We start from the raw sequence: 144,179 nt of genomic DNA, 5'->3' as shown, positions 1-144,179 counted from the left end.
GTGGATATTTTCATGTTTATACAGATAGCAGTGTAGATATTTCCATGTTTATACAGATAGCGGTGTAGTTATTTCCATGTTCATACAGATAGCGTTGTAGATATTTCCGTGTTTATACAGATAGCGGTGAAGATATTTCCATGTTTATACAGATAGCGGTGTATATATTTCCATGTTTATACAGATAGCGGTGTAGATATTTACAAGTTTATAGAGATGGCGGTCTATATATTGTCTTGTTTATACAGATAGCGGTGTAGATATTTCCATGCTTATAGAGATAGCGGTGTAGATTATTCCAATTTTATACAGATAGCAGTGTAGATATTTCCATGTTCATACAAATAGCGGTGTAGATATTTCAACGTTTATAGAGATGGCGGTGTAGATATTTCCATGTTCATACAGATGGCGGTGTAGACATTTCCATGTTTACACAGATAGCGGTGTAGATATTTCCATGTTGATACACATAGCTGTGTAGATATTTCCATGTTTTTAGAGATAGCGGTGTAGTTATTTCCTTGTTTATAGAGAAAGCTCTGTAGATATTTCGATCTACATGCAGTTAACTGTGTAGATATTTCCATGTTCATACAGATAGCGGTGTAGATATTTCCATGTTCATACACATAGCGGTGTAGATATTTCCATGTTCATACAGATGGCGGTGAAGATAATTCCATGTTCATACAGATGGCGGTGTAGATATTTCCATGTTCATAAAAATGGTGGTGTAGTTATTTGCATGTTCATAGAGATGGCGCTGTAGTTATTTCCATGTTTATAGAGATAGCGGTGTTGTTATTTCCATGTTTATAGAGATAGCGGTGTTGATATTTGCATGTATATACAGATAGCAGTGTGATTTTTTCCATGTTCATACAGATAGCGGTATAGATATCTTCATCTTTGTAGAAAAGGCAGGGTAGATATTTCCATGTTTACACAGATAGCGTTGTAAGTATTTCCATGCTGATACACATAGCGGTGTAGATATTTCCGTGTCAATAGAGATAGCGGTGTAGTTATTTCCTTGTTTATAGAGAAAGCTGTTTAGATATTTCCATGTGTATGCAGTTAGCTGTGTAGATATTTCCATGTTTACACTGATAACGGTGTAGACATTTCCATCTTTCCACAGATAGCGGTGTAGACATTTCCATGTTTACACAGATATCATTGTAAATATTTACATGTTTATAGAGATAGCGGTGTAGTTATTTACAGGTTTATACAGACAGCGGTGAAGATATTTCCATGTTTATAGAGATAGCGGTGTAGTTATTTCCACGTTTATAGAGAAAGCTGTGTAGAAATTTCCATGTATATGCAGATAGCTGTGTAGGTATTTCCATGTTTATACAGATAGTGGTGTAGATATTTCCATGTTTATACAGATATCGGTGAATGTATTTCCATGTTTCTACAGATAGCGGTGTGGATATTTGCATCTTGATACAGATGGCGGTGTAGATATTTCCATGTTTATACTGATGGCGCTGAAGGTATTTCCATGTTCATATAGATGGCGCTCTATATATTTCCAGTTTTGTAGAGATAGCGGTGTAGTTATTTCCATGTTTATAGAGATAGCGGTGTAGAGTTTTCCATGTATATACATATAGTTATGCAGATATTTCCATGTTCTTACAGACAGCGATGTAGATATTTCCATGTTCATACAGATAGCAGAGTGGATATTTCCTTGTTCATACAGGTAGTGGTGTAGATATTTCCATGTTCATTCAGATAGCGGTGTAGATATTTCCATGTTCATACAGATAGCGGTGTAGATATTTCTATGTTTATAGAGATGGCGGTGTAGATATTTCCATGTTTATACTGATGGCGGTGTAGATATTTCCATGTATATAGAGAAGACGGTGTAGATATTTCCATGTTTATACAGAAAGCGGTGTAGATATTTCCATGTTTACACAGATAGTGGTGTAGACTTTTCCATGTTGAAACAGCGTTGTAGATATTTACATGTTTAAAGAGATAGTTGTGTAGTTATTTCCATGTTTATACAGATAGCGGTGAAGTTATTTCCATGTTTACACAGATAGCGGTGTGGATATTTCATGGATTATACAGAGAGCAGTGTAGATATTTCCATGTTTATACAGATAGCGGTGCTGATATTTCCATGTTTATACAGATAGCGGTGTGGATATTTCCATGTTTATACACATAGCGGTGTGGATATTTCCATGTTTATACAGATAGCGGTGTAGATATTTCCATGTTTACACAGATAGCGGTGTGGATATCTTCGTGTTTATACAGATATCGGTGTAGATATTTCCATGTTTATACAGATAGCGCTTCAGATATTTCCATCTTAATACAGATGGCGGTGTAGATATTTCCATGTTCCTACAGATGGCGGTGTAGATTTTTCCATGTTCCTACAGATGGCGGTGTAGATATTTCCAAGTTTATGGAGATGGCGGTGTAGTTATTTCCATGCTTATATAGAAAGCTGTGTAGATATTTCCATGTGTATGCAGATAGCTGTGTAGATATTTCCATGTTTATACAGATACTGGTGTAGATATTTCCATGTTTATACAGATATCGGTGTAGATATTTCCATGTTTCTACAGATAGCGGTGTGGATATTTGCATCTTAATACAGATGGCGGTGTAGATATTTCCATGTTTTTACTGATGGCGCTGAATATATTTCCATGTTCATACAGATGGCGCTGTATATATTTCCAGTTTTGTAGAGATAGTGGTGTAGTTATTTCCATGTTTATAGAGATAGCGGTGTAGTGTTTTCCATGTATATGCATATAGCTATGCAGATATTTCCAAGTTCTCACAGACAGCGATGTAGATATTTCCATGATCATACAGATAGCAGAGTGGATATTTCAATGTTCATACAGGTAGCGGTGTAGATATTTTCATGTTTACACAGATAGTGGTGTAGACATTTCCTTGTTGAAACAGACAGCGTTGTAGATATTTACATGTTTATAGAGATAGTGGTGAAGTTATTTCCATGTTTATACAGATAGCGGTGAAGTTATTTCCATGTTTACACAGATAGCGGTGTGGATATTTCATGGATTATACAGAGAGCGGTGTAGATATTTCAATGTTTATACAGACAGCGGTGCTGATATTTCCATGTTTATACAGATAGCGGTGTGGATATTTCCATGTTTATAGAGATGGAGGTCTAGATATTTCCATGTTTACAGAGATAGGGGTGTAGTTATTTCCAAGTTTACAGAGACCGTGTTGTAGATATTTCCATGTTTATACAGATAGCTGTGAAGATATTTCCATGTTTATACAGATAGCGGTGTAGATATTTCCATGTCTATACACATAGCAGTGTAGATATTTCCATGTTTATAGAGATAGTGGTGTAGATCATTTCAATTTTATACAGAGAGCAGTGTAGATATTTCCAAGTTCATACAGATAGTGGTGTAGATATTTCCACGTTTATAGAGATGGCGGTGTAGATATTTCCATGTTCATGCAGATGGCGGTGTAGATATTTCCATGTTTATAGGGATGGCGGTGTAGATATTTTCATGTTTACACAGATGGCGGTGTAGATATTTCCATCTTTACACAGATAGCGTTGTAGACATTTCCATGTTTACACAGATGGCGGTGTGGATATTTCCATGTTTATGCAGATAGCAGTGTAGATATTTCCATGTTTATACAGATAGCGATGCGGATATTTCCATGTTTATACAGAGAGTTGGGCAGATATTTCCATGTTTATACAGATAGCGGTGTAGATATTTCCATCTTAATACAGATGGCGGTGTAGATATGTCCATGTTTGTACAGATGGCGGTGTAGATATTTCCATGTTCATACAGATGGCGGTGTAGATATTTCGAAGTTTATAGAGATAGCGCTGTAGTTATTTCCATATTTATAGAGAAATCTGTGTAGATATTTCCATGTATATTCAGATAGCTGTGTAGATATTTCCATGTTCATGCAGATAGCGGTGTAGATATTTCCATGTTCATCCAGATGCCGGTGTACATATATCCATGTTCATAGAGATGGCGGTGAAGATATTTCCATGTTCATACAGATGGTGGTGTAGATATTTCCATGTTCATACATACGGCGGTGTAGATATTTCCGTGTTCATAGAGATGGCGGTGTAGATAATTCCATGCTCATACAAATCGCGGTGTAGATATTTCCATGTTCATAGAGATGGCGGTGTAGATATTTCCATATTTATACAGATAGCAGTGTAGTTATTTCCATGTTTATAGGGATAGCAGTGTAGATATTTTCATTGATATACAGATAGCTAAGTAGATATTTGCGTGTTCATACAGAAAGCGGTCTAGATATTTCCATGTTCATACAGATAGCGCTGAAGTTATTTCCATGTTCGTACAGATAACGGTGTAGATATTTCCATGTTCATACAGACAGCGGTGTAGATATTTCCATGTTCATACAGTTAGCGGTTTAGTTATTTCCATGTTCATACAGATGGCGGTGTAGATATTTACATGTTCATACAGATGGCGGTGTAGATATTTCCATGTTTACACAGATAGCGCTGTAGATATTTCCATGTTGATACACATAGCGGTGTAGTTATTTCCATGTTTTTAGAGATAGCGGTGTAGTTATTTTCTTGTTTATAGAAAAAGCTGTGTAGATATTTCCATGTATATGCAGTTAACTCTGTAGATATTTCCATGTTCATACACATAGCGGTGTAGATATTTCCATGTTCATACAGATGGCGTTTAAGTTAATTTAATGTTCATACAGATGGCGGTTTATATATTTTCATGTTCATACAAATGGCGGTGTAGTTATTTGCATGTTCATAGAGATGGTGCTGTAGTTATTTCCATGTTTATAGAGATAGCGGTGGAGTTATTTCCATGTTTATAGAGATAGCGGTGTAGATATTTCCATGTATATACAGATAGCAGTGTGATTTTTTCCATGTTCATACAGATAGCGGTATAGATATTTTCACCTTTATAGAGATGGCGGTGTAGATATTTCCATGTTCATACAGCTGGCGTTGTAGTTATTTCTATGTTTATAGAGATGGCGGTGTAGATATTTCCATGTTTATACAGATGGCGGTGTAGATATTTCCATGTTTATAGAGATGGCGGTGTAGATATTTCCATGTTTACACAGATAGCGGTGTAGATATTTCCATCTTTCCACAGATAGCGGTGTAGACATTCCCATGTTTCCACAGATAGCATTGTAAATATTTACATGTTTATAGAGATAGCGGTGTAGTTATTTACATGTTTATACAGACAGCGGTGAAGATATTTCCATGTTTATAGAGATAGCGGTGTAGTTATTTACATGTTTATAGAGAAAGCTGTGTAGATATTTCCATGTATATGCAGATAGCTGTGTAGATATTTCCATGTTTATACAGATAGTGGTGTAGATATTTCCATGTTTATACAGATATCGGTGTAGATATTTCCATGTTTCTACAGATAGCGGTGTGGATATTTTTATCATAATACAGATGGCCGTGTAGATATTTCCATGTTTATACTGATGGCGCTGAAAATATTTCCATGTTCATACAGATGGCGCTCTATATATTTCCAGTTTTGTAGAGATAGCGGTGTAGTTATTTCCATGTTTATAGAGATAGCGCTGTAGAGTTTTCCATGTATATACATATAGCTATGCAGATATTTCCATGTTCTTACAGACAGAGATGTAGATATTTCCATGTTCATACAGATAGCAGAGTGGATATTTCCATGTTCACACAGGTAGCGGTGTAGATATTTCCATGTTCATTCAGATAGCGGTGTAGTTATTTCCATGTTCTTACAGATAGCGGTGTAGATATTTCTATGTTTATAGAGATGGCGGTGTAGATATTTCCACGTTTATACTGATGGCGGTGTAGATATTTCCAAGTTTATAGAGAAGGCGGTGTAGATATTTCCATGTTTATACAGAAAGCGGTGTAGATATTTCCATGTTTACACAGATAGTGTTGAAGACATTTCCATGTTGAAACAGATAGCGTTGTAGATATTTTCATGTTTATAGAGATAGTGGTGTAGGTACTTCCATGTTTATACAGATAGCGGTGAAGTTATTTCCATGCTTACACAGATAGCGGTGTGGATATTTCATGGATTATACAGAGAGCGGTGTAGATATTTCCATGTTTATACAGATAGCGGTGCTGATATGTCCATGTTTATACAGATAGCGGTGTGCATATTTCCACGTTTATACATATAGAGGTGTGGATATCTCCATGTTTATACAGATAGCGGTGTAGATATTTCCATGTTTATACAGATAGCGGTGTGGATATTTCCATCTTAATACAGATGGCAGTGTAGATATTTCCATGTTCCTACAGATGGCGGTGAAGATTTTTCCATGTTCCTACAGATTGCGGTGTAGTTATTTCCAAGTATATAGAGATGGCGGTGTAGTTATTTCCATGTTTATTTAGAAACCTGTGTAGATATTTCCATGTATATGCAGATAGCTGTGTAGATATTTCCATGTTCATACAGATAGCGGTGTAGATAGTTCCATATTCATCCACATGGCGGTGTAGATATTTCCATGATCATACAAATGGCGGTGTAGATATTTCCATGTTCTTAGAGATGGCGTTGTAGGTATTTCCATGTTCATACAGATGGTGGTGTAGTTATTTCCATGTTTATAGAGATAGCAGTGTAGACATTTCCATTGACATACAGATAGCTGTGTAGATATTTCCATGTTCATACAGATAGCGGTGAAGATATTTCCACGTTCATACAGATAGCGGTGTAGATATTTCCATGTTCATATAGATAGTGGTGTTGATATTTCCATGTTCATACTGATAGCGGTGTTGATATTTCCATGTTCATACAGTTAGCGGTGTTGATATTTCCATGTTCATACAGATAGCGGTGTAGATATTTCCATGTTCATACTGATGGCGGTGAAGATATTTACATATTCATACAGATGGTGGTGTACATATTTCCATGTTCATAGAGATGGCGGTGTAGATATTTCCATGTTCATAGAGATGGCGGTGTAGATATTTCCATGTTCATACGGATGTCGGTGTAGATATTTCCATGTTCATACAGATGGCGGTGTAGATATTTCCATGCTTATAGAGATGGCGGTGCAGATATTTCCATGTTTATACAGAGGACGGTATAGATATTTCCATGTTTACACAGATAGCGGTGTAGATATTTCCATGTTGGTACATACAGCGGTGTAGATATTTCCAAGTTTATAGAGAAAGCGGTGTAGATATTTCCAAGTTTATACAGATAGCATTGTAGATATTTCCATGTTTATACAGATAGCGGTATAGATATTTCCTTGTTTATACAGATAGCGGTGTGGATATTTCCATCTTAGTACAGATGGCGTTGTAGATATTTCCAAGTTCATTCAGATAGCTGTGTAGATATATCCATGTTTCTACAGATAGCGGTGTGGATATTTGCATCTTAATATAGATGTCCGTGTAGATATTTCCATGTTTATACTGATGGCGCTGAAAATATTTCCATGTTCATACAGATGGCGCTCTATATATTTCCAGTTTTGTAGAGATAGCGGTGTAGTTATTTCCATGTTTATAGAGATAGCGCTGTAGAGTTTTCCATGTACATACATATAGCTATGCAGATATTTCCATGTTCTTACAGACAGAGATGTAGATATTTCCATGTTCATACAGATAGCAGAGTGGATATTTCCATGTTCACACAGGTAGCGGTGTAGATATTTCCATGTTCATTCAGATAGCGGTGTAGTTATTTCCATGTTCATACAGATAGCGGTGTAGATATTTCTATGTTTATAGAGATCGCGGTGTAGATATTTCCACGTTTATACTGATGGCGGTGTAGATATTTCCAAGTTTATAGAGAAGGCGGTGTAGATATTTCCATGTTTATACAGAAAGCGGTGTAGATATTTCCATGTTTACACAGATAGTGTTGAAGACATTTCCATGTTGAAACAGAGAGCGTTGTAGATATTTTCATGTTTATAGAGATAGTGGTGTAGGTACTTCCATGTTTATACAGATAGCGGTGAAGTTATTTCCATGCTTACACAGATAGCGGTGTGGATATTTCATGGATTATACAGAGAGCGGTGTAGATATTTCCATGTTTATACGGATGTCGGTGTAGATATTTCCATGTTCATACAGATAGCAGTGTTGATATTTCCATGTTCATACAGATGGCGGTGTTGATATTTCCATGTTCATACAGTTAGCGGTGTTGATGTTTCCATGTTCATACAGATAGCGGTGTAGATATTTCCATGTTCATACTGATGGCGGTGAAGATATTTACATATTCATACAGATGGTGGTGTACATATTTCCATGTTCATAGAGATGGCGGTGTAGATATTTCCATGTTCATTGAGATGGCGGTGTAGTTATTTCCATGTTCATACGGATGTCGGTGTAGATATTTCCATGTTCATACAGATGACGGTGTAGATATTTCCATGCTTATAGAGATGGCGGTGCAGATATTTCCATGTTTATACAGAGGGCGGTTTAGATATTTCCATGTTTACACAGATAGCGGTGTAGATATTCCCATGTTGGTACATATAGCGGTGTAGATATTTCCTAGTTTATAGAGAAAGCGGTGTAGATATTTCCATGTTTATAGAGATAGCATTGTAGATATTTCCATGTTTATACAGATAGCGGTATAGATATTTCCTTGTTTATACAGATAGCGGTGTGGATATTTCCATCTTAGTACAGATGGCGGTGTAGATATATGCATGTTCATACAGATGGCGGTGAAGGTATTTCCATGTTCATACAGATGGCGGTGTAGATATTTCCATGTTCATGCATAAGGCGGTGAAGATATTTCCATGTTCATACAGATGGCGCTGTAGATGTGTCCATGTTCATACAAATGGCGGTGTAGATATTTCCATGTTCATAGAGATGGCGGTGTAGTTATTTCCATATTTATAGACATGGCTTTGTAGTTATTTCCATGTTTATAGAGACAGCAGTGTAGATATTTCCATTTATATACAGATAGCTGTGGTGATATTTCCATGTTCATACAGATAGCTGTGTAGATATTTCCATGTTCATAGAGATAGCGGTGCAGATATTTCCATGTTTATACAGATAGCGGTGCAGATATTTCCATCTTAATACAGATGGCGTTGTAGATATTTCCATGTTCTTAGAGATGGCAGTGTAGATATTTCCATGTTCATACAAATGGCAGTGTGGATATTTAAATGTTCATAGAGATAGCGGTGTAGTTATTTCCTTGTTTATAGAGTAAGCTATGTAGATATTTCCATGTATATGCAGTTAGCTGTGTAGATATTTCCATGTTCATACAGATAGCGGTGTAGATCTTTCCGTGTTTATACAGGTAGGGGTGTAGATATTTCCATGTTCATACAGATGGCAGTGTAGATATTTCCCTGTTCATCCAGATGGCGGTGTAGATATTTCCCTGTTTATAGAGATAGCATTGTAGATATTTCCATGTTTATACAGATAGCGGTATGGATATTTCCATGTTTATACAGATAGCGGTGTAGATATTTCCAAGTTTATAGAGATGGCGGTCTACATATTTCCATGTTGATAGAGATGGTGGTGTAGTTATTTCCAAGTTTGTAGAGCCAGCATTGTAGATATTTCCATGTTTATACAGATAGCGGTGAAGATATTTCCATGTCTATACAGATAGCGGTGTAGATATCTCCATGTTTATACAGATAGCGGTGTATATATTTACATGTTTATAGAGGTGGTGGTCTAGATATTCTCTTGTTTATACAGATAGCCATGTAGTACTTTCCATGTTTATAGAGATAGCGGTGTAGATAATTCCAATTTTATTCAGATAGCAGTGTAGATATTTCCATGTTCATACAAATAGCGGTGTAGATATTTCCACGTTTATAGAGATGGCGTTGTAGATATTTGCAAGCTGATACACATAGCGGTGTAGATATTTCTGTGTCAATAGAGATAGCGGTATATTTATTTCCTTGTTTATAGAGAAAGCTGTGTAGATATTTCTATGTGTATGCAGTTAGCTCTGTAGATATTTCCATGTTTACATTGATAACGGTGTAGACATTTCCATCTTTCCACAGATAGCGGTGTAGACATTTCCATGTTTAAACAGATAGCATTGTTAATATTTACATGTTTATAGAGATAGCGGTGTAGTTATTTCCAAGTTTATACAGACAGCTTTGAAGATATTTCCATGTTTATAGAGATAGCAGTGTAGTTATTTCCATGTTTATAGTGAAAGCTGTAAAGATATTTCCATGTTTCTACAGATAGCCTTGTAGATATTTCCATGTTTATTCAGATATCGGTTTAGATATTTCCATGTTTCTACAGATAGCGGTGTGGATATTTGCATCTTAATACAGATGGCGGTGTAGATATTTCCATGTCAATACAGATGGCGGTGCAGATATTTCCATGTTCATACAGATGGCGGTGTAGATATTTCTATGTTTATAGAGATGGCAGTGTAGATATTTCCATGCATATACTGATGGCGGTGTAGATATTTCCATGTTTATACAGAAAGCGGTGTAGATATTCCCATGTTTACACAGATAGTGGTGTAGACCTTTCCATGTTTACACAGATAGCGTTGTAGATATTTACATGTTTGTAGAGATAATAGTGTAGTTATTTCCATGTTTATACAGATAGTGGTGAAGTTATTTCCATGTTTACACAGATAGCGGTGTGGATATTCCAATGATTATACAGAGAGCAGTGTAGATATTTCCATGTTTATACAGATAGCGGTGTTGATATTTCCATGTTTATACAGATAGCGGTGTGGATATTTCCATGTTTATGCATATAGTGGTGTGGATATTTTCATGTTTATACAGATAGCAGTGTAGATATTTCCATGTTTATACAGATAGCGGTGTAGTTATTTCCATGTTCATACAGATAGCGGTGTAGATATTTCCATGTTTATACAGATAGCGGTGTAGATATTTCCATGTTTGTAGACATGGCGGTCTAGATATTTCCATGTTTATAGAGATAGTGGTGTAGCTATTTCCAGGTTTGTAGAGACAGCGTTGTAGATATTTCCGTGTTTATACAGATAGCGGTGAAGATATTTCCATGTTTATACAGATAGTAGTGTAGATATTTACAAGTTTATAGAGATGGCGGTCTAGATATTGTCTTGTTTATACAGATAGCGGTGTAGATATTTCCATGCTTATAGAGATAGCGGTGTAGATTATTCCAATTTTATACAGATAGCAGTGTAGATATTTCCATGTTCATACAAATAGCGGTGTAGATATTTCAACGTTTTTAGAGATGGCGGTGTAGATATTTCCATGTTCATACAGATGGCGGTGTAGATATTTCCATGTTTACACAGATAGCGGTGTAGATATTTCCATGTTGATACACATAGCGGTGTAGATATTTCCATGTTTTTAGAGATAGCGGTGTGGTTATTTCCTTGTTTATAGAGAAAGCTGTGTAGATATTTCGATCTACATGCAGTTAACTGTGTAGATATTTCCATGTTCATACAGATAGCGGTGTAGATATTTCCATGTTCATACACATTTCGGTGTAGATATTTCCATGTTCATACAGATGGCGGTGAAGATAATTCCATGTTCATACAGATGGCGGTGTAGATATTTCCATGCATATACTGATGGCGGTGTAGATATTTCCATGTTTATACAGAAAGCGGTGTAGATATTCCCATGTTTACACAGATAGTGGTGTAGACCTTTCCATGTTTAAACAGATAGCATTGTTAATATTTACATGTTTATAGAGATAGCGGTGTAGTTATTTCCAAGTTTATACAGACAGCTTTGAAGATATTTCCATGTTTATAGAGATAGCAGTGTAGTTATTTCCATGTTTATAGTGAAAGCTGTAAAGATATTTCCATGTTTCTACAGATAGCCTTGTAGATATTTCCATGTTTATTCAGATATCGGTTTAGATATTTCCATGTTTCTACAGATAGCGGTGTGGATATTTGCATCTTAATACAGATGGCGGTGTAGATATTTCCATGTCAATACAGATGGCGGTGCAGATATTTCCATGTTCATACAGATGGCGGTGTAGATATTTCTATGTTTATAGAGATGGCAGTGTAGATATTTCCATGCATATACTGATGGCGGTGTAGATATTTCCATGTTTATACAGAAAGCGGTGTAGATATTCCCATGTTTACACAGATAGTGGTGTAGACCTTTCCATGTTTACACAGATAGCGTTGTAGATATTTACATGTTTGTAGAGATAATAGTGTAGTTATTTCCATGTTTATACAGATAGTGGTGAAGTTATTTCCATGTTTACACAGATAGCGGTGTGGATATTCCAATGATTATACAGAGAGCAGTGTAGATATTTCCATGTTTATACAGATAGCGGTGTTGATATTTCCATGTTTATACAGATAGCGGTGTGGATATTTCCATGTTTATGCATATAGTGGTGTGGATATTTTCATGTTTATACAGATAGCAGTGTAGATATTTCCATGTTTATACAGATAGCGGTGTAGTTATTTCCATGTTCATACAGATAGCGGTGTAGATATTTCCATGTTTATACAGATAGCGGTGTAGATATTTCCATGTTTGTAGACATGGCGGTCTAGATATTTCCATGTTTATAGAGATAGTGGTGTAGCTATTTCCAGGTTTGTAGAGACAGCGTTGTAGATATTTCCGTGTTTATACAGATAGCGGTGAAGATATTTCCATGTTTATACAGATAGTAGTGTAGATATTTACAAGTTTATAGAGATGGCGGTCTAGATATTGTCTTGTTTATACAGATAGCGGTGTAGATATTTCCATGCTTATAGAGATAGCGGTGTAGATTATTCCAATTTTATACAGATAGCAGTGTAGATATTTCCATGTTCATACAAATAGCGGTGTAGATATTTCAACGTTTTTAGAGATGGCGGTGTAGATATTTCCATGTTCATACAGATGGCGGTGTAGATATTTCCATGTTTACACAGATAGCGGTGTAGATATTTCCATGTTGATACACATAGCGGTGTAGATATTTCCATGTTTTTAGAGATAGCGGTGTGGTTATTTCCTTGTTTATAGAGAAAGCTGTGTAGATATTTCGATCTACATGCAGTTAACTGTGTAGATATTTCCATGTTCATACAGATAGCGGTGTAGATATTTCCATGTTCATACACATTTCGGTGTAGATATTTCCATGTTCATACAGATGGCGGTGAAGATAATTCCATGTTCATACAGATGGCGGTGTAGATATTTCCATGTTCATACTAATGGCAGTGTAGTTATTTGCATGTTCATAGAGATGGCGCTGTGGATATTTCCATGTTTATAGAGATAGCTGTGTAGTTATTTCCATGTTTATAGAGATAGCGGTGTAGGTATTTGCATGTATATACAGATAGCAGAGTGATTTTTTCCATGTTCATACAGATAGCGGTATAGATATCTTCACCTTTGTAGAAATGGCGGGGTAGATATTTCCATGTTTACACAGATAGAGTTGTAGATATTTCCATGCTGATACACATAGCGGTGTAGATATTTCCGTGTCAATAGAGATAGCGGTGTAGTTATTTCCTTGTTTATAGAGAAAGCTGTTTAGATATTTCCATGTGTATGCAGTTAGCTGTGTAGATATTTCCATGTTTACACTGATAGCGGTGTAGACATTTCCATCTTTCCACAGATAGCGGTGTAGACATTTCCATGTTTACACAGATATCATTGTAAATATTTACATGTTTATAGAGATAGCGGTGTAGTTATTTACAGGTTTATGCAGATAGCGGTGTAGATATTTCCATGTTCATACACATAGCGGTGTAGATTTTTCCATGTTCCTACAGATGGCGGTGTAGATATTTCCAAGTTTATGGAGATGGCGGTGTAGTTATTTCCATGCTTATATAGAAAGCTGTGTAGATATTTCCATGTGTATGCAGATAGCTGTGTAGATATTTCCATGTTTATACAGATACTGGTGTAGATATTTCCATGTTTATACAGATATCGGTGTAGATATTTCCATGTTTCTACAGATAGCGGTGTGGATATTTGCATCTTAATACAGATGGCGGTGTAGATATTTCCATGTTTTTACTGATGACGCTGAAGATATTTCCATGTTCATACAGATGGCGCTGTATATATTTCCAGTTTTGTAGAGATAGTGGTGTAGTTATTTCCATGTTTATAGAGATAGCGGTGTAGAGTTTTCCATGTATATACATATAGCTATGCAGATATTTCCAAGTTCTTACAGACAGCGATGTAGATATTTCCATGTTCATACAGATAGCAGAGTGGATATTTCCATGTTCATACAGGTAGTGGTGTAGATATTTCCATGTTTACACAGATAGTGGTGTAGACCTTTCCTTGTTGAAACAGACAGCGTTGTAGATATTTACATGTTTATAGAGATAGTGGTGTAGTTATTTCCATGTTTATAAAGATAGAGATGAAGTTATTTCCATGTTTACACAGATAGCGGTGTGGATATTTCATGGATTATACAGAGAGCGGTGTAGATATTACCAGGTTTATACAGACAGCGGTGCTGATATTTCCATGTTTATACAGATAGCGGTGTGGATATTTCCATGTTTATACATATAGCTGTGTGGATATTTCCATGTTTATACAGATAGCGGTGTAGATATTTCCATGTTTACACAGATAGCGGTGTGGATATCACCATGTTTATACAGACAGCGGTGTAGATGTTTCCATGTTTATACAGACAGGGGTTCAGATATTTCCATCTTAATACAGATGGCGGTGTAGATATTTCCATGTTCCTACAGATGGTGGTGTAGATTTTTTCATGTTCCTACAGATGGCGGTGTACATATTTCCAAGTTTATAGAGATGGCGGTGTAGTTATTTCCATGTTTATATAGAAAGCTGTGTAGATATTTCCATGTGTATGCAGATAGCTGTGTAGATATTTCCATGTTCATACAGATAGCGGTGTAGATATTTCCATGTTCATACCAATAGCGGTGTAGATATTTCCATGTTCATACAGTTAGCGGTGTAGATATTTCCATGTTCATACAGACTGCGGTGTAGATATTTACATGTTCATGCAGATGGCGGTGTAGATATTTCCATGTTCGTACGGATGGCAGTGTAGCTATTTCCATGTTCATACAGGTGGCAGTGTAGATATTTCCATGTTTATACAGATAGCAGTGTAGTTATTTCCATGTTTATAGAGATAGCTGTGTAGATATTTCCATTGATATACAGATAGCTGTGTAGATATTTGCATGTTCATACAGATAGCGGCGTAGATATTTCCATGTTCGTACAGATAGCGGTGTAGATATTTCCATGTTCATAAAGATTGCGGTGTAGATATTTCCATGTTCATACAGATAACGGTGTAGATATTTCCATGTTCATACAGATAGCGGTGTAGATATTTCCATGTTCATACAGATAGCAGTGTAGATATTTCCATGTTCATAAAGATAGCGGTGTTGATATTTCCATTTTCATACAGTTAGCGGTGTAGATATTTCCATGTTCATACAGGTGGCGGTGTAGATATTTCCATGTTCGTACAGATAGCGGTGTAGATATTTCCATGTTCATACAGATGGCGGTGTAGATATTTCCATGTTCATACAGATGGCGGTGTAGATATTTCCGTTTTCATACAAATGGCGGTGTAGATATTTCCATGTTCATAGACATGGCGGTGTAGATATTTCCATGTTTATACAGATAGCAATGTAGATATTTCCGTGTTTATAGAGATAGCGGTGTAGATATTTCCATTGATGTACAGATAGCTGTGTAGATATTTGCATGTTCATACAGATAGCGGTGTAGATATTTCCATGTTCATACAGATAGCTCTGTAGATATTTCCATGTTCATACAGATAGTGATGTAGATATTTCCATGTTTTACAGATAGCGGTGTAGATATTTCCATGTTCATACAGATAGCGGTGTAGATATTTCCATGTTCATACAGTTAGCGGTGTAGATATTTCCATGTTCATACAGATAGTGGTGTAGATATTTACATGTTCATACAGATGGCGGTGTAGATATTTCCATGTTCGTACGGATGGCAGTGTAGATATTTCCATGTTCATACAGGTGACGGTGTAGATATTTCCAGGTTCATACAGATAGCAGTGTAGTTATTTCCATGTTTATGGAGATAGCAGTATAGGTATTTCCATTGATATACAGATAGCTGTGTAGATATTTACATGTTCATACAGATGGCGGTGTAGATATTTCCATGTTCGTACGGATGGCAGTGTAGCTATTTCCATGTTCGTACAGGAGGCGGTGTAGATATTTCCATGTTTATACAGATAGCAGTGTAGTTATTTCCATGTTTATAGAGATAGCAATGTAGATATTTCCATTGATCTACATATAGCTGTGTAGATATTTGCATGTTCATACTGATAGCGGTGTAGATATTTCCATGTTCTTACAGATAGCGGTGTAGATATTTCCATGTTCATACAGATAGCGGTGTAGATATTTCCATGTTCATACAGATAACGGTGTAGATAATTCCATGTTCATACAGATAGCGGAGTAGATATTTCCATGTTCATACAGTTAGCGGTGTAGATATTTCCATGTTCATACAGATGGCGGTGTAGATATTTACATGTTCATACAGATAGCGGTGAAGATATTTCCATGTTCATAGAGATGGCGGTGTAGATATTTCCATGTTCATAGAGATGGCGGTGTAGATATTTCCATGTTTATGCAGATAGCGGTATAGATATTTCCATGTTTATACAGTTGGTGGTGTAGATATTTCCATGTTTATTGAGATGGCGGTCTAGATATTTCCATGTTTATAGAGATAGTGGTGTAGTTATTTCCAAGTTTATAGAGAAAGCGTTGTAGATATTTCCATGTTTATACAGATAGCGGTGAAGATATTTCCATGTTTATACAGATAGCAGTGTAGATATTTCCATGTTTATACAGATAGCAGTGTAGATATTTCCATGTTTATAGAGATAGTTTTGTAGATAATTTAAATTTTATACAGATAGCAGTGTAGATATTTCCAAGTTCATACAGATAGCGGTGTAGATATTTCCACGTTTATAGAGATGGCGGTGTAGATATTTCCATGTTCATACAGATGGCGGTGTAGATATTTCCATGTCTTTAGAGATGGCGGTGTAGATATTTTCATGTTTACACAGATGGCGGTGGAGATATTTCCATGTTTACACAGATAGCGGTGTAGACATTTCCATGTTTACACAGATAGCGGTGTGGATATTTCCATGTTTATGCAGATAGCGGTGTAGATATTTCCATGTTTATACAGTTAGCGGTGCGGATATTTCCATGTTTATACAGATATTTGGGCAGATATTTCCATGTTTATACAGATAGCGGTGTAGATATTTCCATCTTAATACAGATGGCGGTGTGGATATGTCCATGTTCGTACAGATGGCGGTGTAGATATTTCCATGTTCATAAAGATGGCGGTGTAGATATTTCGAAGATTATAGATATAGCGCTGTAGTTATTTCCATATTTATTGGGAAATCTCTGTAGATATTTCCATGTATATGCTGATAGCTGTGTAGATATTTCCATGTTCATGCAGATAGCGGTGTAGATATTTCCATGTTCATCCAGATGCCGGTGTAGATATATCCATGTTCATACAGATGGCAGTGAAGATATTTCCATGTTCATGCAGATGACGGTGTAGATATTTCCATGTTCATACAGATGGCGGTGTAGATATTTCCATGTTCGTAGAGATGGCTGTGTAGATATTTCCATGTTCATACAAATGGCGGTGTAGATATTTCCATGTTCATATAGATGGCGGTGTAGATATTTCCATGTTTGTACAGATAGCAGTGTAGTTCTTTCCATGTTTACAGAGATAGCAGTGTAGATATTTCCATTGATATACAGACAGCTGTGTAGATATTTGCATGTTCATACACATAGCGGTGTAGATATTTCCATGCTCATACAGATAGCGGTGTAGATATTTCCATGTTCATACAGATAGCAGTGCAGATATTTCCAAGTTCTTACACATAGCGGTGTAGATATTTCCATGTTCATACAGATAGCGGTGTAGATATTTCCATGTTCATACAGTTAGCGGTGTAGATATTTCCATGTTCATACAGATGGCGGTGTAGATATTTCCGTGTTCATGCAGGTGGCGGTGTAGATATTTCCATGTTCATACAGGTGGCGGTGTAGATATTTCCATGTTCATACAGGTGGCGGTGTAGATATTTCCATGTTTACACAGATAGCAGTGTAGTTATTTCCATGTTTATAGAGATAGCAGTGTAGATATTTCCATTTATATACAGATAGCTGTGTAAATATTTGCATGTTCATACAGATAGCGGTGTAGATATTTCCATGTTCATACAGATAGCAGTGTAGATATTTCCATGTTCATAGAGATAACGGTGTATATATTTCCATGTTCATACAGATAGCCTTGTAGATATTTCCATATTCATAGAAATGGCGGTATGGATATTTCCATGTTTATGCAGATAGCGGTATAGGTATTTCAATGTTTATACAGATGGTGGTGTAGATATTTCCATGTTTATAGAGATGGCGGTCTAGATATTTCCATGTTTATAGAGATAGTGGTGTAGTTATTTCCAAGTTTATAGAGACAACGTTGTAGATATTTCCATGTTTATACAGATAGCGGTGTAGATATTTCCATGTTCATGCAGATAGCGGTGTAGATATTTCCATGTTTTACAGATAGCAGTGTAGATATTTCCATGTTTATACAGATAGCGGTGTAGACATTTCCATTGATATACAGATAGCTGTGTAGATATTTGCATGTTCATACAGATAGCGGTGTAGATATTTCCATGTTTTACAGATAGCAGTGTAGATTTTTCCATGTTCATACAGATAGCGGGGTAGATATTTCCATCTTCATACAGTTAGCGGTGTAGATATTTCCATGTTCATACAGATGGCGGTGTAGATATTTACATGTTCATACAGATGGCGGTGTAGATATTTCCATGTTCGTACGGATGGCAGTGTAGATATCTCCATGTTCATACAGGTGGCGGTGTAGATATTTCCATGTTCATACAGATAGCAGTGTAGTTATTTCCATGTTTATTCAGTTAGCGGTGTAGATATTTCCATTGATATAGAGATAGCTGTGTAGATATTTGCATGTTCATACAGATAGCGGTGTAGATATTGCCATGTTCATACACATAGCGGTGTAGATGTTTCCATGTTCACACAGATAGCGGTGTAGTTATTTCCATGTTCATACAGTTAGCGGTGCAGATATTTCCATGTTCATGCAGATAGCGGTGTAGATATTTCCATGTTCATACAGGTAGCGGTGTAGATATTTCCATGTTCATACAGATAACGATGTAGATATTTCCATGTTCATACAGATAGCGGTGTAGATATTTCCATGTTCATACAGTTAGCGGTGCAGATATTTCCATGTTCCTACAGATGGTGGTGTAGATATTTACATGTTCATACAGATAGCGGTGTAGATATTTCCATGTTCGTACAGATGGCGGTGTAGATATTTCAGTGTTCATAGAGATGGCGGTGTAGTTATTTCCATGTTTATGCAGATAGCGGTATAGATATCTCCATGTTTATACACTTGGTGGTGTAGATATTTCCATGTTTATACAGATGGCGGTCTAGATATTTCCATGTTTATAAAGATAGTGGTGTAATTATTTCCAAGTTTATAGAGATAGCATTGTAGATATTTCCATGTTTATACAGATAGCGGTGAAGATATTTCCATGTTTATACCGATAGCGGTGTAAAAATTTACATGTTTATACAGATAGCAGTGTAGATATTTTCATGTTTATAGAGATAGTAGTGTAGATAATTTCAATTTTATACATGTAGCAGTGTAGATATTTCCAAGTTCATACATATAGCGGTGTAGATATTTTCACGTTTATAGAGATGGCGGTGTAGATATTTCCATGTTCATACAGATTGCTGTGTAGATATTTCCATGTTTTTAGAGATGGTGGTGTAGATATTTTCATGTTTACACAGAAGGCGGTGGAGATATTTCCATGTTTACTCAGATAGCGGTGTAGACATTTCCATGTTTACGCAGATAGCGGTGTGGATATTTCCATGTTTATGCAGATAGCGGTGTAGATATTTTCATGTTTATACAGATAGCGGTGCGGATACTTCCATGTTTATACAGATAGTAGGGCAGATATTTCCATGTTTATACAGATAGCGGTGTAGATATTTACATCTTAATACAGATGGCGGTGTAGATATGTCCATGTTCGTAAAGATGGTGGTGTAGATATTTCCATGTTCATACAGATGGCGGTGTAGATATTTCGAAGTTTATAGAGATAGCGCTGTAGTTATTTCCATATTTACAGAGAAATCTCTGTAGTTATTCCCATGTATATGCAGATAGCTGTGTAGATATTTCCATGTTCATGCAGATAGCGGTGTAGATATTTCCATGTTCATCCAGATGCCGGTGTAGATATATCCATGTTCATACAGATGGCGGTGAAGATATTTCCATGTTCATACAGATGGCGGTGTAGATATTTCCATGTTCATACAGATGGCGGTGTAGATATTTCCATGTTCATAGAGATGGAGGTGTAGATATTTCCATGTTTATACAGATAGCAATGTAGATATTTCCATGTTTATAGACATAGCAGTGTAGATATTTCCATTGATATACAGATAGCTGGGTAGATATTCGCATGTTCATACAGATAGCGGTGTAGATATTTCCATGTTCATACAGATAGCGGTGTAGATATTTCCATGTTCATACAGATAGCGGTGTAGATATTTCCATGTTTTGCTGATAGCGGTGTAGATATTTCCATGTTCATACAGATAGCGGTGTAGATATTTCCAAGTTCATACAGTTAGCGGTGTAGATATTTCCTTGTTCATACAGATGGCGGTGTAGATATATCCATGTTCATACAGATGGCGGTGAAGATATTTCCATGTTCATACAGATGGCGGTGTAGATATTTCCATGTTCATACAGATGGCGGTGTAGATATTTCCATGTTCGTAGAGATGGCTGTGTAGATATTTCCATGTTCATACAAATGGCGGTGTAGATATTTCCATGTTCATATAGATGGCGGTGTACATATTTCCATGTTTGTACAGATAGCAGTGTAGTTCTTTCCATGTTTATAGAGATAGCAGTGTAGATATTTCCATTGATATACAGATAGCTGTGTAGATATTTGCATGTTCATACACATATCGGTGTAGATATTTCCATGCTCATACAGATAGCGGTGTAGATATTTCCATGTTCATACAGATAGCGGTGCAGATATTTCCATGTTCATACACATAGCGGTGTAGATATTTCCATGTTCATACAGATAGCGGTGTAGATATTTCCATGTTCATACAGTTAGCGGTGTAGATATTTCCATGTTTATACAGATAGCAGTGTAGTTATTTCCATGTTTATGGAGATAGCAGTGTAGATATTTCCATTTATATACAGATAGCTGTGTAGATATTTGCATGTTCATACAGATAGCTGTGTAGATATTTCCATGTTCGTACAGATAGCGGTGTAGATATTTCCATGTTCATACAGATAGCAGTGTAGGTATTTCCATGTTCATAGAGATAACGGTGTAGATATTTCCATGTTCATACAGATAGCCTTGTAGATATTTCCATGTTCATACAGTTAGCGGTGTAGATATTTCCATGTTAATACAGATGGCGGTCTAGATATTTACATGTTCATACAGATGTCGGTGTAGATATTTCCATGTTCGTGCAGATGGCGGTGTAGATATTTCCATATTCATAGAGATGGCGGTGTGGATATTTCCATGTTTATGCAGATAGCGGTATAGGTATTTCAATGTTTATACAGATGGTGGTGTAGATATTTCCATGTTTATAGAGATGGCGGTCTAGATATTTCCATATTTATAGAGATAGTGGTGTAGTTATTTCCAAGTTTATAGAGACAGCGTTGTAGATATTTCCATGTTTATACAGATAGCGGTGAAGATATTTCCGTGTTTATACAGATAGCGGTGTTGATATTTCCATGTTCATACAGATAGCGGTGCAGATATTTCCATGTATATACAGATAGCGGTGTAGATATTTCCATGTTCATACAGATAGCGGTGTAGATATTTCCATGTTCATACAGTTGGCGGTGTAGATATTTCCATGTTCATACAAATGGCAGTGTAGATATTTCCATGTTCATACAGGTGACGGTGTAGATATTTCCATGTTCATACATGTGGCGGTGTAGATATTTCCATGTTTATACAGATAGCAGTGTAGTTATTTCCATGTTTATAGAGATAGCAGTGTAGATATTTCCATTTATATGCAGATAGCTGTGTAGATATTTGCATGTTCATACAGATAGCGGTGCAGATATTTCCATGTTCATACAGATAGCGGTGCAGATATTTCCATGTATATACAGATAGCGGTGTAGATATTTCCATGTTCATACAGATAGCGGTGTAGATATTTCCATGTTCATACAGTTGGCGGTGTAGATATTTCCATGTTCATACAAATGGCGGTGTAGATATTTCCATGTTCATACAGGTGGCGGTGTAGATATTTCCATGTTCATACAAGTGGCGGTGTAGATATTTCCATGTTCATACATGAGGCGGTGTAGATATTTCCATGTTTATACAGATAGCAGTGTAGTTATTTCCATGTTTATAGAGATAGCAGTGTAGATATTTCCATTTATATGCAGATAGCTGTGTAGATATTTGCATGTTCATACAGATAGCTGTGTAGATATTTCCATGTTCATACAGATAGCGGTGTAGATATTTCCATGTTTTGCTGATAGCGGTGTAGATATTTCCTTGTTCATACAGATAGCGGTGTAGATATTTCCAAGTTCATACAGTTAGCGGTGTAGATATTTCCTTGTTCATACAGATGGCGGTGTAGATATTTCCATGTTCATACAGATGGCGGTGTAGATATTTCCATGTTCTTACAGATGGCGGTGTAGATGTTTCCATGTTCATAGAGATGGAGGTGTAGTTATTTCCATGTTTATGCACATAGCGGTATAGATATTTCCGTGTTCATACAGATGGTGGTGTAGGAATTTCCATGTTTCTAGAGATGGCGGTCTAGATATCTCCATGTTTATAGAGATAGTGGTGTAGTTATTTCCAAGTTTATAGAGACAGCATTGTACATATTTCCATGTTTATACAGATAGCGGTGAAGATATTTCCATGTTTATGCAGATAGCGGTGTAGATATTTCCATGTTTATACAGAGAGCAGTGTAGATATTTCCATGTTTATAGAGATAGTTGTGTAGATAATTTCAATTTTATACAGATAGCATTGTAGATATTTCCAAGTTCATACAGATAGCGGTGTAGATATTTCCACGTTTATAGAGATGGCGGTGTAGATATTTCCATGTTCATACAGATGGCGGTGTAGATATTTCCATGTCTTTAGAGATGGCGGTGTAGATATTTTCATGTTTACACAGATGGCGGTGGAGATATTTCCATGTTTACACAGATAGCGGTGTAGACATTTCCATGTTTACACAGATAGCGGTGTGGATATTTCCATGTTTATGCAGATAGCGGTGTAGATATTTCCATGTTTACACAGTTAGCGGTGCGGATATTTCCTTGTTTATACAGATATTAGGGCAGATATTTCCATGTTTATACAGATAGCGGTGTAGATATTTCCATCTTAATACAGATGGCGGTGTGGATATGTCCATGTTCGTACAGATGGCGGTGTAGATATTTCCATGTTCATAAAGATGGCGGTGTAGATATTTCGAAGTTTATAGATATAGCGCTGTAGTTATTTCCATATTTATAGGGAAATCTCTGTAAATATTTCCATGTATATGCAGATAGCTGTGTAGATATTTCCATGTTCATGCAGATAGCGGTGTAGATATTTCCATGTTCATCCAGATGCCGGTGTAGATATATCCATGTTCGTACAGATGGCAGTGAAGATATTTCAATGTTCATGCAGATGGCGGTGTAGATATTTCCATGTTCATACAGATGGCGGTGTAGATATTTCCATGTTCGTAGAGATGGCTGTGTAGATATTTCCATGTTCATACAAATGGCGGTGTAGATATTTCCATGTTCACATAGATGGCGGTGTACATATTTCCATGTTTGTACAGATAGCAGTGTAGTTCTTTCCATGTTTATAGAGATAGCAGTGTAGATATTTCCATTGATATACAGATAGCTGTGTAGATATTTGCATGTTCATACACATAGCGGTGTAGATATTTCCATGCTCATACAGATAGCAGTGTAGATATTTCCATGTTCCTACAGATAGCGGTGCAGATATTTCCATGTTCATACACATAGCGGTGTAGATATTTCCATGTTCATACAGATAGCGGTGTAGATATTTCCATGTTCATACAGTTAGCGGTGTAGATATTTCCATTTTTATACAGATAGCAGTGTAGTTATTTCCATGTTTATGGAGATAGCAGTGTAGATATTTCCATTTATATACAGATAGCTGTGTAGATATTTGCATGTTCATACAGATAGCTGTGTAGATATTTCCATGTTCGTACAGATAGCGGTGTAGATATTTCCATGTTCATACAGATAGCAGTGTAGGTATTTCCATGTTCATAGAGATAACGGTGTAGATATTTCCATGTTCATACAGATAGCCTTGTAGATATTTCCATGTTCATACAGTTAGCGGTGTAGATATTTCCATGTTAATACAGATGGCGGTCTAGATATTTACATGTTCATACAGATGTCGGTGTAGATATTTCCATGTTCGTGCAGATGGCGGTGTAGATATTTCCATATTCATAGAGATGGCGGTGTGGATATTTCCATGTTTATGCAGATAGCGGTATAGGTATTTCAATGTTTATACAGATGGTGGTGTAGATATTTCCATGTTTATAGAGATGGCGGTCTAGATATTTCCATATTTATAGAGATAGTGGTGTAGTTATTTCCAAGTTTATAGAGACAGCGTTGTAGATATTTCATGTTTATACAGATAGCGGTGAAGATATCTCCGTGTTTATACAGATAGCGGTGTTGATATTTCCATGTTCATACAGATAGCGGTGCAGATATTTCCATGTATATACAGATAGCGGTGTAGATATTTCCATGTTCATACAGATAGCGGTGTAGATATTTCCATGTTCATACAGTTGGCGGTGTAGATATTTCCATGTTCATACAAATGGCAGTGTAGATATTTCCATGTTCATACAGGTGACGGTGTAGATATTTCCATGTTCATACATGTGGCGGTGTAGATATTTCCATGTTTATACAGATAGCAGTGTAGTTATTTCCATGTTTATAGAGATAGCAGTGTAGATATTTCCATTTATATGCAGATAGCTGTGTAGATATTTGCATGTTCATACAGATAGCGGTGCAGATATTTCCATGTTCATACAGATAGCGGTGCAGATATTTCCATGTATATACAGATAGCGGTGTAGATATTTCCATGTTCATACAGATAGCGGTGTAGATATTTCCATGTTCATACAGTTGGCGGTGTAGATATTTCCATGTTCATACAAATGGCGGTGTAGATATTTCCATGTTCATACAGGTGGCGGTGTAGATATTTCCATGTTCATACAAGTGGCGGTGTAGATATTTCCATGTTCATACATGAGGCGGTGTAGATATTTCCATGTTTATACAGATAGCAGTGTAGTTATTTCCATGTTTATAGAGATAGCAGTGTAGATATTTCCATTTATATGCAGATAGCTGTGTAGATATTTGCATGTTCATACAGATAGCTGTGTAGATATTTCCATGTTCATACAGATAGCGGTGTAGATATTTCCATGTTTTGCTGATAGCGGTGTAGATATTTCCTTGTTCATACAGATAGCGGTGTAGATATTTCCAAGTTCATACAGTTAGCGGTGTAGATATTTCCTTGTTCATACAGATGGCGGTGTAGATATTTCCATGTTCATACAGATGGCGGTGTAGATATTTCCATGTTCTTACAGATGGCGGTGTAGATGTTTCCATGTTCATAGAGATGGAGGTGTAGTTATTTCCATGTTTATGCACATAGCGGTATAGATATTTCCGTGTTCATACAGATGGTGGTGTAGGAATTTCCATGTTTCTAGAGATGGCGGTCTAGATATCTCCATGTTTATAGAGATAGTGGTGTAGTTATTTCCAAGTTTATAGAGACAGCATTGTACATATTTCCATGTTTATACAGATAGCGGTGAAGATATTTCCATGTTTATGCAGATAGCGGTGTAGATATTTCCATGTTTATACAGAGAGCAGTGTAGATATTTCCATGTTTATAGATATAGTTGTGTAGATAATTTCAATTTTATACAGATAGCATTGTAGATATTTCCAAGTTCATACAGATAGCGGTGTAGATATTTCCACGTTTATAGAGATGGCGGTGTAGATATTTCCATGTTCATACAGATGGCGGTGTAGATATTTCCATGTCTTTAGAGATGGCGGTGTAGATATTTTCATGTTTACACAGATGGCGGTGGAGATATTTCCATGTTTACACAGATAGCGGTGTAGACATTTCCATGTTTACACAGATAGCGGTGTGGATATTTCCATGTTTATGCAGATAGCGGTGTAGATATTTCCATGTTTACACAGTTAGCGGTGCGGATATTTCCTTGTTTATACAGATATTAGGGCAGATATTTCCATGTTTATACAGATAGCGGTGTAGATATTTCCATCTTAATACAGATGGCGGTGTGGATATGTCCATGTTCGTACAGATGGCGGTGTAGATATTTCCATGTTCATAAAGATGGCGGTGTAGATATTTCGAAGTTTATAGATATAGCGCTGTAGTTATTTCCATATTTATAGGGAAATCTCTGTAAATATTTCCATGTATATGCAGATAGCTGTGTAGATATTTCCATGTTCATGCAGATAGCGGTGTAGATATTTCCATGTTCATCCAGATGCCGGTGTAGATATATCCATGTTCATACAGATGGCAGTGAAGATATTTCAATGTTCATGCAGATGGCGGTGTAGATATTTCCATGTTCATACAGATGGCGGTGTAGATATTTCCATGTTCGTAGAGATGGCTGTGTAGATATTTCCATGTTCATACAAATGGCGGTGTAGATATTTCCATGTTCACATAGATGGCGGTGTACATATTTCCATGTTTGTACAGATAGCAGTGTAGTTCTTTCCATGTTTATAGAGATAGCAGTGTAGATATTTCCATTGATATACAGATAGCTGTGTAGATATTTGCATGTTCATACACATAGCGGTGTAGATATTTCCATGCTCATACAGATAGCAGTGTAGATATTTCCATGTTCCTACAGATAGCGGTGCAGATATTTCCATGTTCATACACATAGCGGTGTAGATATTTCCATGTTCATACAGATAGCGGTGTAGATATTTCCATGTTCATACAGTTAGCGGTGTAGATATTTCCATTTTTATACAGATAGCAGTGTAGTTATTTCCATGTTTATGGAGATAGCAGTGTAGATATTTCCATTTATATACAGATAGCTGTGTAGATATTTGCATGTTCATACAGATAGCTGTGTAGATATTTCCATGTTCGTACAGATAGCGGTGTAGATATTTCCATGTTCATACAGATAGCAGTGTAGATATTTCCATGTTCATAGAGATAACGGTGTAGATATTTCCATGTTCATACAGATAGCCTTGTAGATATTTCCATGTTCATACAGTTAGTGGTGTAGATATTTCCATGTTCATACAGATGGCGGTGTAGATATTTACATGTTCATACAGATGTCGGTGTAGATATTTCCATGTTCGTGCAGATGGCGGTGTAGATATTTCCATATTCATAGAGATGGCGGTGTGGATATTTCCATGTTTATGCAGATAGCGGTATAGGTATTTCAATGTTTATACAGATGGTGGTGTAGATATTTCCATGTTTATAGAGATGGCGGTCTAGATATTTCCATATTTATAGAGATAGTGGTGTAGTTATTTCCAAGTTTATAGAGACAGCGTTGTAGATATTTCCATGTTTATACAGATAGCAGTGTAGTTATTTCCATGTTTATAGAGATAGCAGTGTAGATATTTCCATTTATATGCAGATAGCTGTGTAGATATTTGCATGTTCATACAGATAGCTGTGTAGATATTTCCATGTTCATACAGATAGCAGTGTAGATATTTCCATGTTCATAAAGATAACGGTGTAGATATTTCCATGTTCATACAGATAGCCTTGTAGATATTTCCATGTTCATACAGTTAGCGGTGAAGATATTTCCATGTTTATACAGATAGCGGTGTAGATATTTACATGTTCATACAGATAGCGGTGCAGATATTTCCATGTATATACAGATAGCGGTCTAGATGTTTCCATGTTCATACAGATAGTGGTGTAGATATTTCCATGTTCATACCGTTGGCGGTGTAGATATTTCCATGTTCATACAAATGGCGGTGTAGATATTTCCATGTTCATACAGGTGGCGGTGTAGATATTTCCATGTTCATACAAGTGGCGGTGTAGATATTTCCATGTTCATACATGTGGCGGTGTAGATATTTCCATGTTTATACAGATAGCAGTGTAGTTATTTCCATGTTTATAGAGATAGCAGTGTAGATATTTCCATTTATATGCAGATAGCTGTGTAGATATTTGCATGTTCATATAGATAGCGGTGCAGATATTTCCATGTTCATACAGATAGCGGTGCAGATATTTCCATGTATATACAGATAGCGGTGTAGATATTTCCATGTTCATACAGATAGCGGTGTAGATATTTCCATGTTCATACAGTTGGCGGTGTAGATATTTCCATGTTCATACAAATGGCGGTGTAGATATTTCCATGTTCATACAAGTGGCGGTGTAGATATTTCCATGTTCATACATGTGGCGGTGTAGATATTTCCATGTTTATACAGATAGCAGTGTAGTTATTTCCATGTTTATAGAGATAGCAGTGTAGATATTTCCATTTATATGCAGATAGCTGTGTAGATATTTGCATGTTCATACAGATAGCTGTGTAGATATTTCCATGTTCATACAGTTGGCGGTGTAGATATTTCCATGTTCTTACAGATGGCGGTGTAGATGTTTCCATGTTCATAGAGATGGCGGTGTAGTTATTTCCATGTTTATGCACATAGCGGTATAGATATTTCCATGTTTATACAGATGGTGGTGTAGGAATTTCCATGTTTCTAGAGATGGCGGTCTAGATATCTCCATGTTTATAGAGATAGTGGTGTAGTTATTTCCAAGTTTATAGAGACAGCATTGTACATATTTCCATGTTTATACAGATAGCGGTGAAGATATTTCCATGTTTATGCAGATAGCGGTGTAGATATTTCCATGTTTATACAGAGAGCAGTGTAGATATTTCCATGTTTATAGAGATAGTTGTGTAGATAATTTCAATTTTATACAGATAGCATTGTAGATATTTCCAAGTTCTTACAGATAGCGGTGTAGATATTTCCACGTTTATAGAGATGGCGGTGTAGATATTTCCATGTTCATACAGATCGCGGTGTAGATATTTCCATGTCTTTAGAGATGGCGGTGTAGATATTTTCATGTTTACACAGATGGCGGTGGAGATATTTCCATGTTTACACAGATAGCGGTGGAGACATTTGCATGTTTACACAGATAGCGGTGTGGATATTTCCATGTTTATGCAGATAGCGGTGTAGATATTTCCTTGTTTACACAGTTAGCGTTGCGGATATTTCCATGTTTATACAGATATTTGGGCTGATATTTCCATGTTTATACAGATAGCGGTGTAGATATTTCCATCTTAATACAGATGGCGGTGTGGATATGTCCATGTTCGTACAGATGGCGGTGTAGATATTTCCATGCTCATAAAGATGGCGGTGTAGATATTTCGAAGTTTATAGATATAGCGCTGTAGTTATTTCCATATTTATAGGGAAATCTCTGTAAATATTTCCATGTATATGCAGATAGCTGTGTAGTTATTTCCATGTTCATCCAGATGCCGGTGTAGATATATCCATGTTCATACAGATGGCAGTGAAGATATTTCAATGTTCATGCAGATGGCGGTGTAGATATTTCCATGTTCATACAAGTGGTGGTGTAGATATTTCCATGTTCATACATGTGGCGGTGTAGATATTTCCATGTTTATACTGATAGCAGTGTAGTTATTTCCATGTTTATAGAGATAGCAGTGTAGATATTTCCATTTATATGCAGATAGCTGTGTAGATATTTGCATGTTCATACAGATAGCTGTGTAGATATTTCCATGTTCATACAGATAGCGGTGTAGATATTTACATGTTTTGCTGATAGCGGTGTAGATATTTCCATGTTCATACAGATAGCGGTGTAGATATTTCCAAGTTCATACAGATGGCGGTGTAGATATTTCCATGTTCTTACAGATGGCGGTGTAGATGTTTCCATGTTCATAGAGATGGTGGTGTAGTTATTTCCATGTTTATGCACATAGCGGTATAGATATTTCCATGTTTATACAGATGGTGGTGTAGGAATTTCCATGTTTCTAGAGATGGCGGTCTAGATATCTCCATGTTTATAGAGATAGTGGTGTAGTTATTTCCAAGTTTATAGAGACAGCATTGTATATATTTCCATGTTTATACAGATAGCGGTGAAGATATTTCCATGTTTATGCAGATAGCGGTGTAGATATTTCCATGTTTATACAGAGAGCAGTGTAGATATTTCCATGTTTATAGAGATAGTTGTGTAGATAATTTCAATTTTATACAGATAGCATTGTAGATATTTCCAAGTTCATACAGATAGCGGTGTAGATATTTCCACGTTTATAGAGATGGCGGTGTAGATATTTCCATGTTCATCCAGATGGCGGTGTAGATATTTCCATGTATTTAGAGATGGCAGTGTAGATATTTTCATGTTTACACAGATGGCGGTGGAGATATTTCCATGTTTACACAGATAGCGGTGTAGACATTTCCATGTTTACACAGATAGCGGTGTGGATATTTCCATGTTTATGCAGATAGCGGTGTAGATATTTCCATGTTTACACAGTTAGCGGTGCGGATATTTCCATGTTTATACAGATATTTGGGCAGATATTTCCATGTTTATACAGATAGCGGTGTAGATATTTCCATCTTAATACAGATGGCGGTGTGGATATGTCCATGTTCGTACAGATGGCGGTGTAGATATTTCCATGTTCATATAGATGGCGGTGTAGATATTTCGAAGTTTATAGATATAGCGCTGTAGTTATTTCCATATTTATAGGGAAATCTCTGTAAATATTTCCATGTATATGCAGATAGCGGTGTAGATATTTCCATGTTAATCCAGGTGCCGGTGTAGATATATCCATGTTCATACAGATGGCCGTGAAGATATTTCAATGTTCATGCAGATGGCGGTGTAGATATTTCCATGTTCATACAGATGGCGGTGTAGATATTTCCATGTTCGTAGAGATGGCTGTGTAGATATTTCCATGTTCATACAAATGGCGGTGTAGATATTTCCATGTTCATATAGATGGCGGTGTACATATTTCCATGTTTGTACAGATAGCAGTGTAGTTCTTTCCATGTTTATAGAGATAGCAGTGTAGATATTTCCATTGATATACAGATAGCTGTGTAGATATTTGCATGTTCATACACATAGCGGTGTAGATATTTCCATGCTCATACAGATAGCGGTGTAGATATTTCCATGTTCATACAGATAGCGGTGCAGATATTTCCATGTTCATACACATAGCGGTGTAGATATTTCCATGTTCATACAGATAGCGGTGTAGATATTTCCATGTTCATACAGTTAGCGGTGTAGATATTTCCATGTTTATACAGATAGCAGTGTAGTTATTTCCATGTTTATGGAGATAGCAGTGTAGATATTTCCATTTATATACAGATAGCTGTGTAGATATTTGCATGTTCATACAGATAGCTGTGTAGATATTTCCATGTTCGTACAGATAGCGGTGTAGATATTTCCATGTTCATACAGATAGCAGTGTAGATATTTCCATGTTCTTAGAGATAACGGTGTAGATATTTCCATGTTCATACAGATAGCCTTGTAGATATTTCCATGTTCATACAGTTAGCGGTGTAGATATTTCCATGTTAATACAGATGTCGGTGTAGATATTTCCATGTTCGTGCAGATGGCGGTGTAGATATTTCCATATTCATAGAGATGGCGGTGTGGATATTTCCATGTTTATGCAGATAGCGGTATAGGTATTTCAATGTTTATACAGATGGTGGTGTAGATATTTCCATGTTTATAGAGATGGCGGTATAGATATTTCCATATTTATAGAGATAGTGGTGTAGTTATTTCCAAGTTTATAGAGACAGCGTTGTAGATATTTCCATGTTTATACAGATAGCGGTGAAGATATTTCCATGTTTATACAGATAGTGGTGTAGATATTTCCATGTTCATACAGATAGCGGTGTAGATATTTACATGTTCATACAGATGGCGGTGTAGATATTTCCATGTTTATAGAGATGGCGGTGTAGATATTTCCATGTTCATACAGATAGCGGTGTAGATATTTCCATGTTCATACTGATGGCGGTGAAGATATTTACATATTCATACAGATGGTGGTGTACATATTTCCATGTTCATAGAGATGGCGGTGTAGATATTTCCATGTTCATAGAGATGGCGGTGTAGGTATTTCCATGTTCATACGGATGTCGGTGTAGATATTTCCATGTTCATACAGATGGCGGTGTAGATATTTCCATGCTTATAGAGATGGCGGTGCAGATATTTCCATGTTTATACAGAGGACGGTATAGATATTTCCATGTTTACACAGATAGCGGTGTAGATATTTCCATGTTGGTACATACAGCGGTGTAGATATTTCCAAGTTTATAGAGAAAGCGGTGTAGATATTTCCATGTTTATAGAGATAGCATTGTAGATATTTCCATGTTTATACAGATAGCGGTATAGATATTTCCTTGTTTATACAGATAGCGGTGTGGATATTTCCATCTTAGTACAGATGGCGGTGTAGATATATGCATGTTCATACAGATGGCGGTGAAGGTATTTCCATGTTCATACAGATGGCGGTGTAGATATTTCCATGTTCATGCATAAGGCGGTGAAGATATTTCCATGTTCATACAGATGGCGCTGTAGATATGTCCATGTTCATACAAATGGCGGTGTAGATATTTCCATGTTCATAGAGATGGCGGTGTAGTTATTTCCATATTTATAGACATGGCTTTGTAGTTATTTCCATGTTTATAGAGACAGCAGTGTAGATATTTCCATTTATATACAGATAGCTGTGGTGATATTTCCATGTTCATACAGATAGCTGTGTAGATATTTCCATGTTCATAGAGATAGCGGTGCAGATATTTCCATGTTTATACAGATAGCGGTGCAGATATTTCCATCTTAATACAGATGGCGTTGTAGATATTTCCATGTTCTTAGAGATGGCAGTGTAGATATTTCCATGTTCATACAAATGGCAGTGTGGATATTTAAATGTTCATAGAGATAGCGGTGTAGTTATTTCCTTGTTTATAGAGTAAGCTATGTAGATATTTCCATGTATATGCAGTTAGCTGTGTAGATATTTCCATGTTCATACAGATAGCGGTGTAGATCTTTCCGTGTTTATACAGGTAGGGGTGTAGATATTTCCATGTTCATACAGATGGCAGTGTAGATATTTCCCTGTTCATCCAGATGGCGGTGTAGATATTTCCCTGTTTATAGAGATAGCATTGTAGATATTTCCATGTTTATACAGATAGCGGTATGGATATTTCCATGTTTATACAGATAGCGGTGTAGATATTTCCAAGTTTATAGAGATGGCGGTCTACATATTTCCATGTTGATAGAGATGGTGGTGTAGTTATTTCCAAGTTTGTAGAGCCAGCATTGTAGATATTTCCATGTTTATACAGATAGCGGTGAAGATATTTCCATGTCTATACAGATAGCGGTGTAGATATCTCCATGTTTATACAGATAGCGGTGTATATATTTACATGTTTATAGAGGTGGCGGTCTAGATATTCTCTTGTTTATACAGATAGCCATGTAGTACTTTCCATGTTTATAGAGATAGCGGTGTAGATAATTCCAATTTTATTCAGATAGCAGTGTAGATATTTCCATGTTCATACAAATAGCGGTGTAGATATTTCCACGTTTATAGAGATGGCGTTGTAGATATTTGCAAGCTGATACACATAGCGGTGTAGATATTTCTGTGTCAATAGAGATAGCGGTATATTTATTTCCTTGTTTATAGAGAAAGCTGTGTAGATATTTCTATGTGTATGCAGTTAGCTCTGTAGATATTTCCATGTTTACATTGATAACGGTGTAGACATTTCCATCTTTCCACAGATAGCGGTGTAGACATTTCCATGTTTAAACAGATAGCATTGTTAATATTTACATGTTTATAGAGATAGCGGTGTAGTTATTTCCAAGTTTATACAGACAGCTTTGAAGATATTTCCATGTTTATAGAGATAGCAGTGTAGTTATTTCCATGTTTATAGTGAAAGCTGTAAAGATATTTCCATGTTTCTACAGATAGCCTTGTAGATATTTCCATGTTTATTCAGATATCGGTTTAGATATTTCCATGTTTCTACAGATAGCGGTGTGGATATTTGCATCTTAATACAGATGGCGGTGTAGATATTTCCATGTCAATACAGATGGCGGTGCAGATATTTCCATGTTCATACAGATGGCGGTGTAGATATTTCTATGTTTATAGAGATGGCAGTGTAGATATTTCCATGCATATACTGATGGCGGTGTAGATATTTCCATGTTTATACAGAAAGCGGTGTAGATATTCCCATGTTTACACAGATAGTGGTGTAGACCTTTCCATGTTTACACAGATAGCGTTGTAGATATTTACATGTTTGTAGAGATAATAGTGTAGTTATTTCCATGTTTATACAGATAGTGGTGAAGTTATTTCCATGTTTACACAGATAGCGGTGTGGATATTCCAATGATTATACAGAGAGCAGTGTAGATATTTCCATGTTTATACAGATAGCGGTGTTGATATTTCCATGTTTATACAGATAGCGGTGTGGATATTTCCATGTTTATGCATATAGTGGTGTGGATATTTTCATGTTTATACAGATAGCAGTGTAGATATTTCCATGTTTATACAGATAGCGGTGTAGTTATTTCCATGTTCATACAGATAGCGGTGTAGATATTTCCATGTTTATACAGATAGCGGTGTAGATATTTCCATGTTTGTAGACATGGCGGTCTAGATATTTCCATGTTTATAGAGATAGTGGTGTAGCTATTTCCAGGTTTGTAGAGACAGCGTTGTAGATATTTCCGTGTTTATACAGATAGCGGTGAAGATATTTCCATGTTTATACAGATAGTAGTGTAGATATTTACAAGTTTATAGAGATGGCGGTCTAGATATTGTCTTGTTTATACAGATAGCGGTGTAGATATTTCCATGCTTATAGAGATAGCGGTGTAGATTATTCCAATTTTATACAGATAGCAGTGTAGATATTTCCATGTTCATACAAATAGCGGTGTAGATATTTCAACGTTTTTAGAGATGGCGGTGTAGATATTTCCATGTTCATACAGATGGCGGTGTAGATATTTCCATGTTTACACAGATAGCGGTGTAGATATTTCCATGTTGATACACATAGCGGTGTAGATATTTCCATGTTTTTAGAGATAGCGGTGTGGTTATTTCCTTGTTTATAGAGAAAGCTGTGTAGATATTTCGATCTACATGCAGTTAACTGTGTAGATATTTCCATGTTCATACAGATAGCGGTGTAGATATTTCCATGTTCATACACATTTCGGTGTAGATATTTCCATGTTCATACAGATGGCGGTGAAGATAATTCCATGTTCATACAGATGGCGGTGTAGATATTTCCATGTTCATACTAATGGCAGTGTAGTTATTTGCATGTTCATAGAGATGGCGCTGTGGATATTTCCATGTTTATAGAGATAGCTGTGTAGTTATTTCCATGTTTATAGAGATAGCGGTGTAGATATTTGCATGTATATACAGATAGCAGAGTGATTTTTTCCATGTTCATACAGATAGCGGTATAGATATCTTCACCTTTGTAGAAATGGCGGGGTAGATATTTCCATGTTTACACAGATAGAGTTGTAGATATTTCCATGCTGATACACATAGCGGTGTAGATATTTCTGTGTCAATAGAGATAGCGGTATATTTATTTCCTTGTTTATAGAGAAAGCTGTGTAGATATTTCTATGTGTATGCAGTTAGCTCTGTAGATATTTCCATGTTTACATTGATAACGGTGTAGACATTTCCATCTTTCCACAGATAGCGGTGTAGACATTTCCATGTTTACACAGATATCATTGTAAATATTTACATGTTTATAGAGATAGCGGTGTAGTTATTTACAGGTTTATGCAGATAGCGGTGTAGATATTTCCATGTTCATACACATAGCGGTGTAGATTTTTCCATGTTCCTACAGATGGCGGTGTAGATATTTCCAAGTTTATGGAGATGGCGGTGTAGTTATTTCCATGCTTATATAGAAAGCTGTGTAGATATTTCTATGTGTATGCAGATAGCTGTGTAGATATTTCCATGTTTATACAGATATTGGTGTAGATATTTCCATGTTTATACAGATATCGGTGTAGATATTTCCATGTTTCTACAGATAGCGGTGTGGATATTTGCATCTTAATACAGATGGCGGTGTAGATATTTCCATGTTTTTACTGATGACGCTGAAGATATTTCCATGTTCATACAGATGGCGCTGTATATATTTCCAGTTTTGTAGAGATAGTGGTGTAGTTATTTCCATGTTTATAGAGATAGCGGTGTAGAGTTTTCCATGTATATACATATAGCTATGCAGATATTTCCAAGTTCTTACAGACAGCGATGTAGATATTTCCATGTTCATACAGATAGCAGAGTGGATATTTCCATGTTCATACAGGTAGCGGTGTAGATATTTCCATGTTTACACAGATAGTGGTGTAGACCTTTCCTTGTTGAAACAGACAGCGTTGTAGATATTTACATGTTTATAGAGATAGTGGTGTAGTTATTTCCATGTTTATAAAGATAGAGATGAAGTTATTTCCATGTTTACACAGATAGCGGTGTGGATATTTCATGGATTATACAGAGAGCGGTGTAGATATTTCCAGGTTTATACAGACAGCGGTGCTGATATTTCCATGTTTATACAGATAGCGGTGTGGATATTTCCATGTTTATACATATAGCTGTGTGGATATTTCCATGTTTATACAGATAGCGGTGTAGATATTTCCATGTTTACACAGATAGCGGTGTGGATATCACCATGTTTATACAGACAGCGGTGTAGATGTTTCCATGTTTATACAGACAGGGGTTCAGATATTTCCATCTTAATACAGATGGCGGTGTAGATATTTCCATGTTCCTACAGATGGTGGTGTAGATTTTTTCATGTTCCTACAGATGGCGGTGTACATATTTCCAAGTTTATAGAGATGGCGGTGTAGTTATTTCCATGTTTATATAGAAAGCTGTGTAGATATTTCCATGTGTATGCAGATAGCTGTGTAGATATTTCCATGTTCATACAGATAGCGGTGTAGATATTTCCATGTTCATACCAATAGCGGTGTAGATATTTCCATGTTCATACAGTTAGCGGTGTAGATATTTCCATGTTCATACAGACTGCGGTGTAGATATTTACATGTTCATGCAGATGGCGGTGTAGATATTTCCATGTTCGTACGGATGGCAGTGTAGCTATTTCCATGTTCATACAGGTGGCGGTGTAGTTATTTCCATGTTTATACAGATAGCAGTTTAGTTATTTCCATGTTTATAGAGATAGCTGTGTAGATATTTCCATTGATATACAGATAGCTGTGTAGATATTTGCATGTTCATACAGATAGCGGCGTAGATATTTCCATGTTCGTACAGATAGCGGTGTAGATATTTCCATGTTCATAAAGATTGCGGTGTAGATATTTCCATGTTCATACAGATAACGGTGTAGATATTTCCATGTTCATACAGATAGCGGTGTAGATATTTCCATGTTCATACAGATAGCAGTGTAGATATTTCCATGTTCATAAAGATAGCGGTGTTGATATTTCCATTTTCATACAGTTAGCGGTGTAGATATTTCCATGTTCATACAGATGGCGGTGTAGATATTTACATGTTCATACAGATGGCGGTGTAGATATTTCCATGTTCATACAGGTGGCGGTGTAGATATTTCCATGTTCGTACAGATAGCGGTGTAGATATTTCCATGTTCATACAGATGGCGGTGTAGATATTTCCATGTTCATACAGATGGCGGTGTAGATATTTCCGTTTTCATACAAATGGCGGTGTAGATATTTCCATGTTCATAGACATGGCGGTGTAGATATTTCCATGTTTATACAGATAGCAATGTAGATATTTCCGTGTTTATAGAGATAGCGGTGTAGATATTTCCATTGATGTACAGATAGCTGTGTAGATATTTGCATGTTCATACAGATAGCGGTGTAGATATTTCCATGTTCATACAGATAGCTCTGTAGATATTTCCATGTTCATACAGATAGTGATGTAGATATTTCCATGTTTTACAGATAGCGGTGTAGATATTTCCATGTTCATACAGATAGCGGTGTAGATATTTCCATGTTCATACAGTTAGCGGTGTAGATATTTCCATGTTCATACAGATAGTGGTGTAGATATTTACATGTTCATACAGATGGCGGTGTAGATATTTCCATGTTCGTACGGATGGCAGTGTAGATATTTCCATGTTCATACAGGTGACGGTGTAGATATTTCCAGGTTCATACAGATAGCAGTGTAGTTATTTCCATGTTTATGGAGATAGCAGTATAGGTATTTCCATTGATATACAGATAGCTGTGTAGATATTTACATGTTCATACAGATGGCGGTGTAGATATTTCCATGTTCGTACGGATGGCAGTGTAGCTATTTCCATGTTCGTACAGGAGGCGGTGTAGATATTTCCATGTTTATACAGATAGCAGTGTAGTTATTTCCATGTTTATAGAGATAGCAATGTAGATATTTCCATTGATCTACATATAGCTGTGTAGATATTTGCATGTTCATACTGATAGCGGTGTAGATATTTCCATGTTCTTACAGATAGCGGTGTAGATATTTCCATGTTCATACAGATAGCGGTGTAGATATTTCCATGTTCATACAGATAACGGTGTAGATAATTCCATGTTCATACAGATAGCGGAGTAGATATTTCCATGTTCATACAGTTAGCGGTGTAGATATTTCCATGTTCATACAGATGGCGGTGTAGATATTTACATGTTCATACAGATAGCGGTGAAGATATTTCCATGTTCATAGAGATGGCGGTGTAGATATTTCCATGTTCATAGAGATGGCGGTGTAGATATTTCCATGTTTATGCAGATAGCGGTATAGATATTTCCATGTTTATACAGTTGGTGGTGTAGATATTTCCATGTTTATTGAGATGGCGGTCTAGATATTTCCATGTTTATAGAGATAGTGGTGTAGTTATTTCCAAGTTTATAGAGAAAGCGTTGTAGATATTTCCATGTTTATACAGATAGCGGTGAAGATATTTCCATGTTTATACAGATAGCAGTGTAGATATTTCCATGTTTATACAGATAGCAGTGTAGATATTTCCATGTTTATAGAGATAGTGGTGTAGATAATTTAAATTTTATACAGATAGCAGTGTAGATATTTCCAAGTTCATACAGATAGCGGTGTAGATATTTCCACATTTATAGAGATGGCGGTGTAGATATTTCCATGTTCATACAGATGGCGGTGTAGATATTTCCATGTCTTTAGAGATGGCGGTGTAGATATTTTCATGTTTACACAGATGGCGGTGGAGATATTTCCATGTTTACACAGATAGCGGTGTAGACATTTCCATGTTTACACAGATAGCGGTGTGGATATTTCCATGTTTATGCAGATAGCGGTGTAGATATTTCCATGTTTATACAGTTAGCGGTGCGGATATTTCCATGTTTATACAGATATTTGGGCAGATATTTCCATGTTTATACAGATAGCGGTGTAGATATTTCCATCTTAATACAGATGGCGGTGTGGATATGTCCATGTTCGTACAGATGGCGGTGTAGATATTTCCATGTTCATAAAGATGGCGGTGTAGATATTTCGAAGATTATAGATATAGCGCTGTAGTTATTTCCATATTTATTGGGAAATCTCTGTAGATATTTCCATGTATATGCTGATAGCTGTGTAGATATTTCCATGTTCATGCAGATAGCGGTGTAGATATTTCCATGTTCATCCAGATGCCGGTGTAGATATATCCATGTTCATACAGATGGCAGTGAAGATATTTCCATGTTCATGCAGATGACGGTGTAGATATTTCCATGTTCATACAGATGGCGGTGTAGATATTTCCATGTTCGTAGAGATGGCTGTGTAGATATTTCCATGTTCATACAAATGGCGGTGTAGATATTTCCATGTTCATATAGATGGCGGTGTAGATATTTCCATGTTTGTACAGATAGCAGTGTAGTTCTTTCCATGTTTACAGAGATAGCAGTGTAGATATTTCCATTGATATACAGACAGCTGTGTAGATATTTGCATGTTCATACACATAGCGGTGTAGATATTTCCATGCTCATACAGATAGCGGTGTAGATATTTCCATGTTCATACAGATAGCAGTGCAGATATTTCCAAGTTCTTACACATAGCGGTGTAGATATTTCCATGTTCATACAGATAGCGGTGTAGATATTTCCATGTTCATACAGTTAGCGGTGTAGATATTTCCATGTTCATACAGATGGCGGTGTAGATATTTCCGTGTTCATGCAGGTGGCGGTGTAGATATTTCCATGTTCATACAGGTGGCGGTGTAGATATTTCCATGTTCATACAGGTGGCGGTGTAGATATTTCCATGTTTACACAGATAGCAGTGTAGTTATTTCCATGTTTATAGAGATAGCAGTGTAGATATTTCCATTTATATACAGATAGCTGTGTAGATATTTGCATGTTCATACAGATAGCGGTGTAGATATTTCCATGTTCATACAGATAGCAGTGTAGATATTTCCATGTTCATAGAGATAACGGTGTATATATTTCCATGTTCATACAGATAGCCTTGTAGATATTTCCATATTCATAGAGATGGCGGTATGGATATTTCCATGTTTATGCAGATAGCGGTATAGGTATTTCAATGTTTATACAGATGGTGGTGTAGATATTTCCATGTTTATAGAGATGGCGGTCTAGATATTTCCATGTTTATAGAGATAGTGGTGTAGTTATTTCCAAGTTTATAGAGACAACGTTGTAGATATTTCCATGTTTATACAGATAGCGGTGTAGATATTTCCATGTTCATGCAGATAGCGGTGTAGATATTTCCATGTTTTACAGATAGCAGTGTAGATATTTCCATGTTTATACAGATAGCGGTGTAGACATTTCCATTGATATACAGATAGCTGTGTAGATATTTGCATGTTCATACAGATAGCGGTGTAGATATTTCCATGTTTTACAGATAGCAGTGTAGATTTTTCCATGTTCATACAGATAGCGGGGTAGATATTTCCATCTTCATACAGTTAGCGGTGTAGATATTTCCATGTTCATACAGATGGCGGTGTAGATATTTACATGTTCATACAGATGGCGGTGTAGATATTTCCATGTTCGTACGGATGGCAGTGTAGATATCTCCATGTTCATACAGGTGGCGGTGTAGATATTTCCATGTTCATACAGATAGCAGTGTAGTTATTTCCATGTTTATTCAGTTAGCGGTGTAGATATTTCCATTGATATAGAGATAGCTGTGTAGATATTTGCATGTTCATACAGATAGCGGTGTAGATATTGCCATGTTCATACACATAGCGGTGTAGATGTTTCCATGTTCACACAGATAGCGGTGTAGTTATTTCCATGTTCATACAGTTAGCGGTGCAGATATTTCCATGTTCATGCAGATAGCGGTGTAGATATTTCCATGTTCATACAGGTAGCGGTGTAGATATTTCCATGTTCATACAGATAACGATGTAGATATTTCCATGTTCATACAGATAGCGGTGTAGATATTTCCATGTTCATACAGTTAGCGGTGCAGATATTTCCATGTTCCTACAGATGGTGGTGTAGATATTTACATGTTCATACAGATAGCGGTGTAGATATTTCCATGTTCGTACAGATGGCGGTGTAGATATTTCAGTGTTCATAGAGATGGCGGTGTAGTTATTTCCATGTTTATGCAGATAGCGGTATAGATATCTCCATGTTTATACACTTGGTGGTGTAGATATTTCCATGTTTATACAGATGGCGGTCTAGATATTTCCATGTTTATAAAGATAGTGGTGTAATTATTTCCAAGTTTATAGAGATAGCATTGTAGATATTTCCATGTTTATACAGATAGCGGTGAAGATATTTCCATGTTTATACCGATAGCGGTGTAAAAATTTACATGTTTATACAGATAGCAGTGTAGATATTTTCATGTTTATAGAGATAGTAGTGTAGATAATTTCAATTTTATACATGTAGCAGTGTAGATATTTCCAAGTTCATACATATAGCGGTGTAGATATTTTCACGTTTATAGAGATGGCGGTGTAGATATTTCCATGTTCATACAGATTGCTGTGTAGATATTTCCATGTTTTTAGAGATGGTGGTGTAGATATTTTCATGTTTACACAGAAGGCGGTGGAGATAATTCCATGTTTACTCAGATAGCGGTGTAGACATTTCCATGTTTACGCAGATAGCGGTGTGGATATTTCCATGTTTATGCAGATAGCGGTGTAGATATTTTCATGTTTATACAGATAGCGGTGCGGATACTTCCATGTTTATACAGATAGTAGGGCAGATATTTCCATGTTTATACAGATAGCGGTGTAGATATTTACATCTTAATACAGATGGCGGTGTAGATATGTCCATGTTCGTAAAGATGGTGGTGTAGATATTTCCATGTTCATACAGATGGCGGTGTAGATATTTCGAAGTTTATAGAGATAGCGCTGTAGTTATTTCCATATTTACAGAGAAATCTCTGTAGTTATTCCCATGTATATGCAGATAGCTGTGTAGATATTTCCATGTTCATGCAGATAGCGGTGTAGATATTTCCATGTTCATCCAGATGCCGGTGTAGATATATCCATGTTCATACAGATGGCGGTGAAGATATTTCCATGTTCATACAGATGGCGGTGTAGATATTTCCATGTTCATACAGATGGCGGTGTAGATATTTCCATGTTCATAGAGATGGCGGTGTAGATATTTCCATGTTTATACAGATAGCAATGTAGATATTTCCATGTTTATAGACATAGCAGTGTAGATATTTCCATTGATATACAGATAGCTGGGTAGATATTCGCATGTTCATACAGATAGCGGTGTAGATATTTCCATGTTCATACAGATAGCGGTGTAGATATTTCCATGTTCATACAGATAGCGGTGTAGATATTTCCATGTTTTGCTGATAGCAGTGTAGATATTTCCATGTTCATACAGATAGCGGTGTAGATATTTCCAAGTTCATACAGTTAGCGGTGTAGATATTTCCTTGTTCATACAGATGGCGGTGTAGATATATCCATGTTCATACAGATGGCGGTGAAGATATTTCCATGTTCATACAGATGGCGGTGTAGATATTTCCATGTTCATACAGATGGCGGTGTAGATATTTCCATGTTCGTAGAGATGGCTGTGTAGATATTTCCATGTTCATACAAATGGCGGTGTAGATATTTCCATGTTCATATAGATGGCGGTGTACATATTTCCATGTTTGTACAGATAGCAGTGTAGTTCTTTCCATGTTTATAGAGATAGCAGTGTAGATATTTCCATTGATATACAGATAGCTGTGTAGATATTTGCATGTTCATACACATATCGGTGTAGATATTTCCATGCTCATACAGATAGCGGTGTAGATATTTCCATGTTCATACAGATAGCGGTGCAGATATTTCCATGTTCATACACATAGCGGTGTAGATATTTCCATGTTCATACAGATAGCGGTGTAGATATTTCCATGTTCATACAGTTAGCGGTGTAGATATTTCCATGTTTATACAGATAGCAGTGTAGTTATTTCCATGTTTATGGAGATAGCAGTGTAGATATTTCCATTTATATACAGATAGCTGTGTAGATATTTGCATGTTCATACAGATAGCTGTGTAGATATTTCCATGTTCGTACAGATAGCGGTGTAGATATTTCCATGTTCATACAGATAGCAGTGTAGATATTTCCATGTTCATAGAGATAACGGTGTAGATATTTCCATGTTCATACAGATAGCCTTGTAGATATTTCCATGTTCATACAGTTAGCGGTGTAGATATTTCCATGTTAATACAGATGGCGGTCTAGATATTTACATGTTCATACAGATGTCGGTGTAGATATTTCCATGTTCGTGCAGATGGCGGTGTAGATATTTCCATATTCATAGAGATGGCGGTGTGGATATTTCCATGTTTATGCAGATAGCGGTATAGGTATTTCAATGTTTATACAGATGGTGGTGTAGATATTTCCATGTTTATAGAGATGGCGGTCTAGATATTTCCATATTTATAGAGATAGTGGTGTAGTTATTTCCAAGTTTATAGAGACAGCGTTGTAGATATTTCCATGTTTATACAGATAGCGGTGAAGATATTTCCGTGTTTATACAGATAGCGGTGTTGATATTTCCATGTTCATACAGATAGCGGTGCAGATATTTCCATGTATATACAGATAGCGGTGTAGATATTTCCATGTTCATACAGATAGCGGTGTAGATATTTCCATGTTCATACAGTTGGCGGTGTAGATATTTCCATGTTCATACAAATGGCAGTGTAGATATTTCCATGTTCATACAGGTGACGGTGTAGATATTTCCATGTTCATACATGTGGCGGTGTAGATATTTCCATGTTTATACAGATAGCAGTGTAGTTATTTCCATGTTTATAGAGATAGCAGTGTAGATATTTCCATTTATATGCAGATAGCTGTGTAGATATTTGCATGTTCATACAGATAGCGGTGCAGATATTTCCATGTTCATACAGATAGCGGTGCAGATATTTCCATGTATATACAGATAGCGGTGTAGATATTTCCATGTTCATACAGATAGCGGTGTAGATATTTCCATGTTCATACAGTTGGCGGTGTAGATATTTCCATGTTCATACAAATGGCGGTGTAGATATTTCCATGTTCATACAGGTGGCGGTGTAGATATTTCCATGTTCATACAAGTGGCGGTGTAGATATTTCCATGTTCATACATGAGGCGGTGTAGATATTTCCATGTTTATACAGATAGCAGTGTAGTTATTTCCATGTTTATAGAGATAGCAGTGTAGATATTTCCATTTATATGCAGATAGCTGTGTAGATATTTGCATGTTCATACAGATAGCTGTGTAGATATTTCCATGTTCATACAGATAGCGGTGTAGATATTTCCATGTTTTGCTGATAGCGGTGTAGATATTTCCTTGTTCATACAGATAGCGGTGTAGATATTTCCAAGTTCATACAGTTAGCGGTGTAGATATTTCCTTGTTCATACAGATGGCGGTGTAGATATTTCCATGTTCATACAGATGGCGGTGTAGATATTTCCATGTTCTTACAGATGGCGGTGTAGATGTTTCCATGTTCATAGAGATGGCGGTGTAGTTATTTCCATGTTTATGCACATAGCGGTATAGATATTTCCGTGTTCATACAGATGGTGGTGTAGGAATTTCCATGTTTCTAGAGATGGCGGTCTAGATATCTCCATGTTTATAGAGATAGTGGTGTAGTTATTTCCAAGTTTATAGAGACAGCATTGTACATATTTCCATGTTTATACAGATAGCGGTGAAGATATTTCCATGTTTATGCAGATAGCGGTGTAGATATTTCCATGTTTATACAGAGAGCAGTGTAGATATTTCCATGTTTATAGAGATAGTTGTGTAGATAATTTCAATTTTATACAGATAGCATTGTAGATATTTCCAAGTTCATACAGATAGCGGTGTAGATATTTCCACGTTTATAGAGATGGCGGTGTAGATATTTCCATGTTCATACAGATGGCGGTGTAGATATTTCCATGTCTTTAGAGATGGCGGTGTAGATATTTTCATGTTTACACAGATGGCGGTGGAGATATTTCCATGTTTACACAGATAGCGGTGTAGACATTTCCATGTTTACACAGATAGCGGTGTGGATATTTCAATGTTTATGCAGATAGCGGTGTAGATATTTCCATGTTTACACAGTTAGCGGTGCGGATATTTCCTTGTTTATACAGATATTAGGGCAGATATTTCCATGTTTATACAGATAGCGGTGTAGATATTTCCATCTTAATACAGATGGCGGTGTGGATATGTCCATGTTCGTACAGATGGCGGTGTAGATATTTCCATGTTCATAAAGATGGCGGTGTAGATATTTCGAAGTTTATAGATATAGCGCTGTAGTTATTTCCATATTTATAGGGAAATCTCTGTAAATATTTCCATGTATATGCAGATAGCTGTGTAGATATTTCCATGTTCATGCAGATAGCGGTGTAGATATTTCCATGTTCATCCAGATGCCGGTGTAGATATATCCATGTTCATACAGATGGCAGTGAAGATATTTCAATGTTCATGCAGATGGCGGTGTAGATATTTCCATGTTCATACAGATGGCGGTGTAGATATTTCCATGTTCGTAGAGATGGCTGTGTAGATATTTCCATGTTCATACAAATGGCGGTGTAGATATTTCCATGTTCACATAGATGGCGGTGTACATATTTCCATGTTTGTACAGATAGCAGTGTAGTTCTTTCCATGTTTATAGAGATAGCAGTGTAGATATTTCCATTGATATACAGATAGCTGTGTAGATATTTGCATGTTCATACACATAGCGGTGTAGATATTTCCATGCTCATACAGATAGCAGTGTAGATATTTCCATGTTCCTACAGATAGCGGTGCAGATATTTCCATGTTCATACACATAGCGGTGTAGATATTTCCATGTTCATACAGATAGCGGTGTAGATATTTCCATGTTCATACAGTTAGCGGTGTAGATATTTCCATTTTTATACAGATAGCAGTGTAGTTATTTCCATGTTTATGGAGATAGCAGTGTAGATATTTCCATTTATATACAGATAGCTGTGTAGATATTTTCATGTTCATACAGATAGCTGTGTAGATATTTCCATGTTCGTACAGATAGCGGTGTAGATATTTCCATGTTCATACAGATAGCAGTGTAGATATTTCCATGTTCATAGAGATAACGGTGTAGATATTTCCATGTTCATACAGATAGCCTTGTAGATATTTCCATGTTCATACAGTTAGCGGTGTAGATATTTCCATGTTCATACAGATGGCGGTGTAGATATTTACATGTTCATACAGATGTCGGTGTAGATATTTCCATGTTCGTGCAGATGGCGGTGTAGATATTTCCATATTCATAGAGATGGCGGTGTTGATATTTCCATGTTTATGCAGATAGCGGTATAGGTATTTCAATGTTTATACAGATGGTGGTGTAGATATTTCCATGTTTATAGAGATGGCGGTCTAGATATTTCCATATTTATAGAGATAGTTGTGTAGTTATTTCCAAGTTTATAGAGACAGCGTTGTAGATATTTCCATGTTTATACAGATAGCAGTGTAGTTATTTCCATGTTTATAGAGATAGCAGTGTAGATATTTCCATTTATATGCAGATAGCTGTGTAGATATTTGCATGTTCATACAGATAGCTGTGTAGATATTTCCATGTTCATACAGATAGCAGTGTAGATATTTCCATGTTCATAAAGATAACGGTGTAGATATTGCCATGTTCATACAGATAGCCTTGTAGATATTTCCATGTTCATACAGTTAGCAGTGAAGATATTTCCATGTTTATACAGATAGCGGTGTAGATATTTACATGTTCATACAGATAGCGGTGCAGATATTTCCATGTATATACAGATAGCGGTGTAGATGTTTCCATGTTCATACAGATAGTGGTGTAGATATTTCCATGTTCATACCGTTGGCGGTGTAGATATTTCCATGTTCATACAAATGGCGGTGTAGATATTTCCATGTTCATACAGGTGGCGGTGTAGATATTTCCATGTTCATACAAGTGGCGGTGTAGATATTTCCATGTTCATACATGTGGCGGTGTAGATATTTCCATGTTCATACAGATAGCGGTGTAGATATTTCCATGTTCATACCGATAGCGGTGTAGATATTTCCATGTTCATACAGTTGGCGGTGTAGATATTTCCATGTTCATACAAATGGCGGTGTAGATATTTCCATGTTCATACAAGTGGCGGTGTAGATATTTCCATGTTCATACATGTGGCGGTGTAGATATTTCCATGTTTATACAGATAGCAGTGTAGTTATTTCCATGTTTATAGAGATAGCAGTGTAGATATTTCCATTTATATGCAGATAGCTGTGTAGATATTTGCATGTTCATACAGATAGCTGTGTAGATATTTCCATGTTCATACAGTTGGCGGTGTAGATATTTCCATGTTCTTACAGATGGCGGTGTAGATGTTTCCATGTTCATAGAGATGGCGGTGTAGTTATTTCCATGTTTATGCACATAGCGGTATAGATATTTCCATGTTTATACAGATGGTGGTGTAGGAATTTCCATGTTTCTAGAGATGGCGGTCTAGATATCTCCATGTTTATAGAGATAGTGGTGTAGTTATTTCCAAGTTTATAGAGACAGCATTGTACATATTTCCATGTTTATACAGATAGCGGTGAAGATATTTCCATGTTTATGCAGATAGCGGTGTAGATATTTCCATGTTTATACAGAGAGCAGTGTAGATATTTCCATGTTTATAGAGATAGTTGTGTAGATAATTTCAGTTTTATACAGATAGCATTGTAGATATTTCCAAGTTCTTACAGATAGCGGTGTAGATATTTCCACGTTTATAGAGATGGCGGTGTAGATATTTCCATGTTCATACAGATGGCGGTGTAGATATTTCCATGTCTTTAGAGATGGCGGTGTAGATATTTTCATGTTTACACAGATGGCGGTGGAGATATTTCCATGTTTACACAGATAGCGGTGGAGACATTTGCATGTTTACACAGATAGCGGTGTGGATATTTCCATGTTTATGCAGATAGCGGTGTAGATATTTCCTTGTTTACACAGTTAGCGTTGCGGATATTTCCATGTTTATACAGATATTTGGGCTGATATTTCCATGTTTATACAGATAGCGGTGTAGATATTTCCATCTTAATACAGATGGCGGTGTGGATATGTCCATGTTCGTACAGATGGCGGTGTAGATATTTCCATGCTCATAAAGATGGCGGTGTAGATATTTCGAAGTTTATAGATATAGCGCTGTAGTTATTTCCATATTTATAGGGAAATCTCTGTAAATATTTCCATGTATATGCAGATAGCTGTGTAGTTATTTCCATGTTCATCCAGATGCCGGTGTAGATATATCCATGTTCATACAGATGGCAGTGAAGATATTTCAATGTTCATGCAGATGGCGGTGTAGATATTTCCATGTTCATACAAGTGGTGGTGTAGATATTTCCATGTTCATACATGTGGCGGTGTAGATATTTCCATGTTTATACAGATAGCAGTGTAGTTATTTCCATGTTTATAGAGATAGCAGTGTAGATATTTCCATTTATATGCAGATAGCTGTGTAGATATTTGCATGTTCATACAGATAGCTGTGTAGATATTTCCATGTTCATACAGATAGCGGTGTAGATATTTCCATGTTTTGCTGATAGCGGTGTAGAAATTTCCATGTTCATACAGATAGCGGTGTAGATATTTCCAAGTTCATACAGATGGCGGTGTAGATATTTCCATGTTCTTACAGATGGCGGTGTAGATGTTTCCATGTTCATAGAGATGGTGGTGTAGTTATTTCCATGTTTATGCACATAGCGGTATAGATATTTCCATGTTTATACAGATGGTGGTGTAGGAATTTCCATGTTTCTAGAGATGGCGGTCTAGATATCTCCATGTTTATAGAGATAGTGGTGTAGTTATTTCCAAGTTTATAGAGACAGCATTGTATATATTTCCATGTTTATACAGATAGCGGTGAAGATATTTCCATGTTTATGCAGATAGCGGTGTAGATATTTCCATGTTTATACAGAGAGCAGTGTAGATATTTCCATGTTTATAGAGATAGTTGTGTAGATAATTTCAATTTTATACAGATAGCATTGTTGATATTTCCAAGTTCATACAGATAGCGGTGTAGATATTTCCACGTTTATAGAGATGGCGGTGTAGATATTTCCATGTTCATCCAGATGGCGGTGTAGATATTTCCATGTCTTTAGAGATGGCAGTGTAGATATTTTCATGTTTACACAGATGGCGGTGGAGATATTTCCATGTTTACACAGATAGCGGTGTAGACATTTCCATGTTTACACAGATAGCGGTGTGGATATTTCCATGTTTATGCAGATAGCGGTGTAGATATTTCCATGTTTACACAGTTAGCGGTGCGGATATTTCCATGTTTATACAGATATTTGGGCAGATATTTCCATGTTTATACAGATAGCGGTGTAGATATTTCCATCTTAATACAGATGGCGGTGTGGATATGTCCATGTTCGTACAGATGGCGGTGTAGATATTTCCATGTTCATATAGATGGCGGTGTAGATATTTCGAAGTTTATAGATATAGCGCTGTAGTTATTTCCATATTTATAGGGAAATCTCTGTAAATATTTCCATGTATATGCAGATAGCTGTGTAGATATTTCCATGTTCATGCAGATAGCGGTGTAGATATTTCCATGTTAATCCAGGTGCCGGTGTAGATATATCCATGTTCATACAGATGGCCGTGAAGATATTTCAATGTTCATGCAGATGGCGGTGTAGATATTTCCATGTTCATACAGATGGCGGTGTAGATATTTCCATGTTCGTAGAGATGGCTGTGTAGATATTTCCATGTTCATACAAATGGCGGTGTAGATATTTCCATGTTCATATAGATGGCGGTGTACATATTTCCATGTTTGTACAGATAGCAGTGTAGTTCTTTCCATGTTTATAGAGATAGCAGTGTAGATATTTCCATTGATATACAGATAGCTGTGTAGATATTTGCATGTTCATACACATAGCGGTGTAGATATTTCCATGCTCATACAGATAGCGGTGTAGATATTTCCATGTTCATACAGATAGCGGTGCAGATATTTCCATGTTCATACACATAGCGGTGTAGATATTTCCATGTTCATACAGATAGCGGTGTAGATATTTCCATGTTCATACAGTTAGCGGTGTAGATATTTCCATGTTTATACAGATAGCAGTGTAGTTATTTCCATGTTTATGGAGATAGCAGTGTAGATATTTCCATTTATATACAGATAGCTGTGTAGATATTTGCATGTTCATACAGATAGCTGTGTAGATATTTCCATGTTCGTACAGATAGCGGTGTAGATATTTCCATGTTCATACAGATAGCAGTGTAGATATTTCCATGTTCTTAGAGATAACGGTGTAGATATTTCCATGTTCATACAGATAGCCTTGTAGATATTTCCATGTTCATACAGTTAGCGGTGTAGATATTTCCATGTTAATACAGATGTCGGTGTAGATATTTCCATGTTCGTGCAGATGGCGGTGTAGATATTTCCATATTCATAGAGATGGCGGTGTGGATATTTCCATGTTTATGCAGATAGCGGTATAGGTATTTCAATGTTTATACAGATGGTGGTGTAGATATTTCCATGTTTATAGAGATGGCGGTATAGATATTTCCATATTTATAGAGATAGTGGTGTAGTTATTTCCAAGTTTATAGAGACAGCGTTGTAGATATTTCCATGTTTATACAGATAGCGGTGAAGATATTTCCATGTTTATACAGATAGTGGTGTAGATATTTCCATGTTCATACAGATAGCGGTGTAGATATTTACATGTTCATACAGATGGCGGTGTAGATATTTCCATGTTTATAGAGATGGCGGTGTAGATATTTCCATGTTCATACAGATAGCGGTGTAGATATTTCCATGTTCATACTGATGGCGGTGAAGATATTTACATATTCATACAGATGGTGGTGTACATATTTCCATGTTCATAGAGATGGCGGTGTAGATATTTCCATGTTCATAGAGATGGCGGTGTAGGTATTTCCATGTTCATACGGATGTCGGTGTAGATATTTCCATGTTCATACAGATGGCGGTGTAGATATTTCCATGCTTATAGAGATGGCGGTGCAGATATTTCCATGTTTATACAGAGGACGGTATAGATATTTCCATGTTTACACAGATAGCGGTGTAGATATTTCCATGTTGGTACATACAGCGGTGTAGATATTTCCAAGTTTATAGAGAAAGCGGTGTAGATATTTCCAAGTTTATACAGATAGCATTGTAGATATTTCCATGTTTATACAGATAGCGGTATAGATATTTCCTTGTTTATACAGATAGCGGTGTGGATATTTCCATCTTAGTACAGATGGCGTTGTAGATATTTCCAAGTTCATTCAGATAGCTGTGTAGATATATCCATGTTTCTACAGATAGCGGTGTGGATATTTGCATCTTAATATAGATGTCCGTGTAGATATTTCCATGTTTATACTGATGGCGCTGAAAATATTTCCATGTTCATACAGATGGCGCTCTATATATTTCCAGTTTTGTAGAGATAGCGGTGTAGTTATTTCCATGTTTATAGAGATAGCGCTGTAGAGTTTTCCATGTACATACATATTGCTATGCAGATATTTCCATGTTCTTACAGACAGAGATGTAGATATTTCCATGTTCATACAGATAGCAGAGTGGATATTTCCATGTTCACACAGGTAGCGGTGTAGATATTTCCATGTTCATTCAGATAGCGGTGTAGTTATTTCCATGTTCATACAGATAGCGGTGTAGATATTTCTATGTTTATAGAGATCGTGGTGTAGATATTTCCACGTTTATACTGATGGCGGTGTAGATATTTCCAAGTTTATAGAGAAGGCGGTGTAGATATTTCCATGTTTATACAGAAAGCGGTGTAGATATTTCCATGTTTACACAGATAGTGTTGAAGACATTTCCATGTTGAAACAGAGAGCGTTGTAGATATTTTCATGTTTATAGAGATAGTGGTGTAGGTACTTCCATGTTTATACAGATAGCGGTGAAGTTATTTCCATGCTTACACAGATAGCGGTGTGGATATTTCATGGATTATACAGAGAGCGGTGTAGATATTTCCATGTTTATACGGATGTCGGTGTAGATATTTCCATGTTCATACAGATAGCAGTGTTGATATTTCCATGTTCATACAGATGGCGGTGTTGATATTTCCATGTTCATACAGTTAGCGGTGTTGATGTTTCCATGTTCATACAGATAGCGGTGTAGATATTTCCATGTTCATACTGATGGCGGTGAAGATATTTACATATTCATACAGATGGTGGTGTACATATTTCCATGTTCATAGAGATGGCGGTGTAGATATTTCCATGTTCATTGAGATGGCGGTGTAGTTATTTCCATGTTCATACGGATGTCGGTGTAGATATTTCCATGTTCATACAGATGACGGTGTAGATATTTCCATGCTTATAGAGATGGCGGTGCAGATATTTCCATGTTTATACAGAGGGCGGTTTAGATATTTCCATGTTTACACAGATAGCGGTGTAGATATTCCCATGTTGGTACATATAGCGGTGTAGATATTTCCTAGTTTATAGAGAAAGCGGTGTAGATATTTCCATGTTTATAGAGATAGCATTGTAGATATTTCCATGTTTATACAGATAGCGGTATAGATATTTCCTTGTTTATACAGATAGCGGTGTGGATATTTCCATCTTAGTACAGATGGCGGTGTAGATATATGCATGTTCATACAGATGGCGGTGAAGGTATTTCCATGTTCATACAGATGGCGGTGTAGATATTTCCATGTTCATGCATAAGGCGGTGAAGATATTTCCATGTTCATACAGATGGCGCTGTAGATATGTCCATGTTCATACAAATGGCGGTGTAGATATTTCCATGTTCATAGAGATGGCGGTGTAGTTATTTCCATATTTATAGACATGGCTTTGTAGTTATTTCCATGTTTATAGAGACAGCAGTGTAGATATTTCCATTTATATACAGATAGCTGTGGTGATATTTCCATGTTCATACAGATAGCTGTGTAGATATTTCCATGTTCATAGAGATAGCGGTGCAGATATTTCCATGTTTATACAGATAGCGGTGCAGATATTTCCATCTTAATACAGATGGCGTTGTAGATATTTCCATGTTCTTAGAGATGGCAGTGTAGATATTTCCATGTTCATACAAATGGCAGTGTGGATATTTAAATGTTCATAGAGATAGCGGTGTAGTTATTTCCTTGTTTATAGAGTAAGCTATGTAGATATTTCCATGTATATGCAGTTAGCTGTGTAGATATTTCCATGTTCATACAGATAGCGGTGTAGATCTTTCCGTGTTTATACAGGTAGGGGTGTAGATATTTCCATGTTCATACAGATGGCAGTGTAGATATTTCCCTGTTCATCCAGATGGCGGTGTAGATATTTCCCTGTTTATAGAGATAGCATTGTAGATATTTCCATGTTTATACAGATAGCGGTATGGATATTTCCATGTTTATACAGATAGCGGTGTAGATATTTCCAAGTTTATAGAGATGGCGGTCTACATATTTCCATGTTGATAGAGATGGTGGTGTAGTTATTTCCAAGTTTGTAGAGCCAGCATTGTAGATATTTCCATGTTTATACAGATAGCGGTGAAGATATTTCCATGTCTATACAGATAGCGGTGTAGATATCTCCATGTTTATACAGATAGCGGTGTATATATTTACATGTTTATAGAGGTGGCGGTCTAGATATTCTCTTGTTTATACAGATAGCCATGTAGTACTTTCCATGTTTATAGAGATAGCGGTGTAGATAATTCCAATTTTATTCAGATAGCAGTGTAGATATTTCCATGTTCATACAAATAGCGGTGTAGATATTTCCACGTTTATAGAGATGGCGTTGTAGATATTTGCAAGCTGATACACATAGCGGTGTAGATATTTCTGTGTCAATAGAGATAGCGGTATATTTATTTCCTTGTTTATAGAGAAAGCTGTGTAGATATTTCTATGTGTATGCAGTTAGCTCTGTAGATATTTCCATGTTTACATTGATAACGGTGTAGACATTTCCATCTTTCCACAGATAGCGGTGTAGACATTTCCATGTTTAAACAGATAGCATTGTTAATATTTACATGTTTATAGAGATAGCGGTGTAGTTATTTCCAAGTTTATACAGACAGCTTTGAAGATATTTCCATGTTTATAGAGATAGCAGTGTAGTTATTTCCATGTTTATAGTGAAAGCTGTAAAGATATTTCCATGTTTCTACAGATAGCCTTGTAGATATTTCCATGTTTATTCAGATATCGGTTTAGATATTTCCATGTTTCTACAGATAGCGGTGTGGATATTTGCATCTTAATACAGATGGCGGTGTAGATATTTCCATGTCAATACAGATGGCGGTGCAGATATTTCCATGTTCATACAGATGGCGGTGTAGATATTTCTATGTTTATAGAGATGGCAGTGTAGATATTTCCATGCATATACTGATGGCGGTGTAGATATTTCCATGTTTATACAGAAAGCGGTGTAGATATTCCCATGTTTACACAGATAGTGGTGTAGACCTTTCCATGTTTACACAGATAGCGTTGTAGATATTTACATGTTTGTAGAGATAATAGTGTAGTTATTTCCATGTTTATACAGATAGTGGTGAAGTTATTTCCATGTTTACACAGATAGCGGTGTGGATATTCCAATGATTATACAGAGAGCAGTGTAGATATTTCCATGTTTATACAGATAGCGGTGTTGATATTTCCATGTTTATACAGATAGCGGTGTGGATATTTCCATGTTTATGCATATAGTGGTGTGGATATTTTCATGTTTATACAGATAGCAGTGTAGATATTTCCATGTTTATACAGATAGCGGTGTAGTTATTTCCATGTTCATACAGATAGCGGTGTAGATATTTCCATGTTTATACAGATAGCGGTGTAGATATTTCCATGTTTGTAGACATGGCGGTCTAGATATTTCCATGTTTATAGAGATAGTGGTGTAGCTATTTCCAGGTTTGTAGAGACAGCGTTGTAGATATTTCCGTGTTTATACAGATAGCGGTGAAGATATTTCCATGTTTATACAGATAGTAGTGTAGATATTTACAAGTTTATAGAGATGGCGGTCTAGATATTGTCTTGTTTATACAGATAGCGGTGTAGATATTTCCATGCTTATAGAGATAGCGGTGTAGATTATTCCAATTTTATACAGATAGCAGTGTAGATATTTCCATGTTCATACAAATAGCGGTGTAGATATTTCAACGTTTTTAGAGATGGCGGTGTAGATATTTCCATGTTCATACAGATGGCGGTGTAGATATTTCCATGTTTACACAGATAGCGGTGTAGATATTTCCATGTTGATACACATAGCGGTGTAGATATTTCCATGTTTTTAGAGATAGCGGTGTGGTTATTTCCTTGTTTATAGAGAAAGCTGTGTAGATATTTCGATCTACATGCAGTTAACTGTGTAGATATTTCCATGTTCATACAGATAGCGGTGTAGATATTTCCATGTTCATACACATTTCGGTGTAGATATTTCCATGTTCATACAGATGGCGGTGAAGATAATTCCATGTTCATACAGATGGCGGTGTAGATATTTCCATGTTCATACTAATGGCAGTGTAGTTATTTGCATGTTCATAGAGATGGCGCTGTGGATATTTCCATGTTTATAGAGATAGCTGTGTAGTTATTTCCATGTTTATAGAGATAGCGGTGTAGATATTTGCATGTATATACAGATAGCAGAGTGATTTTTTCCATGTTCATACAGATAGCGGTATAGATATCTTCACCTTTGTAGAAATGGCGGGGTAGATATTTCCATGTTTACACAGATAGAGTTGTAGATATTTCCATGCTGATACACATAGCGGTGTAGATATTTCCGTGTCAATAGAGATAGCGGTGTAGTTATTTCCTTGTTTATAGAGAAAGCTGTTTAGATATTTCCATGTGTATGCAGTTAGCTGTGTAGATATTTCCATGTTTACACTGATAGCGGTGTAGACATTTCCATCTTTCCACAGATAGCGGTGTAGACATTTCCATGTTTACACAGATATCATTGTAAATATTTACATGTTTATAGAGATAGCGGTGTAGTTATTTACAGGTTTATGCAGATAGCGGTGTAGATATTTCCATGTTCATACACATAGCGGTGTAGATTTTTCCATGTTCCTACAGATGGCGGTGTAGATATTTCCAAGTTTATGGAGATGGCGGTGTAGTTATTTCCATGCTTATATAGAAAGCTGTGTAGATATTTCCATGTGTATGCAGATAGCTGTGTAGATATTTCCATGTTTATACAGATATTGGTGTAGATATTTCCATGTTTATACAGATATCGGTGTAGATATTTCCATGTTTCTACAGATAGCGGTGTGGATATTTGCATCTTAATACAGATGGCGGTGTAGATATTTCCATGTTTTTACTGATGACGCTGAAGATATTTCCATGTTCATACAGATGGCGCTGTATATATTTCCAGTTTTGTAGAGATAGTGGTGTAGTTATTTCCATGTTTATAGAGATAGCGGTGTAGAGTTTTCCATGTATATACATATAGCTATGCAGATATTTCCAAGTTCTTACAGACAGCGATGTAGATATTTCCATGTTCATACAGATAGCAGAGTGGATATTTCCATGTTCATACAGGTAGTGGTGTAGATATTTCCATGTTTACACAGATAGTGGTGTAGACCTTTCCTTGTTGAAACAGACAGCGTTGTAGATATTTACATGTTTATAGAGATAGTGGTGTAGTTATTTCCATGTTTATAAAGATAGAGATGAAGTTATTTCCATGTTTACACAGATAGCGGTGTGGATATTTCATGGATTATACAGAGAGCGGTGTAGATATTTCCAGGTTTATACAGACAGCGGTGCTGATATTTCCATGTTTATACAGATAGCGGTGTGGATATTTCCATGTTTATACATATAGCTGTGTGGATATTTCCATGTTTATACAGATAGCGGTGTAGATATTTCCATGTTTACACAGATAGCGGTGTGGATATCACCATGTTTATACAGACAGCGGTGTAGATGTTTCCATGTTTATACAGACAGGGGTTCAGATATTTCCATCTTAATACAGATGGCGGTGTAGATATTTCCATGTTCCTACAGATGGTGGTGTAGATTTTTTCATGTTCCTACAGATGGCGGTGTACATATTTCCAAGTTTATAGAGATGGCGGTGTAGTTATTTCCATGTTTATATAGAAAGCTGTGTAGATATTTCCATGTGTATGCAGATAGCTGTGTAGATATTTCCATGTTCATACAGATAGCGGTGTAGATATTTCCATGTTCATACCAATAGCGGTGTAGATATTTCCATGTTCATACAGTTAGCGGTGTAGATATTTCCATGTTCATACAGACTGCGGTGTAGATATTTACATGTTCATGCAGATGGCGGTGTAGATATTTCCATGTTCGTACGGATGGCAGTGTAGCTATTTCCATGTTCATACAGGTGGCAGTGTAGATATTTCCATGTTTATACAGATAGCAGTGTAGTTATTTCCATGTTTATAGAGATAGCTGTGTAGATATTTCCATTGATATACAGATAGCTGTGTAGATATTTGCATGTTCATACAGATAGCGGCGTAGATATTTCCATGTTCGTACAGATAGCGGTGTAGATATTTCCATGTTCATAAAGATTGCGGTGTAGATATTTCCATGTTCATACAGATAACGGTGTAGATATTTCCATGTTCATACAGATAGCGGTGTAGATATTTCCATGTTCATACAGATAGCAGTGTAGATATTTCCATGTTCATAAAGATAGCGGTGTTGATATTTCCATTTTCATACAGTTAGCGGTGTAGATATTTCCATGTTCATACAGATGGCGGTGTAGATATTTACATGTTCATACAGATGGCGGTGTAGATATTTCCATGTTCATACAGGTGGCGGTGTAGATATTTCCATGTTCGTACAGATAGCGGTGTAGATATTTCCATGTTCATACAGATGGCGGTGTAGATATTTCCATGTTCATACAGATGGCGGTGTAGATATTTCCGTTTTCATACAAATGGCGGTGTAGATATTTCCATGTTCATAGACATGGCGGTGTAGATATTTCCATGTTTATACAGATAGCAATGTAGATATTTCCGTGTTTATAGAGATAGCGGTGTAGATATTTCCATTGATGTACAGATAGCTGTGTAGATATTTGCATGTTCATACAGATAGCGGTGTAGATATTTCCATGTTCATACAGATAGCTCTGTAGATATTTCCATGTTCATACAGATAGTGATGTAGATATTTCCATGTTTTACAGATAGCGGTGTAGATATTTCCATGTTCATACAGATAGCGGTGTAGATATTTCCATGTTCATACAGTTAGCGGTGTAGATATTTCCATGTTCATACAGATAGTGGTGTAGATATTTACATGTTCATACAGATGGCGGTGTAGATATTTCCATGTTCGTACGGATGGCAGTGTAGATATTTCCATGTTCATACAGGTGACGGTGTAGATATTTCCAGGTTCATACAGATAGCAGTGTAGTTATTTCCATGTTTATGGAGATAGCAGTATAGGTATTTCCATTGATATACAGATAGCTGTGTAGATATTTACATGTTCATACAGATGGCGGTGTAGATATTTCCATGTTCGTACGGATGGCAGTGTAGCTATTTCCATGTTCGTACAGGAGGCGGTGTAGATATTTCCATGTTTATACAGATAGCAGTGTAGTTATTTCCATGTTTATAGAGATAGCAATGTAGATATTTCCATTGATCTACATATAGCTGTGTAGATATTTGCATGTTCATACTGATAGCGGTGTAGATATTTCCATGTTCTTACAGATAGCGGTGTAGATATTTCCATGTTCATACAGATAGCGGTTTAGATATTTCCATGTTCATACAGATAACGGTGTAGATAATTCCATGTTCATACAGATAGCGGAGTAGATATTTCCATGTTCATACAGTTAGCGGTGTAGATATTTCCATGTTCATACAGATGGCGGTGTAGATATTTACATGTTCATACAGATAGCGGTGAAGATATTTCCATGTTCATAGAGATGGCGGTGTAGATATTTCCATGTTCATAGAGATGGCGGTGTAGATATTTCCATGTTTATGCAGATAGCGGTATAGATATTTCCATGTTTATACAGTTGGTGGTGTAGATATTTCCATGTTTATTGAGATGGCGGTCTAGATATTTCCATGTTTATAGAGATAGTGGTGTAGTTATTTCCAAGTTTATAGAGAAAGCGTTGTAGATATTTCCATGTTTATACAGATAGCGGTGAAGATATTTCCATGTTTATACAGATAGCAGTGTAGATATTTCCATGTTTATACAGATAGCAGTGTAGATATTTCCATGTTTATAGAGATAGTGGTGTAGATAATTTAAATTTTATACAGATAGCAGTGTAGATATTTCCAAGTTCATACAGATAGCGGTGTAGATATTTCCACGTTTATAGAGATGGCGGTGTAGATATTTCCATGTTCATACAGATGGCGGTGTAGATATTTCCATGTCTTTAGAGATGGCGGTGTAGATATTTTCATGTTTACACAGATGGCGGTGGAGATATTTCCATGTTTACACAGATAGCGGTGTAGACATTTCCATGTTTACACAGATAGCGGTGTGGATATTTCCATGTTTATGCAGATAGCGGTGTAGATATTTCCATGTTTATACAGTTAGCGGTGCGGATATTTCCATGTTTATACAGATATTTGGGCAGATATTTCCATGTTTATACAGATAGCGGTGTAGATATTTCCATCTTAATACAGATGGCGGTGTGGATATGTCCATGTTCGTACAGATGGCGGTGTAGATATTTCCATGTTCATAAAGATGGCGGTGTAGATATTTCGAAGATTATAGATATAGCGCTGTAGTTATTTCCATATTTATTGGGAAATCTCTGTAGATATTTCCATGTATATGCTGATAGCTGTGTAGATATTTCCATGTTCATGCAGATAGCGGTGTAGATATTTCCATGTTCATCCAGATGCCGGTGTAGATATATCCATGTTCATACAGATGGCAGTGAAGATATTTCCATGTTCATGCAGATGACGGTGTAGATATTTCCATGTTCATACAGATGGCGGTGTAGATATTTCCATGTTCGTAGAGATGGCTGTGTAGATATTTCCATGTTCATACAAATGGCGGTGTAGATATTTCCATGTTCATATAGATGGCGGTGTAGATATTTCCATGTTTGTACAGATAGCAGTGTAGTTCTTTCCATGTTTACAGAGATAGCAGTGTAGATATTTCCATTGATATACAGACAGCTGTGTAGATATTTGCATGTTCATACACATAGCGGTGTAGATATTTCCATGCTCATACAGATAGCGGTGTAGATATTTCCATGTTCATACAGATAGCAGTGCAGATATTTCCAAGTTCTTACACATAGCGGTGTAGATATTTCCATGTTCATACAGATAGCGGTGTAGATATTTCCATGTTCATACAGTTAGCGGTGTAGATATTTCCATGTTCATACAGATGGCGGTGTAGATATTTCCGTGTTCATGCAGGTGGCGGTGTAGATATTTCCATGTTCATACAGGTGGCGGTGTAGATATTTCCATGTTCATACAGGTGGCGGTGTAGATATTTCCATGTTTACACAGATAGCAGTGTAGTTATTTCCATGTTTATAGAGATAGCAGTGTAGATATTTCCATTTATATACAGATAGCTGTGTAGATATTTGCATGTTCATACAGATAGCGGTGTAGATATTTCCATGTTCATACAGATAGCAGTGTAGATATTTCCATGTTCATAGAGATAACGGTGTATATATTTCCATGTTCATACAGATAGCCTTGTAGATATTTCCATATTCATAGAGATGGCGGTATGGATATTTCCATGTTTATGCAGATAGCGGTATAGGTATTTCAATGTTTATACAGATGGTGGTGTAGATATTTCCATGTTTATAGAGATGGCGGTCTAGATATTTCCATGTTTATAGAGATAGTGGTGTAGTTATTTCCAAGTTTATAGAGACAACGTTGTAGATATTTCCATGTTTATACAGATAGCGGTGTAGATATTTCCATGTTCATGCAGATAGCGGTGTAGATATTTCCATGTTTTACAGATAGCAGTGTAGATATTTCCATGTTTATACAGATAGCGGTGTAGACATTTCCATTGATATACAGATAGCTGTGTAGATATTTGCATGTTCATACAGATAGCGGTGTAGATATTTCCATGTTTTACAGATAGCAGTGTAGATTTTTCCATGTTCATACAGATAGCGGGGTAGATATTTCCATCTTCATACAGTTAGCGGTGTAGATATTTCCATGTTCATACAGATGGCGGTGTAGATATTTACATGTTCATACAGATGGCGGTGTAGATATTTCCATGTTCGTACGGATGGCAGTGTAGATATCTCCATGTTCATACAGGTGGCGGTGTAGATATTTCCATGTTCATACAGATAGCAGTGTAGTTATTTCCATGTTTATTCAGTTAGCGGTGTAGATATTTCCATTGATATAGAGATAGCTGTGTAGATATTTGCATGTTCATACAGATAGCGGTGTAGATATTGCCATGTTCATACACATAGCGGTGTAGATGTTTCCATGTTCACACAGATAGCGGTGTAGTTATTTCCATGTTCATACAGTTAGCGGTGCAGATATTTCCATGTTCATGCAGATAGCGTTGTAGATATTTCCATGTTCATACAGGTAGCGGTGTAGATATTTCCATGTTCATACAGATAACGATGTAGATATTTCCATGTTCATACAGATAGCGGTGTAGATATTTCCATGTTCATACAGTTAGCGGTGCAGATATTTCCATGTTCCTACAGATGGTGGTGTAGATATTTACATGTTCATACAGATAGCGGTGTAGATATTTCCATGTTCGTACAGATGGCGGTGTAGATATTTCAGTGTTCATAGAGATGGCGGTGAAGTTATTTCCATGTTTATGCAGATAGCGGTATAGATATCTCCATGTTTATACACTTGGTGGTGTAGATATTTCCATGTTTATACAGATGGCGGTCTAGATATTTCCATGTTTATAAAGATAGTGGTGTAATTATTTCCAAGTTTATAGAGATAGCATTGTAGATATTTCCATGTTTATACAGATAGCGGTGAAGATATTTCCATGTTTATACCGATAGCGGTGTAAAAATTTACATGTTTATACAGATAGCAGTGTAGATATTTTCATGTTTATAGAGATAGTAGTGTAGATAATTTCAATTTTATACATGTAGCAGTGTAGATATTTCCAAGTTCATACATATAGCGGTGTAGATATTTTCACGTTTATAGAGATGGCGGTGTAGATATTTCCATGTTCATACAGATTGCTGTGTAGATATTTCCATGTTTTTAGAGATGGTGGTGTAGATATTTTCATGTTTACACAGAAGGCGGTGGAGATAATTCCATGTTTACTCAGATAGCGGTGTAGACATTTCCATGTTTACGCAGATAGCGGTGTGGATATTTCCATGTTTATGCAGATAGCGGTGTAGATATTTTCATGTTTATACAGATAGCGGTGCGGATACTTCCATGTTTATACAGATAGTAGGGCAGATATTTCCATGTTTATACAGATAGCGGTGTAGATATTTACATCTTAATACAGATGGCGGTGTAGATATGTCCATGTTCGTAAAGATGGTGGTGTAGATATTTCCATGTTCATACAGATGGCGGTGTAGATATTTCGAATTTTATAGAGATAGCGCTGTAGTTATTTCCATATTTACAGAGAAATCTCTGTAGTTATTCCCATGTATATGCAGATAGCTGTGTAGATATTTCCATGTTCATGCAGATAGCGGTGTAGATATTTCCATGTTCATCCAGATGCCGGTGTAGATATATCCATGTTCATACAGATGGCGGTGAAGATATTTCCATGTTCATACAGATGGCGGTGTAGATATTTCCATGTTCATACAGATGGCGGTGTAGATATTTCCATGTTCATAGAGATGGCGGTGTAGATATTTCCATGATTATACAGATAGCAATGTAGATATTTCCATGTTTATAGACATAGCAGTGTAGATATTTCCATTGATATACAGATAGCTGGGTAGATATTCGCATGTTCATACAGATAGCGGTGTAGATATTTCCATGTTCATACAGATAGCGGTGTAGATATTTCCATGTTCATACAGATAGCGGTGTAGATATTTCCATGTTTTGCTGATAGCGGTGTAGATATTTCCATGTTCATACAGATAGCGGTGTAGATATTTCCAAGTTCATACAGTTAGCGGTGTAGATATTTCCTTGTTCATACAGATGGCGGTGTAGATATATCCATGTTCATACAGATGGCGGTGAAGATATTTCCATGTTCATACAGATGGCGGTGTAGATATTTCCATGTTCATACAGATGGCGGTGTAGATATTTCCATGTTCGTAGAGATGGCTGTGTAGATATTTCCATGTTCATACAAATGGCGGTGTAGATATTTCCATGTTCATATAGATGGCGGTGTACATATTTCCATGTTTGTACAGATAGCAGTGTAGTTCTTTCCATGTTTATAGAGATAGCAGTGTAGATATTTCCATTGATATACAGATAGCTGTGTAGATATTTGCATGTTCATACACATATCGGTGTAGATATTTCCATGCTCATACAGATAGCGGTGTAGATATTTCCATGTTCATACAGATAGCGGTGCAGATATTTCCATGTTCATACACATAGCGGTGTAGATATTTCCATGTTCATACAGATAGCGGTGTAGATATTTCCATGTTCATACAGTTAGCGGTGTAGATATTTCCATGTTTATACAGATAGCAGTGTAGTTATTTCCATGTTTATGGAGATAGCAGTGTAGATATTTCCATTTATATACAGATAGCTGTGTAGATATTTGCATGTTCATACAGATAGCTGTGTAGATATTTCCATGTTCGTACAGATAGCGGTGTAGATATTTCCATGTTCATACAGATAGCAGTGTAGATATTTCCATGTTCATAGAGATAACGGTGTAGATATTTCCATGTTCATACAGATAGCCTTGTAGATATTTCCATGTTCATACAGTTAGCGGTGTAGATATTTCCATGTTAATACAGATGGCGGTCTAGATATTTACATGTTCATACAGATGTCGGTGTAGATATTTCCATGTTCGTGCAGATGGCGGTGTAGATATTTCCATATTCATAGAGATGGCGGTGTGGATATTTCCATGTTTATGCAGATAGCGGTATAGGTATTTCAATGTTTATACAGATGGTGGTGTAGATATTTCCATGTTTATAGAGATGGCGGTCTAGATATTTCCATATTTATAGAGATAGTGGTGTAGTTATTTCCAAGTTTATAGAGACAGCGTTGTAGATATTTCCATGTTTATACAGATAGCGGTGAAGATATTTCCGTGTTTATACAGATAGCGGTGTTGATATTTCCATGTTCATACAGATAGCGGTGCAGATATTTCCATGTATATACAGATAGCGGTGTAGATATTTCCATGTTCATACAGATAGCGGTGTAGATATTTCCATGTTCATACAGTTGGCGGTGTAGATATTTCCATGTTCATACAAATGGCAGTGTAGATATTTCCATGTTCATACAGGTGACGGTGTAGATATTTCCATGTTCATACATGTGGCGGTGTAGATATTTCCATGTTTATACAGATAGCAGTGTAGTTATTTCCATGTTTATAGAGATAGCAGTGTAGATATTTCCATTTATATGCAGATAGCTGTGTAGATATTTGCATGTTCATACAGATAGCGGTGCAGATATTTCCATGTTCATACAGATAGCGGTGCAGATATTTCCATGTATATACAGATAGCGGTGTAGATATTTCCATGTTCATACAGATAGCGGTGTAGATATTTCCATGTTCATACAGTTGGCGGTGTAGATATTTCCATGTTCATACAAATGGCGGTGTAGATATTTCCATGTTCATACAGGTGGCGGTGTAGATATTTCCATGTTCATACAAGTGGCGGTGTAGATATTTCCATGTTCATACATGAGGCGGTGTAGATATTTCCATGTTTATACAGATAGCAGTGTAGTTATTTCCATGTTTATAGAGATAGCAGTGTAGATATTTCCATTTATATGCAGATAGCTGTGTAGATATTTGCATGTTCATACAGATAGCTGTGTAGATATTTCCATGTTCATACAGATAGCGGTGTAGATATTTCCATGTTTTGCTGATAGCGGTGTAGATATTTCCTTGTTCATACAGATAGCGGTGTAGATATTTCCAAGTTCATACAGTTAGCGGTGTGGATATTTCCTTGTTCATACAGATGGCGGTGTAGATATTTCCATGTTCATACAGATGGCGGTGTAGATATTTCCATGTTCTTACAAATGGCGGTGTAGATGTTTCCATGTTCATAGAGATGGCGGTGTAGTTATTTCCATGTTTATGCACATAGCGGTATAGATATTTCCGTGTTCATACAGATGGTGGTGTAGGAATTTCCATGTTTCTAGAGATGGCGGTCTAGATATCTCCATGTTTATAGAGATAGTGGTGTAGTTATTTCCAAGTTTATAGAGACAGCATTGTACATATTTCCATGTTTATACTGATAGCGGTGAAGATATTTCCATGTTTATGCAGATAGCGGTGTAGATATTTCCATGTTTATACAGAGAGCAGTGTAGATATTTCCATGTTTATAGAGATAGTTGTGTAGATAATTTCAATTTTATACAGATAGCATTGTAGATATTTCCAAGTTCATACAGATAGCGGTGTAGATATTTCCACGTTTATAGAGATGGCGGTGTAGATATTTCCATGTTCATACAGATGGCGGTGTAGATATTTCCATGTCTTTAGAGATGGCGGTGTAGATATTTTCATGTTTACACAGATGGCGGTGGAGATATTTCCATGTTTACACAGATAGCGGTGTAGACATTTCCATGTTTACACAGATAGCGGTGTGGATATTTCAATGTTTATGCAGATAGCGGTGTAGATATTTCCATGTTTACACAGTTAGCGGTGCGGATATTTCCTTGTTTATACAGATATTAGGGCAGATATTTCCATGTTTATACAGATAGCGGTGTAGATATTTCCATCTTAATACAGATGGCGGTGTGGATATGTCCATGTTCGTACAGATGGCGGTGTAGATATTTCCATGTTCATAAAGATGGCGGTGTAGATATTTCGAAGTTTATAGATATAGCGCTGTAGTTATTTCCATATTTATAGGGAAATCTCTGTAAATATTTCCATGTATATGCAGATAGCTGTGTAGATATTTCCATGTTCATGCAGATAGCGGTGTAGATATTTCCATGTTCATCCAGATGCCGGTGTAGATATATCCATGTTCATACAGATGGCAGTGAAGATATTTCAATGTTCATGCAGATGGCGGTGTAGATATTTCCATGTTCATACAGATGGCGGTGTAGATATTTCCATGTTCGTAGAGATGGCTGTGTAGATATTTCCATGTTCATACAAATGGCGGTGTAGATATTTCCATGTTCACATAGATGGCGGTGTACATATTTCCATGTTTGTACAGATAGCAGTGTAGTTCTTTCCATGTTTATAGAGATAGCAGTGTAGATATTTCCATTGATATACAGATAGCTGTGTAGATATTTGCATGTTCATACACATAGCGGTGTAGATATTTCCATGCTCATACAGATAGCAGTGTAGATATTTCCATGTTCCTACAGATAGCGGTGCAGATATTTCCATGTTCATACACATAGCGGTGTAGATATTTCCATGTTCATACAGATAGCGGTGTAGATATTTCCATGTTCATACAGTTAGCGGTGTAGATATTTCCATTTTTATACAGATAGCAGTGTAGTTATTTCCATGTTTATGGAGATAGCAGTGTAGATATTTCCATTTATATACAGATAGCTGTGTAGATATTTGCATGTTCATACAGATAGCTGTGTAGATATTTCCATGTTCGTACAGATAGCGGTGTAGATATTTCCATGTTCATACAGATAGCAGTGTAGATATTTCCATGTTCATAGAGATAACGGTGTAGATATTTCCATGTTCATACAGATAGCCTTGTAGATATTTCCATGTTCATACAGTTAGCGGTGTAGATATTTCCATGTTCATACAGATGGCGGTGTAGATATTTACATGTTCATACAGATTTCGGTGTAGATATTTCCATGTTCGTGCAGATGGCGGTGTAGATATTTCCATATTCATAGAGATGGCGGTGTTGATATTTCCATGTTTATGCAGATAGCGGTATAGGTATTTCAATGTTTATACAGATGGTGGTGTAGATATTTCCATGTTTATAGAGATGGCGGTCTAGATATTTCCATATTTATAGAGATAGTGGTGTAGTTATTTCCAAGTTTATAGAGACAGCGTTGTAGATATTTCCATGTTTATACAGATAGCAGTGTAGTTATTTCCATGTTTATAGAGATAGCAGTGAAGATATTTCCATTTATATGCAGATAGCTGTGTAGATATTTGCATGTTCATACAGATAGCTGTGTAGATATTTCCATGTTCATACAGATAGCAGTGTAGATATTTCCATGTTCATAAAGATAACGGTGTAGATATTTCCATGTTCATACAGATAGCCTTGTAGATATTTCCATGTTCATACAGTTAGCAGTGAAGATATTTCCATGTTTATACAGATAGCGGTGTAGATATTTACATGTTCATACAGATAGCGGTGCAGATATTTCCATGTATATACAGATAGCGGTGTAGATGTTTCCATGTTCATACAGATAGTGGTGTAGATATTTCCATGTTCATACCGTTGGCGGTGTAGATATTTCCATGTTCATACAAATGGCGGTGTAGATATTTCCATGTTCATACAGGTGGCGGTGTAGATATTTCCATGTTCATACAAGTGGCGGTGTAGATATTTCCATGTTCATACATGTGGCGGTGTAGATATTTCCATGTTCATACAGATAGCGGTGTAGATATTTCCATGTTCATACCGATAGCGGTGTAGATATTTCCATGTTCATACAGTTGGCGGTGTAGATATTTCCATGTTCATACAAATGGCGGTGTAGATATTTCCATGTTCATACAAGTGGCGGTGTAGATATTTCCATGTTCATACATGTGGCGGTGTAGATATTTCCATGTTTATACAGATAGCAGTGTAGTTATTTCCATGTTTATAGAGATAGCAGTGTAGATATTTCCATTTATATGCAGATAGCTGTGTAGATATTTGCATGTTCATACAGATAGCTGTGTAGATATTTCCATGTTCATACAGTTGGCGGTGTAGATATTTCCATGTTCTTACAGATGGCGGTGTAGATGTTTCCATGTTCATAGAGATGGCGGTGTAGTTATTTCCATGTTTATGCACATAGCGGTATAGATATTTCCATGTTTATACAGAAGGTGGTGTAGGAATTTCCATGTTTCTAGAGATGGCGGTCTAGATATCTCCATGTTTATAGAGATAGTGGTGTAGTTATTTCCAAGTTTATAGAGACAGCATTGTACATATTTCCATGTTTATACAGATAGCGGTGAAGATATTTCCATGTTTATGCAGATAGCGGTGTAGATATTTCCATGTTTATACAGAGAGCAGTGTAGATATTTCCATGTTTATAGAGATAGTTGTGTAGATAATTTCAATTTTATACAGATAGCATTGTAGATATTTCCAAGTTCTTACAGATAGCGGTGTAGATATTTCCACGTTTATAGAGATGGCGGTGTAGATATTTCCATGTTCATACAAATGGCGGTGTAGATATTTCCATGTCTTTAGAGATGGCGGTGTAGATATTTTCATGTTTACACAGATGGCGGTGGAGATATTTCCATGTTTACACAGATAGCGGTGGAGACATTTGCATGTTTACACAGATAGCGGTGTGGATATTTCCATGTTTATGCAGATAGCGGTGTAGATATTTCCTTGTTTACACAGTTAGCGTTGCGGATATTTCCATGTTTATACAGATATTTGGGCTGATATTTCCATGTTTATACAGATAGCGGTGTAGATATTTCCATCTTAATACAGATGGCGGTGTGGATATGTCCATGTTCGTACAGATGGCGGTGTAGATATTTCCATGCTCATAAAGATGGCGGTGTAGATATTTCGAAGTTTATAGATATAGCGCTGTAGTTATTTCCATATTTATAGGGAAATCTCTGTAAATATTTCCATGTATATGCAGATAGCTGTGTAGTTATTTCCATGTTCATCCAGATGCCGGCGTAGATATATCCATGTTCATACAGATGGCAGTGAAGATATTTCAATGTTCATGCAGATGGCGGTGTAGATATTTCCATGTTCATACAAGTGGTGGTGTAGATATTTCCATGTTCATACATGTGGCGGTGTAGATATTTCCATGTTTATACAGATAGCAGTGTAGTTATTTCCATGTTTATAGAGATAGCAGTGTAGATATTTCCATTTATATGCAGATAGCTGTGTAGATATTTGCATGTTCATACAGATAGCTGTGTAGATATTTCCATGTTCATACAGATAGCGGTGTAGATATTTCCATGTTTTGCTGATAGCGGTGTAGATATTTCCATGTTCATACAGATAGCGGTGTAGATATTTCCAAGTTCATACAGATGGCGGTGTAGATATTTCCATGTTCTTACAGATGGCGGTGTAGATGTTTCCATGTTCATAGAGATGGTGGTGTAGTTATTTCCATGTTTATGCACATAGCGGTATAGATATTTCCATGTTTATACAGATGGTGGTGTAGGAATTTCCATGTTTCTAGAGATGGCGGTCTAGATATCTCCATGTTTATAGAGATAGTGGTGTATTTATTTCCAAGTTTATAGAGACAGCATTGTATATATTTCCATGTTTATACAGATAGCGGTGAAGATATTTCCATGTTTATGCAGATAGCGGTGTAGATATTTCCATGTTTATACAGAGAGCAGTGTAGATATTTCCATGTTTATAGAGATAGTTGTGTAGATAATTTCAATTTTATACAGATAGCATTGTTGATATTTCCAAGTTCATACAGATAGCGGTGTAGATATTTCCACGTTTATAGAGATGGCGGTGTAGATATTTCCATGTTCATCCAGATGGCGGTGTAGATATTTCCATGTCTTTAGAGATGGCAGTGTAGATATTTTCATGTTTACACAGATGGCGGTGGAGATATTTCCATGTTTACACAGATAGCGGTGTAGACATTTCCATGTTTACACAGATAGCGGTGTGGATATTTCCATGTTTATGCAGATAGCGGTGTAGATATTTCCATGTTTACACAGTTAGCGGTGCGGATATTTCCATGTTTATACAGATATTTGGGCAGATATTTCCATGTTTATACAGATAGCGGTGTAGATATTTCCATCTTAGTACAGATGGCGGTGTGGATATGTCCATGTTCGTACAGATGGCGGTGTAGATATTTCCATGTTCATATAGATGGCGGTGTAGATATTTCGAAGTTTATAGATATAGCGCTGTAGTTATTTCCATATTTATAGGGAAATCTCTGTAAATATTTCCATGTATATGCAGATAGCTGTGTAGATATTTCCATGTTCATGCAGATAGCGGTGTAGATATTTCCATGTTAATCCAGGTGCCGGTGTAGATATATCCATGTTCATACAGATGGCCGTGAAGATATTTCAATGTTCATGCAGATGGCGGTGTAGATATTTCCATGTTCATACAGATGGCGGTGTAGATATTTCCATGTTCGTAGAGATGGCTGTGTAGATATTTCCATGTTCATACAAATGGCGGTGTAGATATTTCCATGTTCATATAGATGGCGGTGTACATATTTCCATGTTTGTACAGATAGCAGTGTAGTTCTTTCCATGTTTATAGAGATAGCAGTGTAGATATTTCCATTGATATACAGATAGCTGTGTAGATATTTGCATGTTCATACATATAGCGGTGTAGATATTTCCATGCTCATACAGATAGCGGTGTAGATATTTCCATGTTCATACAGATAGCGGTGTAGATATTTCCATGTTCATACAGATAGCGGTGTAGATATTTCCATGTTCATACAGTTAGCGGTGTAGATATTTCCATGTTTATACAGATAGCAGTGTAGTTATTTCCATGTTTATGGAGATAGCAGTGTAGATATTTCCATTTATATACAGATAGCTGTGTAGATATTTGCATGTTCATACAGATAGCTGTGTAGATATTTCCATGTTCGTACAGATAGCGGTGTAGATATTTCCATGTTCATACAGATAGCAGTGTAGATATTTCCATGTTCTTAGAGATAACGGTGTAGATATTTCCATGTTCATACAGATAGCCTTGTAGATATTTCCATGTTCATACAGTTAGCGGTGTAGATATTTCCATGTTAATACAGATGTCGGTGTAGATATTTCCATGTTCGTGCAGATGGCGGTGTAGATATTTCCATATTCATAGAGATGGCGGTGTGGATATTTCCATGTTTATGCAGATAGCGGTATAGGTATTTCAATGTTTATACAGATGGTGGTGTAGATATTTCCATGTTTATAGAGATGGCGGTATAGATATTTCCATATTTATAGAGATAGTGGTGTAGTTATTTCCAAGTTTATAGAGACAGCGTTGTAGATATTTCCATGTTTATACAGATAGCGGTGAAGATATTTCCATGTTTATACAGATAGTGGTGTAGATATTTCCATGTTCATACAGATAGCGGTGCAGATATTTCCATGTATATACAGATAGCAGTGTAGATATTTCCATGTTCATACAGATAGCGGTGTATATATTTCCATGTTCATACAGTTGGCTTTGTAGATATTTCCATGTTCACACAAATGGCGGTGTAGATATTTCCATGTTCATACAGGTGGCGGTGTAGATATTTCCATGTTCATACAGGTGGCGGTGTAGATATTTCCATGTTCATATATGTGGCGGTGTAGATATTTCCATGTTTATACAGATAGCAGTGTAGTTATTTCCATGTTTATAGAGATAGCAGTGTAGATATTTCCATTTATCTGCAGATAGCTGGGTAGATATTTGCATGTTCATACAGATAGCTGTGTAGATATTTCCATGTTCATACAGATAGCAGTGTAGATATTTCAATGTTCATACAGATAACGGTGTAGATATTTCCATGTTCATACAGACAGCGGTGTAGATATTTCCATGTTCATACAGTTAGCGGTGTAGATATTTCCATGTTCATACATATGGCGGTATAGATATTTACATGTTCATACAGATGGCGGTGTAGATATTTCCATGTTCGTACTGATGGCCGTGTAGATATTTCCATGTTCATAGAGATGGCAGTGTAGATATTTCCATGTTTATGCAGATAGCGGTATAGATATTTCCATGTTTATACAGATGGTGGTGTAGATATTTCCATGTTTATACAGATAGCGGTGAAGATATTTCCATGTTTATACAGATAGCGGTGGAGATATTTCCATGTTTATACAGAGAGCAGTGTAGATATTTCCATGTTTATACAGATAGCAGTGTAGATATTTCCATGTTTATAGAGATAGTGGTGAAGATATTTCCATGTTTATACAGATAGCGGTGTAGATATTTCCATGTTTATACAGATAGCGGTGAAGATATTTCCATGTTTATACAGATAGCGGTGTAGATATTTCCATGTTTATACAGATAGCAGTGTAGATATTTCCATGTTTATAGAGATAGTGGTGTAGATAATTTCAATTTTATACAGATAGCAGTGTAGATAATTCCAAGTTCATACAGATAGCGGTGTAGATATTTCCACGTTTATAGAGATGGCGGTGTAGATATTTCCATGTTCATACATTTGGCGGTGTAGATATTTCCATGTTTTTAGAGATGGCGTTGTAGATATTTTCATGTTTACACAGATGGCGGTGTAGATATTTCCATGTTTACACAGATAGCGGTGTAGACATTTGCATGTTTACACAGATAGCGGTGTGGATATTTCCACGTTTATGCAGATAGCGGTGTAGATATTTCCATGTTTATTCAGATAGCGGTGCGGATATTTCCATGTTCATACAGATAGTTTGGCAGATATTTCCATGTTTATACAGATAGCGGTGTAGATATTTCCATCTTAATACAGATGGCGGTGTAGATATGTCCATGTTCGTACAGATGGCGGTGTAGATATTTCCATGTTCATAGGGATGGCGGTGTAGATATTTCGAAGTTTATAGAGATAGCTCTGTAGTTATTTCCAAATTTATAGAGAAATCTGTGTAGATATTTCCATGTATATGCAGATAGTTGTGTAGATATTTCCATGTTCATGCAGATAGCGGTGTAGATATTTCCATGTTCATGCAGATAGCGGTGTAGATATTTCCATGTTCATCCAGATGACGGTGTACATATATCCATGTTCATACAGATGGCGGTGAAGATATTTCCATGTTCATACAGATGGCGGTGTAGATATTTCCATGTTCATACACATGGTGGTGTAGATATTTCCATGTTCATAGAGATGGCGGTGTAGATATTTCCATGTTTGAACAGATAGGAGTGTAGTTATTTCCATGTTTATAGAGATAGCAGTGTAGATATTTCCATTGATATACAGATAGCTGTGTAGATATTTCCGTCTTCATACAGATAGTGGTGCAGATATTTCCATGTTCATACAGATAGCTGTGTAGATATTTCCATGTTCATACAGATAGCAGTGTAGTTATTTCCATGTTCATACAGTTAGCGGTGTAGATATTTCCATGTTCGCACGGATGGCAGTGTAGATATTTCCATGTTCATATAGGTGGCGGTGTAGATATTTCCATGTTTATACAGATAGCTGTTTAGTTATTTCCATGTTTATAGAGATAGCAGTGTAGATATTTCCATTGATATACAGATAGCTGTGTAGATATTTGCATGTTCATACAGATAGCGGTGTAGATATTTCCAAGTTCGTACAGTCAGCCGTGTAGATATTTCCATGTTCATAAAGATAGTGGTGTAGATATTTCCATGTTCATACAGATAACGGTGTAGATATTTCCATGCTCATACAGATGGCGGTGTAGATATTTACGTGTTCATACAGATGGCAGTGTAGATATTTCCATGTTCGTACAGATGTCGGTGTAGATATTTCCATGTTCTTAGAGATGGCGGTGTAGATATTTCCATGTTTATGCAGATAGCGGTATAGATATTTCCATGTTTATACAGATGGTGGTGTAGATATTTCCATGTTCATACAGATGGCGGTGTAGATATTTCCATGTTCGTACGGCTGGCAGTGTAGACATTTCCGTGTTCATACAGGTGGCGGTGTAGATATTTCCATGTTTATACAGATAGTAGTGTAGTTATTTCCATGTTTATAGACATATCAGTGTAGATATTTCCAGTGATATACAGATAGTTGTGTAGATATTTGCGTGTTCATACAGATAGCGGTGTAGATATTTCCATGTTCGTACAGATGGCGGTGTAGATATTTCCATGTTCATAGAGATGGCGGTGTACATATTTCCATGTTTACAGAGATAGTCGTGTAGTTATTTCCAAGTTTATAGAGACAGCGTTGTAGATATTTACATGTTTATACAGGTAGCGGTGAAGATATTCCCATGTTTATACAGATAGCGGTGTAGATATTTCCATGTTTATACAGATAGAAGTGTAGATATTTCCATGTTTATACAGATGGTAGTGTAGATATTTCCATGTTTATAGAGATGGCGGTCTAGATAATTCCATGTTTACAGAGATAGTCGTGTAGTTATTTCCAAGTTTATAGAGACAGCGTTGTAGATATTTCCATGTTTATACAGATAGCGGTGTAGATATTTCCATGTTCATAGAGATGGCGGTGTAGATATTTCCATGTTTATACAGATAGCAGTGTAGTTATTTCCATGTTTATATAGATAGCAGTGTAGATATTTCCATTGACATACAGATAGCTGTTTAGATATTTGTATGTTCATACAGATAGCGGTCTAGATATTTCCATGTTCATACAGATAGCGGTGTAGATATTTCCATGTTCATACAGATAGCGGTGTAGATATTTCCATGTTCATACAGATAACGGTGTAGATATTTCCATGTTCATACAGATAGCGGTGTAGATATTTCCATGTTCATACAGTTAGCAGTGTAGATATTTCCATGTTCATACAGATGGCGGTGTAGATATTTCCACGATTATAGAGATGGCGGTTTAGATATTTCCATGTTCATACAGATGGCGGTGTAGATATTTCCATGTTTATTGAGATGGCGGTGTAGATATTTTCATGTTTACACAGATGGCGGTGTAGATATATCCATGTTTACACAGGTAGCGGTGTAGACATTTCCATGTTTACACAGATAGCGGTGTGGATATTTCCATGTTTATGCAGATAGCGGTGTAGATATTTCCATGTTTATACAGATAGCGGTGCGGATATTTCCATGTTTATACGGATGTGCAGATATTTCCCTGTTTATACAGATAGCGGTGTAGATATTTCCATCTTAATACAGATGGTGGTGTACATATGTCCATGTTTGTACAGATGGCAGTGTAGAAATTTCCATGTTCATACAGATGGCGGTGTAGATATTTCGAAGTTTATAGAGATAGCGCTGTAGTTATTTCCATATTTATAGAGAAATGTGTGTAGATATTTCCATGTATATGCAGATAGCTCTGTAGATATTTCCATGTTCATGCAGATAGCGGTGTAGATATTTCCATGTTCATACAGATGCCGGTGTAGATATATCCATGTTCATACTGATGGCGGTGAAGATATAACCATGTTCATACAGATGGCGGTGTAGATATTTCCATGTTCGTACAAATGGCGGTGTAGATATTTCCATGTTCATAGAGATGGCGGTGTAGATATTTCCATGTTCATACAAATGGCGGTGTAGATATTTCCATGTTCATAGAGATGGCGGTGGAGATATTTCCATGTTTATACAGATAGCAGTGTAGTTATTTCCATGTTTATAGAGATAGTGGTGTAGATAATTTCAATTTCATACAGACAGCTGTGTAGATATTTGCATGTTCATACAGATACCGGTGTAGATATTTCCATGTTCATACAGATAGCGATGTAGATATTTCCATGTTCATATAGATAGCAGTGTAGATGTTTCCATGTTCATGCAGATAGCGGTGTAGATATTTCTATGTTCATACCAATAGCGGTGTAGATATTTCCATGTCCATACAGTTAGCGGTGTAGATATTTCCATGTTCATACAGATGGCCGTGTATTTACATGTTCATACAGATGGCGGTGTAGATATTTCCATGTTCGTACGGATGGCGGTGTAGATATTTCCATGTTCATACAGATAGTGGTGTAGATATTTCCATGTTCATACAGATAACGGTGTAGATATTTCCATGTTCATACAGATAGCGGTGTAGATATTTCCATGTTCATACAGTTAGCGGTGTAGATATTTCCATGTTCATACATATGGCGGTGTAGATATTTCCAAGTTCGTACAGACGGTGGTGTAGAAATTTCCATGTTCGTACAGATGGCGGTGTAGGTATTTCCATGTTTATGCAGATAGCGGTATAGATGTTTCCATGTTCATATAGATGGCGGTGTAGATATTTCCATGTTCATACAAATGGCGGTGTAGATATTTCCATGTTTGTACAGATGGCGGTGTAGATATTTCCATGTTCATAGAGATGGCGGTGTAGATATTTCCATGTTTATGCAGATAGCGGTATAGATATTTCCATGTTTATACAGATGGTGGTGTAGATATTTCCATGTTTATAGAGATGGCGGTCTAGATATTTACATGTTTAAAGAGATAGTGGTGTAGTTATTCCCAAGTTTATAGAGACAGCATTGTAGATATTTCCATGTTTATACAGATAGCTATGAAGATATTTCCATGTTTATACAGATAGCGGTGTAGATATTTCCATGTTTATACAGATAGCAGTGTAGATATTTCCATGTTTATAGAGATAGTGGTGTAGATAATTCCAATTTTATACAGATAGCATTGTAGATATTTCCAAATTCATACAGATAGCGGTGTAGATATTTCCACGTTTATAGAGATGGCGGTGCAGATATTTCGATGTTTATACAGATGGCGGTGTAGATATTTCCATCTTTATGGAGATGGCGGTGTAGATATTTTCATGTTTACACAGATGGCGGTGAAGTTATATCCATGTTGGTACAGATGGCGGTGTAGATATTTCCATGTTCATACAGATAGCGGTGTAGATATTTCCATGTTCGTACAGATAGCGGTGTACCTATTTCCATGTTCATACAGTTAGCGGTGTAGATATTTCCATGTTCATACAGATGGCGGTGTAGATATTTCCATGTTCATACAGATGGCGGTGTCGATATTTCCATGTTCGTACGCATGGCAGTGTAGATATTTCCATGTTCATACAGGTGGCGGTGTAGATATTTCCATGTTTATACAGATAGTAGTGTAGTTATTTCCGTGTTTATAGAGATAGCAGTGTAGATATTTCCATTGATATACAGATAGCTGTGTAGATATTTGCATGTTCATACAGATAGCGGTGTAAATATTTCCATGTTCATACAGATAGCGGTGTAGATATTTCCATGTTCATACAGATAGCGGTGTAGATATTTCCTTGTTCATACAGTTAGCAGTGTAGATATTTCCTTGCTCATACAGATGGCTGTGTAGATATTTACGTGTTCATACAGATGTCAGTGAAGATATTTCCATGTTCGTACAGATGGCTCTGTAGATATTTCCATGTTCATAGACATGGCGGTGTACATATTTCCATGCTTATGCAGATGGCGGTATAGATATTTCCATGTTTATACAGATGGTGGTGTAGATATTTCCATGTTTATTGAGATGGCGGTCTAGATATTTCCATGTTTATAGAAATACTGGTGTAGTTATTACCAAGTTTATAGAGACAGCGTTGTAGATATTTCCATGTTTATACAGATAGCGGTGAAGATTTTTCCATGTTTATACAGATAGCGGTGTAGATATTTCCATGTTTATACAGATAACAGTGTAGATATTTCCATGTTTATAGAGATAGTGGTGAAGATAATTTCAATTTTATACAGATAGCAGTGTAGATATTTCCAAATTCATATAGATAGCGGTGTAGGTATTTCCAAGTTTACAGAGATGGCGGTGTAGATATTTCCATGTTCATACAGATGGCGGTGTAGATATTTCCATGTTTTTAGAGATGGCGGTGTAGATATTTTCATGTTTACACAGATGGTGGTGTAGATATTTCCATGTTTACACAGGTAGCGGTGTAGACATTTCCATGTTTACACAGATAGCGGTGTGGATATTTCCATGTTTATGCAGATAGCAGTGTAGATATTTCCATGTTTATACAGATAGCGGTGCGGATATTTCCATGTTTATACAGATGGGCAGATATTTCCATGTTTATACAGATAGCGGTGTAGATATATCCATGTTAATACAGATGTTGGTGTACATATGTCCATGTTCGTACAGATGGCGGTGTAGATATTTCCATGTTCATACAGATGGCGGTGTAGATATTTACATGTTCATACAAATGGCTGTATAGATATTTCCAAGTTCGTACAGATGGCGGTGTAGATATTTCCATGTTCATAGAGATGGTGGTGTAGATATTTCCATGTTTATGCAGATAGCGGTATAGATATTTTCATGTTTATGTAGTTGGTGGTGTAGATATTTCCATGTTTATAGAGATGGCGGTCTAGATATTTCCATGTTTACAGAGATAGTCGTGTAGTTATTTCCAAGTTTATAGAGGCAGCGTTGTAGATACTTCAATGTTTATACAGATTGCGGTGAAGATATTTCCATGTTTATACAGATAGCGGTGTAGATATTTCCATGTTTATACAGATAGCAGTGTAGATATTTCCATGTTTATAGAGATAGTGGAGTAGATCATTTCAATTTTATACAGAGAGCAGTGTAGATATTTCCAAGTTCATACAGATAGCGGTGTAGATATTTCCACGTTTATAGAGATGGCGGTGTAGATATTTCCATGTTCATAGAGATGGCGGTGTAGATATTTCCATGTTTATAGAGATGGCAGTGTAGATATTTCCATGTTTACACAGGTAGCGGTGTAGACATTTCCATGTTTACACAGATAGCGGTGTGGATATTTCCATGTTTATGTAGATAGCGGTGTAGATATTTCCATGTTTATACAGATAGCGGGGCGGATATTTCTATGTTTATTCAGATGTGCAGATATTTCCATGTTTATACTGATTGCGGTGTAGATATTTCCATCTTAATACTGATGGCGGTGTACAAATGTCCATGTTCGTACAGATGGCAGTGTAGATATTTCCATGATCATACAGATGGCGGTGTAGATATTTCGAAGTTTATAGAGATAGCGCTGTAGTTATTTCCATATTTATAGAGAAATCTGTGTAGATATTTCCATGTATATGCAGATAGCTCTGTAGATATTTCCATGTTCATGCAGATAGCGGTGTAGATATTTCCATGTTCATCCAGATGCCGGTGTAGGTATATCCATGTTCATACAGATGGCGGTGAAGATATATCCATGTTCATACAGATGGCGGTGTAGATATTTCCATGTTTACACAGATAGCGGTGTAGACATATCCATGTTTACACAGATAGCGGTGTGGATATTTCCATGTTTTTGCAGATAGAAGTGTAGATATTTCCATGTTTATACAGATAGCGGTGCGGATATTTCCATGTTTATACAGATAGTTGGGCAGATGTTTCCATGTTTATACAGATAGCGGTGTAGATATTTCCATCTTAATACAGATGGCGGTGTAGATATGTCCATGTTTGTACAGATGGCGGTGTAGATATTTCCATGTTCATACAGATGGCGGTGTAGATATTTCGAAGTTTATAGAGATACTGCTGTAGTTATTTCCATATTTATAGAGAAAACTGGGTAGATATTTCCATGTATATTCAGATAGCTGTGTAGATATTTCCATGTTCATGCAGGTAGCGGTGTAGATATTTCCATGTTCATCAAGATGCCGGTGCACATATATCCATGTTCATACAGATGGCTGTGAAGATATTTCCATGTTCATAGAGATGGTGGTGTAGATATTTCCATGTTCATACAAATGGCGGTGTAGATATTTCCATGTTCATAGAGATGGCGGTGTAGATATTTCCATGTTCATACAAATGGCGGTGTAGATATTTCCATGTTCATAGAGATGGTGGTGTAGATATTTCCATGTTTATACAGATAGCAGTATAGTTATTTCCATGTTTATAGAGATAGCAGTGTAGATATTTCCATTGATATACAGATAGCTGTTCAGATATTTGTATGTTCATACAGATAGCGGTCTAGATATTTCCATGTTCATGCAGATAGCGGTGTAGATATTTCCATGTTCATACAGATAGCGGTGTAGATATTTCCATATTCATACAGATAGCAGTGTAGATATTTCCATTTTCATTCAGTTAGCGGTGTAGATATTTCCATGTTCATACAGATGGCCGTGTAGATATTTTCATGTCCATACAGGTGGCGGTGTAGATATTTCCATGTTTATACAGATAGCGGTGAAGATATTTCCATGTTTATACTGATAGCGGTGTAGATATTTCCATGTTTATACAGATAGCAGTGTAGATATTTCCATGTTTATAGTGATAGTGGTGTAGATAATTTCAATTTTATACAGAGAGCAGTGTAGATATTTCCAAGTTCATACAGATAGCGGTGTAGATATTTCCACGTTTATAGAGATGGCGGTGTAGATATTTCCATGTTCATACAGTTAGCGGTGTAGATATTTCCAGGTTCATACAGATGGCGGTGTAGATATTTACATGTTCATACGGAAGGCAGTGTAGACATTTCCGTGTTCATACAGGTGGCGGTGTAGATATTTCCATGTTTATACAGATAGTAGTGTGGTTATTTCCATGTTTATAGAGATAGCAGTGTAGATATTTCCATTGATATACAGATAGATGTGTAGATATTTGCGTGTTCATACAGATAGCGGTGTAGATATTTCCATGTTCGTACAGATAGCTTTGTAGATATTTCCATGTTCATACAGATAGCGGTGTAGATATTTCCATGTTCAAACAGATAACGGTGTAGATATTTCCATGCTCATACAGACGGCGGTGTAGATATTTATGTGTTCATACAGATGGCAGTGTAGATATTTCCATGTTCATACAGATGGCGGTGTAGATATTTCCATGTTCATAGAGATGGCGGTGTAGATATTTCCATGTTTATGCAGATAGCGGTATAGGTATTTCCATGTTTATACAGATAGTGATGTAGATATTTCCATGTTTATTGAGATGGCGGTCTAGATATTTCCATGTTTACAGAGATAGAGGTGTAGTTATTTCCAAGTTTATAGAGACAGCGTTGTAGATATTTCCATGTTTACACAGATAGCGGTGTAGATATTTCCATGTTTATACAGATAACAGTGTAGATATTTCCATGTTTATAGAGATAGTGGTGAAGATAATTTCAATTTTATACAAATAGCAGTGTAGATAATTCCTAGTTCATACAGATGGCGGTGTAGATATTTCCACGTTTATAGAGATGGCGTTGTGGATATTTCCATGTTCATACAGATGGCGGTGTAGATATTTCCATGTTTATAGAGATGGCGGTGTAGATATTTTCATGTTTACTCAGGTGGCGGTGTAGATATTTCCATGTTTACACAGGTAGCGGTGTAGACATTTCCATGTTTACGCAGATAGCGGTGTGGATATTTCCATGTTTATGCAGATAGCAGTGTAGATATTTCCATGTTTATACAGATAGCGTTGTGGATATTTCCATGTTTATACAGATTGGCAGATATTTCCATGTTTATACAGATAGCGGTGTAGATATTTCCAAGTTAATACAGATGGTGGTGTACATATGTCCATGTTCGTACAGATGGCGGTGTAGATATTTCCATGTTCATACAGATGGCGGTGTAGATATTTTGAAGTTTATAGAGATAGCACTGTAGTTATTTCCATATTTATAGAGAAATCTGTGTAGGTATTTCCATGTATATGTGGATAGCTGTGTAGATATTTCCATGTTCATGCAGATAGCGGTGTAGATATTTCCATGTTCATCCAGATGCCGGTGTAGATATATCCATGTTCATACTGATGGCGGTGAAGATATATCCATGTTCATACAGATGGTGGTGTAGATATTTCCATGTTCATACAAATGGCGGTGTAGATATTTCCATGTTCATAGAGATGGCGGTGTAGATATTTCCATGTTCATACAAATGGCGGTGTAGATATTTCCATGTTCATAGAGATGGCAGTGTAGATATTTCCATATTTATACAGATAGCAGTGTAGTTATTTCCATGTTTATTGAGATAGCAGTGTAGATATTTCCATTGATATACAGATAGCTGTGTAGATATTTGCAAGTTCATTCAGATAGCGATGTAGATATTTCCATGTTCATACAGATAGCGGTGTAGATATTTCCATGTTCATACAGATAGCGGTGTAGACATTTCCATGTTCATACAGATAGCGGTGTAGATATTTCCATGTTCATACAGTTAGCGGTGTAGATATTTCCATGTTCATAGGGATGGCGGTGTAGATATTTACATGTTCATACAGATGGCGGTGTAGATATTTCCATGTTCATACAGATGGCGGTGTAGATATTTCCATGTTCATACAGATGGCGGTGTAGATATTTCCATGCTCATACAGATAGCGGTGTAGATATTTACATGTTCATGCAGTTAGCGGTGTAGATATTTCCATGTTCATACAGATGGCGGTGTAGATATTTACATGTTCATACACACGGCGGTGTAGATAATTCCATGTTCATAGAGATGGCGGTGTAGATATTTCCATGTTCATACAAATGGCGGTGTAGATATTTCCATGTTCATAGAGATGGCAGTGTAGATATTTCCATATTTATGCAGATAACAGTGTAGTTATTTCCATGTTTATAGAGATAGCTGTGTAGGTATTTCCATTGAAATACAGATAGCTGTGTAGATATTTGCATGTTCATACAGATAGCCGTGTAGATATTTCCGTGTTTATACAGATAACAGTGTTGTTATTTCCATGTTTATAGAGATAGCTGTGTAGATATTTCCATTGAAATACAGATAGCTGTGTAGATATTTGCATGTTCATACTGATAGCGGTGTAGATATTTCCATGTTCGTACAGATAGCGATGTAGATATTTCCATGTTCATACAGATAGCGGTGTAGATATTTCCATGTTAATACAGATAACGGTGTAGGTATTTCCATGTTCATACAGAGAGCGGTGTAGATATTTCCATGTTCATACAGTTAGCAGTGCAGATATTTCCATGTTTATACAGATAGAAGTGTAGATATTTCCATGTTTATAGAGACAGCGTTGTAGATATTTCCATGTTTATACAAATAGCGGTGAAGATATTCCCATGTTTATACAGATAGCGGTGTAGATATTTCCATGTTTATACAGATAGAAGTGTAGATATTTCCATGTTTATACAGATGGTAGTGTAGATATTTCCATGTTTATAGAGATGGCGGTCTAGATAATTCCATGTTTACAGAGATAGTCGTGTAGTTATTTCCAAGTTTATAGAGACAGAGTTGTAGATATTTCCATGTTTATACAGATAGCGGTGTAGATATTTCCATGTTCATAGAGATGGCGGTTTAGATATTTCCATGTTTATACAGATAGCACTGTAGTTATTTCCATGTTTATAGAGATAGCAGTGTAGATATTTCCATTGATATACAGATAGCTGTTTAGATATTTGTATGTTCATACAGATAGCGGTCTAGATATTTCCATGTTCATACAGATAGTGGTGTAGATATTTCCATGTTCATACAGATAGCGGTGTAGATATTTCCATGTTCATACAGATAGCGGTGTAGATATTTCCATGTTCATACAGATAGCGGTGTAGATATTTCCATGTTCATACAGTTAGCAGTGTAGATATTTCCATGTTCATACAGATGGCGGTGTAGATATTTACATGTTCATACAGATGGCGGTATAGATAATTCCATGTTCGTAGAGATGGCCGTGTAGATATTTCCATGTTCATAGAGATTGCGGTGTAGATATTTCCATGTTTATGCAGATATCGGTATAGATATTTCCATGTTTATGTAGTTGGTGGTGTATATATTTCCATGTTTATAGAGATGGCGGTCTAGATATTTCCATGTTTACAGAGATAGTCGTGTAGTTATTTCCAAGTTTATAGAGACAGCGTTGTAGATACTTCCATGTTTATACAGATAGCGGTGAAGCTATTTCCATGTTTATACAGATAGCAGTGTAGATATTTCCATGTTTATACAGATAGCAGTGAAGATATTTTCATGTTTATAGAGATAGTGGAGTAGATAATTTCAATTTTATACAGAGAGCAGTGTAGATATTTCCAAGTTCATACAGGTAGCGGTGTAGATATTTCCACGATTATAGAGATGGCGGTGTAGATATTTCCATGTTCATACAGATGGCGGTGTATATATTTCCATGTTTATAGAGATGGCGGTGTAGATATTTTCATGTTTACACAGATGGCGGTGTAGATATTTCCATGTTTACTCAGGTAGCGGTGTAGACATTTCCATGTTTACACAGATAGCGGTGTGGATATTTCCATGTTTATGCAGATAGCGGTGTAGATATTTCCATGTTTATACAGATAGCGGTGCGGATATTTCCATGTTTATACGGATGTGCAGATATTTCCCTGTTTATACAGATAGCGGTGTAGATATTTCCATCTTAATACAGATGGTGGTGTACATATGTCCATGTTCGTACAGATGGCAGTGTAGAAATTTCCATGTTCATACAGATGGCGGTGTAGATATTTCGAAGTTTATAGAGATAGCGCTGTAGTTATTTCCATATTTATAGAGAAATCTGTGTAGATATTTCCATGTATATGCAGATAGCTGTGTAGATATTTCCATGTTCATGCAGATAGCGGTGTAGATATTTCCATGTTCATACAGATGCCGGTGTAGATATATCCATGTTCATACAGATGGCGGTGAAGATATATCCATGTTCATACAGATGGCGGTGTAGATATTTCCATGTTTGTACAAATTGCGGTGTAGATATTTCCATGTTCATAGAGATGGCGGTGTAGATATTTCCATGTTCATACAAATGGCGGTGTAGATATTTCCATGTTCATAGAGATGGCGGTGGAGATATTTCCAAGTTTATACAGATAGCAGTGTAGTTATTTCCATGTTTATAGAGATAGTGGTGTAGATAATTTCAATTTCATACAGATAGCTGTGTAGATATTTGCATGTTCATACAGATAGCGGTGTATATATTTCCATGTTCATACAGATAGCGATGTAGATATTTCCATGTTCATACAGATAGCAGTGTAGATGTTTCCATGTTCATGGAGATAGCGGTGTAGGTATTTCTATGTTCATACCAATAGCGGTGTAGATATTTCCATGTCCATACAGTTAGCGGTGTAGATATTTCCATGTTCGTACAGATGGCCGTGTAGATATTTACATGTACATACAGATGGCGGTGTAGATATTTCCATGTTCGTACGGATGGCGGTGTAGATATTTCCATGTTCATACAGATAGTGGTGTAGATATTTCCATGTTCATACAGATAACGGTGTAGATATTTCCATGTTCATACAGATAGCGGTGTAGATATTTCCATATTCATACAGTTAGCGGTGTAGATATTTCCATGTTCATACATATGGCGGTGTAGATATTTCCAAGTTTGTACAGGCGGTGGTGTAGATATTTCCATGTTCGTACAGATGGCGGTGCAGATATTTCCATGTTTATGCAGATAGCGGTATAGATATTTCCATGTTCATATAGATGGCGGTGTAGATATTTCCATGTTCATACAAATGGCGGTGTAGATATTTCCATGTTTGTACAGATGGCGGTTTAGATAATTCCATGTTCATAGAGATGGCGTTGTAGATATTTCCATGTTTATGCAGATAGCAGTATAGATATTTCCATGTTTATACAGATGGTGGTGTAGATATTTCCATGTTTATAGAGATGGCGGTCTAGGTATTTACAGGTTTAAAGAGATAGTGGTGTAGTTATTTCCAAGTTTATAGAGACAGCATTGTAGATATTTCCATGTTTATACAGATAGCGGTGAAGATATTTCCATGTTTATACAGATAGCGGTGTAGATATTTCCATGTTTATACAGATAGCAGTGTAGATATTTCCATGTTTATAGAGATAGTGGTGTAGATAATTCCAATTTTATACAGATAGCATTGTAGATATTTCCAAATTCATACAGATAGCGGTGTAGATATTTCCACGTTTATAGAGATGGCGGTGTAGATATTTCGATGTTCATACAGATGGCGGTGTAGATATTTCCATGTTTATAGAGATGGCGGTGTAGATATTTTCATGTTTACACAGATGGCGGTGTAGATATTTCCGTGTTTACAAAGATAGCGGTGTGGATATTTCCATTTTCATACAGATAGCGGTGTATATATTTCCATGTTCATACAGATAACGGTGTAGATATTTCCATGTTCATACAGACAGCGGTGTAGATATTTCCATGTTCATACAGTTAGCGGTGTAGATATTTCCATGTTCATACAGATAACGGTGTAGATATTTCCATGTTCATACACTTTGCGGTATAGATATTTCCATGTTCGTACGGATGGTAGTGTAGATACTTCCATGTTCATACAGGTGGTGGTGTAGATATTTCCATGTTTATACAGATAGCAGTGTAGTTATTTCCATGTTTATAGAGATAGCGGTGTAGATATTTCCATTGATATACAGATAGCTGTGTAGATATTTGCATGTTCATACAGATAGCGGCGTAGATATTTCCATGTTCATACAAATGGCGATGTAGATATTTCCATTTTCATAGAGATGGCGGTGTAGATATTTCCATGTTCATACAAATGTCGGTGTAGATATTTCCATGTTCATACAGATAACGGTGTAGATATTTCCATGTTCATGCAGATAGCGGTGTAGATATTTCCATGTTCATACAGTTAGCGGTGTAGATATTTCCATGCTCATACAGATGGCGGTGTAGATATTTACGTGTTCATACAGATGGCTGCGTAGATATTTCCATGTTCGTACAGATGTCGGTGTAGATATTTCCATGTTCATAGAGATACAGGTGCAGTTATTTCCAAGTTTATAGAGACAGTTTTGTAGATATTTTCATGTTTATACAGATAGCGGTGAAGATATTTCCATGTTTATACAGATAGCGGTGTAGATATTTCCATGTTTATACAGATAACAGTGTAGATATTTCCATGTTTATAGAGATAGTTTTGAAGATTATTTCAATTTTATACAGATAGCAGTGTAGATATTTCCAAGTTCATACAGATAGCGCTGTAGATATTTCCACGTTTATAGAGATGGCGGTGTAGATATTTCCATGTTCATACAGATGGCGGTGTAGATATTTCCATGTTTATAGAGATGGCGGTGTAGATATTTTCATGTTTACACAGATGGCGGTGTAGATATTTCCATGTTTACACAGGTAGCGGTGTAGACATTTCCATGTTTACACAGATAGCGGTGTGGATGTTTCCATGTTTATACAGATAGCGGTGTAGATATTTCCATGTTTGTACAGATAGCGGTGCGGATATTTCCATGTTTATACAGATGGGCAGATATTTCCATGTTTTACAGAGAGCGGTGTAGATATTTCCATGTTAATACAGATGTTGGTGTACATATGTCCATGTTCGTACAGATGGCGGTGTAGATTTTTCCATGTTCATACAGATGGCGGTGTAGATATTTTGAAGTTTATAGAGATAGCGCTGTAGTTATTTCCATATTTATAGAGAAATCTGTGTAGATATTTCCATGTATATGCAGAGAGCTGTGTAGATATTTCCATGTTCATGCAGATAGCGTTGTAGATATTTCCATGTTCATCCAGATGCCGGTGTAGATATATCCATGTTCATACAGATGGCGGTGAAGATATATCCATGTTCGTACAGATGGCGGTGTAGATATTTCCATGTTCATACAGATAGCGGTGTAGATATTTCCATGTTCGTACAGATAGCGGTGTACGTATTTCCATGTTCATACAGTTAGCGGTGTAGATATTTCCATGTTCATACAGATGGCGGTGTATTTACATGTTCATACAGATGGCGGTGTCGATATTTCCATGTTCGTACGCATGGCAGTGTAGATATTTCCATGTTCATACAGGTGGCGGTGTAGATATTTCCATGTTTATACAAATAGTAGTGTAGTTATTTCCGTGTTTATAGAGATAGCAGTGTAGATATTTCCATTGATATACAGATAGCTGTGTAGATATTTGCATGTTCATACAGATGGCGGTGTAGATATTTCATTGTTTGTACAGTTAGCGGTGTAGGTACTTCCATGTTCATGCAGATAGTGGTGTAGATATTTCCACGTTCATACAGATAACGGTGTAGATATTTCCATGTTCATACAGATAGCGGTGTACATATTTCCATGTTCATACAGTTAGCAGTGTAGATATTTCCTTGCTCATACAGATGGCGGTGTAGATATTTACGTGTTCATACAGATGTCGGTGAAGATATTTCCATCTTCGTACAGATGGCTCTGTAGATATTTCCATGTTCATAGAGATGGCGGTGTACATATTTCCATGCTGATGCAGATGGCGGTATAGATATTTCCATGTTTATACAGATGGTGGTGTAGATATTTCCATGTTTATTGAGATGGCGGTCTAGATATTTCCATTTTATAGAGATACAGGTGTAGTTATTACCAAGTTTATAGAGACAGCGTTGTAGATATTTCCATGTTTATACAGATAGCGGTGAAGATATTTCCATGTTTATACAGATAGCGGTGTAGATATTTCCATGTTTATACAGATAACAGTGTAGATATTTCCATGTTTATAGAGATAGTGGTGAAGATAATTTCAATTTTATACAGATAGCAGTGTAGATATTTCCAAGTTCATATAGATAGCGGTGTAGATATTTCCAAGTTTACAGGGATGGCGGTGTAGATATTTCCATGTTCATACAGATGGCGGTGTAGATATTTCCATGTTCATCCAGTTGGCTGTGTAGATATGTCCATGTTCATACAGATAGCTGTGTAGATATTTCCATGTTCATACAGATAGCGGTGTAGATATTTCCATGTTCATACTAATAGCGGTGTAGATATTTCAATGTTCATACAGTTAGCGGTGTAGATATTTCCATGTTCATACAGAAGGCGGTGTAGATATTTCCATGTTTACACAGATAGCGGCGTGGATATTTCCATCTTTTTGCAGATAGCAGTGTAGATATTTCCATGTTCATACAGATAGCGGTGCGGATATTTCCATGTTTATACAGATAGTTGGGAAGATATTTCCATGTTTATACAGATAGCGGTGTAGATATTTCCATTTTAATACAGATGGCAGTGTAGATATGTCCATGTTCGTACCGATGGCGGTGTAGATATTTCCACGTTTATACAGATGGCGGTGTAGACATTTTGAAGTTTATTGAGATAGCGCTGTAGTTATTTCCATATTTATAGAGAAATCTGTGTAGATATTTCCATGTATAATCAGATAGCTGTGTAGATATTTCCATGTACATGCAGATAGCGGTGTAGATATTTCCATGTTCATCCAGATGCTGGTGCACATATATCCATGTTCATACAGATGGCGGTGAAGATATTTCCATGTTCATACAGATGGCGGTGTAGATATTCCATGTTCATACAAATGGCTGTGTAGATATTTACATGTTCATAGAGATGGCGTTGTAGATATTTCCATGTTCATACAAATGGCGGTGTAGATATTTCCATGTTCATAGAGATGGCGGTGTAGATATTTGCATGTTTACACAGATAGCAGTGTAGTTATTTCCATGTTTATAGAGATAGCAGTGTAGATATTTCCATTGATATACAGATAGCTGTGTAGATATTTGCATTTTCATACAGATAGCGGTGTAGATATTTCCATGTTCATACAGATAGCGGTGTAGATATTTCCATGTTCATACAGATAGCGGTGTAGATATTTCCGTGTTCATACAGATCGCGGTGTAGATATTTCCCTGTTCATACAGATAGCGGTGTAGATATTTCCATGTTCATACAGTTAGCGGTGTAGATATTTCCATGTTCATACAGATGGCGGTGTAGATATTTACATGTTCATACAGATGGCGGTGTAGATATTTCCATGTTCATACAGATGGCGGTGTAGATATTTCCATGTTCATACAGATGGCGGTGTAGATATTTCCATGTTCATACAGATAGCGGTGTAGATATTTGCATGTTCATACCGATAGCGGTGTAGATATTTCCTTGTTCATACAGTTAGCGGTGTAGATATTTCCATGTTCATACAGATGGCGGTGTAGATATTTACATGTTCATGCAGATGGCGGTGTAGATATTTCCATGTTCGTACGGATGGCAGTGTAGATATTTCCATGTTCATACAGGTGGCGGTGTAGATATTTCCCTGTTTATACTGATAACAGTGTAGTTATTTCTATTTTTATAGAGATAGCAGTGTAGGTATTTCCATTGATATACAGATAGCTGTGTAGATATTTGCATGTTCATACAAATAGCGGTGTACATATTTCCATGTTCGTACAGATAGCGGTGTAGATATTTCCATGTTCATACAGATAGTGGTGTAGATATTTCCATGTTCATACAGTTAGCGGTGTAGATATTTTCATGTTCATACAGATGGCGGTGTAGTTATTTCCATGTTCTTAGAGATGGCGGTGTAGATATTTCCATGTTTATGCAGATAGCGGTATAGATATTTCCATGTTTATACAGACGGTGGTGTAGATATTTCCATGTTTATAGAGATGGCGCTCTAGATATTTCCATGTTAACAGAGATAGTGGTTTAGTTATTTCCAAGTTTATTGAGACAGCGTTGTAGATATTGCCATGTTTATACAGATAGCGGTGAAGATATTTCCATGTTTATACAGATAGCGGTGTAGATATTTCCATGTTTATACAGATAGCAGTGTAGATATTTCCATGTTTATAGAGATAGTGGTGTAGATAATTTCAATTTTATACAGAGAGCAGTGTAGATATTTCCAAGTTCATACAGATAGCGGTGTAGATATTTCCACGTTTATATAGATAGCGGTGTAGATATTTCCATGTTCATACAGATAGCGGTGTAGATATTTCCATGTTCATACAGATAACGGTGTAGATATTTCCATGTTCATACAGATGGAGGTGAAAATATTTACATGTACATACAGATGGCAGTGTAGATATTTCCATGTTCGTACGGATGGCAGTGTAGATATTTCCATGTTCATACAGGTGGCGGTGTAGATATTTCCATGTTTATACAGATAGCGCTGAAGATATTTCCATGTTTATACAGATAGCGGTGTAGATAATTCTATGTTTAAACTGATAGCGGTGTAGATATTTCCATGTTCGTACAGTTAGCGGGGTAGATATTTCCATGTTCATACAGATGGCGGTGTAGATATTTCCATGTTCATACAGATGGCGGTGTAGATATTTGCATGTTCATACAGTTAGCGGTGTAGATAGTTTCATGTTCATACAGATGGCGGTGCAGATATTTACATGTTCATACAGATAGCGGTGTAGATATTTCCATGTTCATACAGAGAGCGGTGTAGATATTTCCATGTTGATACAGAGAGCGGTGTAGATATTTCCATGTTCATACAGATAGCGGTGTAGGTATTTCCCTGTTCATACACTTAGCGGTGTAGATATTTCCATGTTCATAAAGAAGGCAGTGTAGATATTTAGATGTTCATACAGATGGCGGTGTATATATTTCCATGTTCATACGGATATCAGTGTAGATATTTCCATGTTCATACAGGTGGCGGTGTAGATGTTTCCATGTTTATACAGATAGCAGTGTAGATATTTCCATGTTTATAGAGATAGCAGTGAAGATATTTCCATTGATATACAGATAGCTGTGTAGATATTTGCATGTTCATACAGATAGCGGTGTAGATATTTCCATGTTCATACAGATGGCGGTGTAGATATTTCCATGTTCGTACAGATGGCGGTGTAAATATTTCCTTGTTCATACAGATGGCAGTGTAGATATTTCCATGTTCATAGAGATGGCAGTTTAGATATTTCCATGTTTATGCAGATAGCGGTATAGATATTTCCATGTTTATACAGATGGTGGTGTAGATATTTCCATGTTTATAGAGATGGCAGTCTAGATATTTCCATCTTTATAGAGACAGTGGTGTAGTTATTTCCAAGTTTATAGAGACAGCGTTGTAGATATTTCCATGTTTATACAGATAGCGGTGAAGATATTTCCATGTTTATACAGGTAGCGGTGTAGATATTTCCATGTTTATACAGATAGCAGTGTAGATATTTCCATGTTTATAGAGATAGTGTGGTAGATAATTTCAATTTTATACCGAGAGTAGTGTAGATATTTCCAAGTTCATACAGATAGCGGTGTAGATATTCCCACGTTTATAGAGATGGCAGTGTTGATATTTCCATGTTCATACTGATGGCGGTTTAGATATTTCCATGTTCATACAAATGGCGGTGTAGATATTTCCATGTTCATAGAGATGGCGGTGTAGATATTTTCATGTTTAGACTGATGGCGGTGTAGATATTTCCATGTTTACACAGGGAGCGGTGTAGACATTTCCATGTTTACACAGATAGCGGTGTGGATATTTCCATGTTTACGTAGATAGCGGTGTAGATATTTCCATGTTTATACAGATAGCGGTGCGGATATTTCCATGTTTATACAGATGGGCAGATATTTCCATGTTTTACAGAGAGCGGTGTAGATATTTCCATTTTAATACAGATGTTGGTGTACATATGTCCATGTTCGTACAGATGGCGGTGTAGATATTTCCATGTTCATACAGATGGCGGTGTAGATATTTCGAAGTTTATAGAGATAGCGCTGTAGTTATTTCCATATTTATAGAGAAATCTGTGTAGATATTTCCATGTATATGCAGATAGCTGTGTAGATATTTCCATGTTCATGCAGATAGCGTTGTAGATATTTCCATGTTCATCCAGATGCCGGTGTAGATATATCCATGTTCATACAGATGGCGGTGAAGATATATCCATGTTCGTACAGATGGCGGTGTAGATATTTCCATGTTCATACAGATAGCGGTGTAGATATTTCCATGTTCGTACAGATAGCGGTGTACGTATTTCCATGTTCATACAGTTAGCGGTGTAGATATTTCCATGTTCATACAGATGGCGGTGTTGATATTTACATGTTCATACAGATGGCGGTGTCGATATTTCCATGTTCGTACGCATGGCAGTGTAGATATTTCCATGTTCATACAGATAGTGGTGTAGATATTTCCATGTTCATACAGATAACGGTGTAGATATTTCCATGTTCATACAGATAGCGGTGTAGGTATTTCCATGTTCATACAGTTAGCGGTGTAGATATTTCCATGTTCATACATATGGCGGTGTAGATATTTCCAAGTTCGTACAGACGGCGGTGTAGATATTTCCATGTTCATACAGATAGCGGTGTAGATATTTCCATGTTCATACAGATAACGGTGTAGATATTTCCATGTTCATCCAGATGGCTGTGTAGATATATCCATGTTCATACAGATGGCGGTGAAGATATTTCCATGTTCATACAGATGGCGGTGTAGATATTTCCATGTTCATACAGATGGCGGTGTAGATATTTCCATGTTCATAGAGATGGCGGTGTAGATATTTCCATGTTTATACAGATAGCGGTGCAGATATTTCCATCTTAATACAGATGGCGGTGTAGATATGTCCATGTTCGTACAGATGGTAGTGTAGATATTTCCATGTTCATTCAGATGGCGGTGTAGATATTTCGAAGTTTATAGAGATAGTGCTGTAGTTATTTCCATATTTATAGAGAAATCTCTGTAGATATTTCCATGTATATGCAGATAGCTGTGTAGATATTTCCATGTTCATGCAGATAGCGGTGCAGATATTTCCATGTTCATCCAGATGCCGGTGTAGATATATCCATGCTCATACAGATGGCGGTGAAGATATTTCCATGTTCGTACAGATGGCGGTGTAGATATTTCCATGTTCATACAAATGTCGGTGTAGATATTTCCATGTTCGTTCAGATGGCGGTGTAGATATTTCCATATTCATAGAGATGGCGGTGTAGATATTTCCATGTTTATGCAGAGAGCAGTATAGATATTTCCATGTTTATACAGATGGTGGTGTAGATATTTCCATATTTATAGAGACGGCGGTCTAGATATTTCCATGTTTATAGAGATAGTGGTGTAGTTATTTCCAAATTTATAGCGACAGCGTTGTAGATATTTCCATGTTTATACAGATAGCGGTGAAGGTATTTCCATGTTTATACAGATAGCGGTGTAGATATTTCCATGTTTATACAGATGGCATTGTGGATATATCCATGTTTATAGAGATAGTGGTGTAGATAATTTCAGTTTTATACAGATAGCAGTGTAGATATTTCCAAGTTCATACAGATAGCAGTTTAGATATTTCCATTGATATACAGATAGCTGTGTAGATATTTGCATGTTCATCCAGATGCCTTTGTAGATGTATCCATGCTCATACAGATGGCTGTGAAGATACTTCCATGTTCATACAGATGTCGGCGTAGATAATTCCATGTTCATACAAATGGCGGTGTAGATATTACAATGTTCATAGAGATGGCGGTGTAGATATTTCCATGTTCATACAAATGGCGGTGTAGATATTTCCATGTCCATAGAGATGGCGGTGTAGATATTTCCATGTTTACAGATAGCAGTGTAGTTATTTCCATGTTTTTAGAGATAGCATTGTAGATATTTCCATTGATATACAGATAGATGTGTAGATATTTCCATGTTTATGCAGATAGCGGTATAGATATTTCCATGTTTATACTGATAGCAGTGTAGTTATTTCCATGTTTATAGAGATAGCAGTGTAGATATTTCCATTGATATACAGATAGCTGTGTAGATATTTGCATGTTCATACAGATGGCGGTGTAGATATTTCCATGTTCGTACAGATAGCGGTTTAGATATTTCCATGTTCATACAGATAACGGTGTAAATATTTCCATGTTCATACAGCTGGCGGTATAGATATTTCCATGTTCGTACAGATGGCGGTGTAGATATTTCCATGTTCTTAGAGATGGCGGTGTAGATATTTCCATGTTTATGCAGATAGCGGTATACATATTTCCATGTTTATACAGATGGTGGTGTAGATATTTCCATGTTTATAGAGATCGCGGTCTAGATATTTCCATGTTTACAGAGGTAGTGGTGTAGTTATTTCTAAGTTTACAGAGAGAGCGTTGTAGATATTTCCATGTTTATACAGATAGCGGTGAAGATATTTCCATGTTTATACAGATAGCGGTGTAGATATTTCCATGTTTATACAGATAGCAGTGTAGATATTTCCATGTTTATAGAGATAGTGGTGTAGATAATTTCAATTTTATACAGAGAGCAGTGTAGGTATTTCCAAGTTCATACAGATAGCGGTGTAGATATTTCCATGTTCATACAGATAACGGTGGAGGTATTTCCATGTTCATACAGATGGAGGTATAGGTATTTACATGTTCATACAGATGGCGGTGTAGATATTTCCATGTTCGTACGGATGGCAGTGTAGATATTTCCATGTTCATACAGGTGGCGGTGTAGATATTTCCATGTTTATAGAGATAGCGGTGAAGATATTTCCATGTTTATACAGATTGCGGTGTAGATAATTCCATGTTTATACAGATAGCAGTGTAGATATTTCCATGTTTATAGAGATAGTGGTGTAGATAATTTCAATTTTATACAGAGAGCAGTGAAGGTATTTCCAAGTTCATACAGATAGCGGTGTAGATAATTCCACGTTTATAGAGATGGCGGTGTAGATATTTCCATGTTCATACAGATGGCGGTGTAGACATTTCCATGTTTATAGGGATGGCGGTGTAGATATTTTCACGTTTACACAGATGGCAGTGTAGATATTTCCATGTTTACCCAGATAGCGGTGTAGACATTTCCGTGTTTACACAGATAGCGGTGTGGATATTTCCATGTTTATGCAGATTGCAGTGTAGATATTTCCATGTTTATACAGATAGCGGTGCGGATATTTCCATGTTTATACAGATAGTTGGGCAGATATTTCCATGTTTATACAGATAGCGGTGTAGATATTTCCATCTTAATACAGATGGCAGTGTAGATATTTCCATGTTTCAACAGATGGCGGTGTAGATATTTCCATGTTCATACAGATGGCGGTGTAGGTACTTCGAAGTTTATGGAGATAGCGCTGTAGTTATTTCCATATTTATAGAGAAATCTGTGTAGATATTTCCATGTATATTCACATAGCTGTGTAGATATTTCCATGTTCATGCAGATAGCGGTGTAGATATTTCCATGTTCATCCAGATGCAGGTGTACATATATCCATGTTCATACAGATGGCGGTGAAGATATTTTCATGTTTACACAGATGGCGGTGTAGATATTTCCATGTATACACAGATAGCGGTGTAGACATTTCCATGTTTACACAGATAGCGGTGTGGATATTTCCATGTTTATGCAGATAGCGGTGTAGATATTTCCATGTTTACACAGATAGCGGTGTAGACATTTCCATGTTTACAGAGATAGCGGTGTGGAAATTTCCATGTTTATGCAGATAGCAGTGTAGATATTTCCATGTTTATAGAGACAGCGTTGTAGATATTTCCATGTTTATACAGATAGCCGTGAAGGTATTTCCGTGTTCATACAGATGGCGGTGTAGATATTTCCATGCTTATAGAGATGGCGGTGTAGATATTTTCATGTTTACACAGATAGCTTTGTAGACATTTCCATGTTTACACAGATAGCAGTGTGGATATTTCCATGTTTATGCAGATAGCGGTGTAGATATTTCCATGTTTATACAGATAGCGGCGCGGTTATTTCCAAGTATATACAGACAGTGGTGCAGATATTTCCATGCTTATACAGATAGCGGTGTAGATATTTCCATCTTAATACAGATGGCGGTGTAGATATGTCCATGTTCGTACAGATGGCGGTGTAGATATTTCCATGTTCATACAGATGGCGGTGTAGATATTTCCATGTTTGTACGGATGTCAGTGTAGATATTTCCATGTTCATACAGGTGGCGGTGTAGATATTTCCATGTTTATACAGATAGCAGTGTAGTTATTTCCATGTTTATAGAGATAGCAGTGTAGATATTTCCATTGATATACAGATAGCTGTGTAGATATTTGCATGTTCATACAGATGGCGGTGTAGATATTTCCATGTTCGTACAGATAGCGGTGTAGATATTTCCATGTTCATGCAGATAGCGGTTTAGATATTTCCATGTTCATACAGATAACGGTGTAAATATTTCCATGTTCATACAGATAGCGGTGTAGATATTTCCATGTTCATACAGTTAGCAGTGTAGATATTTGCATGTTCATACAGATGGCAGTGTAGATATTTACATGTTCATAGAGATGGTGGTATAGATATTTCCATGTTCGTACAGATGGCGGTGTAGATATTTCCATGTTCATAGAGATGGCGGTGTAGATATTTCCATGTTTAAGCAGATAGCGGTATAGATATTTCCATGTTTATACAGATGGTGGTGTAGATATTTCCATGTTTATAGAGATGGCGGTCTAGACATTTCCATGTTTACAGAGATAGTGGTTTAGTTATTTCCAAGTTTATAGAGACAGCGTTGTAGATATTTCCATGTTTATACAGATAGCGGTGAAGATATCTCCATGTTTATACAGAAAGCGGTGTAGATATTTCCATGTTTATACAGATAGCAGTGTAGATATTTCCATGTTTATAGAGATAGTGGTGTAGATAATTTCAATTTTATACAGAGAGCAGTGTAGATATTTCCAAGTTCATACAGATAGCGATGTAGATATTTCCATGTTTATAGAGATGGGGTGTAGATATTTCCAAGTTCATACAGATGGCGGTGTAGATATTTCCATGTTTATACGGATGGCGGTGTAGAAATTTTCATGTTTACACAGATGGCGGTGTAGATATTTCCATGTTTACACAGATAGCGGTGTAGACATTTCCATGTTTACACAGATAGCAGTGTGGAATTTCCATGTTTTTGCAGATAGTGTAGATATTTCCATGTTTATACAGATAGCGGTGCGGATATTTCCATGTTTATACAGATAGTTGGGCAGATATTTCCATGTTTATACAGATAGCGGTGTAGATATTTCCATCTTAATACAGATGGCGGTGTAGATATGTCCATGTTCGTACAGATGGCAGTGTAGATATTTCCATGTTCATACAGATGGCGGTGTAGATATTTCGAAGTTTATAGAGATAGCTCTGTAGTTATTTCCATATTTATAGAGAAATCTGTGTACATATTTCCATGTATATTCAGATAGCGGTGTAGATATTTCCATGTTCATACAGATAGCGGTTTAGATATTTCCATGTTCATACAGATAGCGGTGTAGATATTTCCATGTTCATACTAATAGCGGTGTAGATATTTCAATGTTCATACAGTTAGCGGTGTAGATATTTCCATGTTCATACAGAAGGCGGTGTAGATATTTCCATGTTTACACAGATAGCGGCGTGGATATTTCCATCTTTTTGCAGATAGCAGTGTAGATATTTCCATGTTCATACAGATAGCGGTGCGGATATTTCCATGTTTATACAGATAGTTGGGAAGATATTTCCATGTTTATACAGATAGCGGTGTAGATATTTCCATTTTAATACAGATGGCAGTGTAGATATGTCCATGTTCGTACCGATGGCGGTGTAGATATTTCCACGTTTATACAGATGGCGGTGTAGACATTTTGAAGTTTATTGAGATAGCGCTGTAGTTATTTCCATATTTATAGAGAAATCTGTGTAGATATTTCCATGTATAATCAGATAGCTGTGTAGATATTTCCATGTACATGCAGATAGCGGTGTAGATATTTCCATGTTCATCCAGATGCTGGTGCACATATATCCATGTTCATACAGATGGCGGTGAAGATATTTCCATGTTCATACAGATGGCGGTGTAGATATTCCATGTTCATACAAATGGCTGTGTAGATATTTACATGTTCATAGAGATGGCGTTGTAGATATTTCCATGTTCATACAAATGGCGGTGTAGATATTTCCATGTTCATAGAGATGGCGGTGTAGATATTTGCATGTTTACACAGATAGCAGTGTAGTTATTTCCATGTTTATAGAGATAGCAGTGTAGATATTTCCATTGATATACAGATAGCTGTGTAGATATTTGCATTTTCATACAGATAGCGGTGTAGATATTTCCATGTTCATACAGATAGCGGTGTAGATATTTCCATGTTCATACAGATAGCGGTGTAGATATTTCCGTGTTCATACAGATCGCGGTGTAGATATTTCCCTGTTCATACAGATAGCGGTGTAGATATTTCCATGTTCATACAGTTAGCGGTGTAGATATTTCCATGTTCATACAGATGGCGGTGTAGATATTTACATGTTCATACAGATGGCGGTGTAGATATTTCCATGTTCATACAGATGGCGGTGTAGATATTTCCATGTTCATACAGATAGCGGTGTAGATATTTCCATGTTCATACCGATAGCGGTGTAGATATTTCCTTGTTCATACAGTTAGCGGTGTAGATATTTCCATGTTCATACAGATGGCGGTGTAGATATTTACATGTTCATGCAGATGGCGGTGTAGATATTTCCATGTTCGTACGGATGGCAGTGTAGATATTTCCATGTTCATACAGGTGGCGGTGTAGATATTTCCCTGTTTATACTGATAACAGTGTAGTTATTTCTATTTTTATAGAGATAGCAGTGTAGGTATTTCCATTGATATACAGATAGCTGTGTAGATATTTGCATGTTCATACAAATAGCGGTGTACATATTTCCATGTTCGTACAGATAGCGGTGTAGATATTTCCATGTTCATACAGATAGTGGTGTAGATATTTCCATGTTCATACAGTTAGCGGTGTAGATATTTTCATGTTCATACAGATGGCGGTGTAGTTATTTCCATGTTCTTAGAGATGGCGGTGTAGATATTTCCATGTTTATGCAGATAGCGGTATAGATATTTCCATGTTTATACAGACGGTGGTGTAGATATTTCCATGTTTATAGAGATGGCGCTCTAGATATTTCCATGTTAACAGAGATAGTGGTTTAGTTATTTCCAAGTTTATTGAGACAGCGTTGTAGATATTGCCATGTTTATACAGATAGCGGTGAAGATATTTCCATGTTTATACAGATAGCGGTGTAGATATTTCCATGTTTATACAGATAGCAGTGTAGATATTTCCATGTTTATAGAGATAGTGGTGTAGATAATTTCAATTTTATACAGAGAGCAGTGTAGATATTTCCAAGTTCATACAGATAGCGGTGTAGATATTTCCACGTTTATATAGATAGCGGTGTAGATATTTCCATGTTCATACAGATAGCGGTGTAGATATTTCCATGTTCATACAGATAACGGTGTAGATATTTCCATGTTCATACAGATGGAGGTGAAAATATTTACATGTACATACAGATGGCAGTGTAGATATTTCCATGTTCGTACGGATGGCAGTGTAGATATTTCCATGTTCATACAGGTGGCGGTGTAGATATTTCCATGTTTATACAGATAGCGCTGAAGATATTTCCATGTTTATACAGATAGCGGTGTAGATAATTCTATGTTTAAACTGATAGCGGTGTAGATATTTCCATGTTCGTACAGTTAGCGGGGTAGATATTTCCATGTTCATACAGATGGCGGTGTAGATATTTCCATGTTCATACAGATGGCGGTGTAGATATTTGCATGTTCATACAGTTAGCGGTGTAGATAGTTTCATGTTCATACAGATGGCGGTGCAGATATTTACATGTTCATACAGATAGCGGTGTAGATATTTCCATGTTCATACAGAGAGCGGTGTAGATATTTCCATGTTCATACAGAGAGCGGTGTAGATATTTCCATGTTCATACAGATAGCGGTGTAGGTATTTCCCTGTTCATACACTTAGCGGTGTAGATATTTCCATGTTCATAAAGAAGGCAGTGTAGATATTTAGATGTTCATACAGATGGCGGTGTATATATTTCCATGTTCATACGGATATCAGTGTAGATATTTCCATGTTCATACAGGTGGCGGTGTAGATGTTTCCATGTTTATACAGATAGCAGTGTAGATATTTCCATGTTTATAGAGATAGCAGTGAAGATATTTCCATTGATATACAGATAGCTGTGTAGATATTTGCATGTTCATACAGATAGCGGTGTAGATATTTCCATGTTCATACAGATGGCGGTGTAGATATTTCCATGTTCGTACAGATGGCGGTGTAAATATTTCCTTGTTCATACAGATGGCAGTGTAGATATTTCCATGTTCATAGAGATGGCAGTTTAGATATTTCCATGTTTATGCAGATAGCGGTATAGATATTTCCATGTTTATACAGATGGTGGTGTAGATATTTCCATGTTTATAGAGATGGCAGTCTAGATATTTCCATCTTTATAGAGACAGTGGTGTAGTTATTTCCAAGTTTATAGAGACAGCGTTGTAGATATTTCCATGTTTATACAGATAGCGGTGAAGATATTTCCATGTTTATACAGGTAGCGGTGTAGATATTTCCATGTTTATACAGATAGCAGTGTAGATATTTCCATGTTTATAGAGATAGTGTGGTAGATAATTTCAATTTTATACCGAGAGTAGTGTAGATATTTCCAAGTTCATACAGATAGCGGTGTAGATATTCCCACGTTTATAGAGATGGCAGTGTTGATATTTCCATGTTCATACTGATGGCGGTTTAGATATTTCCATGTTCATACAAATGGCGGTGTAGATATTTCCATGTTCATAGAGATGGCGGTGTAGATATTTCCATGTTCATACAAATGGCGGTGTAGATATTTCCATGTTCATAGAGATGGCGGTGTAGATATTTCCATGTTTATACAGATAGCATTTTACTTATTTCCATGTTTATACAGATAGCAGTGTAGATATTTCCATTGATATACGGATAGCTGTGTAGATATCTGCATGTTCATACAGATAGCGGTGTAGATATTTCCATGTTCATACCAATAGCGGTGTAGATATTTCCATGTTCATACAGTTAGCGGTGTAGATATTTCCATGTTCATACAGATGGCGGTGTAGATATTTACATGTCCATACAGATGGCGGTGTAGATATTTCCATGTTCGTACGGATGGCAGTGTAGATATTTCCATATTCATACAGATAGCGATTTCCATGTTTATACAGATAGCAGTGTAGTTATTTCCATGTTTATAGAGATAGCAGTGTAGATATTTCCATTGATATACAGATAGCTGTGTAGATATATGCATGTTCATACAGATAGCGGTGTAGAGATTTTCAAGTTCGTACAGGTAGCTGTGTAGATATTTCCATGTTCATAAAGATAGCGGTGTAGATATTTCCATGTTCATACAGATAACGGTGTAGATATTTCCATCTTCATACAGATAGTGGTGTAGATATTTCCATGTTCATACAGTTAGCGGTGTAGATATTTCCATGTTCATACAGATGGCGGTGAAGATATTTACATGTTCCTACAGATGGCGGTCTAGATATTTCCATGTTTATAGAGATAATTGTGTAGTTATTTCCAAGTTTATAGAGACAGCGTTGTAGGTATTTCCATGTTTATACAGATAGCAGTGAAGATATTTCCATGTTTATACAGATAGCAGTGAAGATATTTCCATGTTTATACACATAGCGGTGCGGATATTTCCATGTTTATTCAGATAGCGGTGCGGATATTTCCTTGTTTATACAGATAGCGGAGTAGATATTTCCATCTTATTACAGATGGCTGTGTAGATATATCCATGTTCGTACAGATGTGGGTGTAGATATTTCCGTGTTCATACAGATGGCGGTGTAGATATTCCGAAGTTTATAGTGATAGCGCTGTAGTTATTTCCATATTTATAGAGAAATCTGTGTAGATATTTCTATGTATATGCAGATAGCTGTGTAAATATTTCCATGTTCATGCAGATAGTGTTGTAGATATTTCCATGTTCATACAGATGCCGGTGTAGATACATCCATGTTCATACAGATGGGGGTGAAGATATTTCCATGTTCATACAGATGGCGGTGTAGGTATTTCCATGTTCATACAGATGGCGGTGTAGATATTTCCATGTTCATAGAGATGGCGGTGTAGATATTTCCATGTACATACAAATGGTGGTGTAGATATTTCCATGATTTTACAGATGGCGGTGCAGATATTTCCATGTTCATACAGTTAGCGGTGTAGATATTTCCATGTTCATACAGAGGGCGGTGTAGTTATTTCCATGTTCATACAGATGGCGGTGTAGATATTTCCATGTTCATACAGATGGTGGTGTAGATATTTCCATGTTTATGGAGATGGCGGTCTAGATATTTCCATGTTTATAGAGATACTGGTGTAGTTATTTCCAAGTTTATAGAGACAGCGTTGTAGATATTTCCATGTTTATACAGATAGCGGTGTAGATATTTCCATGTTTATACAGATAACAGTGTAGATATTTCCATGTTTATAGAAATAGTGGTGTAGATAATTTCAATTTTATACAGATAGCAGTGTAGATATTTCCAAGTTCATACAGATAGCGGTGTAGTTATTTCCACGTTTATAGAGATGGCGGTGTAGATATGTCCATGTTCATACAGATGGCGGTGTAGATATTTCCAAGTTTATAGAGATGGCGGTGTAGATAATTTCATGTTTACACAGATGGCGGTGTAGATATTTTCATGTTTATACAGATAGCGGTGCGGATATTTCCATGTTTATGCAGATAGTGGTGCACATATTTCCTTGTTTATACACATAGCGGAGTATATATTTCCATCTTATTACAGATGGCGGTGTAGATATGTCCATGTTCGTACAGATGGGGGTGTAGATATTTCCACGTTCATACAGATGGCGGTGTAGATATTCCGAAGTTTATAGTGATAGCGCTGTAGTTATTTCCATATTTATAGAGAAATCTGTGTAGATATTTCTATGTATATGCAGATAGCAGTGTAGATATTTCCATGTTCATGCAGATAGTGTTGTAGATATTTCCATGTTCATACAGATGCTGGTGTAGATATATCCATGTTCATACAGATTGGGGTGAAGATATTTCCATGTTCATACAGATGGCGGTGTAGATATTTCCATGTTCATACAGATGGCGGTGTAGATATGTCCATGTTCGTACAGATGGCGGTGTAGATATTTCCATGTTCATACAGATGGCGGTGTGGATATTTTGAAGTTTATAGAGATTACGCTGTAGTTATTTCCATATTTATAGAGAAATCTGTGTAGTTATTTCCATGTATATGCAGATAGCTGTGTAGATATTTCCATGTTCATGCAGATAGCGGTGTAGATATTTCCATGTTCATCCATATGCCTTTGTAGATGTATCCATGCTCATACAGATGGCTGTGAAGATACTTCCATGTTCATACAGATGTCGGCGTAGATAATTCCATGTTCATACAAATGGCGGTGTAGATATTACAATGTTCATAGAGATGGCGGTGTAGATATTTCCATGTTCATACAAATGGCGGTGTAGATATTTCCATGTCCATAGAGATGGCGGTGTAGATATTTCCATGTTTACAGATAGCAGTGTAGTTATTTCCATGTTTTTAGAGATAGCATTGTAGATATTTCCATTGATATACAGATAGATGTGTAGATATTTCCATGTTTATGCAGATAGCGGAATAGATATTTCCATGTTTATACAGATGGTGGTGTAGATATTTCCATGTTTATATAGATGGCGGTCTAGATATTTCCATGTTTACAGAGATAGTGGTGTAGTTATTTCCAAGTTTATAGAGACAGCATTGTAGATATTTCCATGTTTATACAGATAGCGTTGAAGATATTTCCCTGTTTATAGAGATAGTGGTGTAGATAATTTCAATTTTATACAGAGAGCTGTGTAGATATTTCCAAGTTCATACAGATAGCGGTGTAGATATTTCCACGTTTATAGAGATCGCGGTGTAGATATTTCCATGTTCATACAGATGGCGGTGTAGATATTTCCATGTTTATAGGGATGGCGGTGTAGATATTTTCAGGTTTACACAGATGGCGGTGTAGATATTTCCATGTTTAAACAGATAGCGGTGTAGACATTTCCATGTTTACACAGATAGCGGTGTGGATATTTCCATGTTTTTGCAGATAGCAGTGTAGATATTTCCATGTTTCTACAGATACCGGTGCGGATATTTCCATGTTTATACAGATATTTGGGCAGATATTTCCATGTTTATACAGACGGCGGTGTAGATATTTCCATCTTAATACATATGCCGGTGTAGATATGTCCATGTTTGTACAGATGGCGGTGTAGATATTTAAATGTTCATACAGATGGCGGTGTAGATATTTCGAAGTTTATAGAGATAGCTCTGTAGTTATTTGCATATTTATAGAGAAATCTGTGTACATATTTCCATGTATATTCAGATAGCTGTGTAGATATTTCCATGTTCATGCAGATAGAGGTGTAGATATTTCCATGTTCATCCAGATGCCGTTGTAGATATATCCATGTTCATACAGATGGCGGTGAAGATATTTCCATGTTCATACAGATGGCGGTGCAGATATTTCCATGTTCATACAGATGGCTGAGTAGATATTTTCATGTTCATAGAGATGGCGGTGTAGATATTTCCATGTTTACACAGACGGCGGTATAGATATTTCCCTGTTTACACAGATAGCGGTGTAGACATTTCCATGTTTACACAGATAGCGGTGTGGATATTTCCATGTTTATGCAGATAGCGGTGTAGATATTTCCATGTTTATAAAGATAGCGGTGCGGATATTTCCATGTTTATACAGATGGTGGTGTAGATATTTCCATGTTTATAGAGATGGCGCTCTAGATATTTCCATGTTAACAGAGATAGTGGTGTAGTTATTTCCAAGTTTATTGAGACAGCGTTGTAGATATTGCCATGTTTATACAGATAGCGGTGAAGATATTTCCATGTTTATACAGATAGCGGTGAAGATATTTCCATGTTTATACAGATAGCTGTGTAGATATTTCCATGTTTATAGAGATAGTGGTGTAGATAATTTCAATTTTATACAGAGAGCAGTGTAGATATTTCCAAGTTCATACAGATAGCGGTGTAGATATTTCCACGTTTATATATATAGCGGTGTAGATATTTCCATGTTCATACAGATAGCGGTGTAGATATTTCCATGTTCATACAGATAACGGTGTAGATATTTCCATGTTCATACAGATGGAGGTGAAAATATTTACATGTACATACAGATGGCAGTGTAGATATTTCCATGTTCGTACGGATGGCAGTGTAGATATTTCCATGTTCATACAGGTGGCGGTGTAGATATTTCCATGTTTATACAGATAGCGGTGAAGATATTTCCATGTTTATACAGATAGCGGTGTAGATAATTCTATGTTTAAACAGATAGCGGTGTAGGTATTTCCATGTTCGTACAGTTAGCGGGGTAGATATTTCCATGTTCATACAGATGGCGGTGTAGATATTTCCATGTTCATACAGATGGCGGTGTAGATATTTGCATGTTCATTCAGTTAGCGGTGTAGATATTTTCATGTTCATACAGATGGCGGTGCAGATATTTACATGTTCATACAGATAGCGGTGTAGATATTTCCATGTTCATACAGAGAGCGGTGTAGATATTTCCATGTTCATACAGAGAGCGGTGTAGATATTTCCATGTTCATACAGATAGCGGTGTAGGTATTTCCCTGTTCATACACTTAGCAGTGTAGATATTTCCATGTTCATAAAGAAGGCAGTGTAGATATTTAGATGTTCATACAGATGGCGGTGTATATATTTCCATGTTCATACGGATATCAGTGTAGATATTTCCATGTTCATACAGGTGGCGGTGTAGATATTTCCATGTTTATACAGATAGCAGTGTAGATATTTCCATGTTTATAGAGATAGCAGTGAAGATATTTCCATTGATATACAGATAGCTGTGTAGATATTTGCATGTTCATACAGATAGCGGTGTAGATATTTCCATGTTCATACAGATGGTGGTGTAGATATTTACATGTTCGTACAGATGGCGGTGTAAATATTTCCTTGTTCATACAGATGGCAGTGTAGATATTTCCATGTTCATAGAGATGGCAGTTTAGATATTTCCATGTTTATGCAGATAGCGGTATAGATATTTCCATGTTCATACAGATGGCGGTGTAGATATTTCCATGTTCATACAGATAGCGGTGTAGATATTTCCATGTTCATACAGTTAGCGGTGTAGATATTTCCATGTTCATAAGATAGCGGTGTAGATATTTCCATGTTCATACAGTTAGCGGTGTAGATATTTCCGTGTTCATACAGATGGCCGTGTAGATATTTACATGTTCATGCAGATAGCGGTGTAGTTATTTCCATGTTCATACAGATGGCGGTGTAGATATTTCCATGTTCATACAGATGGCGGTGTAGATATTTACATGTTCATACAGATGGCGGTGTAGATATTTCCATGTTCGTACGGCTGGCAGTGTAGACATTTCCATGTTCATACAGGTGGCGGTGTAGATATTTCCATGTTTATACAGATAGTAGTGTAGTTATTTCCATGTTTATAGAGATAGCAGTGTAGATATTTCCAGTGATATACAGATAGTTGTGTAGATATTTGCGTGTTCATACAGATAGCGGTGTAGATATTTCCATGTTCGTACAGATAGCTTTGTAGATATTTCCATGTTCATACAGATAGCGGTGTAGACATTTCCATGCTCATACAGATGGCGGTGTAGATATTTACGTGTTCATACAGATGGCAGTGTAGATATTTCCATGTTCGTACAGATGGCGGTGTAGATATTTCCATGTTCATAGAGATGGCGGTGTACATATTTCCATGTTTACAGAGATAGTCGTGTAGTTATTTCCAAGTTTATAGAGACAGCATTGTAGATATTTCCATGTTTATACAGGTAGCGGTGAAGATATTCCCATGTTTATACAGATAGCGGTGTAGATATTTCCATGTTTATACAGATAGAAGTGTAGATATTTCCATGTTTATACTGATGGTAGGTTAGATATTTCCATGTTTATGGAGATGGCGGTCTAGATAATTCCATGTTTACAGAGATAGTCGTGTAGTTATTTCCAAGTTTATAGAGACAGCGTTGTAGATATTTCCATGTTTATACAGATAGCGGTGTAGATATTTCCATGTTCATAGAGATGGAGGTGTAGATATTTCCATGTTTATACAGATAGCAGTGTAGTTATTTCCATGTTTATAGAGATAGCAGTGTAGATATTTCCATTGATATACAGATAGCTGTTTAGATATTTGTATGTTCATACAGATAGCGGTCTAGATATTTCCATGTTCATACAGATAGCGGTGTAGATATTTCCATGTTCATACAGATAGCGGTGTAGATATTTCCATGTTCATACAGATAGCGGTGTAGATATTTCCATGTTCATACAGATAACGGTGTAGATATTTCCATGTTCATACAGATAGCGGTGTAGATATTTCCATGTTCATACAGTTAGCAGTGTAGATATTTCCATGTTCATACAGATGGCGGTGTAGATATTTACATGTTCATACAGATGGCGGTATAGATATTTCCATGTTCGTACAGATGGCCGTGTAGGTATTTCCATGTTCAAAGAGATGGCGGTGTAGATATTTCCATGTTTATGCAGATAGCGGTATAGATATTTCCATGTTTATGTATTTGGAGGTGTAGATATTTCCATGTTTATAGAGATGGCGGTCTAGATATTTCCATGTTTACAGAGATAGTCGTGTAGTTATTTCCAAGTTTATAGAGACAGCGTTGTAGATACTTCCATGTTTATACAGATAGCGGTGAAGATATTTCCATGTTTATACAGATAGCAGTGTAGATATTTCCATGTTTATACAGATAGCAGTGTAGATATTTCCATGTTTATACAGATAGCAGTGTAGATATTTCCATGTTTATAGAGATAGTGGAGTAGATAATTTCAATTTTATACAGAGAGCAGTGTAGATATTTCCATGTTCATACAGATAACGGTGTAGATATTTCCATGTTCATACAGATAGCGGTGTAGATATTTCCATGTTCATACAGTTAGCGGTGTAGATATTTCCATGCTCATACAGATGGCGGTGTAGATATTTACGTGTTCATACAGATGGCTGTGTAGATATTTCCATGTTCGTACAGATGGCGGTGTAGATATTTCCATGTTCATAGAGATGGCGGTGTACATATTTCCATGTTTATGCAGATAGCGGTATAGATATTTCCATGTTTATACAGATGGTGGTGTAGATATTTCCATGTTTATTGAGATGGCGGTCTAGATATTTCCATGTTTATTGAGATACAGGTGTAGTTATTTCCAAGTTTATAGAGACAGTTTTGTAGATATTTTCATGTTTATACAGATAGCGGTGAAGATATTTCCATGTTTATACAGATAGCGGTGTAGATATTTCCATGTTTATACAGATAACAGTGTAGATATTTCCATGTTTATAGAGATAGTTTTGAAGATAATTTCAATTTTATACAGATAGCAGTGTAGATTTTTCCAAGTTCATACAGATAGCGGTGTAGATATTTCCACGTTTATAGAGATGGCGGTGTAGATATTTCCATGTTCATACAGATGGCGGTGTAGATATTTCCATGTTTATAGAGATGGCGGTGTATTTTCATGTTTACACAGATGGCGGTGTTGATATTTCCATGTTTACACAGGTAGTGGTGTAGACATTTCCATGTTTACACAGATAGCGGTGTGGATATTTCCATGTTTATGCAGAGAGCGGTGTAGATATTTCCATGTTTATACAGATAGCGGTGCGGATATTTCCATGTTTATACAGATGGGCAGATATTTCCATGTTTATACAGATAGCGGTGTAGATATTTCCATGTTAATACAGATGTTGGTGTACATATGTCCATGTTCGTACAGATGGCGGTGTAGATATTTCCATGTTTATACAGATGGCGGTGTAGATATTTCGAAGTTTATAGAGATAGCGCTGTAGTTATTTCCATATTTATAGAGAAATCTGTGTAGATATTTCCATGTATATGCAGATAGCTGTGTTGATATTTCCATGTTCATGCAGATAGCGTTGTAGATATTTCCATGTTCATACAGATGCCGGTGTAGATATATCCATGTTCATACAGATGGCGGTGAAGATATATCCATGTTGGTACAGATGGCGGTGTAGATATTTCCATGTTCATACAGATAGCGGTGTAGATATTTCCATGTTCGTACAGATAGCGGTGTACCTATTTCCATGTTCATACAGTTAGCGGTGTAGATATTTCCATGTTCATACAGATGGCGGTGTAGATATTTCCATGTTCATACAGATAGCGGTGTCGATATTTCCATGTTCGTACGCATGGCAGTGTAGATATTTCCATGTTCATACAGGTGGCGGTGTAGATATTTCCATGTTTATACAGATAGTAGTGTAGTTATTTCCGTGTTTATAGAGATAGCAGTGTAGATATTTCCATTGATATACAGATAGCTGTGTAGATATTTGCATGTTCATACAGATAACGGTGTAAATATTTCCATGTTCATACAGATAGCGGTGTAGATATTTCCATGTTCATACAGATAGCGGTGTAGATATTTCCATGTTCATACAGTTAGCAGTGTAGATATTTCCTTGCTCATACAGATGGCTGTGTAGATATTTACGTGTTCATACAGATGTCAGTGAAGATATTTCCATGTTCGTACAGATGGCTCTGTAGATATTTCCATGTTCATAGCCATGGCGGTGTACATATTTCCATGCTTATGCAGATGGCGGTATAGATATTTCCATGTTTATACAGATGGTGGTGTAGATATTTCCATGTTTATTGAGATGGCGGTCTAGATATTTCCATGTTTATAGAGATACAGGTGTAGTTATTACCAAGTTTATAGAGACAGCGTTGTAGATATTTCCATGTTTATACAGATAGAGGTGAAGATTTTTCCATGTTTATACAGATAGCGGTGTAGATATTTCCATGTTTATACAGATAACAGTGTAGATATTTCCATGTTTATAGAGATAGTGGTGAAGATAATTTCAATTTTATACAGATAGCAGTGTAGATATTTCCAAATTCATATAGATAGCGGTGTAGATATTTCCAAGTTTACAGAGATGGCGGTGTAGATATTTCCAAGTTCATACAGATGGCGGTGTAGATATTTCCATGTTTATAGAGATGGCGGAGTAGATACTTTCATGTTTACACAGATGGCGGTGTAGATATTTCCATGTTTACACAGGTAGCGGTGTAGACATTTCCATGTTTACACAGATAGCGGTGTGGATATTTCCATGTTTATGCAGATAGCGGTGTAGATATTTCCATGTTTATACAGATAGCGGTGCGGATATTTCCATGTTTATACAGATAGTTGGGCAGATATTTCCATGTTTATACAGATAGCGGTGTAGATATTTCCATCTTAATACAGATGGTGGTGTACATATGTCCATGTTCGTACAGATGGCGGTGTAGCTATTTCCATGTTCATACAGATGGCGGTGTAGATATTTCGAAGTTTTTAGAGATAGCGCTGTAGTGATTTCCATATTTATAGAGAAATCTGTGTAGATATTTCCATGTATATGCATATAGCTATGTAGATATTTCCATGTTCATGCAGATAGCGGTGTAGATATTTCCATGTTCATCCAGATGCCGGTGTAGATATATCCATGTTCATACAGATGGTGGTGAAGATATATCCATGTTCATACAGACGGCGGTGTAGATATTTCCATGTTCATACAAATGGCGGTGTAGATATTTCCATGTTCATAGAGAAGGCGGTGTAGATATTTCCATGTTCATACAAATGGCGTTGTAGATATTTCCATGTTCATAGAGATGGCGGTGTAGATATATCCATGTTTATACAGATAGCAGTGTAGTGATTTCCATGTTTATAGAGATAGTGGTGTAGATAATTTCAATTTCATACAGATAGCAGTGTAGATATTTCCATTGATATACAGATAGCTGTGTAGATATTTGCGTGTTCATACAGATAGCGGTGTAGATATTTCCATGTTCATACAGATAGCGGTGTAGATATTTCCATGTTCATACTGTTAGCAGTGTAGATATTTCCATGTTCATACAGATGGCGGTGTAGATATTTACATGTTCATACAAATGGCTGTATAGATATTTCCAAGTTCGTACAGATGGCGGTGTAGATATTTCCATGTTCATAGAGATGGTGGTGTAGATATTTCCATGTTTATGCAGATAGCGGTATAGATATTTTCATGTTTATGTAGTTGGTGGTGTAGATATTTCCATGTTTATAGAGATGGCGGTCTAGATATTCCCATGTTTACAGAGATAGTCGTGTAGTTATTTCCAAGTTTATAGAGGCAGCGTTGTAGATACTTCAATGTTTATACAGATTGCGGTGAAGATATTTCCATGTTTATACAGATAGCGGTGTAGATATTTCCATGTTTATACAGATAGCAGTGTAGATATTTCCATGTTTATAGAGATAGTGGAGTAGATCATTTCAATTTTATACAGAGAGCAGTGTAGATATTTCCAAGTTCATACAGATAGCGGTGTAGATATTTCCACGTTTATAGAGATGGCGGTGTAGATATTTCCATGTTCATAGAGATGGCGGTGTAGATATTTCCATGTTTATAGAGATGGCAGTGTAGATATTTCCATGTTTACACAGGTAGCGGTGTAGACATTTCCATGTTTACACAGATAGCGGTGTGGATATTTCCATGTTTATGCAGATAGCGGTGTAGATATTTCCATGTTTATACAGATAGCGGGGCGGATATTTCTATGTTTATTCAGTTGTGCAGATATTTCCATGTTTATACTGATTGCGGTGTAGATATTTCCATCTTAATACAGATGGCGGTGTACAAATGTCCATGTTCGTACAGATGGCAGTGTAGATATTTCCATGTTCATACAGATGGCGGTGTATATATTTCGAAGTTTATAGAGATAGCGCTGTAGTTATTTCCATATTTATAGAGAAATCTGTGTAGATATTTCCATGTATATGCAGATAGCTCTGTAGATATTTCCATGTTCATGCAGATAGCGGTGTAGATATTTCCATGTTCATCCAGATGCCGGCGTAGGTATATCCATGTTCATACAGATGGCGGTGAAGATATATCCATGTTCATACAGACGGCGGTGTAGATATTTCCATGTTTACACAGATAGCGGTGTAGACATATCCATGTTTACACAGATAGCGGTGTGGATATTTCCATGTTTTTGCAGATAGAAGTGTAGATATTTCCATGTTTATACAGATAGCGGTGCGGATATTTCCATGTTTATACAGATAGTTGGGCAGATGTTTCCATGTTTATACAGATAGCGGTGTAGATATTTCCATCTTAATACAGATCGCGGTGTAGATATGTCCATGTTTGTACAGATGGCGGTGTAGATATTTCCATGTTCATACAGATGGCGGTGTAGATATTTTGAAGTTTATAGAGATAGCGCTGTAGTTATTTCCATATTTATAGAGAAAACTGGGTAGATATTTCCATGTATATTCAGATAGCTGTGTAGATATTTCCATGTTCATGCAGGTAGCGGTGTAGATATTTCCATGTTCATCAAGATGCCGGTGCACATATATCCATGTTCATACAGATGGCTGTGAAGATATTTCCATGTTCATACAGATGGTGGTGTAGATATTTCCATGTTCATACAAATGGCGGTGTAGATATTTCCATGTTCATAGAGATGGCGGTGTAGATATTTCCATGTTTATACAGATAGCAGTATAGTTATTTCCATGTTTATAGAGATAGCAGTGTAGATATTTCCATTGATATACAGATAGCTGTTTAGATATTTGTATGTTCATACAGATAGCGGTCTAGATATTTCCATGTTCATACAGATAGCGGTGTAGATATTTCCATGTTCATACAGATAGCGGTGTAGATATTTCCATATTCATACAGATAGCGGTGTAGATATTTCCATTTTCATTCAGTTAGCGGTGTAGATATTTACATGTCCATACAGGTGGCGGTGTAGATATTTCCATGTTTATACAGATAGCGGTGAAGATATTTCCATGTTTATACTGATAGCGGTGTAGATATTTCCATGTTTATACAGATAGCAGTGTAGATATTTCCATGTTTATAGTGATAGTGGTGTAGATAATTTCCACGTTTATAGAGATGGCGGTGTAGATATTTCCATGTTCATACAGTTAGCGGTGTAGATATTTCCAGGTTCATACAGATGGCGGTGTAGATATTTACATGTTCATACGGATGGCAGTGTAGACATTTCCGTGTTCATACAGGTGGCGGTGTAGATATTTCCATGTTTATACAGATAGTAGTGTAGTTATTTCCATGTTTATAGAGATAGCAGTGTAGATATTTCCATTGATATACAAATAGCTGTGTAGATATTTGCGTGTTCATACAGATAGCGGTGTAGATATTTCCATGTTCGTACAGATAGCTTTGTAGATATTTCCATGTTCATACAGATAGCGGTGTAGATATTTCCATGTTCATACAAATGGCGATGTAGATATTTCCATGTTCATAGAGATGGCGGTGTAGATATTTCCATGTTCATACAAATGGCGGTGTAGATATTTCCATGTTCATACAGATAACGGTGTAGATATTTCCATGTTCATACAGATAGCGGTGTAGATATTTCCATGTTCATACAGTTAGCGGTGTAGATATTTCCATGCTCATACAGATGGCGGTGTAGATATTTACGTGTTCATACAGATGGCTGTGTAGATATTTCGATGTTCGTACAGATGGCGGTGTAGATATTTCCATGTTCATAGAGATGGAGGTGTACATATTTCCATGTTTATGCAGATAGCGGTATAGATATTTCCATATTTATACAGATGGTGGTGTAGATATTTCCATGTTTATTGAGATGGCGGTCTAGATATTTCCATGTTTATTGAGATACAGGTGTAGTTATTTCCAAGTTTATAGAGACAGTTTTGTAGATATTTTCATGTTTATACAGATAGCGGTGAAGATATTTCCATGTTTATACAGATAGCGGTGTAGATATTTCCATGTTTATACAGATAACAGTGTAGATATTTCCATGTTTATAGAGATAGTTTTGAAGATAATTTCAATTTTATACAGATAGCAGTGTAGATTTTTCCAAGTTCATACAGATAGCGGTGTAGATATTTCCACGTTTATAGAGATGGCGGTGTAGATATTTCCATGTTCATACAGATGGCGGTGTAGATATTTCCATGTTTATAGAGATGGCGGTGTATTTTCATGTTTACACAGATGGCGGTGTTGATATTTCCATGTTTACACAGGTAGTGGTGTAGACATTTCCATGTTTACACAGATAGCGGTGTGGATATTTCCATGTTTATGCAGAGAGCGGTGTAGATATTTCCATGTTTATACAGATAGCGGTGCGGATATTTCCATGTTTATACAGATGGGCAGATATTTCCATGTTTATACAGATAGCGGTGTAGATATTTCCATGTTAATACAGATGTTGGTGTACATATGTCCATGTTCGTACAGATGGCGGTGTAGATATTTCCATGTTTATACAGATGGCGGTGTAGATATTTCGAAGTTTATAGAGATAGCGCTGTAGTTATTTCCATATTTATAGAGAAATCTGTGTAGATATTTCCATGTATATGCAGATAGCTGTGTTGATATTTCCATGTTCATGCAGATAGCGTTGTAGATATTTCCATGTTCATACAGATGCCGGTGTAGATATATCCATGTTCATACAGATGGCGGTGAAGATATATCCATGTTGGTACCGATGGCGGTGTAGATATTTCCATGTTCATACAGATAGCGGTGTAGATATTTCCATGTTCGTACAGATAGCGGTGTACCTATTTCCATGTTCATACAGTTAGCGGTGTAGATATTTCCATGTTCATACAGATGGCGGTGTAGATATTTCCATGTTCATACAGATAGCGGTGTCGATATTTCCATGTTCGTACGCATGGCAGTGTAGATATTTCCATGTTCATACAGGTGGCGGTGTAGATATTTCCATGTTTATACAGATAGTAGTGTAGTTATTTCCGTGTTTATAGAGATAGCAGTGTAGATATTTCCATTGATATACAGATAGCTGTGTAGATATTTGCATGTTCATACAGATAACGGTGTAAATATTTCCATGTTCATACAGATAGCGGTGTAGATATTTCCATGTTCATACAGACAGCGGTGTAGATATTTCCATGTTCATACAGTTAGCAGTGTAGATATTTCCTTGCTCATACAGATGGCTGTGTAGATATTTACGTGTTCATACAGATGTCAGTGAAGATATTTCCATGTTCGTACAGATGGCTCTGTAGATATTTCCATGTTCATAGACATGGCGGTGTACATATTTCCATGCTTATGCAGATGGCGGTATAGATATTTCCATGTTTATACAGATGGTGGTGTAGATATTTCCATGTTTATTGAGATGGCGGTCTAGATATTTCCATGTTTATAGAGATACAGGTGTAGTTATTACCAAGTTTATAGAGACAGCGTTGTAGATATTTCCATGTTTATACAGATAGCGGTGAAGATTTTTCCATGTTTATACAGATAGCGGTGTAGATATTTCCATGTTTATACAGATAACAGTGTAGATATTTCCATGTTTATAGAGATAGTGGTGAAGATAATTTCAATTTTATACAGATAGCAGTGTAGATATTTCCAAATTCATATAGATAGCGGTGTAGATATTTCCAAGTTTACAGAGATGGCGGTGTAGATATTTCCATGTTCATACAGATGGCGGTGTAGATATTTCCATGTTTATAGAGATGGCGGAGTAGATACTTTCATGTTTACACAGATGGCGGTGTAGATATTTCCATGTTTACACAGGTAGCGGTGTAGACATTTCCATGTTTACACAGATAGCGGTGTGGATATTTCCATGTTTATGCAGATAGCGGTGTAGATATTTCCATGTTTATACAGATAGCGGTGCGGATATTTCCATGTTTATACAGATAGTTGGGCAGATATTTCCATGTTTATACAGATAGCGGTGTAGATATTTCCATCTTAATACAGATGGTGGTGTACATATGTCCATGTTCGTACAGATGGCGGTGTAGCTATTTCCATGTTCATACAGATGGCGGTGTAGATATTTCGAAGTTTTTAGAGATAGCGCTGTAGTGATTTCCATATTTATAGAGAAATCTGTGTAGATATTTCCATGTATATGCATATAGCTATGTAGATATTTCCATGTTCATGCAGATAGCGGTGTAGATATTTCCATGTTCATCCAGATGCCGGTGTAGATATATCCATGTTCATACAGATGGTGGTGAAGATATATCCATGTTCATACAGACGGCGGTGTAGATATTTCCATGTTCATACAAATGGCGGTGTAGATATTTCCATGTTCATAGAGAAGGCGGTGTAGATATTTCCATGTTCATACAAATGGCGTTGTAGATATTTCCATGTTCATAGAGATGGCGGTGTAGATATATCCATGTTTATACAGATAGCAGTGTAGTGATTTCCATGTTTATAGAGATAGTGGTGTAGATAATTTCAATTTCATACAGATAGCAGTGTAGATATTTCCATTGATATACAGATAGCTGTGTAGATATTTGTGTGTTCATACAGATAGCGGTGTAGATATTTCCATGTTCATACAGATAGCGGTGTAGATATTTCCATGTTCATACTGTTAGCAGTGTAGATATTTCCATGTTCATACAGATGGCGGTGTAGATATTTACATGTTCATACAAATGGCTGTATAGATATTTCCAAGTTCGTACAGATGGCGGTGTAGATATTTCCATGTTCATAGAGATGGTGGTGTAGATATTTCCATGTTTATGCAGATAGCGGTATAGATATTTTCATGTTTATGTAGTTGGTGGTGTAGATATTTCCATGTTTATAGAGATGGCGGTCTAGATATTTCCATGTTTACAGAGATAGTCGTGTAGTTATTTCCAAGTTTATAGAGGCAGCGTTGTAGATACTTCAATGTTTATACAGATTGCGGTGAAGATATTTCCATGTTTATACAGATAGCGGTGTAGATATTTCCATGTTTATACAGATAGCAGTGTAGATATTTCCATGTTTATAGAGATAGTGGAGTAGATCATTTCAATTTTATACAGAGAGCAGTGTAGATATTTCCAAGTTCATACAGATAGCGGTGTAGATATTTCCACGTTTATAGAGATGGCGGTGTAGATATTTCCATGTTCATAGAGATGGCGGTGTAGATATTTCCATGTTTATAGAGATGGCAGTGTAGATATTTCCATGTTTACACAGGTAGCGGTGTAGACATTTCCATGTTTACACAGATAGCGGTGTGGATATTTCCATGTTTATGCAGATAGCGGTGTAGATATTTCCATGTTTATACAGATAGCGGGGCGGATATTTCTATGTTTATTCAGTTGTGCAGATATTTCCATGTTTATACTGATTGCGGTGTAGATATTTCCATCTTAATACAGATGGCGGTGTACAAATGTCCATGTTCGTACAGATGGCAGTGTAGACATTTCCATGTTCATACAGATGGCGGTGTATATATTTCGAAGTTTATAGAGATAGCGCTGTAGTTATTTCCATATTTATAGAGAAATCTGTGTAGATATTTCCATGTATATGCAGATAGCTCTGTAGATATTTCCATGTTCATGCAGATAGCGGTGTAGATATTTCCATGTTCATCCAGATGCCGGCGTAGGTATATCCATGTTCATACAGATGGCGGTGAAGATATATCCATGTTCATACAGACGGCGGTGTAGATATTTCCATGTTTACACAGATAGCGGTGTAGACATATCCATGTTTACACAGATAGCGGTGTGGATATTTCCATGTTTTTGCAGATAGAAGTGTAGATATTTCCATGTTTATACAGATAGCGGTGCGGATATTTCCATGTTTATACAGATAGTTGGGCAGATGTTTCCATGTTTATACAGATAGCGGTGTAGATATTTCCATCTTAATACAGATCGCGGTGTAGATATGTCCATGTTTGTACAGATGGCGGTGTAGATATTTCCATGTTCATACAGATGGCGGTGTAGATATTTTGAAGTTTGTAGAGATAGCGCTGTAGTTATTTCCATATTTATAGAGAAAACTGGGTAGATATTTCCATGTATATTCAGATAGCTGTGTAGATATTTCCATGTTCATGCAGGTAGCGGTGTAGATATTTCCATGTTCATCAAGATGCCGGTGCACATATATCCATGTTCATACAGATGGCTGTGAAGATATTTCCATGTTCATACAGATGGTGGTGTAGATATTTCCATGTTCATACAAATGGCGGTGTAGATATTTCCATGTTCATAGAGATGGCGGTATAGATATTTCCATGTTTATACAGATAGCAGTATAGTTATTTCCATGTTTATAGAGATAGCAGTGTAGATATTTCCATTGATATACAGATAGCTGTTTAGATATTTGTATGTTCATACAGATAGCGGTCTAGATATTTCCATGTTCATACAGATAGCGGTGTAGATATTTCCATGTTCATACAGATAGCGGTGTAGATATTTCCATATTCATACAGATAGCGGTGTAGATATTTCCATTTTCATTCAGTTAGCGGTGTAGATATTTACATGTCCATACAGGTGGCGGTGTAGATATTTCCATGTTTATACAGATAGCGGTGAAGATATTTCCATGTTTATACTGATAGCGGTGTAGATATTTCCATGTTTATACAGATAGCAGTGTAGATATTTCCATGTTTATAGTGATAGTGGTGTAGATAATTTCCACGTTTATAGAGATGGCGGTGTAGATATTTCCATGTTCATACAGTTAGCGGTGTAGATATTTCCAGGTTCATACAGATGGCGGTGTAGATATTTACATGTTCATACGGATGGCAGTGTAGACATTTCCGTGTTCATACAGGTGGCGGTGTAGATATTTCCATGTTTATACAGATAGTAGTGTAGTTATTTCCATGTTTATAGAGATAGCAGTGTAGATATTTCCATTGATATACAGATAGCTGTGTAGATATTTGCGTGTTCATACAGATAGCGGTGTAGATATTTCCATGTTCGTACAGATAGCTTTGTAGATATTTCCATGTTCATACAGATAGCGGTGTAGATATTTCCATGTTCAAACAGATAACGGTGTAGATATTTCCATGCTCATACAGATGGCGGTGTAGATATTTATGTGTTCATACAGATGGCAGTGTAGATATTTCCATGTTCATACAGATGGCGGTGTAGATATTTCCATGTTCATAGAGATGGCGGTGTACATATTTCCATGTTTATGCAGATAGCGGTATAGGTATTTCCATGTTTATACAGATAGTGATGTAGATATTTCCATGTTTATTGAGATGGCGGTCTAGATATTTCCATGTTTATAGAGATAGAGGTGTAGTTATTTCCAAGTTTATAGAGACAGCGTTGTAGATATTTCCATGTTTACACAGATAGCGGTGTAGATATTTCCATGTTTATACAGATAGCAGTGTAGATATTTCCATGTTTATAGAGATAGTGGAGTAGATCATTTCAATTTTATACAGAGAGCAGTGTAGATATTTCCAAGTTCATACAGATAGCGGTGTAGATATTTCCACGTTTATAGAGATGGCGGTGTAGATATTTCCATGTTCATAGAGATGGCGGTGTAGATATTTCCATGTTTATAGAGATGGCAGTGTAGATATTTCCATGTTTACACAGGTAGCGGTGTAGACATTTCCATGTTTACACAGATAGCGGTGTGGATATTTCCATGTTTATGCAGATAGCGGTGTAGATATTTCCATGTTTATACAGATAGCGGGGCGGATATTTCTATGTTTATTCAGATGTGCAGATATTTCCATGTTTATACTGATTGCGGTGTAGATATTTCCATCTTAATACAGATGGCGGTGTACAAATGTCCATGTTCGTACAGATGGCAGTGTAGATATTTCCATGTTCATACAGATGGCGGTGTACATATTTCGAAGTTTATAGAGATAGCGCTGTAGTTATTTCCATATTTATAGAGAAATCTGTGTAGATATTTCCATGTATATGCAGATAGCTCTGTAGATATTTCCATGTTCATGCAGATAGCGGTGTAGATATTTCCATGTTCATCCAGATGCCGGCGTAGGTATATCCATGTTCATACAGATGGCGGTGAAGATATATCCATGTTCATACAGATGGCGGTGTAGATATTTCCATGTTTACACAGATAGCGGTGTAGACATATCCATGTTTACACAGATAGCGGTGTGGATATTTCCATGTTTTTGCAGATAGAAGTGTAGATATTTCCATGTTTATACAGATAGCGGTGCGGATATTTCCATGTTTATACAGATAGTTGGGCAGATGTTTCCATGTTTATACAGATAGCGGTGTAGATATTTCCATCTTAATACAGATCGCGGTGTAGATATGTCCATGTTTGTACAGATGGCGGTGTAGATATTTCCATGTTCATACAGATGGCGGTGTAGATATTTCGAAGTTTATAGAGATAGCGCTGTAGTTATTTCCATATTTATAGAGAAAACTGGGTAGATATTTCCATGTATATTCAGATAGCTGTGTAGATATTTCCATGTTCATGCAGGTAGCGGTGTAGATATTTCCATGTTCATCAAGATGCCGGTGCACATATATCCATGTTCATACAGATGGCTGTGAAGATATTTCCATGTTCATACAGATGGTGGTGTAGATATTTCCATGTTCATACAAATGGCGGTGTAGATATTTCCATGTTCATAGAGATGGCGGTGTAGATATTTCCATGTTTATACAGATAGCAGTATAGTTATTTCCATGTTTATAGAGATAGCAGTGTAGATATTTCCATTGATATACAGATAGCTGTTTAGATATTTGTATGTTCATACAGATACCGGTCTAGATATTTCCATGTTCATACAGATAGCGGTGTAGATATTTCCATGTTCATACAGATAGCGGTGTAGATATTTCCATATTCACACAGATAGCGGTGTAGATATTTCCATTTTCATTCAGTTAGCGGTGTAGATATTTACATGTCCATACAGGTGGCGGTGTAGATATTTCCATGTTTATACAGATAGCGGTGAAGATATTTCCATGTTTACACAGATAGCGGTGTAGATATTTCCATGTTTATACAGATAACAGTGTAGATATTTCCATGTTTATAGAGATAGTGGTGAAGATAATTTCAATTTTATACAGATAGCAGTGTAGATAATTCCTAGTTCATACAGATGGCGGTGTAGATATTTCCACGTTTATAGAGATGGCGTTGTAGATATTTCCATGTTCATACAGATGGCGGTGTAGATATTTCCATGTTTATAGAGATGGCGGTGTAGATATTTTCATGTTTACTCAGGTGGCGGTGTAGATATTTCCATGTTTACACAGGTAGCGGTGTAGACACTTCCATGTTTACGCAGATAGCGGTGTGGATATTTCCATGTTTATGCAGATAGCAGTGTAGATATTTCCATGTTTATACAGATAGCGTTGTGGATATTTCCATGTTTATACAAATTGGCAGATATTTCCATGTTTATACAGATAGCGGTGTAGATATTTCCATGTTAATACAGATGGTGGTGTACATATGTCCATGTTCGTACAGATGGCGGTGTAGATATTTCCATGTTCATACAGATGGCGGTGTAGATATTTTGAAGTTTATAGAGATAGCGCTGTAGTTATTTCCATATTTATAGAGAAATCTGTGTAGGTATTTCCATGTATATGCGGATAGCTGTGTAGATATTTCCATGTTCATGCAGATAGCGGTGTAGATATTTCCATGTTCATCCAGATGCCGGTGTAGATATATCCATGTTCATACAGATGGCGGTGAAGATATATCCATGTTCATACAGATGGTGGTGTAGATATTTCCATGTTCATACAAATGGCGGTGTAGATATTTCCATGTTCATAGAGATGGCGGTGTAGATATTTCCATGTTCATACAAATGGCGGTGTAGATATTTCCATGTTCATAGAGATGGCAGTGTAGATATTTCCATATTTATACACATAGCAGTGTAGTTATTTCCATGTTTATTGAGATAGCAGTGTAGATATTTCCATTGATATACAGATAGCTGTGTAGATATTTGCAAGTTCATTCAGATAGCGATGTAGATATTTCCATGTTCATACAGATAGCGGTGTAGATATTTCCATGTTCATACAGATAGCGGTGTAGATATTTCCATGTTCATACAGATAGCGGTGTAGATATTTCCATGTTCATACAGTTAGCGGTGTAGATATTTCCATGTTCATACAGATGGCGGTGTAGATATTTACATGTTCATACAGATGGCGGTGTAGATATTTCCATGTTCATACAGATGGCGGTGTAGATATTTCCATGTTCATACAGATGGCGGTGTAGATATTTACATGTTCATACACACGGCGGTGTAGATATTTCCATTTTCATAGAGATGGCGGTGTAGATATTTCCATGTTCATACAAATGGCGGTGTAGATATTTCCATGTTCATAGAGATGGCAGTGTAGATATTTCCATATTTATGCAGATAACAGTGTAGTTATTTCCATGTTTATAGAGATAGCTGTGTAGATATTTCCATTGAAATACAGATAGCTGTGTAGATATTTGCATGTTCATACAGATAGCGTTGTAGATATTTCCATGTTTATACAGATAACAGTGTTGTTATTTCCATGTTTATAGAGATAGCCGTGTAGATATTTCCATTGAAATACAGATAGCTGTGTAGATATTTGCATGTTCATACTGATAGCGGTGTAGATATTTCCATGTTCGTACAGATAGCGATGTAGATATTTCCAAGTTCATACAGATAGCGGTGTAGATATTTCCATGTTCATACAGATAACGGTGTAGATATTTCCATGTTCATACAGATAGCGGTGTAGATATTTCCATGTTCATACAGTTAGCAGTGCAGATATTTCCATGTTTATACAGATAGAAGTGTAGATATTTCCATGTTTATAGAGACAGCGTTGTAGATATTTCCATGTTTATACAAATAGCGATGAAGATATTCCCATGTTTATACAGATAGCGGTGTAGATATTTCCATGTTTATACAGATAGAAGTGTAGATATTTCCATGTTTATACAGATGGTAGTGTAGATATTTCCATGTTTATAGAGATGGCGGTCTAGATAATTCCATGTTTACAGATTTAGTCGTGTAGTTATTTCCAAGTTTATAGAGACAGAGTTGTAGATATTTCCATGTTTATACAGATAGCAGTGTAGATATTTCCATGTTCATAGAGATGGCAGTTTAGATATTTCCATGTTTATACAGATAGCACTGTAGTTATTTCCATGTTTATAGAGATAGCAGTGTAGATATTTCCATTGATATAAAGATAGCTGTTTAGATATTTGTATGTTCATACAGATAGCGGTCTAGATATTTCCATGTTCATACAGATAGCGGTGTAGATATTTCCATGTTCATACAGATAGCGGTGTAGATATTTCCATGTTCATACAGATAGCGGTGTAGATATTTCCATGTTCATACAGATAGCGGTGTAGATATTTCCATGTTCATACAGTTAGCAGTGTAGATATTTCCATGTTCATACAGATGGCGGTGTAGATATTTACATGTTCATACAGTTGGCGGTATAGATAATTCCATGTTCGTACAGATGGCCGTGTAGATATTTCCATGTTCATAGAGATTGCGGTGTAGATATTTCCATGTTTATGCAGATATTGGTATAGATATTTCCATGTTTATGTAGTTGGTGGTGTAGATATTTCCATGTTTATAGAGATGGTGGTCTAGATATTTCCATGTTTACAGAGATAGTCGTGTAGTTATTTCCAAGTTTATAGAGACAGCGTTGTAGATACTTCCATGTTTATACAGATAGCGGTGAAGCTATTTCCATGTTTATACAGATAGCAGTGTAGATATTTCCATGTTTATACAGATAGCAGTGTAGATATTTCCATGTTTATAGAGATAGCGGTGTAGATATTTCCATGTTCAAACAGATAACGGTGTAGATATTTCCATGCTCATACAGATGGCGGTGTAGATATTTATGTGTTCATACAGATGGCAGTGTAGATATTTCCATGTTCGTACAGATGGCGGTGTAGATATTTCCATGTTCATAGAGATGGCGGTGTACATATTTCCATGTTTATGCAGATAGCGGTATAGGTATTTCCATGTTTATACAGATAGTGATGTAGATATTTCCATGTTTATTGAGATGGCGGTCTAGATATTTCCATGTTTATAGAGATAGAGGTGTAGTTATTTCCAAGTTTATAGAGACAGCGTTGTAGATATTTCCATGTTTACACAGATAGCGGTGTAGATATTTCCATGTTTATACAGATAACAGTGTAGATATTTCCATGTTTATAGAGATAGTGGTGAAGATAATTTCAATTTTATACAGATAGCAGTGTAGATAATTCCTAGTTCATACAGATGGCGGTGTAGATATTTCCACGTTTATAGAGATGGCGTTGTAGATATTTCCATGTTCATACAGATGGCGGTGTAGATATTTCCATGTTTATAGAGATGGCGGTGTAGATATTTTCATGTTTACTCAGGTGGCGGTGTAGATATTTCCATGTTTACACTGGTAGCGGTGTAGACACTTCCATGTTTACGCAGATAGCGGTGTGGATATTTCCATGTTTATGCAGATAGCAGTGTAGATATTTCCATGTTTATACAGATAGCGTTGTGGATATTTCCATGTTTATACAAATTGGCAGATATTTCCATGTTTATACAGATAGCGGTGTAGATATTTCCATGTTAATACAGATGGTGGTGTACATATGTCCATGTTCGTACAGATGGCGGTGTAGATATTTCCATGTTCATACAGATGGCGGTGTAGATATTTTGAAGTTTATAGAGATAGCGCTGTAGTTATTTCCATATTTATAGAGAAATCTGTGTAGGTATTTCCATGTATATGTGGATAGCTGTGTAGATATTTCCATGTTCATGCAGATAGCGGTGTAGATATTTCCATGTTCATCCAGATGCCGGTGTAGATATATCCATGTTCATACAGATGGCGGTGAAGATATATCCATGTTCATACAGATGGTGGTGTAGATATTTCCATGTTCATACAAATGGCGGTGTAGATATTTCCATGTTCATAGAGATGGCGGTGTAGATATTTCCATGTTCATACAAATGGCGGTGTAGATATTTCCATGTTCATAGAGATGGCAGTGTAGATATTTCCATATTTATACAGATAGCAGTGTAGTTATTTCCACGTTTATTGAGATAGCAGTGTAGATATTTCCATTGATATACAGATAGCTGTGTAGATATTTGCAAGTTCATTCAGATAGCGATGTAGATATTTCCATGTTCATACAGATAGCGGTGTAGATATTTCCATGTTCATACAGATAGCGGTGTAGATATTTCCATGTTCATACAGATAGCGGTGTAGATATTTCCATGTTCATACAGTTAGCGGTGTAGATATTTCCATGTTCATACAGATGGCGGTGTAGATATTTACATGTTCATACAGATGGCGGTGTAGATATTTCCATGTTCATACAGATGGCGGTGTAGATATTTCCATGTTCATACAGATGGCGGTGTAGATATTTACATGTTCATACACACGGCGGTGTAGATATTTCCATTTTCATAGAGATGGCGGTGTAGATATTTCCATGTTCATACAAATGGCGGTGTAGATATTTCCATGTTCATAGAGATGGCAGTGTAGATATTTCCATATTTATGCAGATAACAGTGTAGTTATTTCCATGTTTATAGAGATAGCTGTGTAGATATTTCCATTGAAATACAGATAGCTGTGTAGATATTTGCATGTTCATACAGATAGCGTTGTAGATATTTCCATGTTTATACAGATAACAGTGTTGATATTTCCATGTTTATAGAGATAGCCGTGTAGATATTTCCATTGAAATACAGATAGCTGTGTAGATATTTGCATGTTCATACTGATAGCGGTGTAGATATTTCCATGTTCGTACAAATAGCGATGTAGATATTTCCAAGTTCATACAGATAGCGGTGTAGATATTTCCATGTTCGTACAGATAACGGTGTAGATATTTCCATGTTTATAGAGATAGCTGTGTAGATATTTCCATTGAAATACAGATAGCTGTGTAGATATTTCCATGTTCATGCAGATAGCGGTGAAGATATTTCCATGTTTATACAGATAGCGGTGTAGACATTTTCATGTTTATACAGATAACAGTGTAGATATTTCCATGTTTATAGTGATAGTGGTGTAGATAATTTCAATTTTATACAGATAGCAGTGTAGATATTTCCAAGTTCATACAGATAGCGGTGTAGATATTTCCACATTTATAGAGATGGTGGTGTAAATATTTCCATGTTCATACAGACGGCGCTGTAGATATTTCCATGTTTATAGCGATGGCGGTGTAGATATTTCCATGTTTACACAGATGGCGGTGTAGGTATTTCCGTGTTTACACAGATAGCGGTGTAGTCATTTCCATGTTTACACAGATAGCGGTGTGGATATTTCCATGTTTATGCAGATAGCGGTGTAGATATTTCCATGTTTATACAGATAGCGGTGCGGATATTTCCATGTTTATACAGATTGTTGGGCAGGTATTTCCATGTTTACACAGATAGCAGTGTAGATATTTCCATCTTAATACAGATGGCGGTGTAGATATGTCCATGTTCGTACAGATGGCGGTGTAGATATTTCCATGTTCATACAGCTGGCGGTGTAGATATTTCGAAGTTTATAGAGATAGCGCTGTAGTTATTTCCATATTTATAGAGAAATCTGTGTAGATATTTCCAGGTATATGCAGATAGCTGTGTAGATATTTCCATGTTCATGCTGATAGCTCTGTAGATATTTCCATGTTCATCCAGATGCCGGTGTAGATATATCCATGCTCATACAGATGGCGTTGTAGATATTGCCATGTTCATAGGGATGGCGGTGTAGATATTTCCATGTTTACACAGATAGCAGTGTAGATATTTCCATGTTTATAGAGATAGCAGTGTAGATATTTCCATTGATATACAGATAGCTGTGTAGATATTTGCATGTTCATACAGATAGCAGTGTAGATATTTCCATGTTCATACAGAGGGCGGTGTAGATATTTCCATGTTCATACAGATGGAGGTGTAGATATTTCCATGTTCATACAGATAGCGGTGTAGATATTTCCATGTTCATACAGATAGCGGTGTAGATATTTCCATGTTCATACAGGTTGCGGTGTAGATATTTCCATGTTCATACAGATGGCGGTGTAGATATTTACATGTTCATACAGATGGCGGTGTAGATATTTCGATGTTTATAGAGACAGCGCTGTAGTTATTTCCATATTTATAGAGAAATCTGTGTAGATATTTCCATGCATATGCAGACAGCTGTGTAGATATTTCCATGTTCATGCAGATAGCGGTGTAGCTAGTTCCATGTTCATCCAGATGCCGGTGTAGATATATCCATGTTCATACAGATGTCGGTGTAGATATTTCCATGTTCATAGAGATGGCGGTGTAGATATTTCCATGTTCATAGAGATGGCGGTGTAGATATTTCCATGTTCATAGAGATGGCGGTGTAGATATTTCCATGTTCATAGAGATGGCGGTGTAGATATTTCCATGTTCATAGAGATGGCGGTGTAGATATTTCCATGTTCATAGAGATGGCGTTGTAGATATTTCCATGTTTATACAGATAGCAGTGTAGTTATTTCCACGTTTATAGAGATAGTGGTGTAGATAATTTCAATTATATACAGATAGCTGGGTAGATATTTGCATGTTCATACAGATAGCGGTGTAGATATTTCCATCTTCATACAGATAGCGGTGTAGATATTTCCATGTTCATACAGATAGCGGTGTAGATATTTCCATGTTCATACAGATAACGGTGTAGATATTTCCATGTTCATACCAATAGCGGTGTGGATATTTCCATGTTCATACAGTTAGCGGTGTAGACATTTCAATGTCCATACAGATGGCGGTGTAGATATTTCCATGTTCATACAGATAGCGGTGTAGATATTTCCATGTTCGTACCGATGGCATTGTAGATATTTCCATGTTCATACAGGTGGCGGGGTAGATATTTCCATGTTTATACAGACAGCATTGTAGTTATTCACATGTTTATAGAGATAGCAGTGTAGATATTTCCATTGATATACTGATATCTGTGTAGATATTTGCATGTTCATACAGATAGCGGTGTAGATATTTCCATGTTTGTACAGATAGCGGTGTAGATATTTCCATGTTCATACAGATAGCGGTGTAGATATTTCGATGTTCATACAGATAACGGTGTAGATATTTCCATGTTCATACAGATATCGGTGTAGATATTTCCATGTTCATACAAATGGCGGTGTAGATAATTCCCTCTTCATAGAGATGGCGGTGTAGTTATTTCCGTGTTCATACAAATGGCGGTGTAGATATTTCCATGTTCATACAGATGCGGGTGTAGATATTTCCATGTTTATACAGATAGCAATGTAGTTATTTCCATGTTTATAGAGATAGCGGTGTAGAAATTTCCATTGATATACAGATAGCTCTGTAGATATTTGCATCTTCATACTGATAGCGGTGTAGGTATTTCCATGTTCATACAGATAGCGGTGTAGATATTTCCATGTTCATACAATAAGCAGTGTAGATATTTCCATGTTCATACAGATGGCGGTGTAGATATTTACATGTTCATACAGATGGCAGTGTAGGTATTTCCATGTTCGTACGAATGGCAGTGTAGATATTTCCATGTTCATACAGGTGGCAGTGTAGATATTTCCATGTTTATACAGATAGCAGTGTAGTTATTTCCATGTTTATAGAGATAGCAGTGTAGATATTTCCATTGATATACAGATAGCTGTGTAGATATTTGCATGTTCATACAGATAACGGTGTAGATATTTCCATGTTCGAACAGATAGCGGTGTAGATATTTCCGTGTTCATACAGATAGCGTTGTAGATATTTCCATGTTCGTACAGTTAGCAGTGTAGATATTTCCATGTTCATACAGATGGCGGTGTAGATATTTACATGTTCATACAGATGGCGGTGTAGATATTTCCATGTTCGTACAGATGGCGGTGTAGGTATTTCCACGTTCATAGAGATGGCGGTGTAGATATTTCCATGTTTATGCAGATAGCGGTATAGATATTTCCATGTTTATACAGAAGGTGGTGTAGATATTTCCATGTTTATAGAGATGGCGGTCTAGATATTTCCATGTTTATAGAGATAGTGGTGTAGTTATTTCCAAGTTTATAGAGACAGCATTGTAGATATTTCCATGTTTATACAGATAGCGTTGAAGGTATTTCCATGTTTATACAGATAGCGGTGTATATATTTCCATGTTTATACAGATAACAGTGTAGATATTTCCATGTTAATAGAGATAGTGGTGTAGATAATTTCAGTTTTATACAGATAGCAGTGTAGATATATCCAAGTTCATACAGATATCGGTGTAGATATTCCCAGGTTTATAGAGATGGCGGTTCAGATATTTCCATGTTCATACAGATACTGGTGTAGATATTTCCATGTTTATAGAGATGGCGGTGTAGATATTTTCATGTTTACACAGATGGAGGTGTAGATATTTCCATGTTTACACAGATAGCGGTGCAGACATTTCCATGTTTACACAGATAGCGGTGTGGATATTTCCATGTTTATGCAGATAGCGCTGTAGATATTTCCATGTTTATACAGATAGCGGTGCGGATATTTCCATGTTTATACAGATAGTTGGGCAGATATTTCCATGTTTATACAGATAGCGGTGTAGATATTTCCATGTTTATAGTGATAGTGGTGTAGATAATTTCAATTTTATACAGATAGCAGTGTAGATATTTCCAAGTTCATACAGATAGCGGTGTAGATATTTCCATGTTCATACAGATAGCGGTGTAGATATTTCCATGTTCATACAGATAACCGTGTAGATATTTCCATGTTCATACCAATAGCGGTGTGGATATTTCCATGTTCATACAGTTAGCGGTGTAGATATTTCAATGTTCATACAGATGGCGGTGTAGATATTTCCATGTTCATACAGATAGCGGTGTAGATATTTCCATGTTCGTACCGATGGCACTGTAGATATTTCCATGTTCATACAGGTGGCGGGGTAGATATTTCCATGTTTATACAGATAGCAGTGTAGTTATTCACATGTTTATAGAGATAGGAATGTAGATATTTCCATTGATATACTGATAGCTGTGTAGATATTTCCATGTTTATACTAATAGCGGTGTGGATATTTCCATGTTTATACAGATAGCGGTGTAGATATTTCCATGTTTATAGAGATAGTGTTGTAGATAATTCCAATTTTATACAGATAGCGTTGTAGATATTTCCATGTTCGTACAGTTAGCAGTGTAGATATTTCCATGTTCATACAGATGGCGGTGTAGATATTTACCTGTTCATACAGATGGCGGTGTAGATATTTCCATGTTCGTACAGATGGCGGTGTAGATATTTCCATGTTCATAGAGATGGCGGTGTAGATATTTCCATGTTTATGCAGATAGCGGTATAGATATTTCCATGTTTATACAGATGGTGGTGTAGATACTTCCATGTTTATAGAGATGGCGGTCTAGATATTTCCATGTTGATAGAGATAGTGGTGTAGTTATTTCCAAGTTTATAGAGACAGCATTGTAGATATTTACATGTTTATACAGATAGCGTTGAAGATATTTCCACGTTTATACAGATAGCAGTGTAGATATTTCCATGTTTATACAGATAACAGTGTAGATATTTCCATGTTAATAGAGATAGTGGTGTAGATAATTTCAGTTTTATACAGATAGCAGTGTAGATATTTCCAAGTTCATACAGATAGCGGTGTAGATATTCCCACGTTTATAGAGATGGCGGTGCAGATATTTCCATGTTCATACAGATACTGGTGTAGATATTTCCATGTTTATAGAGATGGCGGTGTAGATATTTTCATGTTTACACAGATGGAGGTGTAGATATTTCCATGTTTACACAGATAGCGGTGCAGACATTTCCATGTTTACACAGATAGCGGTGTGGATATTTCCATGTTTATGCAGATAGCGCTGTAGATATTTCCATGTTTATACAGATAGCGGTGCAGATATTTCCATGTTTATACAGATAGTTTGGCAGGTATTTCCATGTTTATACAGATAGCGGTGTAGATATTTCCATCTTAATACAGATGGCTTTGTAGATATGTCCATGTTTGTACAGATGGCAGTGTAGATATTTCCATGTTCATACAGATGGCGGTGTAGATATTTCGAAGTTTATAGAGATAGCGCTGTAGTTATTTCCATATTTATAGAGAAATCTCGGTAGATATTTCCATGTATATGCAGATAGCTGTGTAGATACTTCCATGTTCATGCAGATACCTCTGTAGATATTTCCATGTTCATCCAGATGCCAGTGTAGATATATCCATGTTCATACAGATGGGAGTGAAGATATTTCCATGTTCATACAGATGGCGGTGTAGATATTTCCATGTTCATAGAAATGGCGGTGTAGATATTTCCATGTTCATAGAGATGGCGGTGTAGATATTTCCATGTTTACACAGATAGCGGTGTGCACATTTCCATGTTTACACAGATAGCGGTGTGGATATTTCCATATTTATGCAGATAGCGGTGTAGATGTATCCATGTTTATACAGATAGCGGCGCGGATATTTCCATGTTTATACAGATAGTGGTGCAGATATTTCCATGTTTATAAAGATAGCGGTGTAGATATTTCCAGCTTAATATAGATGGCGGTGTAGATAAGTCCACATTCGTACAGATGGCGGTGTATATATTTCAATGTTCATACAGATGGCGGTGTAGATATTTCCATGTTCATACAGATGGCGGTGTAGATATTTCCATGTTCATACAGATGGCGGTGTAGATATTTCGAAGTTTATAGAGGTAGTGCTGTAGTTATTTCCATATTTATAGAGAAATCTGTGTAGATATTTCCATGTATATGCAGATAGCTGTGTAGATATTTCCATGTTCATGCAGATAGCAGTGTAGATATTTCCATGTTCATCCAGATAACGGTGTATATATTTGCATGTTCATACAGATAGCGTTGTAGATATTTCCATGTTCATACAGATAGCGGTGTAGATATTTCCATGTTCATACAGAGAGCGGTGTAGTTATTTCCATGTTCATACAGATAGCCATGTAGATATTTCCATGTTCATACAGATAGCGGTGTAGATAATTCCAATTTTATACAGATATCAGTGTAGATATCTCTAAGTTCATACAGATAGCGGTTTAGATATTTCCACGTTTATAGAGATGGCGGTGTGCATATTTCCATGTTCATACATATGGCGGTGTAGATATTTCCATGCTTATAGAGATGGCGTTGTAGATATTTTCATGTTTACACAGATAGCTTTGTAGACATTTCCATGTTTACACAGATAGCGGTGTGGATATTTCCATGTTTATGCTGATAGCGGTGTAGATATTTCCATGTTTATACAGATAGCGGTGCGGTTATTTCCATGTTTATACAGATAGTGGTGCAGATATTTCCATGCTTATACAGATAGCGGTGTAGATATTTCCATCTTAATACAGATGGCGTTGTAGATATGTCCATGTTCGTATAGATGGCGGTGTAGATATTTCCATGTTCATACAGATGGCAGTGTAGGTATTTCGAAGTTTATAGAGATAGCGCTGTATTTATTTCCATATTTATAGAGATATCTGTGTAGATATTTCCATGTATATGCAGATAGCTGTGTACATATTTCCATGTTCATACAGATAGCGGTGTAGATATTTCCATGTTCATACAGTTAGCGGTGTAGATATTTCCATGTTCATACAGATGGCGGTGTAGATATTTACATGTTCATTTAGATGGCGGTGTAGATATTTCCATGTTCATACAGATGGCGGTGTAGATATATCCATGTTCATAGAGATGGCGGTGTAGATATTTCCATGTTTATGCAGATAGCGATATAGATATTTGCATGTTTATACAGATGGTGGTGTAGATATTTCCATGTTTATGGGGATGGCGGTGTAGATATTTTCATGTTTACACAGATGGCGGTGCATATATTTGCATGTTTACACAGATAGCGGTGTAGACATTTCCATTTTTACAGAGATAGCGTTGTGGATATTTCCATGTTTATGCAGATAGCGGTGTAGATATTTCCATGTTTATACAGATAGCGGTGCGGATATTTCCATGTTTATATAGATAGGCAGATATTTCCATGTTCATCCAGATGCCGGTGTAGATATATCCAAGTTGATACAGATGGCGGTGAAGTTATTTCAATGTTCACAGATAGTGGTGTAGATATTTCCATGTTCATAGAGATGGCGGTGTAGATATTTCCATGTTCATACAAATAGCGGTGTAGATATTTCCATGTTCATAGAGATGGTGGTGTAGATATTTCCATGTTTATACAGATAGCAGTGTAGTTATTTCCATGTTTATAGAGATAGTGGTGTAGATAATTTCAATTTTATACAGATAGCTGTGTAGATATTTGCATGTTCATACAGATAGCGGTGTAGATATTTCCATGTTCATACAGATAGCGGTGTAGAAATTTCCATGTTCATACAGATATCGGTGTAGATATTTCCATGTTCATGCAGAATGCGGTGTAGATATTTCCATGTTCATACCAATAGCGGTGTAGGTATTTCCATGTCCATACGGTTAGCGTTGTAGATATTTCCATGTTCATACAGATGGCGGTGTAGATATTTACATGTTCATACAGATGGCGGTGTAGATATTTCCATGTTCGTACGGATGGCAGTGTAGTTATTTCCATGTTCATACAGGTGGCGTTGTAGATATTTCCATGTTTATACAGATAGCAGTGTAGTTATTTCCATGTTTATAGAGATAGCAGTGCAGATATTTCCATTGATATACAGATAGCTGTGTAGATATTTGCATGTTCATACAGATAGCGGTGTAGATATTTCCATGTTCGTACAGATAGCGGTGTAGATATTTCCATGTTCATACAGATAGCGGTGTAGATATTTCCATGTTCATACAGATGGTGGTGTAGATATTTCCATGTTCATACAGATAGCGGTGTAGATATTTCCATGTTCATACAGTAAGTGGTGTAGATATTTCCATGTTCATACAGATGGCGGTGAAGATATTTACATGTTCACACAGATGGCGGTGTAGGTATTTCCATGTTCATACAGATGGCGGTGTAGATATTTCCATGTTCATAGAGATGGCTGTGTAGATATTTCCATGTTTATGCAGATAGCGGTATAGATATTTCCATGTTTATACGGATGGTGGTGTAGATATTTCCATGTTTATAGAGATGGCGGTCTAGATATTTCCATGTTTATACAGATAGCGGTGAAGATATTTCCATGTTTATACAGATAGTGGTGTAGATATTTCCCTGTTTATACAGATAGCAGTGTAGATATTTCCATGTTTATAGAGATAGTGTTGTAGATAATTTCAATTTTATACCTAGAGCAGTGTAGATATTTCCAAGTTCATACAGATAGCGATGTAGATATTTCCACGTTTATAGAGATGGCGGTGTAGATATTTCCATGTTCATACTGATGGCGGTGTATATATTTCCATGTTCATACAAACGGCAGTGTAGATATTTCCATGTTCACAGAGATGGCGGTGTAGACATTTCCATGTTTAAACAGATAGCAGTGTAGCTATTTCCATGTTTATAGAGATAGCAGTGTAGATATTTCCATTGATATACACATAGCTGTGTAGATATTTGCATGTTCATACAGAGAGCGGTGTAGATATTTCCATCTTCGTACAGATAGCGGTGTAGATATTATCATGTTCATAAAGAGGGCTGTGTGGGTATTTCCACGTTCATACAGATAGCGGTGTAGATATTTCCATGTTCACACAGATAGCGGTGTAGATATTTCCATGCTCATACAGATAGCGGTGTAGATATTTCCATGTTCATACAATTAGCGGTGTAGATATTTCCATGTTCATACAGATGGCGGTGTAGATATTTACATGTTCATACAGATGGCGGTGTAGATATTTCCATGTTCGTGCGGAAGGCAGTGTAGATATCTCCATGTTCATACACGTGGGGGTGTAGATATTTCCATGTTTATACAGATAGCAGTGTATTTATTTCCATGTTTATAGAGATAGCAGTGTAGATATTTCCATTGATATACAGATAGCTGTGTAGATATTTGCATGTTCATACAGATAGCGGTTTAGATATTTCCAAGTTCATACCGATAGCGGTGTAGATATTTCCATTTTCATCCAGATAACGGTGTAGATATTTCCATGTTCGTTCAGATAGCGGTGTAGATATTTCCATGTTCATACAGTTAGCGGTGTATATATTTCCATGTTCATACAAATGGCGGTGTAGATATTTACATGTTCATGCAGATGGCGGTGTAGATATTTCCATGTTCGTACAGATGGCGGTGTAGATATTTCCATGTTCATAGAGACGGCGGTGTAGATATTTCCATGTTTATGCAGATAGCGGTATAGATATTTCCATGTTTATACAGATGGTGGTGTAGATATTTCAATGTTTATAGTGATGGCTTACTAGATATTTCCATATTTATAGAGATAGTTGTGTAGTTATTTCCAAGTTTATAGAGACAGCGTTGTAGATATTCCATGTTTTTACAGATAACGGTGAAGATATTTCCATGTTTATGCAGATAGCGGTGTAGATATTTCCATGTTTATACAGATAGCTGTGTAGATATTTCCATGTTTATAGAGATAGTGGTGTAGATAATTTCAATTTTATACAGATAGCAGTGTAGATATTTCCAAGTTCATACAGATAGCAGTGTAGATATTTCCACGTTTATAGAAATGGCGGTGTAGCAATTTCCATGTTCATACAGATGGCGGTGTAGATATTTCCATGTTTATAGAGATGGCGGTGAAGATATTTTCATGTTTACACAGATGGCGGTGCAGATATTTCCATGTTTACACAGATAGCAGTGTAGACATTTCAATGTTTACACAGATAGTGGTGTGGATATTTCCATGTTTATGCAGATAGCGGTGCAGATATTTCCATGTTTATACAGATAGTGGTGCGGATATTTCCATGTTTATGCAGATAGCGGTGTAGATATTTCCATGTTTATACAGATAGCGGTGCGGGTATTTCCATGTTTATACAGATAGTGGTGCAGATATTTCCATGTTTATAAAGATAGCGGTGAAAATATTTCCATCTTAATACAGATGGCGGTGTAGTTATGTCCATGTTCGTACAGATGGCGGTGTAGATATTTCCATGTTCATACAGATGGCGGTGTAGATATTTCGAAGTTTATAGAGATAGCGCTGTAGTTATTTCCATATTTATACAGAAATCTGTGTAGATATTTCTATGTATATGCAGATAGCTGTGTAGATATTTCCATGTTCATGCAGATAGCGGTGTAGATATTTCCATGTTCATACAGATAACGGTGTAGATATTTCCATGTTCATACAGTTAGCGGTGTAGATATTTCCATGTTCATACAGATGGCGGTGTAGATATTTCCATGTTCATACAGATGGCGGTGTAGATATTTACATGTTCATACAGATGGCGGTGTAGATATTTCCATGTTCGTGCGGATGGCAGTGTAGATATCTCCATGTTCATACACGTGGTGGTGTAGATATTTCCATGTTTATACAGATAGCAGTGTAGTTATTTCCATGTTTATAGAGATAGCAGTGTAGATATTTCCATTGATATACAGATAGCTGTGTAGATATTTGCATGTTCATACAGATAGCGGTGTAGATATTTCTATGTTCGTACAGATAGCGGTTTAGATATTTCCAAGTTTATACAGATAGCGGTGTAGATATTTCCATTTTCATCTAGATAACGGTGTAGATATTTCCATGTTCGTTCAGATAGCGGTGTAGATATATCCATGTTCATAAAGTTAGCGGTGTATATATTTCCATGTTCATACAAATGGAGGTGTAGATATTTACATGTTCATGCAGATGGCGGTGTAGATATTTCCATGTTCGTACAGATGGCGGTGTAGATATTTCCATGTTTATAAAGATAGCGGTGTAGATATTTCCATGTTTATAGAGATAGTGGTGTAGATAATTCCAATTTTATACAGAGAGCAGTCTAGATATTTCTAAGTTCATACAGATAGCGGTGTAGATATTTCCACGTTTATAGAGATGGCGGTGTAGATATTTCCATGTTCATACAGATAGCGGTGTACATATTTCCATGTTTATAGAGATGGCGGTGTAGATATTTTCATGTATACACAGTTGGCGGTGTAGTTATTTGCGTGTTTACACAGATAGCGGTGTAGATATTTCCATGTTTTTACAGATCGCGGTGCGGTTATTTCCATGTTGATACAGATAGTGGTGCAGATATTTCCATGTTTATACAGATAGCGGTGTAGATATTTCCATCTTATTACAAATGGCAGTGTAGATATGTCCATGTTCGTACAGATGGCGGTGTAGATATTTCCATGTTCATACAGATGGCGGTGTAGATATTTCGAAGTTTATAGAGATAGCGCTGTATTTATTTCCATATTTATAGAGAAATCTTTGTAGATATTTCCATGTATATGCAGATAGCTGTATAGATATTTCCATGTTCATGCAGATAGCGGTGAAGATATTTCCATGTTCATCCAGATGAGGGTGTAGATATATCCATGTTCATAAAGATGGCAATGTAGATATTTCCATGTTCATACAGATAACGGTGTAGATATTTCCATGTTCATAGAGATGGCGGTGTAGATATTTCCATGTCTTTACAGATATCAGTGTAGATATTTCCATGTTTATAGAGATAGCAGTGTAGATATTTCCATTGATATACAGATAGCTGTGTAGATATTTACATGTTCATACAGATAGCGGTGTAGATATTTCCATTTTCGTACAGATAGCGGTGTAGATATTTCCATGTTCATACAGATCGCGGTGTAGATATTTCCATGTTCATAGAGATAACAGTGTAGATATTTCCATCTTCATACAGATTGCGGTGCAGATATTTCAATGTTCATACAGTAAGCGATGAAGATATTTCCATGTTCATACAGATGGCAGTGTAGACATTTCCATGTTTACACAGATAGCGGTGTGGATATTTCCATGTTTATGCAGATAGCGGTGTAGATATTTCCATGTTCATGCAGACAGCAGTGCGGATATTTCCATGTTTATACAGATAGTGGTGCAGATATTTCCATGTTTATACAGATAGCGGTGTAGATATTTCCACCTTAATACAGCTGGCGGTGTAGATATGTCCATGTTTGTTCAGATGGCGGTGCAGATGTTTCCATGTTCATACAGTTAGCGGTGTAGATATTTCCATCTTCATACAGAGGGCGGTGTAGGTATTTACATGTTCATACAGATGGCGGTGTAGATATTTCCATGTTCGTATGGATGGCTGTGTAGATATTTCCATGTTCATACAGGTGGTGGTGTAGATATTTCCGTGTTTATACAGATAGCAGTGTAGTTATTTCCATGTTTATAGAGATAGCAGTGTAGATATTTCCATTGATATTCAGATAGCTGGGTAGATATTTGCATGTTCATACAGATAGCGGTGTAGATATTTCCATGTTCATACAGATAGCGGTGTAGATATTTCCATGTTCATACAGATAGCGGTGTAGATATTTCCATGTTCATACAGATAGCGGTGTAGATATTTCCATGTTCATACCGATAGCGGTGTAGATATTTCCATGTTCATACAGATAGCATTGTAGATATTTCCATGTTCATTCAGTCAGCGTTGTAGATATTTCCATGTTCACAGAGATGGCGGTGTAGACATTTCCATGTTTAAACAGATAGCAGTGTAGCTATTTCCATGTTTATAGAGATAGCAGTGTAGATATTTCCATTGATATACACATAGCTGTGTAGATATTTGCATGTTCATACATAGAGCGGTGTAGATATTTCCATCTTCGTACAGATAGCGGTGTAGATATTATCATGTTCATAAAGAGGGCTGTGTGGGTATTTCCACGTTCATACAGATAGCGGTGTAGATATTTCCATGTTCACACAGATAGCGGTGTAGATATTTCCATGCTCATACAGATAGCGGTGTAGATATTTCCATGTTCATACAATTAGCGGTGTAGATATTTCCATGTTCATACAGATGGCGGTGTAGATATTTACATGTTCATACAGATGGCGGTGTAGATATTTCCATGTTCGTGCGGATGGCAGTGTAGATATCTCCATGTTCACACACGTGGGGGTGTAGATATTTCCATGTTTATACAGATAGCAGTGTATTTATTTCCATGTTTATAGAGATAGCAGTGTAGATATTTCCATTGATATACAGATAGCTGTGTAGATATTTGCATGTTCATACAGATAGCGGTTTAGATATTTCCAAGTTCATACCGATAGCGGTGTAGATATTTCCATTTTCATCCAGATAACGGTGTAGATATTTCCATGTTCGTTCAGATAGCGGTGTAGATATTTCCATGTTCATACAGTTAGCGGTGTATATATTTCCATGTTCATACAAATGGCGGTGTAGATATTTACATGTTCATGCAGATGGCGGTGTAGATATTTCCATGTTCGTACAGATGGCGGTGTAGATATTTCCATGTTCATAGAGACGGCGGTGTAGATATTTCCATGTTTATGCAGATAGCGGTATAGATATTTCCATGTTTATACAGATGGTGGTGTAGATATTTCAATGTTTATAGTGATGGCTTACTAGATATTTCCATATTTATAGAGATAGTTGTGTAGTTATTTCCAAGTTTATAGAGACAGCGTTGTAGATATTCCATGTTTTTACAGATAACGGTGAAGATATTTCCATGTTTATGCAGATAGCGGTGTAGATATTTCCATGTTTATACAGATAGCTGTGTAGATATTTCCATGTTTATAGAGATAGTGGTGTAGATAATTTCAATTTTATACAGATAGCAGTGTAGATATTTCCAAGTTCATACAGATAGCAGTGTAGATATTTCCACGTTTATAGAAATGGCGGTGTAGCAATTTCCATGTTCATACAGATGGCGGTGTAGATATTTCCATGTTTATAGAGATGGCGGTGAAGATATTTTCATGTTTACACAGATGGCGGTGCAGATATTTCCATGTTTACACAGATAGCAGTGTAGACATTTCAATGTTTACACAGATAGTGGTGTGGATATTTCCATGTTTATGCAGATAGCGGTGCAGATATTTCCATGTTTATACAGATAGTGGTGCGGATATTTCCATGTTTATGCAGATAGCGGTGTAGATATTTCCATGTTTATACAGATAGTGGTGCTGGTATTTCCATGTTTATACAGATAGTGGTGCAGATATTTCCATGTTTATAAAGATAGCGGTGAAAATATTTCCATCTTAATACAGATGGCGGTGTAGTTATGTCCATGTTCGTACAGATGGCGGTGTAGATATTTCCATGTTCATACAGATGGCGGTGTAGATATTTCGAAGTTTATAGAGATAGCGCTGTAGTTATTTCCATATTTATAGAGAAATCTGTGTAGATATTTCTATGTATATGCAGATAGCTGTGTAGATATTTCCATGTTCATGCAGATAGCGGTGTAGATATTTCCATGTTCATACAGATAACGGTGTAGATATTTCCATGTTCATACAGTTAGCGGTGTAGATATTTCCATGT

The sequence above is a fragment of the Gorilla gorilla genome, chromosome 19, assembly GCF_029281585.2.
Source record: "Gorilla gorilla gorilla isolate KB3781 chromosome 19, NHGRI_mGorGor1-v2.1_pri, whole genome shotgun sequence".
In the NCBI taxonomy this organism is placed as follows: domain Eukaryota; kingdom Metazoa; phylum Chordata; class Mammalia; order Primates; family Hominidae; genus Gorilla; species Gorilla gorilla.
This window is presented reverse-complemented; position numbering follows the sequence as displayed.